Below are 144,179 nucleotides of genomic sequence, written 5' to 3'. Positions count from 1 at the left end.
ACTGGCAGTGAGTCAAATGGCATATAATATTATTATTCCTAATTACTAATAATTATAATAATAATATATATATAACACGTATACAATAATACCTTCCTCTAAGGCTTTACATATTACGGCAGCATTAATGTACCCCAGGAAGAAACAGGGTTAACTAGACGGGAAATCAATAGGCATGACCATACACGTTATCACACTCAAAGGAAATGAAAAGGTGGGCCCACTTTACCTAACAAAAGTCCTAAACTAATGCCGGCATGTAATGTTTATGGGGTACCCCTATGAACTGTGGTTAGCAACCATTAGCTTCGCCCGTAGGCCGCGACACACTGTGTACTGTGCAATAGGATCTTGAGCACCGAAGCGCCAGTGTACTCAACCAAGATGGCGGCCTCGCCGCACCACCACTGTCCGGGTGGTAAGATGGCGTTGAACGCTCTCGTTCCAGGAGCTAGCAAGCTGTGTTAGGCAGATGGGCAGTAGCGGGCTGGAGGCGCGTGCTGGGTGATGGCGACCTCTGCTGGACGGGACGAACTCCCGTGCTAGGCTGCCGACCGCCGGTGCTGAGAAGATGTAGACTGCCGGCGCTGACAGGCTGCTAGCTGCCGGTGCTGGGTTGACGCGCTTTAATAATCTGGAGGCCACCTTAACTGAAGCTACTCTGTGGGTCCTAGACAGCCCTCCTGCTAGACGAAACATGCAACAACGCACGGTGCCTCTAACCACCAGTTCTCTTCAGGCAACACTTGCCGGGCACCTCGCTGGAGGGGATAACGTTAACATAAGCCACTTGGCTATACCGCTTTCTTCTAGGATAACTCGCTGTATCACTAGGGTTATTCTGTGGGGATATTCAACACGCTACTACGCTTATATTTCTAGTATAACCCGTAATATATTCAAGTTCAATACGTTCACCCACGTGGTCCACTACGGGGCTCTTCCAACGACACGACCATTCAGGTCCAAGTCCAACGTCGAAGAGGCTGGTTCTCTCCACTTCCGTTTCAGTTGACTTGCTTCTCCTCCATGCCTCTCTCGTGCGCTCCGCCTGCCACCGCCGCCCCCTGCTGGTACCGCCAACTAGCCCCACAGGAAGAACTGGGTAAATTGAATATGTTTCAAGTTCAAGTTTCTTTAATAGTTGTCATACAGAAGTACAGAATACTTTCATACAAAATGCTTCTTACTGTTACGCTCCAGAGACTGTGCTAGACAAGATAGTATCAAATAACATAGTATAGCATGTACTTTAGAAGAAGAAAATGAGGTCACAGTGTTCGGTATAGACATATGTACAATGTTCTGAGTTACCATATAATATACTATGCAGTGTACTAATGTACAGTACTATATAGTGCAAAGCAGAAATGGGATGAGGTACAATTTAGGTACAATTTACAGTAAGGTGTACGAGTTGTAGTGCAATCCTTCATCAATAAATATAAAGTGTGGGGAGTGGGTGCTACAGTGTGTTTGTTTAAAGTGGGTGTGTGCTATAAAGTGTGTGGAGTGGGTGCTACAGTGTGTTTGTTTAAAGTGAGTGTGTGCGTGTGGATGTGTGTGCTATGTGCGTTTGGTGGTTGTTGTTGTGTAGTTTTCATTGTTCGTTTAGCAGCCTGATGGCCTGGGGATAGAAGCTTCTTCTGAGTCTTTCTGTGCTCGCCTTGAGACTCCGGTATCGCTTGCCTGACCGCAGCAGTTCAAAGAGGCAGTTGTTCGGGTGACTGGAGTCTTTAATGATTCTCTTAGCCTTGCCCTTGCAACGCTTGTTGTAAATGTTCTGGAGGGTGGGGAGCCCCCCTCCAATTGTGCGTTCGGCTGAACGTGTCACTCTTTGTAGTCTGCTTCGGTCTTGTGCAGTGCTATTCCCAAACCAGGAGGTGATGTTGCCAGTCAAGATGCTCTCTATTGTACATGAGTAGAAGTTCTTAAGGATCTTCTGACTGACTTGGAACTTCCTTAGGCGCCTGAGGAAGTAGAGGCGTTGTCGTGCCTTCTTCACAACACTGTCAATGTGTGTGGTCCATGTCAAGTCCTCGGATATGTAGGCTCCGAGGTACTTAAAGCTGTTGACTCTCTCAACCGGTGCCCCGTCGATGCTGAGGGGGCTGTAGTCCTTGACCCCCGACCTCCTGAAGTCCACAATCATCTCCTTTGTTTTGCTGACGTTCAGGGAGAGGCTGTTTTCCTGGCACCATCCCGCCAGGACCTTGACCTCTTCCAGGTAGGCCCTCTCGTCGTTGGCAGAGATCAGGCCCACCACCACTGTGTCGTCAGCAAATTTGATGATTGTATATGATTCAGTTTAGTGTTCATAATCCATATTCCAGCATGTGAGAGAAGGAGAAACTTGCGTCATTGTTCAGGAGAATATCAATGGAAACTGGTTAACATGTCTTTGTGCACAAAGGGGAGATAAAAGGCAAGTCAGCACTTCTGAATAATAGTCGAATATTCAGGGTGCTACATAAAGTTTGCAAAAGAGTTTCTAAACAATGTTATATGCATCTCACGTCCATTCAGAAAGAACGTGTACAAGATTTTACACAGACACGGTGGGATAGATATAGAAACTGCGTCGAACGGTGGCTTAACCCAGTGGTTCCCAAAGTCGGGGTTGCGACCCAAAGGTGCGGGAGGGCCGTGAGATGATTAAAAGAAATATATAAATAAAAAAAAAAAAGGCAAAAAAAAAAAAAAAAAAAAATAATAATTGTCAGGCCACTGAACTTAGAAGCAGGCCAGGACAGTGTTTCTAGTTGTATTCAAAAATTCTATTATATTGTATTCTAAAATGTGACTATGGTTTTATATTAACTTTATTAAATAAATAAACAAAAACGAAAAATCTACTTATTTCAACGAACATTTCAAACTAAATAACAGATTATGCACATAAAACGCTGAAAACAACCGAAGCAACAATAGTATTTTAATGAGGCTATTATTATTATCATTATTATTTTGCAACAAGTTAGCCCTCTCATAAATAGCACATATAAATTAATAACTAACTTGAACTAACTTAATAGGATTGAAGTGATATTTGGCATAAAAAATCGGTCGCCTGGCAAAGAAAAAAGAAAAGAAAAGCCTGACGATGTGCATTGGGCCGCGGCTCTCTGACGCCTTATTTTCTGGGTCCCGGCCTGAAAAGTTTGGGAACCCCTGGCTTAACCTACCAGGCCAGAATCATACCATTGTGGAGACATACAAACTTTGTTTAGAGATCGATTTGTGTCATAAATGTCATGCTATCTGTATGTCGTGTATGTCATAAATGTCACGATGAATTGAAAATGGGGGACCCTGATTAGATTAGATTGTACTTTATTGTCATTATATTTGCATACAACGAGATTTGGGACTCAAACCTAAGGTGCAGTAATAAAATCACAAGTAATAAAATAGAAACATAAAATCCTATACAGAAACATTAAATGCTATACAATAAGACAATGTTAGTCATGTACAATATCGCTGCTGGCGGGACAAAACCTCATAACTCCATTTTATTTTTTTTATCAACTCAGTAGATCATCCTCCATGTGTGTGTGGTTTTACAAGGTCTACACAATGGGAAAGCATTAAACCAATCATCTGTCTAAACCTTGTAACTCTATTTGCCCTCAAATCTGTGTTCGTTTTTTTCATCTGCTGAAAAATTGGGTTTTTGGAGTTACAAGGTTTTGTCCCGCCAGCAGCGATATACAAAATAACAACAGTATACTAGCAATACACAAATAACAATCACAGTGTCAGACGGTAGTGGGTGAGTATTGCACTGTGGATATTGTACATCAGGATGTTGCACAGTGTGGGAGGAGGGGGAAAGGTGAATTACCCTAGACCAGTCTACCTTTGATGGTCTTAGCAAATATGTGTGCCACCTGTATGGCCAGCCATCAGCTAAGAATGTGAATGATGCCAGATATAAAACATTCTGCATGGCATCGGCTTTGCCAGAACTCTCTATGCCCCCGACAAGTGGCGCATTGTACCAATGCTGCAAAAGGGCAACTTACCAAGCAGCTATAATGAGACATTCATTGAAATCTATAATGTGTGCCCCTTTACCTGTTGGCAATGGGTGGCATGTCGAGGATGGGGAGTTAACAGTGACTATGACGGATGACTACAAATCCGGCCTCTGATGTGTGTTGCAGGTAGTCCACTAAGGTTGCAAACAAGGACAATTTGAGACAGGAAGATGTTCATGTGTGTCTGCAAAACTGCCATCATGTACAGATATTTGTCAATGCCAAAACTGTGCAAATGTTTCTAAGGAAACCAAAGATAGGGCTACATGGGATGATGACTCAGATGATAGTGGTGAGGATGATTAACATCAGTCTTGCCTGGGAAGTGTGGTGGTGGATGAGGGTGTGGACTGGATTGGGATGAATAGGGCGAGGGGATTAGGAGTATACAGTAGTAGTGTGATTTGTTTGTATTTGTTGAGATCAGTTTGACACTGATCTCTCCACACACCTCACTGTTTACTTTCTTTTACTGTATGAAGCACACTCTCAGGGGCTCATACAGAAACAAGCATTTCATCGTAAAGTACCTGTATTTTATTGTGATAAATAATAAACAAACTTGAAACTTTAAACTTGTGTTAGTTGTGTATGTATGTGACGAATAACCTCCGGTCAGTCCTTCATACAAGCGGCCATCAGGCTCCACAACAGTGGGCAGGGACTGCTGCCAGACATCCAACTACAACTACTAGGAACCTAAAAAGGACAATAACACTACCTTATGCATACTGCACCTTATGTGAATACTGTATATTTCAGTTAGTTAGTTAGTTTATTATATTGACTTGTTATATTGTTTACACTGCTTGTTTTTACTACCTGTACCTCCCCTCCCCCATGCTGCTATGATGCCTGAATTTCCCCAATGGGACCAATAAAGGAATATCTTATCTTGATTGATTGAAAACTTTATTAACAGATTGCAGAATGGGTACAATACAGAACGGCTCAATACACACAATTGTTAAGGAGATGCAGACCAGAGAAAGACTTTCGTCTTGCTTACATCAGGGTCCCCCATTTTCAATTCATCATGACATTTATGACATACACGACATACAGATATCATGACATTTATGACACAAATCGATCTCTAAACAATGTTTGTATGTGTCCACAATGGTATGATTCTGGCCTGGTAGGTTAAGCCACCGTTTGAGGCAGTTTCTATATCTATTCCACCGTGTCTGTGTAAAATCTTGTACACGTTCTTTCTGAACCGACGTGAGATGCATATAACATTGTTTAGAAACCTTTTTGCGAACTTTAGAAGGTACTTTTCTGTCCATTTTAGTCCGTAACGTTAGAGTGTGGATGGAATTTCTTTGTTGACACCGGATCGACCAATAGCAGCTCTCTTTGTTGCGACGAACTGGCATTGGTCAAGCGCAAGATACGTGACCGAACTAGCACCAATTGCGTCAAATAGAACTCTGCGGTGACAAAATATCCGTTCGTGAGGAAAGATCTAGTCCCGACTTTAAAATTATGATTGCGCAAAATGGGCTATTTTGTCAATGAAGAACTTTTTGTTCCTAAATCTACACCAATATATCTTTCACCCAGAGTGAAAATTGTGTAATTCGCAGAGGTGGGAAGAACGAGAATCGTTTTCTAGCCACTTCTCAGCCTTCACCATACGGCCTATCGCTCATTCAACTCTCTCCAAACACACACATGCGCACAGAGAGAGAGAGAGAGAGGGAGTGAGAGAGAGATGAAATTTTTTTAAAGTCATTGTTTTAGCGGTTGCTGCATGAATGTGTGTATGTGTGTGTGTGTGTGTGTGTCTGTGTGTCTGTGTGTCTGTGTGTGTGTGTGTGTGTGTGTGTGTGTGTGTGTGTGTGTGTGTGTGTGTGTGTGTGTGTGTGTGTGCTCATGTGTACTTGTGAGTGAGAGTTCAGTGTTCAGTGTTCTGATGGCCTGGGGGAAGAAGCTGAGCCGGAGTCTCTCTGTTCTCGCAGCGTGTGTACGTAGGCGCTTGCCTGACCGCAACAGCTTGAACAGGCTGTTGTTGGGGTGGTGGGGGTCTTTCATTATTCTGCAGGCTCTGGATTTGCACCTCCTGTTGTATAAGTCCTGCAGGGGTGGTAGTGCAATACCCGTAGTACGCTCTGCTGAGCGCACCACTCTCCAAACCAGGCAGTGATGTTTCCAGTCAGAATGCTCTCTACAGCCCCGGAATAGAAGGAGTCGAGTATCTTCCCCGATACTCTGAACTTCCTTAGCTGTCTCAGGTGATAGAGGCGCTGTTTCGCCTTTTTCACCACAGAATCTATGTGTGTTGACCATGTCAGGTCCTCTGTGATGTGGACTCCCAGGTACTTGAAACTGCTCACCCTGTCCACGATAGCCCCGTTTATCCACAGTGGCGTGTGTGTCCCCTAGCTGTATTCTCCTAAAATCCACAAACAGCTCTTTGGTTTTACCAATGTTCAGGAGTAGGCTATGTTAACCAGCGTGCCAGTTCATCAACCTCCTCCCGATAGGCCTTCTCGTCATTGTTAGAGATCAGCCCCACCACCACTGTGTCGTCCGCAAACTTCACTATGGAGTTGGAGCTGAACCTGGCCACACAGTCATGTGTGTACAGTGAATACAGCAGGGGGCTCAGAACGCAGCCCTGGGGAGACCCGATACTCAGGGTGATTTTGCTGGAGGTATGTCCCCCCCACCCTGACCGCCTGGGGCCTGTCACTTAGAAAGTCCAAGATCCAGGCGCTCATGGCGGAGCTCAGACCCAGATCTATCAGCTTGTCAACCAGTCTGATGGGGACTATGGTGTTGAAAGCTGAACTATAGTCAATGAACAGCAATCTCACATAGCCCCCCCCACAACATAGATAGTGTGTTGTGTAGTACTTGGGAGACCGCATTGTCAGTGGACCTGTTTGTCCTATATGCGAACTGCAGTGGGTCCATGTTACTGGGGAGGGAGGCACAGATGTGGTCCTTGACCAGCCTCTTAAAACATTTCATGACCACAGAGGTGAGTGCCAGGTGGAGTGGAGTGAGAAAGAGAGAGAGATATGTAGTGTGTCAGAAAGAGAGAGTGGGAGAGAGATGAGAAAGAGATGATGTGGAGTGAGAAAGTGAGAGAGAGAGAAAGAAAGAGAGATATATGTAGTGTGAGAGAGTGAGAGATAGAGAGAGAGAGAGAAAGAAAGAGATAGTGAGATAGAGATGTAGTGTGAGAGAGAGGGAGTGAGTGAGAGAGAGATGAGAAAGAGATGAGGTGGAGTGAGTGAGAAAGAGAGAGAGATGTAGTGTGAGAGAGAGAGGGAGAGAGATGAGAAAGAGATGAGGTGGAGTGAGAAAGAAAGAGAGATATAGTGTGAGAGAGAGTGAGTGAGAGAGAGGGAGAGAGATGAGAAACAGATGAGGTGGAGTGAGAAAGAGAGAGAGAGATGTACAGTAGTGAGAGAGAGAGATAGAGAGAGAGTAGTTGAGGTAATGCGTGTGTGTGTGTGTGTGTGTGTGTGTGTGTGTGTGTGTGTGTGTGTGTGTGTGTGTGTGTGTGTGTGTGTGTGTGTGTGTGTGTGTGTGTGTGTGTGTGTGTGTGTGTGTGTGTGTGTGTGTGTGTGTGCGTGCATGCATGCATGCATGTGTGTGTGTGGGAGTAATTGAGTAAGCATTATCTTCTGGCTCTGTGCCAGTGTGGGTGTTTATCTCAGTAAAAGTATGATCCCTTAAAAGCAATTTCTCGTCTTGTGTGTTTCTAAGACCTCAGAGAAGCACATGTTGTACCCTTTGATGGTTCTGTGTGCACATGCACATACACACTTCTACACGCACAACACAGAGCACACACAAACAAAAACACACACTGTTGTGAAGGGCCAGATTAAAAGCTGAGAATCTACATTTATTGTTTTATATACCTTGTATATTATTTATATACACGTTATATCCCTTTAAGCCTGCGTTTGAATCCCAGTAATATTCACTTTCCTCATTGGATAACGTTCTCGGCGCCAGGCGGCGAGCCCCCAAAGTCAGGTTCAAAGGCGAGTCCAGGCATGTTGGAACATGCCTGGAGACGGCGCATTGATTCGAGACGAGAACTGAGGTTCGGCACTAGAAAGCCACTTAAGTATATATATCGCGGCAGGTGCGAACAGTAGCTGTTCATCAAGTTCAGTGTGATTCTAATGTAGTGAGAAGCAGTTCGTCTAACAGAGCGTTGAGAACCACGTGCGAAGTGAATAGTAAAAGTGTCAGATTTAATGCAATAACGTCAAGTTCGACTTAGCTTAATGTGAAGTAAAGAGTCGTTAATTATTGTGTATCGTGCCAACAGCAGTTCGTTCGTGTGCAGCATTACCCAGCAGTTCGTTCGTTTAGCTAGTGGAACCTTAGCCAGTGTGCGTGGACTAAATACATTGGTGCCAGTACACGAGGAGGGCCTAGTCGGAGAACCTACTGGACATGTGCACATTGGAACCGACGGCGGCGATTGCAGAACCAGTATTGGTTGGATTATAGTGATTGTGGAACGTACTACCCTTGGAGAAGAGCATCGTTAATACCCACTGTCGTTTGGATTTAACCACCGTGAGGATCTACTTCGGGCTGGCTTCGTGGACCGCAGCTAGCTGGCTATCATCATTGCTATCGTGCAATTGGATTACAGTTATTGCTTTGTTGCTGAGCATTTGGATTACAAGGACTGGATTCTGTACGTGAACCCCCTTCTTCTTCAATTGAACAGACTGAGTATCCGAACATTCTTCTTCCCTCCAGAGCTTACATCTCTGGGAGGAAACCCCTTGTCTCCAGCGGTACCAGCGTTTCCCCCTATAATTGCCATCCTACGCCAGGCGGCGTTAGCCTAGTACCCCATCGTAGGAATTATTCTATTCCCACTGACTTTTGCTACTGACTGACTTATGCATATTCTTCGCCATACAAGCGCGACCTTAATTCTCATATCTGTACAATTTGCTGCATAATAATAAATACCCTCAATGATATTTCTTTGTCACCGTGCCGTGTTATTATGAGTGTCTGCCTTAATTAGTTGTACTGTCTGGCAAGTAATACTAAGTACATAATTAGCAGTGGTTTAATCTATCACAATCTTTAATACAGTCAGGGTTTTGTAACCCCTCAATTACAATTGGTCCTTCGAGCCGGAGGGTATCAGTAATCTTAATATCATATTAATATTGATATGGCCAGCGGCGGACACTCTCCAGACGGCTCTCCCAAACTAGAGCGCCCTAGGCGCAAACGTCAGCCCCCTCCACAACTGGAGGACTACGCTTTCGTTTTACCTCCTAGCTTATCTAAAAAGACGTTAAGCACGGATAAAACTGATAGCTTAAGCATGCCCAATCCTATCGACTTGTCGGCCCCACCAGTAGAGACCCCAGTCGGTTCAAACGAAACTGACTTAGCTCACGGGGGGGGAACAAGCGGGACATGACGTGACTATACCCCAAGACAGTGCCACCGGGATAGACCCCGGAGCGCCCAAGGATAAAGAAAGCGCCACCGGGATAGACCCCGGAACGCAAGAGACCCAAGAGCGCGCACCCGAGATAGACCTTGGCGCGCACCCAAGAGAAGAGTACCGCGTCTTAGAGATGGACCTCGGGGCGCGGGAGAAATCAAGAAGCAGCGCTCAAGAGACGGACCTCGGAGCGCGCCAAGAGAACAGGTCCCCACCAAGTCCTGTCAGCGCCCGATCACCTCCATCAGTGTCATCCCCCAGCGAGGCTGACCAGCGACTAGCACAAGCCTTGATCGCCACACTAACTGCATCAACCGAAAGAGACCGTCTCCAAGCACAGACACTTAGTGAGCGCGAACACTCTGCAGTGGAACGAGAGCGCCTCCAAGCGCAACAACAGAGTGCGCGCGAACAGTCTGCAGTGGAGCGCGAACGTCTCCAAGCGCAACAACAGAGTGAGCACGAACGCATCCGACTGGAAGAGAGTCGCCTCCAGGCTGACGCAGCGATGACTATCAGACTGGAAGAAAGGCGCCTCCAGGTTGAAGAGAACATTCAGCGAGACCGCACCAACGCGCAACGCGATGCACAGCGCGACGCCGCCAATGCACAGCGCGAAGCGGAGCGAGACCGTCTGCAGGCGCAGATGATAGAACAATTGATCCAGAGGGCGACCCCCCCTTCCTCCACACGGAGCTCCCGGAGATCATCACGACACGGGTCGAGGGCACCTTCCCCTACCCGACAAATCTACACGGGACCCAGCCAACAGGAAGAACCTGCCTACGTCGCCGAGCCCCCTCCCCGACCGGGCTATACGGGACCCAGCCAACGAGAAGAATCTGCCTACGTCGCCGAGAAACTAACTAGAAGACTCCAGGACCTAGCGGAGGACGAGGGAGGACAGCAAGCCCACCAGCACGAACCTACTTTGGACCAGGAGGCCCAGTACAGCCCCGACCTCAGCCCCGAGTCACTGCGTTACAAACCCCCGACCCAACCCATGGGTGAGTTTAATACACAGTCAGCACCGAGGAGCAGCACCTGGGGGCCCGGCCTCTGGTACCCACCCAGCACTAACCCACGACCACCCGTACGGGGAGACTCGCCCAGGAGGCCTCTCCCCCTACGCGCATCGGTGTCCCAGCCATCCATGGCATCTTACCTTGGAACACCCACGTTCCCAGACTTTACGCGTGAGGACAGAGCACAGTATACGGAACTACGCATGTGTTTAGAGACTATAATGTCCGATGTACACAACGAGTCTTATAAATATGCCATCCTCCTCAAGCATCTTAAAGTGCCCAGAGCGCATAACATAGCGCTGGCATATTCGAACTCAAGAACCCCCTACTCAGATGCTCTGGTGGCCCTCGACGCGCTATGGACGCATATGGGATTACGTGATCCAAGAAATAGGAGATATCGACCGCCTCCCCCCAGCCAAAGACAATAGAGCACTAGATGACCTCTCTATCAAGGTACAATCCCTTGTGGGGATGCTGGGGTCACAAAAGGAGAAGGGGAGATATGAACTATATGCAAATTCCAACGTGGAGCGGATACTGGAGAAGCTCCCTTCAGCCCGTCAAGAGCGTTTTCGGCGGCAGAAAGACCACCGTGACCCCCACGGCCCAGAACCATCCCTCCTAGACCTGGCTGATTTCCTCACCAGGGAGGTCAGCAGTCTACGACTAGACACATTCGTGTGGAGTGGCTCTAACCCTAAAGATGGACCGAGGAGGTTCAATGACAACCGCCGGTCCGTGACCGTTATGCACCAGGCCGAGTCAGTGCCGCAGCACAAGAACCACAACACCCCCCCCGCGAAGGGAAAGTGGAAGATTGCCTGCCAGTATTGTGAACATGAACATTGGCTGTCTCAATGTGACACCTTTAAGAAGCTGACTGCTGACGAAGTGAGTCAGTGGATCAAAGCGAACCGCCGCTGCTTCCGCTGCGCGTGCAGCCACATGGCAGCTGAGTGCCGCCTGAAGAAAAGATGCAGCAAGTGCGACGGCGCCCACCTGGATGTCCTACACGACAGCAACAAGAGGAGACCCGTACCACAAAGCAGCTCGAGAGTAAATGTCATGTATATAGACCCGAGCGGGAGCTCCCGAGTGCTCTTGAAGGTGGTCCGAGTGCTCCTAAGCTACGAGGACAAGGTCCTGGACACTTACGCCGTCCTCGACGATGGGTCTGAAAAGACTCTCCTCCTCGCTTCCGCCGCAGCCCAGTTGGGCCTGCGGGGTACCGAAGAAACAATGACAATCCGTACTATTCGGCGAGACCTAAAGACCATAAAGGGCGAAAACGTCTCATTCACAATAGCAGCGGTCGAGCAGCCCGAGAAGCGGTACAGCATCACTAATGCCTTCACAAGCCATGACATAGGTCTGTCACGTTATACCTACCCCATCCCACAGCTGATGGAGAAATACGTGCACCTACGCCAACTGCCTATACCGTTCATCGACGGCGCCACCCCGACCCTGCTCATAGGCTCCGACCACGCAGACCTCATCGTCCCAATGGACGCGGTCTACATCGGACCCAGAGGCTGCCCAGCCGCGATCAATACCCGCCTGGGTTGGACGCTACAAGGCCCCCTCTCCGGGTCTTCCAACCGACCGACAGCCACCCGCTGCTTCTACACGAGGGTAAGCGACGACGACACCACCCTCTTGCAGCACGTCGAGAGACTATGGACATTAGACTCGATGCCCTTCAAGAACGAACGGAAACTAGTTTGTTCCAAGGAAGACAAGTATGCCATAGCTCTCCTCGAGCAGAAGACAAAGAGGGTCGAGGTCGACGGAGTGATGAGATACGCAACTCCACTCTTGAGGCGAGAGGGGATGCCCACCCTCCACGCATCAAAGGAAGCGACACAACGCTATCTACTGAACACCGAGCGGCGTCTAGCCAAAGACCCCCCTCAAGCCACTATATACCGCGCTGAGATCGACAAACTGATCACAGCGGGACATATAAAGAAAATCGACAATCAAGAGGCAGACCAGACGACTGAATCCTGGTACGTGCCCCACCACAAGGTCCACCACAACGGCAAGAACCGCATTGTATTCAACTGCAGTTACCAGATCGGACTACAGAACCTGAATAAATTGCTATTACCCGGCCCGACACTCGGCCCCTCCCTCCTCGGCGTACTACTACGTTTCCGCCAAGACAAAGTGGCCATCAGCGGCGACATCAAAGGGATGTTTCTGCAGGTGCGACTGATGGAGGAGGACAAGCCCCTGCTGCGGTTCCTGTGGAGAGAGAGGATCGACGATGAACAACCCTCCATCTATCAATGGGAGGTCCTCCCCTTCGGAACCACATGCAGCCCATGCTGCGCCACGTTTGCACTACAAAAGCACGTGACCGAAGACCCTGGAGCTGACGAGGAGGTCAGACAAAGCGTAGAGAGGAGTTTCTACGTGGACAACTGCCTACAAAGCGTATCAACGCCAGAAGAAGCCGAAGCCATCCTGCTTAAGCTCCGAGCCTCCCTGATCAAAGGCGGCTTCGACCTTAGGCAGTGGGCCAGCAGTGACCCTCAAGTACTTCGCAGCCTCTCCCCAGAGACAAAGGCAGCAAGCAGCGAGACCTGGATGGCGACCACCCCAGGTGAAGCACAGGAAATGACATTGGGCCTCGTCTGGCGCTTCAAAACAGACTCGCTCCATTATAAACACACACCCCTGACCCAGGAGCAGGGAAGGTCGACCCCTCTACCGACCACTCGACGGAGTGTATACAGAACACTCGCAAGCCAATACGACCCGCTGGGGTGTATCCTACCTTACACCACTCGGGCGAAGATGCTTGTGCGAGAACTGTGGGACAAGGAGCAGGGCTGGGACGACCCCATACCCGACCACCTGGCTTCCACCTGGAGAGAGTGGGAGGGAGAACTCAACTCGCTCCAAAATGTGAACATTCGCCGGAGCTACTTCCCACCCACAGTGCGGCTGGAGACGTGTCAGATGGACCTGCACGTCTTCAGTGACGCCTCAGAAGTAGCTTACGGTTCGGTGGCTTACTTGAGAGCCCGAGAGGAGGGAGGAGAAGTACACACAGCCTTCGTCCTGGCTCGCTCAAGAATAGCCCCCCGCAAGCAACAATCTATCCCGCGTCTAGAGCTCTGCGCAGCTCTGGTAGGCGCGCAACTCGCCACGCTGATACAACGTGAACTCACCATAACGGTGCGAAAGACAATCCTGTGGTCAGACTCCATGACTGTGCTCACATGGATCCAGTCCGATTCTTGTCGATACAAAGTCTTCGTCGGAGTCCGAGTCACCGAGATTCAAGACTTGGTAGGATCAGCGTGCTGGAGGTACGTTGACACCAAGCAGATCCCAGCAGATGTCATCACACGGGGGATGTCCCTAGCCGACCTCACACGTCCCAACATTTACAGTGACGGTCCTGAGTTCCTCAAGCTCCCGGAGGAGGAGTGGCCTACCCCCACACCACGGGAGGCTAGTCAAGAGGAGGCAGAGATCAAGAAGTCTATGTTCTGCGGGCTGACGCACGCCCCAGCTCCAACGGACCCTAACATAGACGACTACTTAACCCTTGAGAGTGCTCAGAAAAAGACATTCTTGTGGCACCACCCTGAGGTTCCCCCACCACAGACATTGACGCATCGAACTACGCAGAGGCAGCACTCCTTCTGCTAAAGAGAGCCCAAAGAGACTCATTTCCAGATGAGCTAGACTGCCTGCAAGGGAAAAAGCCAATCCCCTCAGACAGCCGACTGCTCACTTTGGCCCCCGAGCTCGACACCCAGGACCTCATCAGGGTGGGTGGTCGTCTGAGACGGGCCCCGGACTTGACGGATGATGTCAAGCATCCTATCGTCCTCAACAGCCGACACAAGGTAACCGAGCTGATCATACAGAAGTACGACGAGGATGTGCACCACGCGGGGGCAGAGAGAGTCTTCGCTGAGATCCGACGACGTTACTGGATACTGCAAGGGAGAGAAGCAGTACGTCGCTTCCAACGGACTTGTTTAAACTGTCGCAAGTGGCGAGCACAGCCCAGTATACCTATGATGGCCGACCTGCCTCCCTGCCGCCTCCGACTTGGCGAGAAGGCCTTCCACTCCACAGGCGTGGACTGCTTCGGCCCTTTCTACGTCAAGAAAGGAAGAGGGACAGAGAAGAGGTGGGGCATTGTGTACAAGTGTATGACCACACGAGCTGTTCATATAGAAATCCTCCAGACCATGAGTACGGATTCATTCCTCATGTCCTTCCGGAGATTTCAAGCCCGAAGAGGAAGCCTGTCTGTGTTGTTGTCCGATCAAGGGACAAACTTCAAAGGCGGAGAAAGAGAATTGAGAGAGAGTTTCCAGGCCATGGGTGAAGGACTTAAGACCCGCCTCGCTCCCTCTCAGATCAAATTCCAGTTCAACCCCCCGAACGCCCCTCATTTCGGGGGAGCCTGGGAAAGAGAAGTCCGTTCTATAAAGACTGCTCTGTACACCGTGCTTGGGGCCCAGACCGTGGCGGAAGAAGTCCTCACGGAGATCGAGGGCGTCTTGAACTCGAAGCCCCTCGGTTACGTCTCAAGTGATGTAGCAGACTTCGACCCAGTCACCCCAAACTATCTCTTGATGGGGCGGCTGGACCCTGCCCTTTCACAGGCGGTGTACAGACCTGAGGAAGTGAACGGCCGAAGAATGTGGAGATACAGTCAGGTATTGGCTGACCAGTTTTGGACCAGTTTCCTCCTCCACTATCTACCGTCTCTCCAAGCCAGTCAGAAGTGGGTAAAGGACAGGGACAACCTGAAGGTGGACACAGTCGTTATGATCATAGACCAGTCACTACCCCGAGCTACGTGGCCGGCCGGCCGCGTAAGCAAAGTGATTACTGGTAAGTAAGTAAGTATTTATAAAGCACCTTTCATACATGTCATGTAGCTCAAAGTGCTGTACACAATTATAGGCATATATAACGATAAAAGCAATAAAGTCACAGTGATCAGTTAAGATCAATGTTTAAAAAAAAATTATAATAATAATAATAGTAACGTAAAAATGAAAATAACGTAAAAACAGTCATTTGCTTACCAGTTTGGGAGAACAGGTCCGCACAAACATTTCCGCTCAGTGGCAACCGGAAGTGCACTAAACCAATGCACTTGTATGGTAGGTAGCAATGTTTAGCTCTTATAACGCTAGTGTAGTTACGTTTTTATCAGTGGTCATAGTTGGGTCCATAGTGCTTTACCAAGTCCCATGGATCCATCAGTGGCCGTGTATTGTGGTAGAAAGAAAGAAAAAGAAAAACGTATAAAGAAAACAGTCTAAAGTTTGAAAGTTTGGGAGGTCCGCAAAAACACGACAGTTCAGCTCAGAAGCTGAGGCGTGTCAAAAACTTTTGAAAAACTGGAGGCGTGTCTCCTATGTACCCGTTCCTTCATCTAAAAAGTTTGAAAGTTTGGGAGGTCCGCAAAAACACGACCGTTCAGCTCAGAAGCTGAGGCGTGTCAAAAACTTTTGAAAAACTGGAGGCGTGTCTCCTATGTACCCGTTCCTTCATCTAAAAAGTTGGGTCCACAAGGCTTATCCTAGCCTCATGGATCCATCAGGTTTTTCCAAGCCATAACTATTTGTAAGCTAGACTGTATAGGTACGTTTTTAATTTTCCTTTAAAAATGTGTATAGAGCTGGCGTTTCTGATGTGTGTTGGTAGTGTGTTCCATAGTTTTGGGGCATAGTTGGCAAATGCCATACTTCCTATCCTTTTTTGGTTTCTGGGCGTGTCTAGTAAACCTGTAGTGGATGACCGTAGCGTTCTTGAGGGCAGATAACTAACTAGGGAATTTGCTATGTATTTTGGGCCTTGCTCATTAAGAGCTTTATATGTTAGGAAAAGGACCTTAAAATCAATTCTATGAGTTATTGGAAGCCAGTGCAGAGTGGCCAGGACTGGAGTGATATGTTCTCTTCTCCTTGTATGAGTTAGTAATCGAGCTGCAGAGTTTTGGATAAGCTGAAGCTTCCCAATGGTTGCTTTGGGAAGACCAGTGAACAGTGCATTACAATAGTCAAGCCGACTTGATACAAAAGCATGAATAAGTTTCTCTGCATCCTTTTTATTTACGAAAGGTCTTACTTTCGCTATGTTTCTTAGGTGGAAGAATGACGTTTTCATGGCCTTATTTATATGAGACTTAAAGGTCAGGTCTGAGTCCAAGATGACACCTAGGCTTGTAACCTCAGTCTTTACATAGGATGACAGACTCCCCAGTTTTTACAAAGCACTTCCCTTTTCGCTTTTGGGCCGATCAATAGGATTTCGGTCTTGCTTTCGTTTAATTTTAGGAAGTTATTGTTCATCCACTTGTTTATTGCTAACAGACAATTTGTAATGGACTGTATGGCTGCAGTGTTATTTGGTTCTGCGGAGATATATAGTTGTGTATCATCAGCATAACTATGGAAGCATACATTGTGGTCTCGAATGATGTCCCCGAGGGGCAGCATATATAGTGAGAAGAGTAATGGACCAAGGCAGCTTCCTTGTGCGACTCCAAAATTGCTGTCATGTTCCTCGGATACATTGTCTCCAAGCTTAACATAGAACCTTCTCCCCTTAATGTATGTTATGAGCCAATTTAGTACATGATCGGAAAAGCCAACCAGTCTTTCAAGACGACTGATCAAGATATTATGGTCAATCGTATCGAACGCTGCACTAAGGTCCAATAGGACAAGAATTGAGACTTTGCCAGCATCGGAGTTTAGCCTGAGGTCGCTAACTATTTTGGTAAGGGCAGTTTCAGTGCTGTGATTTGTTCTGAAACCTGATTGTAGTTCCTCCATGATGTTATTATCTTTGAGAAAGGAGTTTATTTGTACTGAGACTATCTTTTCTAATATCTTGCTGATAAATGGAAGGTTCGATATTGGCCTATAGCTTTTTAGTTCGTTTACATCTAAGTTTGTTTTCTTTAGTAGTGGTTTTACTACAGCCGTTTTAAATGCATCTGGAAAAGTGCCTGTTTGAAGAGACATATTTATGATTTCAAGGACATGATTTGAGACACTATCAAACACCCGCTTGAGAAATGCTGTTGGTATAGGATCGAGGCAGGAGGTGGCGGAATTACACTCAGAGACAATCTTACAGAGGTCAGGTAATGTAATACATGTGAATTCCCCCATAGTTATCTCAGGTGGGGTTTCACTCACAGCCAGATCTATATCAGCGGTAATGCTTGCTCTAATCAATGATATTTTTTCATTAAAGAAAACTGCGAACTCTTCACATTTTGTGGCTGATTGCTGCGGTATATGGGGGGGTGGTATGTTAATCAGCCGGTCAATGGTGGAAAAAAGTACCCTGGAGTTACCCATATTTTCTGAGATCATTTTGGAAAAATATTCCTTTCTCGCAAGTTGTATTGCCTTATTGTATGCGCCCATGGCGTCTTTGTATAAATTAAAGTGAGCTGCCGATGGGAAGGTCAGAGCGGCAGAAGTCGTAGTCCAAGGGCGGACTTACACCCGACCCGTGGCGAAGCTGATAGAGTTGCCGGAGCTCCCTGACTTCCCTGATGACGACCATGACCCACTGACTTTGTAGATTGCCCTACTCCTCACAGCAAGTATTGAGCCGTTGACCGGACTATTAATCTGTCTCCCTTAACTAATTAGGTGCGGACTAATTAGGAGGCGGCTGTTGTGAAGGGCCAGATTAAAAGCTGAGAATCTACATTTATTGTTTTATATACCTTGTATATTATTTATATACACGTTATATCCCTTTAAGCCTGCGTTTGAATCCCAGTAATATTCACTTTCCTCATTGGATAACGTTCTCGGCGCCAGGCGGCGAGCCCCCAAAGTCAGGTTCAAAGGCGAGTCCAGGCATGTTGGAACATGCCTGGAGACGGCGCATTGATTCGAGACGAGAACTGAGGTTCGGCACTAGAAAGCCACTTAAGTATATATATCGCGGCAGGTGCGAACAGTAGCTGTTCATCAAGTTCAGTGTGATTCTAATGTAGTGAGAAGCAGTTCGTCTAACAGAGCGTTGAGAACCATGTGCGAAGTGAATAGTAAAAGTGTCAGATTTAATGCAATAACGTCAAGTTCGACTTAGCTTAATGTGAAGTAAAGAGTCGTTAATTATTGTGTATCGTGCCAACAGCAGTTCGTTCATGTGCAGCATTACCCAGCAGTTCGTTCGTTTAGCTAGTGGAACCTTAGCCAGTGTGCGTGGACTAAATACATTGGTGCCAGTACATGAGGAGGGCCTAGTCGGAGAACCTACTGGACATGTGCACATTGGAACCGACAGCGACGATTGCAGAACCAGTATTGGTTGGATTATAGTGATTGTGGAACGTACTACCCTTGGAGAAGAGCATCGTTAATACCCACTGTCGTTTGGATTTAACCACCGTGAGGATCTACTTCGGGCTGGCTTCGTGGACCGCAGCTAGCTGGCTATCATCATTGCTATCGTGCAATTGGATTACAGTTATTGCTTTGTTGCTGAGCATTTGGATTACAAGGACTGGATTCTGTACGTGAACCCCCTTCTTCTTCAATTGAACAGACTGAGTATCCGAACATTCTTCTTCCCTCCAGAGCTTACATCTCTGGGAGGAAACCCCTTGTCTCCAGCGGTACCAGCGTTTCCCCCTATAATTGCCATCCTACGCCAGGCGGCGTTAGCCTAGTACCCCATCATAGGAATTATTCTATTCCCACTGACTTTTGCTACTGACTGACTTATGCATATTCTTCGCCATACAAGCGCGACCTTAATTCTCATATCTGTACAATTTGCTGCATAATAATAAATACCCTCAATGATATTTCTTTGTCACCGTGCCGTGTTATTATGAGTGTCTGCCATAATTAGTTGTACTGTCTGGCAAGTAATACTAAGTACATAATTAGCAGTGGTTTAATCTATCACAATCTTTAATACAGTCAGGGTTTTGTAACCCCTCAGTTACACACACACATTCTGTACACTGTAAGAAAAAAAGCTGCAAGAAAACGGTAAATGTCTGGCATCAATGGTTGCCAAATACTTACTGTCAAATTACAGTAAAATCAAATACATTTACAGATTACAACCTTTATTTAATGGTTAATATTTTGATAAAAGGTAATTTACTGTATTTTTATGGCATTCACACTTAAAGTAGAAAAACATCTGTAAAATAATACAGTGAATTTCCTGTGAAAAAAAGTTTTTGTGTGTGTGTGTGTGTGTGTGTGTGTGTGTGTGTGTGTGTGTGTGTGTGTGTAACTAACTACATTAACTACAGAGGGACTGTCTACGCTGCTTCTCTGTAATCAGTTTTCCCTCTACTTTGTAGAGATCTCCCAGCTTTTAACTAAATTACACACACACACACACACACACACACACACACACACACACACACACACACACACACACACACACACACACACACACACACACACACACACACACACACACACACACACACAAACACAAAAACTGAAGGGGAAAATTACAGAAACTTTACACTGCTGGCCTTCCTCCAATTGTATCCCCCCTCCCCCTGCACAGACACACACACACGCACGCACACACACACACACACACACACACACACACACACACACACACACACACACACACACACACACACACACACACACACACATACACACACACACACACACACACACACCACCACCACCACCCCTATATCCTCCCACCTCCCCCCCTTTCAAACCATATGTTGGATTAGCTCCCATGTTGAGGCTTCACAGATGGGACCTGGTGCATTCTGGAGAGAGACAGAGAGAGAGGGGGCGGGGCAGAGAGAGAGAGAGAGAGAGAGAGAGAGAGAGAGCGAGAGAGAGAGAGAGAGAGAGAGAGAGAGAGAGAGAGAGAGAGAGAGAGAGAGAGAGAGAGAGAGAGAGAGAGAGAGAGAGAGAGAGATAAAGAGAGAGAGAGAGAGAGAGAGAGAGAGAGAGAGAGAGAGAGAGAGAGAGAGAGAGAGAGAGAGAGAGAGTGAGGGGGTGGTAGAGAGTGAGAAGGAGAGAGAGGTAGAGGAGAAGGAGAGAGAGGTAGAGAGTGAGAAAGCAGTCATTTGTAATTAGCACTATTAAGCTTACAGAATAGTGGCCTGTTTAGAATGCTAGGAGGAGAGAAGCCGGTAAAGAAAGTCTCATCTCAGCCACGGCTGAGTCTCCTGAACAACAGCGTGTAGCCCAAAAACTGTCATTTCCCTGGCCCATTGCTTGTGGAGCACAATATCATTAGGAAACTATTAGGAACACTGTCGAACACTTTTGAGGAAGTGCTGACAGTGGAACAGCTGAAGGTGGCAACTCTGCTGTCAAAACCGCTTCCGCATTATTTCCACTCGCTGCTTGCCCGTTTTGCTCATAATTTCCTCAAATCACAGTTGATTGTGGGCGGGCGGTGGGAGATCAGATTTCTTACACATCACAGATGGAGTCAATTCAGAATGGCTTGTTTCAGTGGGGGGCGTTATTGTCTCAGCTGAAGTGCAAAAACGGGACTTGGTACAGATTTCACATTTTGTCAGTGTTGGTACAACCCCACATTACTTGAAAACAATGCAAAACACTGTAAAAGGCCATGTTTACTGTCGTGGAATATATTATCATGTCATTAGACAGCTTGACTGGTACACTTTGACCAGCTATATAATGTGCTCAGATATGGCAGACACTACTGTCTCTTTAAATCTAATTCTCAGTTAGCAAGACTGTTTAATAATAATAATAATAATAATAATAATTCATTTAATTTATATAGCGCTTCTCAATAACCCGAAGTCGCTGACAATAGTCGGGAGCAAGAGTACAAACAAAGAAACAAAAGCAAAGAAACAAAAACAAAGAAACAACAAAGAAACAAAAACAAAAGGAACATGAGACCATGGGGGGGACAGAGAAGACAGCATGATAGCACAAAAAAGACTGGAGACAGACATCAATCAGGTTGGAGGGGGGGGGGGGGGGGTTATGAAGGCAAGGGAGAACAGGTGGGTTTTGAGGCGAGCTTTGAAGGTGGAGAGTGTAGGGGAGTCTCTGATGGACTGGGGGAGGGAGTTCCAGAGTCGGGGTGCAGTACGAGAGAAGGCTCGATCTCCAAAGTGTTTAAGCTTGGATGTCGGGACAGTGAGGGAGGCAGTGGAGGAGGACCGGAGGGAACGGGTGGGGCGGTAGGGAAGAAGGAGATCAGTCAGGTAGGGGGGGGGCCAGGCTGTGGAGGGCTTTGAAGGTGAGGAGTAGTGTTTTAAAGTTTATGCGGTGTTTGATCGGGAGCCAGTGGAGGGAGTGGAGGACAGGAGTGATGTGTTCGCGGGACCGGGTGTTAGTGAGCAGGCGGGCGGCTGAATTTTGGACCATTTGCAGTTTATGGAGGGAGCGGGAGGTGATACCAGTGAGGAGGGAGTTGCAGTAGTCCAGGCGGGAGGAGATGAAGGCGTGAATGAGGGATTCAGCAGCAGGGGGGGGAGAGGCAGTGACGAATTTTTGCAATGTTGCGGAGGTGAAAGTAGGATATTTAACATTCCAGTTGGGAACATCACCGCCTAGCCAAGGTTGATTCTCCTAACTGGGCCATTTTCATCATCATATCTGATATTATGTTACGTCTGACAACTGTGTATTTAACATACGTGTGAACAGCGCTCTGGGTCAGTCTATGGCCAGACGCTACTGTATTAACATGTTGTCTCTGACTGTAAACTGTCCTTTCATTTGTGGCCACGGATGAAATAAACATTCCTATTATTAATAATGACTCACCACGCTCGCCACAAATGCGGAGACGCTGGGATCGCCTGTTCGATCCCAGCGCTCCACATTGCTTTCAGTTTAGCTGGTCATCCGTACTGATACACATTGGCCGTATCAGGGGGTGGGAAACTGATGGGTGGGGATCGGGCGTTGTGGACAGCGACTCCTACAGGTCGGTTGGTGCGCCTGCGCAGTAGAATCAGGAAGTGTCGGGGGCAGCGTGAGCCTCCCACGCGTTACTCCTCGCCACTGAGAGATCGAGCTGCGCAGGTGAAAAGATGCGACTGCTGTTACCTCAAGTACCGGAGGGGACTTGTGCTATGTATGACTTAGTCCACATTGCAGCCGGCTTGTGGGAGGCAAGAAACAGTGTTCGTGACAGGGGAGGGTTGAATTGGATGATACGAAATTGGGATGGGAGAAAATATAGAAAATGGGAGAAAAAGTGGATAAAAAAAAAAAAATTAGCAATCAATCAATCAATCAATTTCACTTAAAACAGCGCAGCACTCAGCTGCTTCTATGTCTCTCAGTCCTCCGCCGTTTCAGACAGGAGTGTGTGTGTGTGTGTGTGTGTGTGTGTGTGTGTGTGTGTGTGTGTGTGTGTGTGTGTGTGTGTGTGTGTGTGTGTGTGTGTGTGTGTGTGTGTGTGTGTGTGTGTGTGTGTGTGTGTGCGTGCGCATGTGCGTGCGCATGTGCGTGTGCGTGTGCGTGGGTGTGGGTGTGCCAGACAGTGTACGCGAGTGAGTGAGCTCTGCAGTCAAGGGCAAGGAAGAAATTCTTTAAAATAAAATGCAAATAATCAATCAATCAATCCGCGATTTTTCTTATGTTCTACAATGACTCATGACCCATCAATTACATCATCCAACATTGTTTAACCTGTTCCACCCCAGGTGAAAATCTGCATAAAATGTATACCTAGGTAAATGGAATATTGCTCCACTTCTATAAGGGCTATTTGCATATTCTTGGTATCTAGGTATATCTATGGACCTCAGTGAATGTATTCTCAGTGTCAGAAATATTGTGTCTATTACTAGGCTTGCTTAAATTGTGATGAAACAAAGGAAAATATGAATTATGATTTTTCTTTTCATCTTTGACAGTGAATAACACCATGATAATAATGACCAGACTTAAAAAACTATCACTGACCTCATTCAGTACCCTCTTGAGATCATGTGTACAAAAGATCTAAGGAAATTAATAAAGGGAAGATGATAAAACTGAAGGTTCTGTATATACAGTACTGAATTCTCCCATCCGGACCAATGCAATTTGAAATATTATTAAAGAATATAGAATATATGCTTATATATTACCTTATTATAGCCAATTCGCACATTTATATATATATACATATAGTATCTTTCAAATGGCCGAGTTCAATTTGGATATAGTATCACCAGGCGTGCATAATAACAGATACTGATATTTACTGTAGTCGACTGTACTTTTTTATTTCCCCCACAGTGTAACCATTTTGAAACTAATTTCAGATCTAACTGTTCCTACATGGTAACAATAGTGAGGAGAAACTGACTGCGTTTCAATATTTGTCAAAAACGTTACCTTTTGTAGCTTATTATCGCGAATCATAACAATTATTGATATGATTCATTCAGAATGCTGAACTTTGAACCACCATAGTATGTGACAGGAAGTGTAGATCGGAGACATTTCAACGCTGGCCGATAGCTATTAATCTCCTCTACGAAATGGCCGCAAAAAAACTACAATTCCCATGGTTCAACATTTTCATTTCCGGTTCCGGGTCAGATACTTAAAACTTAAAACGATATAAGTACACTTTTAACCTATTGCTAAACTATTGCCAACCTAACGTTTTACATTCTACATGCATTTGTGACATAGTAGTGATGTTAATACTTGAAAACGGTTGATTTTAAAATCACAAATTATTTTCATCATTCATAAAAATATGCCTTTATGATCATAATGTCAAAAGGGGTCGGTACCGACCCCGTCGAGTGGAACAGGTTGGACTAAGACATTCGCCGTGACAGAATCACTTTATATTTAGTCGTTATGACGCTATCAACATATCCATTTGTTAAAGATTATTGTGACCTATACATACATGTAAATGGACTGTTTCAGCCAATCAGAATCGAGAAATTTGCATGCCGTTGTATAATTGTGTGTTAAACAACTACAACCCTACCCATAATGCATTGTATTCCATGGCCCCCTCTCTCTCTGGGGACATTAACACCTTGTGTCAGGCTCTTTTGTTATGTCAATGACTGTCTTGTGCAGTGGCGGCCGCTGGGTACTTCGCCACTAGGGGCGCTATACCAAACATTTTGCAAAATGCAAACATGTACAGTACAGTACCACGCAACACTCATGGCAAGACGTGAGCGATTCGACTCACGCTCACGGCAATGAATCGGCTCTTATGAACGAGTCGCTCAGCTGTTACTACAACAACACACAACCAGTCAAATAAAGTATAGTCTAGACTCTAATTCACAACTTGAAACACAATATATAAATAGAAAAGTTAGAAACAAAACTCGCCCGTCTACAAACACAGGCAGATCTCTCCCTCTCTCCTTCTCTCTCTCACACACAGCGCGACGTGGAATCGATTCGTTACACAATCAGACCTATTATATACCAAGAATAACTTCAGTATGAGTACAGGGCTGTACACATATTTTGCATATTGTTAAACGAGCCAAGGCTAGCTATTAAACTATCGATATGAATCGAAAATCTGGGACCCTGATGTAAACAAGACAAACGTCTTTCTCTGGTCTGCATCCCCTTAACAATTGTGTGTATTGAGCCGTACTGTATTGTACCCATTCTGCAATCTGTTAATAAAGTTCTCATTCATTCATTCATTCAAACATAGACGATATTGAACAAGCCATAATCCACGTATTTTCAATACGAGAGAGCTGCAGTAGTTAAATCAATGAGCCATCGACATAGTCAGTGTGGTAAGTAACGTTATTATTGCATCCAAGATTGATACACCGCTGGCTAGGCAGTTGGTAGTCATAGTCTTGTGTTATAAAATAAAAAAACAATCAGCAATGTCTCGCTTCATGAATGGCCAGCAGTAGTACTGCTCCTAAAAAAAACTATTTACAAACGTTACCGTTAAGCACAGAGAGAGAGAGAGAGAGAGAGAGAGAGAGAGAGAGAGAGAGAGAGAGAGAGAGAGAGAGAGACTCACTGTTTAGTTGAAACGTCCAGGGCAGGAGAGCTTGATACACGTGTATAATCCGCCATATAGCTTGTTAGCCAAGTGTTAGCTGAGCTCGTTAGCACAACACTCAACAAGTACATTCCTTTGTCCATTTCCGCTCGAACAGACTGCAAACTACCTGGCGTTCTATCGCCATGTTCTAAGACAAACTCTAACCTTAACCAACTTTGAAAGAGTGCCTAAGCTTAACAGTCTAAAGAACTTGCAGTCACGGCACGCTCGTCTAAGACAAACAGCTGCATGCATCTCACAACAACACAACTATCTCCACCGACCAACCTAGGACCAACCTAGGAACCAAGCTAGAAGCTAGAATTGGAACATTAGAAATTGGATTCGGCCAATCAGAGATCGTCTCTGTGAAATTCTGCCATGGAAAAAAATACTGGCGTCGGCCAATCAGAGAGCGTCTCCGCGAAATGCGGCTATGGAAATTCTTCACGGAAGTTCACGCTGCAGCCTAGACCGCTTCAAATCGCGCTCGGATTCCAACATAATAGTCATATTTCAACGCACAACGCCGTATGCATTGATTGGCTGTGACGGAGACAGCGATCAAACTGTGACGCGCACTCAGAGCGCTATCGCTTCTAGCCCGGGCGAGAAATAATAATAAAAAAAAAAAAAAACGTCACTTCCTGTTCAAGAAAACGAGTATTTCTTTTTTAATATAATAACGTTATATTGTGCATTGGAAACACAAACATACTTAAAATGAGTAAATATTATTAATTTTAAACATGTTTATATTATTTATAGGGCTTTAAAACAAAAAACTAAAAACTTATTTTTCTTGTTCTCTCATATAACCAGGGTAGGAGCTGAGGGGGGGCGGCGCCCGAGCGCCCCTAGTGGTAGAGCCGCCACTGGTCTTGTGGCACTGTAAACACACAAAGTCATGATAGTGTGGCATAGCTGTCAACATTGGGTTTTTAAAAAACGTGCAGGTTTTAGCCCCGCCCCTTATCCTGGCCCCGCCCCATCAGCCCGCCCCCTCCCACCCGGCCCCGCCCCCTCCCAATGGAGCTGCCTCGTCGCTGCCATCTGCTGGTCAAAACCGGTATTATTTTGTTTTCCTACTGTGTAGAGTGTAAATGCTATAAAAATACAGTAAATTACCTTTTATCAAAATATTAACCATTAAATAAAGGTTGTAATCTGTAAATGCATTTGATTTTACTGTAATTTGACAGTATTTGGAAACCATAGATGCCAGACATTTAGTTTTCTTGCAGCTTTTTTTCTTACAGTCTACAGTCAGTGAATCCTAAATCTCCACTAGGCAACCACTTAGAACATGAAGAACATATTTAGTATAACAACGAACAGATATAATAACTAATTGTAAGAATTCTGTGTTTAAAACTGTTTTGAAACAGTTTGTACTCTCCACAGAGGAGAGGTGGGGGGGGGGGTATTTTTGCATCTGAATAGAGCTGCGCCTTAGTTAGCAATCAATCAATGTATTACCAAATCAAATCAAATCAAATTTATTTATAGGGCCCGACAACACACGTTAATGTCCCCATGGGCCGTACAGGTCTTCTTTAAACAAGTCAAGAAGACAACATAACAATAAGTCAAGAACAGAACAAGAACACCATAGGGTCCAAACATTTTTTAGATGAATGCAAATAAATGAAAGAATGCAAGCACTCCCAGACATACCCCACGCGAAGGTAAGGAAAAACTCACTAAAACCTAACAATAGGGAAAAAAAGCTCCACAGGCAATGTGGAGGAGAGAAACCTTAGAAGGGCCGTTCAAGGGGGGATCTCCCTTCTTAGATGTCGGTGATAGTAGTGTTGCAGACGGACAGTTGGTAAGCATGCACTCATGTGTGTGGTGAAACACAGATGAGTGCATGCAATAGCAACTGTACATTTTGAAAAATTAAAGATAGAGCTAATAGCGATAGCAACTGAACATTTTGAAAGATTAAAGATAGAGTTGATAGCGGATCTATTTGAGGCACAGGGGCGGCGCAAGAGGGTCACGTCCTCCCCGTCTTAGTCACGGGACATTCAACACTCCGGTCGTTGCTCAGGGACAGCCGGAGACAGGGAGAAGGGGGGTGGCGCAGAGAGGGTCGCGAACTCCCCGACATCATCGCGGGACATCCGGCACTCCGGTCACCACTACGAGACCTCCGGAGACAGGGGGGCACGCAGAGGGGGTCGCAATCTCCCGGCCTTCGTCACGGGACGTCCAACACTCCGGTCAACACTCCAGGACAGCAAGTCATAGGAAGACAGGGAGACGGGACAGGCGTTAGACAGCTCATGAGATTGTAGTAGGCGGACATAGCAATAGATACAAGTGGTAGGCATATATGTGAATGGAGTAGATATATGAAGTAAGCGTATTATGTGAATAGAATAGAAGTACTTAACCCAGCAATGAAACCGCGTTGACTGTTAATCTGTTAACAGTCTGTTAATCAGTTGACAGGACCACGGACAGACGGCGGTGAATAACTGATCCAAGGCCTCGGAGGTGCATGTAGAGCAGTCACTACAAGCTTGGCCAAGACCCCGAGGCATCCATCACCTTGGTCAGTGCCAGGAGACGGGTACTCAGAGAGAAGGGGGAGTACCAGTGTCTTTATACCTTCATCACTGTAGGCTACATATGGTAAATGGCTGCTTTTTTATATAGCGCTTTTATCCAAAGCGCTTTACAATTTGTTACTTACATATTCAGGGCCGCCTCAGGGGGTGTGCGAGCAGTGCGGTCGCACAGGGCCTCGCGGGAAGGGGGGCCTCGCAAAAAAAAAAAAAAAAAAAAAATTATTTATTTTTATTATTATTTTTTTTTATTTTTTTTTATTTTTTTTGCGAGGCCCCCCTTCCCGCGAGGCCCTTTTTCATCACAGACCTAAAATCTAGTTTTGCTTATATGCTTATATATTTCACATTAGACACGTTTGTAGAATGTGTCTGACTTCCTGCCTCTGCGGCTCTGCAGACTGCAGTTTTCCGGTTTCTGCGGATTTGCTGCTTTACAGATTTTAGGATAGTGTTTCCGGGCTCTTCTCGGACACACGAGGTACAGGGATGATCTAATTCAGCGCTATTCAGAGGAGCGAGGCGAGTGGATGTCTTTTCAAAAGAAGGAGAAGAGAACTTGTGAGCAGATAAATCTGTTAGGCAGCAATACGCCGAAAGGTGTCCAGTCTGCCGGAAAGTACTCGAAGAAGAAGAAGAAGAAATTACACCGTGGGCCAAGAAAGTCTCCTTCCAACTTTACCATTGGCGCCGCGTTGATACTGCGTTATGGTGAGTCAACCTATGATTATATTCCCGCCGTGGACCTGACCTATCTCTCTTTCTCTCTCTCTGGAGCCAAACTGGTCGACTAGCTAATATAGTACTACTAGTAGCTAACGGTGTGTGCCTGGTGAGAGCACCTGGCTGTATGTAGCCGCATAGCTTGCAGAACGCAGAAGCAAGCTATGCGGCTACATACAGCCAGGTGCCTGATTGAGCTAACTGTTAGCCAGTTAGCTGTTTAGCGTCAGCTGGGAACGTTCGTTTGATGCTATCAGTTAGCCTTGAGAATAGCAGGCCCTGGCACTCTGACTACGACATCATCTTTGACAGAAGATGTAGTCGGGCCTGCACCATGACAAGGCTCTGGCCATAGCTTATTTGTCCCGACAGCGAGAGGCCTTTCGTCAACGTGGAGACCTGTGTTGCGGCCTTTCGCCCTGCGTTCCTTTTGTGCAGGTAAGATTAATGAAAATGTCATGACATTACCCCACTCTTCCTTCCTTCCCCTCCCGAATGTTTTGTTAATAACGATGTTTTTTTCCAGGCAAAACATATGCTACTTCACAACATTTGGAGATACGACATGTGCTGTGTGTGAATGGTCGTTTGTGTAGCTTGGGTAGCGTTGGGCCGTTGGCCAAAGCTGTGTGTGGCCAGGTGTCACAGTACCTGGCTAGCCTATTTAGCTGATGTCGGCCATTGGCTCCTTGCTGCTTTGGTTTCTCTGGTATAGACCCTCTTCTTGTTGGATTTAAGTGTTGATCTTTGTCCTTTTGGATCTCTCATACATGCTCTAGTCTCTCTCTAACACACACACACATGACAAACACACATGTTCTCTCTCTCTCTCTCTCTCTTTCTAACACACACAGTCTGCCTATGGCGGCCTTTCTCGATGGCTAGGCTGTGCTCAAGGATCTTCAGTCACAGTGCTCAGGTATTCTGCCACTGTGTACTCTCTGTTTAGGGCCAAATAGCATTTCAATTTCTTTCCAATGTGTCTCTCTCTCTCTCTCTCTCTCTCTCTCTCTCTCTCTTGGATTTAAGTGTTGATCTTTGTCCTTTTGAATCTCTCATACATGCTCTAGTCTCTCTCTAACACACACACACATGACAAACACACATGTTCTCTCTCTCTCTCTCTCTTTCTAACACACACAGTCTGCCTATGGCGGCCTTTCTCGATGGCTAGGCTGTGCTCAAGGATCTTCAGTCACAGTGCTCAGGTATTCTGCCACTGTGTACTCTCTGTTTAGGGCCAAATAGCATTTCAATTTCTTTCCAATGTGTCTCTCTCTCTCTCTCTCTGTACACTGTATATTGACTGTAGAACGGGAGCTCTCTCTCGCTCTCTCTTTTGCTATATGTTGACTGTATCATGCCCCGCCTCGGGCAGCGCTATTATTTAAGAATATGTTGACTGTATAAAAAAAAAAAAAAAAATATATATATATATATATATATATATATATATATATATATATATATATATATATATATATATATATATATTTTTTTTTTTTAACCTTTTGGGGGGGGGGGGGGGGCCTCGCGTTAAATCTTGCACAGGGCCTCGCATTTCTCCCAGGCGGCCCTGTACATATTACCCATTCACACACCGACGGCGGAAGCAACCATGCAAGGTGCCAACCTGCTCATCGGGAGCAATTAGGGGTTAAGTGTCTTGCTCAAGGACACATCGACACGCTGCCCAGGAGGAGCGGGAATCGAACCGGGAACCTCCGGATTGCCAGACGACTGCTCTACCTCCTGAGCCACTGTCACCCCTATATTATATTAATACGACAACTCAAGAAGAATCAAGAGGTTTATTTGTCACATACAGTGAAATGCAGGTGGTCACGCCCGCATTGATTGTGCAAAATGCAAAAAAATATAGACACAGGATATGCATGATACAAAAAGACATGCCATGTTCCTGAAAAAGCTATAAAAAATACCTATGGTCATTAATTTAGCAGTGGGAAATGGGAATATCATTTTTGGAACAGTGTGTGTGTGTGTCTATTAAGTCTGTGTAGTATGTCTGTATTGAGCCGTACTGTATTGTACCCATTCTGCAATCTGTTAAATAAAGTTTTCATTCATTCTACAGAGAAAAATGAGATAGAAAAAACTCTGTGCATCATCTACTCTCTCCCCTGAGCTCTGAGCTCCGGTCGCGTCGCTGTCTTCTTCTGGTCGCAACGGTCTGACTTCCTGTGATAACGGTCCAATCTACACTGCTGCCACCTGTCGTCACGGAGGAGAATTGCACCCATTTTGTAAAAAAATTTAAATAATAATAAGTACAAAATACGTACCAATCCGTAAGCCGTAAAGAGGCCGTGCAGAGCTCGAAAAAACAGGAGAATCCCGGTAAAACCGTGAGAGTTGACAGCTATGTAGTGTGGTAGTGAAAGAGTTAACCTTCTGTAGTGTGGTAGTGAAAGAGTTAACTGATCCAATCTTCTCACAAACTCACTAAAACATCACAAACACCAGCAACTGAGTTATTCTTAGGAGTGATCATAAATGAAAAAATGTGTTGGAAGCCTCACATAAGCCATGTAGGAGCATTGAGTATTATGTGGAGGTCAAGGTATTGGCTGAACCAACAATCTTCTTTTATCTTATATAATGCTTTGGTCCTTCCTACCTGGGTTCCATCCTAGAGGCAAATCTTTCCTGTGACAAAATGGCATCCAATGTAATAAAAAAAAGTCAACCAACGAACTCGATTCTTGTACCGGACTCCTCACTGGTAAACAAGAATACCCTGAAGACTCTGGCAGGAGCACTCATTCAAGGGTACTACGACTATGCTTGCACCTCATGGTACCAAAGCACCTCAAAGGCGCTAAAAACAAAATTACAAACATCTCAAAACAAACTGGTCAGACTACTGCTTGACCTTACTCCTAGAACCCACCTCACCCCTGCCCACTTTGACAACCTAGGATGGCTTAGAGTAGACGACAGAGTACAGCAACTTGCAATGGGCCTGGTCTACAAGATACACTACACGACCAAGGTACCCATGTACATGTCAAAATACTTCCCAAAGGTCAGTGAATACCACGATCACAACACCAGAGGGAGCTCCACAAATCATGTTAAACCCAGATTCGGCTCAAACAAGGGACTAAACACGTTTCGCAATTATGCCACATCAATGTGGAACGCCCTACCCAAAGCTGTAAAGGAATGTGAATCACTACCCACTTTCAAAAACACTCTCAAAAAACACCTAAGGGAGACTGCAACTCGAAACTGGCCCCTGTAAATGTCCGAACACAACCCCCTCCAATGTACAGTAAATTACCAAGTATGGTCTTGTCAATATTCCAATGTACAGTTTTGTTTGTACAGTTGTACAGTGTCCCCCACCCACCCCTCCTACCCAACCTCCCCCCCACTCCTACCCAACCCCCCCCCCCCCCCCCCCCACCTCCAATGTACAGTCCCCCCCCACCCCCCCCCCCCCCCCCCCCCACCTACCCAATCCAATGTACAGTTTCTACGTCAAATGTATATACTCTTTTTTCTGGACTCTTTTTGTATCACAAACAGTACTGTATTTGCAAATCTGGTATGTCATAAATGTATAGATGTAGCAGTACTGTCTATCTGTATGTCATGTATGTCATATATGTTACGATGAATTGAAAATGGGGGACCCTGATGTAAACAAGACGAAAGTCTTTCTCTGGTCTGCATCCCCTTAACAATTGTATGTATTGAGCTGTACTGTACTGTACCCATTCTGCAATCTGTTAATAAAGTTTTCAATCAATCAATCAATCAACCATATCTGAATTATTGTGTTGAGGTGTGGGGAAATACCTATGAAACCAACCTACTTCCTTTGGTTATGCTCCAAAAAAGAGCAATCAGGATTGTAACCAATGAGCGCTATAAAGCACATACAAATTCTTTGTTTTTAAAAGTTTCAGTCCTGAAATTAACGGACCTGGTGGATTACAAAACCGCCCAGTTCATGTACAGAGTCATACACCACAGCCTTCCTGACAAGATACAGAAATTGTTATGTGAGAGAGCTGGACTTCAAAGATATAACCTTAGAGGGAAACTCAAACTGGAACAGCAATCTTCAAGAACAACCAGGAAGGCTATGTGTATTTCTCTGTGTGGAGTTACCTTGTGGAATGATCTGGAGGAGGAGATCAAATCCAGTCAATCTATAAATATATTAAAGAGGAAGTTCAAAAATATGGTGTTCACAAATTATACCAGGGAGGAAGCCCAACGTATTGTATCAGAATGATTTGAAGGGTGACATGAGAGTATAGTCTAGTGTGTGTGTGTGTGTGCATGTGTGATTGTGTTGTGTGTAGTTGAAGTATTTGCAAATTGTATTGTATCATATGTATTAGTGATGTGCATCTCCATCACTGAGGCTGATGCGATGCGCATCTCGATACGGTGCCAACGATACGATACATTAACGATACATTTGAAGCACCGGGCGATGCGATGCGATACGATTCACCCCCTGTTGAGATACGATACAATTTGATACGATTTGATTCAACATAATGCGATTCGGGGCGATACAATGCGATTCAACACGATGCAAAATATTGATACAATTTTATGGTATGACAGAGGATTTGGTTGTATTCCTTATACAGCTTATATTATTATTAAAAATAATCTACTGTAAGACAATTTATATAAAAACTCTTGGGTGCCTAAGAAGACTTTTGCATAGTACTGTTTTTTCTATCCACTTTAGCTAAAAACACACACACACAATGTATATACACACTACTGTGAGACAATAATAATCACACACAAAGGGATAATGGCTTATAGCAGACTTAATGATTTTATAATATTTCAGATAATGAAATTAAATGTTTATCATCAACTATCCAATTAGTATTTATATTGTAACGTTTGGCCACTTTAAATCATTGAACAGAGAGAGAGAGAGAGAGAGAGAGAGAGAGAGAGAGAGAGAGAGAGAGAGAGAGAGAGAGAGAGGGGAAGGGAGAGAGGGAGAGAGAGAGAGAGAGAGAGAGCGTGTTTGAGTTTGAGCGTTCTGATGCACCGTAGCTGACCACACCAGGATTGCATTTTGTCAACACAGTTGGAACCTGGAGGAAGCGATATAAAAAAGAAACTAATTAAGCATTACATCACGCGCAGGAGTGGTTTGTGAAAAATAAACCATGCCTAGGGGTGGTCGTTAGACCCCCTAGGCATGGTTTATTTTTCACAAACCACGACTGCAAGTGGTGTAATGCTTTTATACAACTGCCACATTCATCCAACCTTATTTTTATACAATAAACACACATTAATTGAAGATTTATTGAAAAAACCATCCGCCAGAAAAAGTAGTTCCCAAAAAAGAAAAAAAGAGAAGTTGCCTCCATGTGGAAGCAGCTCGGAAGTGCATTCAACTGTCCTCAGTAGGACATCCAACCAACTAACACATCCAACTGTCTTTCAACTAAGATATCCAACCAACTAACACATCCAACTGTCTTTCAACTAAGGCATCCAACCAACTAACACATCCAACTGCCTTTCAACTAAGACATCGAACCAACTAACACATCCAACTGCCTTTCAACTAAGACATCCAACGTTTCTTTAGTTTTTAATTATGAAGTTAGTGGTTGTTATTGGAATGATTGATTGATTGATTGAAAATTGTATTACCAGATGCAGAATGGGTACAATACAGTACGGCTCAATACACACAATTGTTAAGGGGATGCAGACCTACTTTCTATAGAACTTCATTCTTAGATACTTCTATTGAAAGTAGGTAAAAAGAAAATAAAAGAAATGCAATTAATCAATGAATCAATTCGCCCGATTTTAATTTTGTTCTACAATGACTCATGACCCATCAATTACATCATCCAACATTGTTTAAGCAACTAAGACATTGTGTGTGTGTGTGTGTGTGTGTGTGTGTGTGTGTGTGTGTGTGTGTGTGTGTGTGTGTGTGTGTGTGTGTGTGTGTGTGTGTGTGTGTGTGTGTGTGCGTGTGTATGCGACTGAGTGAGTGTGTCTGGAAGCCAGACAGTGTGAGAGTGAGCTCTGGCAAGGAAGGGGAAGAAAAAAAATTGCAAATTAATCAATCAATCAATCAATTCGCGCGATTTTTATTTTGTTCTACAATGACTCATGACCCATCAATTACATCATCCAACATTGTTTAAGCAACTAAGACATTGTGTGTGTGTGTGTGTGTGTGTGTGTGTGTGTGTGTGTGTGTATAATAATAATAATTTAGGACCTGCTCAGAGGTCATCAATCGGCACACATGCGATGCATGCATGCAATTCATATCTGCGATTAACCCATCCCGTCGTCCTTCCCCCCCAAGGGCAGCCGGGAGCAGACAGGCGTCAACGTGAGCCGCGCCAGAGGACCAATCCAAGTGCTCCTGTCCGTCTTCGTCAAGGACGCCACAGCGTTAGCGATCTATTGTTGTGCATGTTTTTCCATTGGGTTTATCTTATCGGGGGGGAAACCCTTGCGAGCACGGGGAGAACATGCAAACTCCACACAGAAAGGCCTGGGAGATACCCCACCTGGGTAACTGGCATCATGGAAACCTGGTCCCCAAGCGGGAATCGAACCCTGGACCTTCTTGCTGTGAGGCGACAGTGTTAACCACTACACCACCGTGCCGCCTGTGTGTGTGTGTGTGTGTGTGTGTGTGTGTGGGTGTGGGTGTGTATGCGACCGAGTGAGTGTGTCTGGAAGCCAGACAGTGTGAGAGTGAGCTCTGGCAAGGAAGGGGAAGGAAAGAAAATTGCAAATTAATCAATCAATCAATCAATTCACGCGATTTTTATTTTGTTCTACAATGACTCATGACCCATCAATTACATCATCCAACATTGTTTAAAGGACTAAGACATTCGCCGTGACAGAATCACTTTATATTTAGTCGTTATGACGCATGACAACATATCCATTTGTTAAAGATTATTGTCCACCATCTTGTTTTTTCCGAGAAATCCGCACGGCGGAGTGATGTGATTCGGTTGTGGGCGGGTCCTGGGACCAGGAGCGTGGATTGTGACAGATACATACGTGTAAATGGACTGTTTCAGCCAATCAGAATCGAAAGATTTGCATGCCGTTGTATAATTGCCAATAAATGTGAAGTTATCTTTGAACCTGTTGTCAAGCGTCTTCAATATACCCCCCCCCATTTCCTCACTAATGGAACTGGTGTTGCACTGGTGGTGTCACGTTAGTTAGTTAGTTAGACACTCTAGTTTAGCGTTAGCTGAACGGCTAACTGGCGTTAGCCAGAGGCTACTAGGGTTAGCCAGTTGATCAATTCTATTCATGTCTCCTCCTCGACTCCCACTGTTTGTTGTTGATAACTGTGACACGGCTCTCGCCTTCTAGTAGCGAAGCAAAGATAGTATCTGCTGTGTGCAGTCACAGTGCACTGCTGACAGAAGTGGATGAGAGGACACAATACTTATATAAATAGCGACACACACACACCATCCATCCCCCTCTCTCGCTCTGAATGAAAAGGATGCATTTGGTATCACTCCACGGCCTGTCCTGACCTGATAATACATAAGTTGTTTGTTATTTTCTTTGAGTTTCCCTATTGAATGAATTTACTTCTTATGCCATTAGGTTGCAATAAATTCACTCGAACGAAATTCGTTCGCTCATAAAATTTGTGACATTCTAAATGTGTTTTAATGTTGTTTAAATACACCCGATTCCCGACTTGCGTTTTTTGATGAAGGTCTTTTTTATATAGACACTGCGTTTGTCACAAGTTAAGTTGCTATAACTTATAACATTAAGATAAGTGTATTAACATTGTCCTTCTCTCTGCTAAGAAAGGAGAGTGTGTGTCCTGTTTCAACACCTCATGAAGTACCTGTGATTAATGCATGAAGCACACGCGGACAGACCACACCCAGCTATAGCCCTCGTCTGTAGTTTTTCCACAGTATTGAGAGACAATACTGTCGAACTATCTAACAATAATTAACTCATTTACAAGTTGTATTTAAGTTGGCAAATAAGGGCAAATAAGGGAACACAGCAATGACATTTCAAAGCAGTAAAAAAAAGCAAGATTTCGATTTTTTTTATTTTCTGAAGTACTAGACATTTCCGCATTTTCTGACACTTGTATCTCCCCGCATTACATCGGGTTTGGTCATGTCGGGGCACAAATAAATAAAAACACTACACCAACACTGCAAATGACAGTGGATAAATAAATAAGAACTAAAGCTAATCGTGTGAATATAGCTATAGTGGAATATACTGTATTAATATTCCATATTTATACCATCTTGTTGCATGCTCCTGTTCAGCGCGCACACACACGCACGAGCGCACGCACACGCGCACTCACACACACACACGCACACTGTATAGCCTATGTGTTTACTGCATGCGCTGCCTATAGTAGTACGTACAATACACATCTTAGCATGACATCTTATGGCCGCCACAGAGTCGGGCGTACTGTGAGTGGACCGGACTCTGCGTACATGTCCGAAATCGTTTGAGGTTTCAGTCAAACGTACCACCGCTTACCAATTTCCTACATTTCTCATGCCAGTTTACTACATGCAATGCAGACCCTTGTTCTGCACATGGCCCTCACATTATAATGAGCTGGACACACACCTGAATACACTCATCATCTTCATCTTCATATCTACACATATTCCTTCTCCTCTCCTCCTTCTCTCATATTCACTGTATTTCCTTATACAAGGTCTGCTAATGCAATAATTGTCAAGAAATACACTTGGGTCCAAACTGTTACCTTGCAACATAATTCCAGTGAGACCATCTGTAACTGAGGGGTACAATTCCCTGACTGTATTGAATAAGTATGGTATCATTAAACCACTACTGAGTTATGTACATTACTACTGGCCATACAGTACACAGGTATATGAGATGAACACACCCACAATAACACGGCTTCACAAGAAATACTGTTTAGAAGAATATTTATTAGCAGCACGAAGATTATCTTACATTACTTATCAAGATTGAGAGTTGCGCTTGTAAGGCGAAGAATGTGCATAAGAGTCAAGAGCGTAAGTCCATGAGCATATTACGCAGGAGATAATTAATACCACCTGTATCATAAGAATTATATATGGTACACTAGTAGATTAGCTGGAGATACTAAAGGGGTCCCTCCGGTTGTAAGCCAGCAGGGGAGAGGATTTGTCGGTCGCAGAAAGTCTGGGTCAACGAGGAATAAGGAGACTCCAGGTACAGGAGACAGTGCAATAATCCCTTGATCCGTAGACGAACAACAGCTATTCTCCGGTATGCAGTGCCGCATGGAGGAAAGCTAGCCAGCCTCAGAGTACTAGAGGCGGGCTCGACGGTGCTCCTCACAGGGTAGATCCCACACAACAGTGGGTGTAGACGATTCTCCGCTCCAAAAGCTACAGGACCAAAGCAAATATAATCCAGCCGAAAAGGGCTCTGTAGTCGTCGGGTAGGTTATCCAGTGTACATATCCACACGGTTCTCGTCTAGGGCTCCTCGGATGACGGCACCAGGTTAGGCCGCCCAGCCTGGATAAGCACACTAGCTCGGTACGATGAAACGTTGGTAATGCTGGTCACTGTAGAACGGTAGCCGCACGATACACTATACATAATAGACTATTACTTAATAATAGAATAGGTCGAACTCGACGATACAGCGTTAAACTCTGACACTTCAGCTATCAATTCGCACGCGGTCTCAAGGCTCTATTTCGGGGCAAAACGGGCCCACTTCACAGCACGTTATATCGTGGTGTGAGGCTTCAACTTATTGGTTAACATAACTGCTGTATTCACCTGCGCCGTATTTATACGTAAGGTGAACAATCTAGTACCAGCCTTATTTCTGTCTCGTATTCCTGCGCAGAACCGGGCATGTCCAGGCATATCTTAGCGGTGACTTTGAACTAGACATTGGGGGTATGGCCGTGGCGCCTAGGGGATCGCTTCCAATAGGAGAACGAATATTATGGTCTGGCCTGTACTAGGTAAAGGGATATTCCGTGTATATGTACAAAGAATATACAAGGGATATCAAACGATATACAAATATTATACATGGGATCTCAGGCAATAAATATATATATTCGGTTTAATCTGACCCTTTGTAACACCATCTATACACAGACAAGACCAACATTAATCCAGACTACTGATGATGATGATGATGATGATGATGATGATGATGATAGATGGCTGGATGGGATGGATGAAGGAGACAAAGGGGAGTGAAAGCAGAGGGGGAGAGAAAGTGAAGGATGGATGGATGGATGAGTAGGAGAGTAGAGAAGAGTAGAGAATAGGCTTGTTTGAGATTACTTTCGGCTTGCCTCGAATACAAACCCTGAGTATTGAACATTCCCTTTTCGTACGAGAGCCTGATACGTGTTTTGACCCTGGACTACTCAACTACTCTAATTGCCCATCGGAGTTTTTTTTCTTTTTTGGATTTCTTTTTTTAGCGTTTATCGCTTTATTCTACTGGGCAGTCCAGTAGAGAGAGAGAGAGGTGAAACGGGAGACAGAGTGGGGGGAAGACATTCGACAAATAACGACGGGTTCGGGAATCGAACCCGGGTCGGCCGTGCCGCGACTCAGCGCGTTATGTGGTTCGCCACTGGGGCGCCCTGCCCATCGGAGTTTTGTGCTATTAATCAATACATATATTTTATTTATTGAAACTGTGCTTGTGTGGAAATTGAATTTGTTTGTTTTGGACCGTGGCAAGCCTGAACACCACCAGGCTCGTCACAATATACTGTAAAACAGAATTATATATACAGTATATAGGCTATTGAGGCAACAAATTCTTATTCAGCGGACGCTTTAACATGTAAGATGTGTGCAACGAGATATAGCCTATATATTATAATTTCGGCTAATTATAATTTCGAGAGCGCACTGATAATGTTTGGCCAGCTAATTATCCTTTGGATTTTATGTGGGGGGTATAATGAGAACAGGTAGAAATACTATAACAGTTTGCCTTCGATTTAGGATTTAAACCAAGAATGTATGATCAAACATTTAAGGAATGGGCTCTCCGAGGTATTACCTCATTCAGCACAATGGTAGAGAATGGAGAACTTGTGAGCTTTCAAACCTTGAAAGATACATACGGTTTGGATAAACACGACTTCTTCAGATACCTACAACTACGCCAGTACTTTCTAAAAGAGGTAAAGGTGTCTGAGCCCAATACCCCAATAGACAGTGTTATTCAGATATTCATTCAGGCGTACAGGGACAAGATGAGTAAAACTGTGTCAAAATTGTATAATAGCTTTGTTCAGGCCAGAACTGACTCCACAAGTTACATTAAGACAAATTGGGAAAAGGAATCAAACATTGAAATAACCAAAGACGAATGGGAGAACATGTGCAGAACTCAATGTAGCTCGACTAATTCAAAAACATGGAGAGAATTCTGCTGGAAAAACTTGACTAGATTCTTCATAACTCCCAAAATCAAATCCCGACAAGTAGGCATAGAGCAACCATGTTGGAGACAGTGCGGCCAGAGGGAGGCAAACCACTCTCATATCTTTTGGAATTGTCCAGGAATTCAACGTTATTGGCAAGATGTTCACTCCACCATGCAGGTTATATTGAATTTTAAGATACCGGAGACCTTCTCCTATTTGTACCTGGGTAACTTACCTGAGGAATTGGTAGGAGGAGACAGATATTTGATGAAAATATTTTTAGCAGCAAGTAAGAAAGCGATCACGCGTCTCTGGTATCAACAAGAACCTCCAACAAAAGAAAAATGGTTGGCCATTATAGGCGAAATATACACAATGGAAAGACTTACTTTTACTCTCAGATTACAGGAAGAGAAAGGTTTGAAGTACTGGGAAAAGTGGGACTTTTATATGTTAATGACGACAACCAGTGGATGATGTATTGAGGTATAGTTGTAAAGAATATTCGCCATACCTATAGGGAAAGTAAGAGAATTGAGAACTCAGCATGTGAAAAGTATATTTTTGTAAAGTGACACTAATAATGCAGCCCGGGATTGTGTTTTTGTTATGTCTTGTTGTTTGTGATTGTTTGCTTATTGTGAAAAACAATAAAAAGAAAGTTATAAAAAAAAAAGAAATACTATAACACTCACTCATTCACACAAATTGATGTGAATCAAGTCTTCATTTATTATTATTATTATTATCATCTGGAGTCGCAAATCGATGTTGCGCTGTAGCATGCGTGTGTGGTGTGTCACGTGTATGTGTGTGTGTGTGTGCAGGATACAGTATCAGCTGCTGCATCGTTAATGAACTATAGATTTATATATACTATATCGCGCGATTGGGTTAACTGTGAGCCAGACGGCTTAGTGAAGTACTGTACATATGAGCGGTAATGCTCAGATTGCTCATTGAGTCATGACTATAAATGATAGAAACAGTCCATCTGTAGAATCGACTTGAAGCAATCACCAACTATTTGTTCAGGGAGGTTGATATTGTTATTTTGATATAAACTCCATTGCAGATGTAACCGGTTCTACTCTGAACATGCCATGAGTGGGAGTCGAGCCCCGGGCGTCCGCACCGCGGGCGACATCACAGACCTCTGTACCAAGAGAGGAATTCCCCCCTAAGCACTCAGTCTGGATGCCTCAGGGGAGTGAGTTTTACTTCCTGGTACCGCTACCGTGCCTCAGCCACTTCTCAACGTCGGAAGTTCTTCGTGACTGGGCTTCGCGGTACCATCCGTTACACAGAGATGGTGAGGCTGCAGAGAGTCCCGACACTGTGGAAAACCTCCTGTGTGGTCCCTGTCCCTAAGTGCCCGCGTCCCAGCACGTCCAAGGACTACAGGCCGGTGACTCTAACCTCTCATATAATGAAGACCATGGAGAGGTTAGTCCTGGAGCAAATCCGCCCGGTGATCCAACCCCACCTAGACCCACTCCAGTTCGCCTACCAGCCCCGACTGGGGGTAGAGGATGCGGTCATCTACCTGCTGAACCGAGCCTACACTCACCGACAAGCCGGGGAGCACTGTGAGAGTCATGTTCTTTGACTTCTCCAGTGCTTTTGATACCATAAGGCCTGGGCTGCTGGGTGAGAAGTTGGAGGCGATGCAGGTAGAGGCCCCCCTGGTGTCCTGGGTTGTTGACTATCTGACGGGCAGACCACAGTACGTGCGCTTACGGAGCTGTGTGTCAGACAGACTGGTCAGCAACACCGGGGCCCCGCAGGGGACAGTCCTCTCTCCCTTCCTCTTCACCGTCTACACCAGGGGTGTCAAACTCATTTTCACAGAGGGCCACATCAGCATTATGGTTGCCCTCAAAGGGCCAAAGACCGTATAAATGTTAATGTAATGTAAAATAAATGTAGCTACTCATTTACATATTGTTAAACATGTTGTTTCTGTATTTATTACTTATTCAAGTTATACATATTGCACACGCATTTGCATAGATGTAAAAATATATGTTAGCTTATGTTATTTTAACAAATTATTTTAGTTTATCAGAACCCCATATTACTCCATTAATCAATGATCAAACCATTCAAGTAAATAACAAAGAAGAAGATCATCAAATACAAGCTATGACATTAGGTTTGTTCAAAACCTTTTTGTCACAGTCAAGAGGGGCAGAACTAACAACTGAGCTGCAAAGAACACGTGGGACAGATGTAGTAGATGTTACAAAAACAAATGGCTGCACACAACCTTGCAGAGGCCATACATCCAACTAATGGAAGATAGTTTAATTAACTTTAATTAACAGATTGCAGAATGGGTACAGTACAGTACAGCTCAATACACACAATTGTTAAGGGGATGCAGACCAGAGAAAGACTTTCGACTTGTTTACATCAGGGTCCACCATTTTCAATTCGTAATGAAATTGCTATTATGTGTCTGCATGAACACACAACTGTAACTGTACTAAAAAATAACAAAATAAGGGTTGTCTCAGTTTTGGTTGGGACTTGTTTGCGTCCCTACAGCTTCTTATTCAATTTAGCGAGATGCTCGGTTATGTCACACAGCCAGTTTGCATCTGACAGTTCAGACAATATTTCTTCAACCCTTTGTTACCTATTCCGCCTGGATCTTTTTTGTATTTTGGGCTGTAAAATTGTCAAAGAATGTCTGAGGAGTAAGTGCTTTTGGCTTTTTTCCTTTGTTACTTCATCAATACCTCAGATGTTCAACATACATGTATGTGTAAGAATGTGTAATAACTAAGGCTGTCAAAGTTAAAGCTTTATTAACGCATTAACCCACAATTATTTTAACGCCGCTATTTTTTAACCCAAGATTAATGTTTAAAAAAAAAAAAAAAAAAAAAAAAAAATTCAGAGCTCTTGGGTGACGTGGCGGGCCACATTTGGCCCGCAGGCCATGAGTTTGACACCTATGGTCTACACCAACGACTTCCACTATCGGTCAGAGTCCTGCCACCTTCAGAAGTTTTCTGATGACTCTGCAATAGTGGGATGTATTAAGGACGGTGACGAGAGGGAATACCGGGAACTGGTAGTGGACTTCGTCACATGGTGCAATAAAAACCACCTGCAGCTGAATGTGGCGAAGACCAGGGAACTGGTGGTGGAGCTGGGGAGGAGGAGGAGTGCACCTGTGACCCCTGTTTCCATCAGGGGAGTCAATGTGGACATGGTTGAGGATTACAAATACCTCGGTGTGCACATCGACAACAAACTGAACGGGTCAAAACACGTAGAGGCACTGGAGCCGACTCTACTTCCTCAGAAGGCTGAGATCCTTCAATGTCTGTACAAGGATGTTGAGGATGTTCTATGAGTCTGTGGTGGCGGGCGCCTTCTTGTACGCTGTGACCTGCTGGGGCAGCGGACTGAGAGCAGGGGACACAAACAGGCTGGATAAGCTGGTCAGGAAGGCCAGTAGCGTGGTTGGGGTGGAGCTGGAATCCCTAGCGAGGGTGGCGGAGAGGAGGAGCCTTGCTAAACTCCAGGCCATCAGGGAAAACCCCTCCCACCCACTATACACAGACTTGGCTGACAGGAGGAGCATGTTCAGTGCTAGGCTCACACTACCTAAATGCAGCACTGAACGGCACAGGAAGTCCTTCATTCCAACAGCCATCAGACTATACAATGCATCAATGTGCCTCACTGCATCACTGAGCACAGAGTGACAGTTACCATCTTCCTGGACTCTTACTTTTGAAACAGCACTGTGCAATATTATATTACACCTACTGTAGACCTCAGTATATTTTTACTGTATTTATTTACTGTATATTTTATTCCATTTTTATTCTATTTTATTCTACTCTTATCTTAGGCAATTTGATTTGTTTTGTTATTCTTATTCGTGACCTGTTCTGTCTAAATGTCTAATGTTGAGCGATTTGCAGTGTCAAATTTCCCTCTGGATAATAAAAGTATTTCTATTCTATTCTATTCTATTATTAAGACAGCATTTATGAGGAATGTGTAAAGCATTCAATTGTGAATGTCAGTACTCTGTTGGTGTCTGTCTGACAGTTCATGAAGTTTATCTTGGAATAATGATGGATAAGATAACGTTATTTGAAGAAGCTCTTGGTACCCAAACTCCTGTATCCAATAATAATAATATCTGACGTCTGATTGAAAATTGATTGATTGAAAACTTTATTAACAGATTGCAGAATGGGTACAATACAGTACAGCTCAATACACACAATTGTTAAGTGGATGCAGACCAGAGAAAGACTTTCGTCTTGTTTACATCAGGGTCCCCCATTTTCAATTCATCAGGACATATATGACATACATGACATACAGATAGACAGTACTGCTACATCTATACATTTATGACATACCAGATTTGCAAATAAAGTACTGGGGGAACACTGTACAACTGTACAAGCAAAACTGTACATTGGAATATTGACAAAACCATACTAGGTAATTTACTGTACATTGGAGGGGGTTGGGTTAGGACATTTACAGGGGCCAGTTTCAAATTGCAGTCTCCCGTAGGTGTTCTTTGAGAGTGGTTTTGAACGTGGGTAGTGATTCACATTCCTTTACAGCTTTGGGTTGGGCGTTCCACATTGATGTGGCATAATTGCGAAACGTGTTTAGTTCCTTGTTTGAGCCGAATCTGGGTTTAACATGATTTGTGGAGCTCCGTCTGGTGTTGTGATCGTGGTATTCACTGACCTTTGGGAAGTATTTTGACATGTACATGGGTACCTTTAGTCGTGTAGTGTATCTTGTAGACCAGGCCCATTGCAAGTTGCTGTACTCTACCATCTACTCTAAGCCATCCTAGGTTGTCAAAGTGGGCAGGGGTGAGGTGGGTTCTAGGAGTAAGGTCAAGCAGTAGTCTGACCAGTTTGTTTTGAGATGTTTGTAATTTTGTTTTTAGCGCCTTTGAGGTGCTTTGGTACCATGAGGTGCAAGCATAGTACTAGTACCCTTGAATGAGTGTTCCTGCCAGACAGTGGTGCAGTGCTGGGCAACCGCGGTCAAACGGCGTTTGGGCTTCGAAGTGCGCGCATCCTATTATTATGCAAAGTCTAGGTGATAAGTGCCTAGACTTTGCATAATAATAGGATACCGTTTGGCCTCCGCCCATATTACGACTGCACCCCTGCTGCCAGAGTCTTCAGGGTATTCTTGTTTACCAGTGAGGAGATCCGGTACAAGAATCGAGTTTGTCTCATAACTTCCTTGTGGGTGGTGACAACTTTTCTGAGCCAATGGCGCTTTGCACAGAGCACAGCAAGTCATTTCCCTAGTCAGATTTCCAGAGCAAGTCAGACAATTCTATTCTAACCGTCATGCAAAGCAGTAGTAAAAACTGTGCCGGTCTGTGCAGGCCTCGCCAATCTCAAACAAGCCCAATATAAGAGGAGAGGAGAAGGGTAGAGAAAAGAAGAGTAGAGTAGAGTAGAAAAGAGAAGAGAAGGGTAGAGAAGAGTGGAGTAGAGTAGAGTACAGAAGAGAATAGGAGAGGAGAGCAGAGAAGTGTAGATAAGAGAATAAAAGAGAAGAGGATAGAAGAGAAGGGTAGAGAACAGAAAAGTAGAGTAGAGAAGAGTAGAGTAGAGAGACAAGTAGAGAATAGTAGACATTGTTGCCATGTTGGAGGCCCTTGTTGCCAGGTTGGAGGGCCGTCTAAATAAAGCATACTATAGGAATTCACTGAGGTCAACTCAGGACAACGGATCTTCATGAGGCGGCAGCCATGTCTGTGCTGTAGATAAACAGTTACATGCGTCCATCCAGATGGGTTTTTAATTAGTGAGTCAAGTACAGTTGGCCCATCGCCAAGACATGGACTCTATGGAATACCAGGAACTCCTAAATGCTTGGCTAATTAAAACGTGGCAGTGGTGGAAAGTAACTAAGTATTTTGTACTCAAGTACTGTACTTAAGTAACATTTTTGAGCTACTTGTACTCTATGTGAGTATTTTCATTTTAGGGAACTTTATACTTTTACTTTTACACTACATTTCAAAGGAAATGTTGTACTTTTTACTCCACTACATTTATCTGAACCCATCAGTTACTAGTTACTTTGAAGAAATAGATTTTCTATGGAAAACATAGAAAACAAATATATACAAAATAGAAAAAAGACGATTATATACTTTCACATTTGAAGCCTGTCAACTTCAAGGGGACGTAATCAGAGCAGCATAACTGGACCACATACCAGTCAATGGATACACAAACTATGATGGTAACTGGACCGGGTTGCTGTGAATTACAACCCGTCCAGCAGGTGCCTTTAGCACAGGTCCCGGCAGGAAATAAATAAAACGTTTTCCAAAGTCAATTATATTTATTTGAAAAGGGGGAATGAAACCCACAACAATATGCCACAAAGGGGGGACATGTGATAGTATCTATCAACCCTCCCTAGACCGGCAAGTGGGGGCAAATGCGCGCAACGCCCAGGAAGGGGAGGGGGGAATACGACAAAAAATTGGGATGGGAGAAAAATACAGAAAAAACAGGAGGAGAAAAGGTAGATCAAAACAATATGCCACAAGGGACGGGAAACAAAACAGGGATATATAATAAGACAAACAAACACAAGTTATCGCCGTGTCACAGGACACAAGCCACAACTCCACATGGTTGGGGTACTGGGTAACCACCCAGCACAACAGAACAACACAGGCTATTACTAATACACAGGAGTGCCACCAGACACTTACCTGGTGGAAACACCAGTAAGGCAAAACAATGAAGCTACTAAGTAGCAGTGTGAATCAAACCACACATAGCCCTACGTAACAGTGGACATAAGGCAAAAGACAACAACAATATCCACACAGGTCAGTGGAAATAGCAAATGACGCAATCCAGTCCACACAACAGTGGCAATGGAAAAAGACGCGCATCCCAGCTTTTAATATCCTCGGGCAATCAGCACTCTCTGGAGGGGCGGGTGGCACCTGAGAAGGGGGAAACAAAAAGGGGAATCATTATAAAGGTGACACACACACCTATACAAATAAACACAATATTACTTACCTATACTAACCTGATGTTCACATGGTGTTATAAATACAGCAATAATGGTAATGACCAACCCACCTATGTCACACCAGAGAACTCATTTATCTGAGTATTTCTTTTACTTAAGTAAAGGAACTGTGTACTTCTTCCACCACTGGGAAGTGGACTGATTCAAAACCAGATTCTGGATTGGATTCTTGACAGTGACATATGATTCCGTTGATGCAGTTTCCAGTCAGCGCAGACTTGCGGGATGTTGCGAAGGGCACCGTGAGAGGACAACATCTATTTGGAAGTACAAGGTCAGAAAGAGAGAGATTAGAGCTTGAGAAAAGATGACTGGCCTGGATGAAAGAAAGAGAGAACGCTTTTATGGATGATTTATGGCCTAAAGTGTGAGTTCATGAGAAACACTATACTACAGTTATCTTTGGCACAATACAGCACTTAGCAGCTGTTCTGAAACACGGTTCACATGAGTTGCTGACGCGGTAGAATGCACACGGAGAGGGAGCAGGGCTGATCTCAGAGCTGTCTTTCTTGGTGACAATAGTTATTGCATGGCAGGTTTTTATCTATCTTCCTGTTCTGGGGAAGGGCCAGTCTTAGGCCTTTTTAGTAAGAATGATGGACGTGTAATTCAAGGAGGGGTGGAGGACAGCAGCTGGCAAAAAGAGGGAATGTCATTAGTAATTATATATCTATATTTATTTACCGCATTATATATATCCATATCTGTCTGAATATATCTGCATATAATTATTCTATATACATACTTATACCTGTACATAATCCATATAACTCTGTATGATAGCAAGTATAATAATTCTGTATACCATATATTTATATATATATATATATATCCACGTCTGCATATAATCCTTTTTACAAATCTGTAGATACTATATCTATATCTGTATATATCCCTCTCCTACTCTTACACTGCTGGCCAATATGACTTACTACCATAGTGTCTTTATACCTGTATCACATTAATGTAGATACATATTACATATTAATATATATCCCTCTCCTACTCTTACGCTGCTGGCCAATATGACTTACTACCATAGTGTCTTTATACCTGTATCACATTAATGTAGATACATATTACATATTATACAACGGCATGCAAATTTCTCGATTCTGATTGGCCATTAACACGTCTTTATTGGCAACAATCCACGCTGCTGGCCCAGGACCCGCCCACAACCGACCCACATCACATCACTCCGCCGGATCACAAGAAGGTGGCCAATAATCTTTACAAATGGATATGTTAATGGCGACTAAACGACTAAATATCAAGCGATTCTGTCACAGCGAATGTCTTAGTCGTTTAAACAATGTTGGATGATGTAATTGATGGGTCTTGAATCATTCTGTAACAAAAGAAAAATCGCGGATTGATTGATGGATTAATTTGCGATTTTTTTTTCAATTTCTTTTTCCTTTCGACTGTCAGCGCTCGCTCTAGTCTCCACCCACCGCCACACACACCCCCCCCCCCCACACACATACACACACACACACACACACGCACACACGCACACGCACGCACACACACACACACACTCTGCCTGCAACGCGGGGGATAGTCAGAGAGCTGGGTGCTGCGCTGTTCTAAGTGAGCATGGCCTATTGAGTTGATTGATTGATTGATTGCTAATTTTATTACTGTACGCTTGGTTTCCAACTGGTTAAGTTTAGGCCCTCTACAGTAGGTTTAAAAAAATAAATAAAAGAATAGGGCGAAGAAAACGTTTTTTTCCTATAGGGCAAAGAAGACTTTTTAATTTGTTTTACCTACTTTATATAGAAGCATCTAATAATGAAGTTCTATGGAAAGTAGGTCTGCATTCCCTTAACAATTGTGTGTATTGAGCCGTACTGTATTGTACCCATTCTGCATCTGGTAATAAAATTTTCAATCAATCATTCCAATAATACACAGTTGGATGTGTTAGTTGGTTGGATGCACTTCAAGCTGCTTCCACATGAGGCAACTTCTCTCAATCATTCCAATAATACACAGTTGGATGTGTTAGTTTGGTTGGATGCACTTCAAGCTGCTTCCACATGGAGGCAACTTGTCTTTTTTGTAGTTGTGGGAACTACTTTTTCTGGCGGATGGTTTTTTCAATAAATCTTCGATTAATGTGTGTTTATTGTATAGAAATAAGGTTGGATGAATCTGGCAGTTGTATAAAAGCTTTACATCACTTGCAGTCGTGATTTGTGACCAATAAACCATGCCTAGGGGGGTCTAACGACCCTCGGCTGCGCCTCGGGCCTAACGACCACCCCTAGGCATGGTTTATTGGTCACAAACCACTCCTGCGCGTGATGTAATGCTTAATTTTAATATATATCCCTCTCCTACTCTTACGCTGCTGGCCAATATGACTTACTACCATAGTGTCTTTATACCTGTATCACATTAATGTAGATACATATTACATATTAATATATATCCCTCTCCTACTCTTACACTGCTGGCCAATATGACTTACTACCATAGTGTCTTTATACCTGTATCACATTAATGTAGATACATATTACATATTAATATATATCCCTCTCCTACTCTTACGCTGCTGGCCAATATGACTTACTACCATAGTGTCTTTATACCTGTATCACATTAATGTAGATACATATTAACACTACAACTCTGTACATACATCTGATTAGCACTATACTCAGTAGTACCATTCTGATAGACAAGCTAAAAGCAATTGGTTTTGATAGTCCATCAGTGAGCTGGATGCAATCCTACCTTGAGGGGAGAGAACAGATGGTGGAGGTAAACGGTACCCTATCCCCCCCCCCCCCCCCTCCCTCACAGTGAGCTGTGGTGTTCCACAAGGAAGCATACTAGGACCACTACTGTTCCTAATTTATGCAAATGACATGTCGTCAGCTTGTGACTGCAACTTGTTCTTGTTCGCGGACGACTCAGCCCTGCTGGTCTCTGACAAGAACAAGTTACAGGTTGAAAAAACCCTCAGCTCAGAATTCGGCAGAATCTGCACCTGGCTCGCTGATAACAAACTATCATTACACCTGGGTAAAACAGAGTCCATTCTCTTCGGATCAAATAACAAACTCAGCATGACCGACGGCTTCTCAGTTACAGTGGGTGACAATATTGTCACAAGGAAAGATGAAATTACATACCTAGGTTCCATCCTAGAGGCAAATCTTTCCTGTGACAAAATGGCATCCAATGTAATCAAAAAAGTCAACCAACGAACTAGATTCTTGTACCGGATCTCCTCTCTGGTAAACAAGAATACCCTGAAGACTCTGGCAGGAGCACTCATTCAAGGATACTACGACTATGCTTGCACCTCATGGTACCAAAGCACCTCAAAGGCGATTAAAAACAAGATTACAAACATCACAAAACAAACTGGTCAGACTACTACTTGACCTTACTCCTAGAACCCACCTCACCCCTGCCCACTTTGACTACCTAGGATGGCTTAGAGTAGACGACAGAGTACAGCAACTTGCAATGGGCCTGGTCTACAAGATACACTACACGACTAAGGTACCCATGTACATGTCAAAATACTTCCCAAAGGTCAGTGAATACCACGACCACAACACCAGAGGGAGCTCCACAAATCATGTTAAACCCATATTCGGCTCAAACAAGGGACACATCAATGTGAACGTCCTACCCAAAGCTGTAAATTGTCATGGTCCCAGCCAGGGATCATGCTTGAACAATATGAACAGTTGTTTTCTGCCGCCCTCTGGTGGCCAAACACAGCAGCTCCAGTTACAGCTCCAGTTACTGAACCTCCTAGGTTTGCTGAATAATATTAACACTGTGATTAATGCTGTGTTCCCTCTGTTCATGTTGTGTGGTGCGTTTTAGCTTGTGTTTTTAAAAAGGTTTGTCTTTTCATGTTCCTTTAAAGGTTCATCTCCCTTTACATATGTTTTTTAGTGTTAAACATCTTTACATATGTTTCCTTAAGGGTTGTTCTTTTTATATATGTGTTCCTTTAAAAGGTTCATTCCCATTACATGTGTTTTTTGTAAGTGTTTAACTTTACATGTGTTCCTTTAAGGTTCACCCCTTTTCACATGTCTTTTAGTGTTAAACATCTTTACATATGTTTCCTTAAGGGTTTTCTTTTTATATATGTGTTCCTTTAAAGATATTCCTGTACACATGCTTTTAACAATGTTGTGAGTTTTCTTTTACTAATTCTGTGTTCACCTGCCTGGCCTATGCCAGCTGGCACTCAATAGTAATTATTATTCACAGGTCTATTTAGACCTGCCCGTGCCTCTCACTCATTGTTGCACCATTGCCTTGTTTCAGTGTATTGTATCACAGTTGGTTTCGGTCACTTACTCACCTCTTGTCGTCTCAGTCTCTTCTCTCTCTACTCGGGTTACCTGCATTTGGGATCTCCTCTTCAATACCACACCGAAACCATCTCAGTAAATGAATGTGAATCACTACCCACTTTCAAAACCACTCTCAAAGAGCACCTACGGGACACTGCAATTCGAAACTGGCCCCTGTAAATGTACAGTAAATGTCCTAACCCAATAATACACGAGACCCTCTTCTTGGGACCAAGTAAGGTTTCGTCGATATTCCAATGTACAGTTTTGCTTGTACAGTTGTACAGTTTCCCCCACCCCACCCCGCCTACCCAACCCCCCCCCCCCACCCACCCACCTCCAATGTACAGTCCCCCCCCACCCCACCTACCCAACCTCCTCCAATGTACAGTTTCTACGTCAAATGTATATACTCTCTTTTTTTAGACTATTTTTGTATCACAAACAGTACTGTATATTTGTAAATCTGGTATGTCATAAATGTATAGATGTAGCAGTACTGTCTATCTGTATGTCATGTATGTCATATATGTTATGATGAATTGAAAATGGGGGACCCTGATGTAAACAAGACAAAAGTCTTTCTCTGGTCTGCATCCCCTTAACAATTGTGTGTATTGAGCTGTACTGTATTGTACCCATTCTGCAATCTGTTAATAAAGTTTTCAATAAATTTTCAATCAATCACTCATTTATATATCTTATATCCAGTCCATCACCTGTACATTGTATATTACTATTGCACTTTACTGTTACATTTTCACTCTGGTTAGATGCTAAACTTATTATCATTGTACTGTACTTGTGCTGTATAATGACAATACATTTCAATCTAATTTAATCTAAGTAAGTAAGTAAGTAAGTAAGTAAGTAAGTAAGTAAGTAAGTAAGTAAGTAAGTAAGTAAGTAAGTAAGTAAGTAAGTAAGTAAGTAAGTAAGTAAGTAAGTAAGTAAGTAAGTAAGTAAGTAAGTAAGTAAGTAAGTAAGTAAGTAAGTATGTTTTATTTATTTAAACAACTGCAGCAAAGTGCTGTTCATATAAATGGCACTATAATAAAACACAGAAAAACATGGTAAAGAAACCAATACAAAATATGACAAATATAACAACAAGTATATTTTAAATATAAATATGTTTTAGTTAAAAAAAAAAAAAAAAAAAAAATGTAAAGCTAAGATGCCTGGGTAAACGGGTAGGGTTTTTAACCTGGATTTAAAGGCAGACAGTGAAGGAGCGCACCTTATTTGGGGGGGGGGGGCATTCCACAGCTTTGGGGCAGCAACGGGCCCCTAGCCCTAGAGATGGAGGGTCCAGGAGGGACCACCGGGAAGAGAGTGACTGGCGAATCTATGAGCAACCTGGGGGGGGGGGTCCAGTGGTGCGTTATTGAAATCATCTGGGGTTGCACGCACCTAATGGCGCCACGTGCATGCGCGCTCCCGCGAATGCGCATTTAATGTCCCCTCGCTTGAGCACAGACTAAAGACAGTGCCTATTTGCCTCTACGAATGGAATGTAACACATGTCATTCACAACAAGTTAGGTGTGAAATTGTGAATGTATCTGAGAACGTATTTAACACACCTGACGACCGGCGCTATTGATATGCAAATAGCGAGTACTTATCTGGTCCCATGAAGAACGCATGCCTGGGGGGGTCCATTAAATAAGAGGGAACCAGGCCATTGAGGGCTTTGAAAAACAAAACATGAGTTTCTTTCTAAGTTGGGAAGAGAGAAAATAAAGGCAAAGGCTAGAGGGGGTGGAAGTTAGAAAGAGAGAGGGAGGGAGGGAGGGAGGGAGGTTGCGCAGAGTACACAGTCCAACTTTCAAGGCGCGCACAGCTGTTTGACACGAGTAGGGTTTTATTTCGCGAGCATCGCCTCCGACGGATCTGAACAAGGTAAGTTAATTAAACTCTTTGACGTGACGTGACAACTTCAACGAAGACTCGACGGTGTCGTAACGTCTCCTTGCTTACAAGTCTACATGATAATATGCGATTGGCAAAATGCCAGATAACACGTTTGCATTGCATGTTTCTTTTGTTGGAAGAGCTATTCAGTTGCAGGCAAAAGTCGCCAATTCAGCAGTGCTTTTGCACGGGCGTTTTGAGAAGCTGTTAGAAGCTTCGTGCGTGTTCTTACACATAGACTGGCTTCAATTATTAAAATGCATGATTATCATTTATCATCAGACTCGCACGGTTGTGTGAAGTTGTGTGGCAAAACGATGCTCAGTCGTTGCAGACGTGGCTCCTAAATTAGTTCACCATGCCATAGTGTATTAGATGATAGCTCAGGCTACTGTGTTTTTCTCTAAAGGATGCCTTCCTTGCAGTTTATCACCTGCCTGCTGTGCACGATTATGTTATTTTTCTTCTACCGGCCGTGTTCCAGAAAATTCGATGTTGTAATATACTTGAATTAATCTAAATCCGTCTCTCTGGCCCTGATAGTGACATGATTATAAACGTTTTGATTATTAAGTGGATAAATACTGAGATAGCCTCTCTTCCCCCTCTCACACAGACACTGACTCCATCCATCAACCTGAACCCAAATACTGTTCACTATGAATTGAAAATGGGGGACCCTGATGTAATGTACAAGACACACGTCTTTCTCTGGTCTGCATCCCCTTAACAATTGTGTGTATTGAGCCGTGTACTGTATTGTACCCATTCTGCAATCTGTTAAATAAAGTTCTCATTCATTCAACATTCCTCTACCACTGTAAAAACTACAGGGAGCTCTCCGCCTCTCTCTCTCTCTCTCTCTCTCTCTCTCTCTCTCTCTCTCTCTCTCTCTATTGATCCTATCTCTCCTTTCTCCCCCTTTTTCTCTCTCTTTCTCTCGTTCCCTCTCTCTTTCTCTCTCCTCTCCTTGTATTAAGTGGTGGTTTGGCTTGTGTAGTAGTTTCACATGTTGAAGCTGATGAGGATGGATGACGAGAGGGAGGGAGAGAGTGGGGGAGCTGTAAATCTCAGCTGTGAAACCCAAAGCGGATTCTCCGCGCTCTTGTTCAGAGGTATATGCTACCGGTATTCTCAGGTGATGCTGATGTAAAATTGACATTTCTCTGAGGAAAATGCTTTACTGTACTGTATGCAGGGGCGTAGCTGGGGGGGGGGGGTAGCTTAGGATGATTCCAAGGGCCCAGCACTGGGGGGGGGGGGGGGGGGCACATATTTTTTTTTGTTTGTTTTTTTTACTAGACATCACTCAGGTGTATTATTGATGCTCTCATTGATACTATGTTTGTTTCTGAAGTGTGTGCGTGTGTGTGTGTGTGTGTGTGTGTGTGTGTGTGAGATATATATAGAGAGAGGGGGGGCTTTGGTAGACTATTGCATTCAGGGAGCGAAATTAACTTTTTGTGTATTGAGCTGTACTGTATTGTACCCATTCTGCAATCTGTTAATAAAGTTTTCAATCAATCAATCAATCACACCTCCAGTACAGAAACATTGTTTGAGTTTGCGTGTCAGGTAGACCATTGATTGACAGTCGAGTCTGCCAATTACATCACATCGCTTGCACTCCGGTGCTGCAGCTGGACCCATTGCCCACCTCTGCTGTTGATAACGCTAGCCAAGTTATTATACACACAGATACACAGTGGGCCAGTGACTTTGGTGTAGGGGTGTAACAATGCATCGATCCTAAGGGGGAAATTCAACTGCATCGATTTGAAAATGTTAGAATAGATTATCGCAATTTTAATGTGTACACGTTATGTTATTGTCATGTCCGTTACAGCCAACACACCGACATACGCTACTGCATCAACGTTATGATTAACAAAGCAAGGCATTCGTTTTGTTGCATTAACGTTATATTACTATTGCTATCGATAAATCTAGGTGTTCTAAAATCTATTGCTATTGGTAAGAGAGACTATAATAAGTTGGTGTCTCGGAAAACGAGAGCCCTGATCGCGGAGTTTCAGGAAGTAAACAAGAAAAATGAGAGCTTCCGATTGGTCATTTGCTTTATTTCCCATGAAACCAGTCACTTCACTCTACTGTGATTGGACCGTTGGCTTGAGTGCAATGTGGGACTTGTAGTTTTTTAACGATCTCGCAGCGGAGGAAAAAAAAGACGAGAGAGGCTATAATCTGTATTCGCACAGCGTGCGCCAGGGTTTCCGTTAGAAAAAATTGTTGGCGGTCTCAGGGTCCGGTAGATTTAAATCTACCGGTCAAATGAGAGAAATTCCGGTCAGAGTTTATTGAGCTTAAAAACAATTGATAGGCAGGCTATATAAAGAATGACATCCTCAAGGCATGTAGATTTATAATATTTTAACTTAAAACTAGGCTACTTTTGCGTATACAGTCATTATATTCCAAATAAAATAAGTCCCGAGACTCCGTGCTGCTGCTGACTTTAAATCAAATAGGTGTCTGTGGGCAGTCGGCCCGACATTAATAAACAGCAGTCTGTTATAATCACATTTTTATGATTCCGTTATATTGGAAATTTTTAATTATATCAAGCGAAGAACTGAGAAATTTGGCAGAGAGAGACGGCAACATTATCGTGGGTTTGCGTGATGACTCTCCACCTCCCAACCACTTATTTGCGAGAATATGCCGCTGCAGAGCAGCAGATTCAGCTGTTTTCAGGCCCTATCTGGGGACCGCTCAGCAGCGCCCCCCACCCAACAGCTGAATTGCCAATGGCTGAATTGGAGTACTGCACTGTGCCGGCACACATGGTGGATTCTGTGGCTCTGCAGCTGCATGCACTCGCAAATCCAGCACTAAGCTCCCGCTGACAACATCGCTGTCATTATTATACCTGCTTGGTGAAGCAACGATGAAACAAATGTAATGATTGTTTCGTTCATCGCATAGGCTATTTAATTTTAGCCTATTTTAATACAATTCAAATAATCAAATTGTGCTTAGAGGGAATTATTTTCACCGGACATTAAGACCTGAGAGATTAAATATGTCGGACTTCAACAGATTTTGCCGGTCAAATACCGGTAATTACCGGCTAACGGAAACCCTGGCGTGCGCGTAATTGATTTTTACCGTTCGCATACAAATATTTTTAGGGGCCTGCTTATGAACTACACGTCTACACGCCACACGGCGGGCAGCCCTCTAAGTGTCATGCGCCAAAGGTAAAAACAGACCGCCCCTGGCGGGCGGCGGGCTTTAGTTTCGGTCCCTGATTGCATTGGTCCATTCATTGAAGATGAACACAATGCGACATCCTTTACTATAGGCTCACCCACCAACAGTGCAGGTGCTGAACTGCTGATCCGAATGTATAGATAAAAACCATATTATGCGTTTTCATCAATAAAAAAATGTCCAAAAAAACTTCCGCTCGCGCGCTCGCATTCACTGGGGGCCTACAAATACATTCTTTCATGGGGCCCAGAATCAGGAGCTACACCCCTGACTGTACACAGGAAAATTCGCAGAGTCAAATTGACTCAAATTGAGTAAAATTTTACTCCCAAAAAGACAGTATTGGCTCCGACTCCAAATAGAGTGAAAATGACTCTTGTCACAGAGTTAAATCTTCAGAGTTATTTCTACTCCATTTAGTGTTAACATTTAACTCTACAAAATACCAATTTACTCCATTTAGCATAAAGTAAAAACAACTCTAACATCATTTCACTCAACACAGAGTTGTATTTACTCCGTAGAGTTGTGATCCCATCAGTAATTGCCTCAATATAGAGTTATAATTCCCTCAATATGGAGTGTTTTTTTAATCTATAGAGTTATTTTTCACTCAATATAGAGATATTTTAAGTTATATTTCACTCAATATAGAGTGGTATTTTAATCAATATAGAGTTATATTTTCACTCAATAGAGTTATATTTCACTCAATATAGAGATATTTTAAGTTATATTTCACTCAATATAGAGATACTTAAAGTTATATTTCACTCAATATAGAGTGGTATTTTAATCAATATAGAGTTGTAATTCCCTCAATATAGAATAGATTTCACTCAATATAGAATATCATATTTCACTCAATATAGAGTGGTATTTTAATCAATATAGAGTTGTAATTCCCTCAATATGGAGTTGTAGTTCACTCAATATAGAATAGATTTCACTCAATATAGAATATCATATTTCACTCAATATAGAATTAAATAATAATTTACTCTGGAATAATACATTTAAAATAAACGGGGGCAAAGCAGAAATCAGTATTTAACTATGCACTTTTATTTGCAACATGCAGGCATATCCTTTGGGACGCAAACAGTTTTACAACAGAGTGTGAGAATCATGACTTCAAGGGGCGATCGATAGAAGAAAAAAAAAGGTCATTAATAAAATAAGATTCATCAATAAGCTTGTGCAATCTTTGTTTTCAGTTGCCAAGAAAATTGAAATTCCTAGTACCTTGGACTTAAAGGTCTATGATGACTTAAAACACTGAAGTCGACAAGGAGGCGTTTCAGTTAAAGAAACCAGACATGGGTGTGTTGGAGATTTGTTCACCCCAAGTTGCTTATTAACATGGAGCCTAGCCTCATCCAAAATGTCACACAGGTACTGTATATGTTTGTACTTTGAAATGATCTTTGTTTCTATACGCCCAATGTAATGTAACATAGTAAAAAAAAAAAAAAACACGTCTGAGGAAGAACTTGCTTGGTGTGGATCCTTCCTAATCTTTTTACATTACACTTGTCACAAACATTCCTCTCTTGCTAATCACACTTGGTATATGTCTACGTGATTGTTAGATTCAGTGAGCCCCTCTGCAAACAACTCCATTATATACAAAAATCACCATGACTTCAAGGCTTCATGGGGAGAGTAATCGATAGAAAAAAGGTCATAAATAAAAGACAATTACATTTTGGCCTCTGTAAAGTGACAGCAGCATCTGCACCCTTTTAAAAAGGGATAGCTCACCCAAAAAAAGAAATCTACCAATTACACACCCCATGAATCCTTGAATTCATGGAGATTTGTTTGTTTGTCGCATTCCTGAGCCAATAATTCAAGCCAGTCATCAAATTATTGGCTCAGGAATGCAACAAAAAGAAATCACCATGACTTCAATTAAGGCTTCATGGGGAGAGTAATCGATCAATTACATTTTGGCCTCTGTAAAGTGACAGCAGCATCTGTACACCCTTTTAAAAAGGGATAGCTCACCCAAAAAAAGAAATCTACCAATTACACACCCCATGAATCCTTGAATTCATGGAGATTTGTTTGTTTGTCGCATTCCTGAGCCAATAATTCAAGCCAGTCATCAAATTATTGGCTCAGGAATGCAACAAAAAGAAATCACCATGACTTCAATTAAGGCTTCATGGGGAGAGTAATCGATCAATTACATTTTGGCCTCTGTAAAGCAGGCCTGTACAGTGCGATATATATATCGCACGTGCGACACTGACGTCAGTCTGTGCGATGAATGAATTGACTTTAGTAGCACTGGTGCGATGGCCCGTGGCGCAAGCAAAAAAAAAGAAAGTGTGACGGTAAATTGAATGGACCACAGCGCCACGCTATCCACTTGGTACTTGTAGTCTCGTGCGATTAAAAACAATGTCCCGTCTCGCCTAGAGTCCATAATCAAACACCAAATCCCATAATCCCTAGCGAACAATATCCCCGCGACTAAATTGCGAGCTCAATGTACACTGACTGGGTGACTTCGACAAGATGAAGCGCTTTTTTAAGGTATTAAATCCAACAAAAGAAGTACAAGATCAAAACCCCAAACGAGCCCGAGAGGGACCACCGTTAATAGAAACGAGACAAAAGGAGAAGATTAACAAGATGTACAGATATAACGCAGAGTGGGAAAATGATTTTCCGTGGATATTTTTTAATGAGGAAGCACAGCTATTATTATTCTGTCACTGGTGCCGGGAGACTCCGGAAAAGATCCGATCAGAGAATCCCTATGTCGCGGGTAACAATATCCTAAAAAGGGATAACATTAATAAACACAATACGTCCCATCGACACGTTCTTGCCCAGGATGCCTTCAACGCTAAATAAACTCCTGAGCGGGCCGGCACCCTCTTGCACTCGCTGACTAAACACGACCAGAGCGGATGATGCTGATCTCCGTGAGATAAAGTTTAAGATGAATGTGACATATTGCATCGCCAAGGAAGAAATGCTATTCACTAAATTTAAGCCGCTAATTTTACTCTGTAAAAAGAACTCCATCGTATGGCTACTTAAATTCCCCTCCGGGATCAATAAAGTATTAATTATCTATCTATCAATCAATCTATCTATCTAATAACGAGACAATATGCAAATAAGGTAATAATAATAATTAATTTAATTTATAAAGCCCTTTTCATTCATGCAGAGTTCCTTGTACTTAGTTCTGATTAATGCAATAGTGTGTGTGTGTGTGTGTGTGTGTGTGTGTGTGTGTGTGTGTGTGTGTGTGTGTGTGGATCTGAAAAAGTGGCCAGCAGACATGATGCTGGAACTGTGACACGTGTGCAGTGCACACACACACACGCACGCACACACACACACACGAATAATAATAATAATAATAATAATAATAATAATACATTTATTTATTTGGTTCCACAAATATGTACAGGTGTTTGTATGCATTATATCTATTTGTTATGTTGGTTTATAGGTGTTTCTAGGTTGGTTTCTAGCTTTCCCTGTAATCTGAGTCCACACCAGCGCTGCCTGGTCTCGGACTGCTTCATATCGGTTATATGGTTATGTCCTTGTTCTTTTTGTTTTACATTATGGGCAAATAAAGAGAGAATTTGTCTAAAAGCATTTCTTGTTAAAGTTTGGATTTTGTGTGCCCTGTATGCAAGATTCATGTCCCTTGCCAGTCACATACCTATTTAAGTAATGAACTGCCCTACTTGTGGTTGTTTTTAGAGATTTTAGAGACGTTTTATACTCGTGCTACAAGATTTTGGCCTGTGCTACAAAACTATCAACCTCTGTAGCACCAGTGCTATGTGCAAAAAAAGTTAACGTACAGCCCTGCTGTAAAGTGACAGCAGCATCTGTACACCCTTTTAAAAAGGGATAGCTCACCCAAAAAAAGAAATCTACCAATTACACACCCCATGAATCCTTGAATTCATGGAGATTTGTTTGTTTGTCGCATTCCTGAGCCAATAATTCAAGCCAGTCATCAAATTATTGGCTCAGGAATGCAACAAAAAGAAATCACCATGACTTCAATTAAGGCTTCATGGGGAGAGTAATCGATCAATTACATTTTGGCCTCTATATAAAGTGACAGCAGCATCTGTTCACCCCAAAGAAATAAAAGAAAACTAATAGTGTTCATCCCCAGTGCAATAGTTCAAGAGCTTAGTGATTTTCTCTTTTCCTTTTTTAAATCACAGGAAACAGTATGGAACAATAAATGAGCTTGAATCGTCATCACTGTATGACATCTGTATATCGAATGCTTTGTAAAACAAAAGCTCTTTGACATCAACTACATGAGGTCCATCTGTAGTACACACAACTTTAAATGCATAAAAATTGTCATCCAGAGACACGGTTTGTAGTGCAAATGTAAACAACAGTAACCTCTCATCTTTAAGAACAACACAGTGGATTTTGTGAAAAACTGGAACCTCACTAAGAACTTTAAGACAAACAACTAAACCTGGACGATACATATTTCCATGGTGTTTGGCCCATCTAACATTTAACACCTTGGTGTCACTTGGTACCTGAAGAGTCTCCGCTATCTCACAGCCTCTGTCCATCACATTTAATGCTACCATTTTACTTGGACCAAGCACCAGTCTGTTGGGATCAAATGTCTGCCAATTGTATGCTACTTGACTTTGGTGTTTCTTTGCCAACGTTTTAGTTATATTTTTGAAGCTTTTTAGTTGTTTTTTAAAGAAATTATGCTTCGCTTCATAGCGCATGCACCAGACATGCAAAAGTGGTCCAATTTTACGAATACATGTAGGATAGTGCACCATAAAATGATGCTTTGGTAGTAGCCTCCTGTTGGGAAACAAATGCTTGAATAACCCGTGGTGCTCTGCAATCAAGTGTTTTAAATAAATAGTAATGCCAGTTGATAACCTGGGAGAAAATACAATATCTGCTATTTGAAGCAACAGCAGAAGCAAATACCAGTGTTGATCATTTGGACAAACCAAGTCTCCAAAGATAAGTGGTAGATTGCGAAGTAAACACCAAGATTGGATTGCATTTAACCCCAAGTCATTTGAGGTCTCTACTAACTTCAATGCAGGTGGCTTGTTGTTTTGTTCCAGGTAACCATAGTTAAAGCTCTTAATTCTCAAGTCTATTTCCTTTGATGTTGTGTAGTTTTTAATCAAGTGTAGTATTAGCAGTTTCATTTCATATTGTGCCACGCCCTCCAAGATATCATGCATAATATCGACAGAGAAATTGTCACATGTATTGAAGTACTGCAAGGAATTTAGAATGCAAGAACGTTTAACTCCCATCACATAGGGAAGACCAATAGTAGTCTCCATTGTGTGGCAGTGTTCTGCATGAAGTGCTCGAGTTCGCATAACTATCTTGGGTGAATCTTCTTTGAATTCCGTCTGAAAGTCCTCTTTCTCAGCAAGACAAAAGCGGCAACAATATCTGGCACTGAATGATTCTACGAAACCAAACAAACCGTGAATACCAAGGTTGTCACCTGTAACTTGGACAATAGTTCCATACACTGGCTGATCATACAATGGGACCTTAATTCCATCCTTCTCCAGTATTTTAATATCCTCCACAAGTGGAGCAAGTATTTTAGAAAAGCCATGTGTTTTAATGTCTTGGGCATGGAATAAAGCGACCAAATGAATATTAAGCAGAATTGAGTTGTACTTTGGAGAAAAATTACGCAAGGTGAAATAGATTGCTCCTAATTTATGTATTCCCTTTTTACTCCCCAACGGATTCGCGCATTCAAAATCATCATAGAAAAGCTGCACCTGAATTGCATGCTTCTGTTTTGAAAATAGAGGATGACTCTTGAAAAACTCTCCATCACACAAGTCATTAAGAAGATCTTCTCTTAAACTGGAATCACTCTGCATCATCTCTTCTATATTAGGGTGTTTGTAAATAAAGTCTAATGTTTTCAAAATTGGGATATAAACACATTTATCAGTAACAACAGCCTGATCATAAGTTCCAGTAGTCCGATTGCGCAGGGTATCAAATCTTGTACCAAGGACATATTCAACTGGGTCTACCCTTCCCCACTTCTCTGTAAAATATTGCCTTCTCTTAGTTTCAGAATTTAAGATACAAAAGGGATTTTCAATTTCTTCAAAACACTGATCAATTTTACACTCAACCTCACTTTTGATAGGTTCCTGTAAAGATAGACACTGCTTCACATATTGTTTTGCTTGATTATGGATATCATCAACAATCACTTCCATTGAAGTTACCAAAGAGTTGATTATTGTTTCACCTACACCTGCCACTTTAAGTTCAGCTACTGTTGCAGCACAGCTGTCTACAAGACTATTATTAAGAAGGACTGGAAGGACTGGGTCAGAAGGGGCACTGCCTGATGGAAAGTCATCAACATAACTTTCAGCTAAATGTTCAGCTGTAGAGCGGCCTTCACCAGGATCATCACATGGTTGATGACGTGCTTTAAGATGCTTTCGAAACCCAGAAAAAGTGCAAAAGACATGTAAACAACCAGGCTGACCACATTTAAGACGAAGTGTCCTTCCTGAACAAAGTCCGTGGATCATCCTCAAGTGCCTCATCAGTGAATTGGCATTTGCCTGAGAGTTTTTGCAAATGAAACACAACATCTTATCAAAAAACACTGGAGCATCAGAGGCCTCAAGATAAAATATCTTCTCAGTATCAAAAGTCTGTGCAGCATCAGAGGCCTCAAGATAAAATATCTTCTCAGTATCAAAAGTCTGTGCAGCATCAGAGGCCTCAAGATAAAATATCTTCTCAGTATCAAAAGTCTGTGCAGCATCAGAGGCCCGAGATAAAATATCCTCTCAGTATAAAAAAGAAATCAGTGCAGCATCCGAGCCCTCATCTCTTTAACCCTGGGGTTGACATTAGTGGTAGCAGCATCGATCTTGTAAATGGCGGTTTGCAAGAAGTTGTACATATTGGCCAGATCCCGGTTGTATGAGGTACCAAAGACAAAATGAGCTTTGAAAAGCTCATCAAAAGAGACAAGAGAGTCTGGTGACTTACAAGGGATTGCATGTTTGTCAATCACAATGAAGTACTTGTGAATCACACTCCTCTGGGTCCCCACAGCAAGCAGATAGGGTTGAAGGCTCTCCGTGATGCTGTCCAAATGCCCCTGGATACTGGTCCCAGTCTGTGACAAGAGAACTTCATTAGTCTTGCTATTAAAATTAGTCACGGTTTGCAAACCGTGGTCTTTGCATGATTTCAATCATGCAGGTCAATATCAGGGACAGAACTAGGGATGCACAATAATTATCAGGCCGATATCAGCAATTATGACGTCATCCCGATAAAAGTATTGATAGCTCTGATAATAAAAAAAAAATATATTTTTTTTTTACTTTTTTCTTTTCATGTCAACATTCACACGCACTATATATGCTTATTTAGGATTTGACTTGATTCAACAACAAAGCAGTCGGGGCAAAGGCAAGCCAAAAACGGTCGAAAATGTGGTTATTTGAAGTTTGGATTTTTTTCTTCTCACAACTGAGGTAGGTAGATTACATTTTTAGAGACTAAAGTACCGAAAAAGGTACCGTTGGGTACCGGTATCGATTCACAGGTACCGGTACCGTATCGGTTCAAATGTGAACAGCATCCCTACTGACAAAGCACAATACCTGTTGGTTTTTAGTTGTTCAGGGAAACACATTGTTAATGACATTGACGGATTGTGAATTTTGTGATCGACTCAAATTATATTTATTTGGAAAAATAAATAGTCACTTTATTTGAAGAGTCAAAACTGTTCTCTTGGCTTTGTTTTGTTCATATAGTAACGCTCATGTCATGATAAATCTGGTTAGGTCAAAACTACAGGAATATACATAAAAAAATAAATAATTATAATACAATAAATATATATATCGGTTATCGGTATCGACCTTGAGGCAGGGCTGTATGTTAACTTTTTTTGCACATAGCACTGGTGCTACAGAGGTTTATAGTTTTGTAGCACAGGCCAAAATCTTGTAGCACAAGTATAAAACGTGTTATATTTGTAACAGTCACAAATGTGCCTATTGTATTTGTGTTATTTAGTTGCAGTGCCATGTTTGGCTGTCATTTAGTATATCGCCATGTGTTATTATTACTATGATACTCTCATATGCTATTTTCAATTAATATCATAAACAACATAAGGAATATTAGCATAATTTTGAGTGGACTGAAGGAATGAGTCAGCGTTAATAGTTTTAAATGCAAATAATTTATTGAAACATAGAAGTGGGGTCGGTTGGGACACACACACACACACAATGGGGGACCCTGATGTAAACAAGACAAACGTCTTTCTCAGGTCTGCATCCCCTTAACAATTGTGTGTATTGAGCCGTACTGTACTGTACCCATTCTGCAATCTGTTAAATAAAGTTTTCATTCATTCATTCACACACACTGTTTCAACTCACCACCCCCGCATCATATTGTAGTCTAGTCTGTCTTCAAACTTCCACTCCTCTCGAAACTTGTTTATATTTGAATATCAACATTATCTGTCCATCCTCAGTTTACTATAATATACTCCTGTCCTGACTAGTGACTTCATCATCTTTCCAAACGCACGCACGCACACACACACACAGGGAAGGGGAGAGAGTGCCCCCCCATTTCCCTTTCCCCAGTCCACACTGTGTCTGCTGGCTCTGCCTGTGATCAGGATTAGCTTGTTAGCTTGCTAACGTTGTAGTGATTGTAATGGTACATAAACGTTAATTTCGGGCGATGTGCGCATAAAGGAATGGCGACGGTGCAAAGCATGTAGATGCATTTGACCCGTTGCGAGAAAAAAAAACCACCACGGACTTATTTCGGGACGTGTAGGCGCACTGCTGTGTTAACGCAGCAGTTCAGTGCGCACCAACCGAGTGAACCGACCAACGCGCTGCTCTGCTTGCAGAAGGCGCACGGATAGGGCGGATATGACTCGTTGAGTTGTCACAAGAGTTTTTTCAAAATAAGATTATCATATGCACCTGAACGTTGCTAGCTTTCGGAGCCTAGCTGGAGCTGCGCGTGGGCAGAAATGAGACCCGCTACAGGATTTTCAAAATAAGAGTATCTATATGAACCGAATCCCTATCGCACCAGTGCTACTGAAGTAAATCCATCCATCGCACAGACCGCTGTTGCTGTAGCACGTGCGATATATATGTCGCACTGTACAGGCCTGCTTGAGGAGCAGAAAGTTATTGGTATCGATATCGGGGTCAACAAATCAATATCGTGCACCCCTAGACAGAACAGTGATCCTTCTTATACTTTAATTCAACTGTAACTAGGGATGCTCGATATTGGCTTTTTTACCGATATACCGATATTGTCCAACTCTTAATTTCCAATACCGATATCAACCGATACCGATATATGCAGGGTTTCCCCCCCAAAAAACTGAATAATTTCAGGTAATTAACATTACATATGTCTTGTTGTGGAATTAACATAACATTATGCATACTTTTGACAATAAATAAAATCAGAATTTGTTCTTACTTGCCTGGGTAAATAAAGGTTGGTTATAGAAATGTAAAAAGAATAATTTTTTTTTTTTTTACCGATATTTTCCTATATCACATTTGAATGCCAATATCGGCCGATAATATAGGCAACTGTAACCTTACCTTTATGAACTTCACAAGGGAGTCAATGGCTTCTCTGGCTGAGAGCTTTCCCGGTCTCTTGTTGCATCCCTGAGGTGATGGTGGCAGGAGGTGGACAAGGAGCAAGAGGGAGGACATCTCACTGTCCCATGCTAAAAATACAAAAAATTAAATAAAAAAAATCAGAAATACATTTGACTAAAAGCTGTGTTTCCATTTGTTTAAAAAACAATTCACCCTTCCATTATTATATTCCTTTAATTCAAGCATACCATTGTTCAGTTCTATTGTGTCTGTTGTGGATTCAGCATTCTGAAGCAGGTCTTGAAGGTCGCCGGTCTGGGTGAGGCCACGGCTTTGTTCAAGGACTTTCTGCCTGCAGAAAGTAGGCCACTTCTCCAGGAACTTTGCAGAGATGTCATCACCAAACATCAGACTGAAATCCTGCTCAATCTGCAGACAAGATGGAATAAAACATGGTTGACATTTTTTTGTCATACATTGTTAAATAGTAGGGCTGACCCCTATTAATCGATTAGTCGACTAATCGGTCGAAAGGGGCCGTAGTCGACTGGCCAACCTCTTAGTCGAATATAATATTATAAAAAAATATATATATATATATATTATAATTTTTTTCAAAAGAAAAGAGGCATAGAAGCGTGGCTAACGCTAATGGCAGGCATACCAGAGGCTAACTGCCTACGAAAACAGGTACAGAGGCACTGAAAGAGGATTTCATCAGTGGACCAATTGTATGCTTTTGCAGAGGACAAGAAGCCTTCAGTTGACTCCTTCAGACATTAAGCACCCCCCACAGCCCAAATGGAATGATAAAAAAAAATATATATATACTTTTTTTTTTTTTTTTTTTTTTAACAATCCTAGTCGACCATCCAAATCCTTAGTCAGGGACAGCCCTATTAAATAGGTTCACCCTATGACCAGGGATGTGATCTAAATTGTTTAAAAAGGTCATTTTTTTATTTCAGTTAGACTTTAATGCAAGCCACATACCATTCCTGTGATGTCTAGGAATCGTGGAAAGGTGGTGAATATTTCAGAGGACTTGATTGGGTCATGCATCATTTCTTGGCGATGGGTGAAGGTCTGTTTCATCTTCTCTTTGATGATTGCTTCATCAGTTGTATGCTTCATCAGTGCACTGGCCTCACGAAACTGGGTGTCTGTGGTTAGCTGGTTTTCCTCAGAGAAGGGGGCTCTGTCGCCAGAACTTGGACCACCTGTAACAGTGTAGAAACCACACATACTGCTGCAATACTTTCCAGTGATATGCATTTACTATAATGATCCATCTTCACAGTTGCTAGATAAACAGTGGACTGGGACAATCAAAATTACATACCGATCAGTGGCTGAACATTACGGCTCTTCTTTTGTCCCTCTGATGCTATCTTTTGAAGTGATTTCACCCTCCATGCCAGAAACCCACTCCCATCTACTGGATTGTAATACTGCTCCTAAAACACAAGAAGTAAAGAGAAAAAAAAGTGTTATTTGGTTTAAATGGGCATGTGTAAATGTGTTTATTTCTCCTTAAAACTTAACACATGCCCTTCTCTGAAGAATTGCTAAAATCAAGGTCAACAGGTAGGACATCTGTGGTTCTGAAATTGTTGAGGTTAGGAGAAATGGTCAGCATACAGAAATGTTAACAAATATTTAGTTGAAATCGTACTCCGCACAGCCCTTTTAAGCAATTCCAGAGAAGTGAGGAGTAAAGGGGTTGGTGTTTTATGTACCATGCATGTGATTGGATAATGTTATGCATAGGGATGCACCGATATGAAAATTGGCCGCCGATACCGATACCGATTGTTCAACTAACACTATCGGCCGATACCGATACCGATACTGTTGTGAAGGGCCAGATTAAACCGAATATATATATTTATTATATATATATATTTAATTGTATTTGTATATTCTCTAATATTCCCTGATATCCCTTGTATATTCCTTGTACAATATGCATTGAATATCCATTCTAGCCTACTGAACATCCCATAATAGTCTCCATTCTACTATTGGTCGAGACCTTGGTGCCAGGCTGCCATACCCCCCAGACCCAGTTCAAACGTACCGCTCAACATGTACGAACAAGTCCTAGTTCCGCGTAGGAATCTGGCTACCGCACCACTAATGGGACTATTTGTTCATAGTGCGTATATATACTGCGCTACTAAAGTAGGACTTCCTTTTCAGTCCAGTTTCTTACCCTCCAATAGAGTCACAGACGTAAAGCCTCCCCGCGACGCCACGTGTGGGAGTAAGGCCAAGTTCGGCCTACCATCGGTATTGAGACATCGTGTATATTAATATTTGAATAGTCATATTTGGCACTATATCGTCGAGTTGGACGTAGTCTATTAAGCTAATAATAGTCTGTTAATATATAGTGCTTCGTGCGGTGAGAATACTACCGTAGTATTAAACCTCTGTGAGAGCCGGCTCACAGAGAGTCCACCTGCTTTCATCTGTGGTCCAAGGATCGCCGGCGCATTGAACGGCACTACAGTGGGTTCACCTGGGATACCCTTGGCCGGATGAGGCAGCCGGACTCTACCCCCCCCCCCCCTTCCTACTCCTGTCGGCTTACAAGCGACCGGATTAACCCCCCCCTAGTGTATCCAGTCTATAATCATTAAAGTATCATTGCTGTTATTCCTTAACTATTCCAGGTCGTATATGTACCACCTGCGCCTTCAGAGATTGGACATTCTCTATTGATATACCGACGAATACTCTTGCCATAAAAGTGCATACTAATTCCCATTCATAAATGTGATTGATTTGATTAAGTGCTTGCTCTACACACCATCGCTGTGTAGAAATAAAGACCTATTTCTAATTCGTACATTTGTGTTGGATCCGTTTCATCTACGTGACAGTGTTCATCATAATATATTTATGCCGAGTACTGGGTGGCCGAATATTAAGTACAAAGGTAGTGGTAGTAAGTATCATATCTAGTAATACAGTCAGGGAATTGTACCCCTCAGTTACAATTGGTCCTTCGAGCCGGAGGGTAATTAGTGTAATATTAATATAGTGTTATTAATATTGAAATGGCCTATGATGAACACTCCACGAAACGATCCTCCTAACCAACGCCCGCAGCGCGAACGACGGCTCCCTCAGTACTTAGAGGCTTACGCTGTCAGTCAACAACCTAGTCTTCTACTAACAGTAAACGCGGTAAAACTAGAAAGTAAAAGTATGTCTAACCCCAACGCCCAGACTACCCCGACCATAGAGGCCCCTACGGGTTCTAATGTAACTGACCAAGTTCACGGTGGGGACCAGTGGGAACCAGACATGAATGAATGAATGAATGAAAACTTTATTTAACAGATTGCAGAATGGGTACAATACAGTACGGCTCAATACATACAATTGTTAAGGGGATGCAGACCTGAGAAAGACGTTTGTCTTGTTTCCATCAGGGTCCCCCATTTTCAATTCATATAGACATATATGACATACATGACATACAGATAGTCAGTACTGCTACATCTATACATTTATGACATACCAGATTTGCAAATACAGTACTGTTTGTGATACAGAAGGAGTCAAGAAAAGGGAGTATATACATTTGACGTAGAAACTGTACATTGGAGGTTGGGTGGGGGGGGTTGGGTACATTGGGATATTGACAACCATACTGGGTAATTTACATTGGAGGTGGTTGGGGGGGGGCGGGGGGCATACTGTATAAACAAGTAACACTGTACATTGAGGGGGGGGGGGGAGGAGACACTGTACAAACAAACACAATTGTACATTGAACTATTGACAAAACCATACTAGGTAAATGACTGTACATTGGAGGGGGTTGGAATGATTGGGTTAGGATATTTACAGGGGCCAGTGTTGAATTGCAGTCTCCCGTAGGTGTCCCTTGAGAGAGGTTTTGAAAGTGGGTAGTGATCCACATTCCTTTACAGCTTTGGGTAGGGCGTTCCACATTGATGTGGCATAATTGCGAAACGTGTTTAGTCCCTTATTTGAGCCGAATCTGGGTTTGACATGATTTGTGGAGCTCCCTCTGGTGTTGTGATCGTGGTATTCACTGACCTTTGGGAAGTATTTTGACATGTACATGGGTACCTTGGTCGTGTAGTGTATCTTGTAGACCAGGCCCATTGCAAGTTGTTGTACTCTGTCGTCTACTCTAAGCCATCCTAGGTTGTCGAAGTGGGCAGGGGTGAGGTGGGTTCTAGGAGTAAGGTCAAGCAGTAGTCTGACCAGTTTGTTTTGAGATGTTTGTAATTTTGTTTTTAGCGCCTTTGAGGTGCTTTGGTACCATGAGGTGCAAGCATAGTCGTAGGAGAACATGACTTCACACCCCGCCAGTACTGAAGAAGTAGTCCCCGATGAGTCCCGGGAGGAATACAACGCTACCGAGAGAGAACTCGGCACGGAAGAAGACGGGGAGAGCACCGTGGAGATAGAGCTCCAAGGCTCCGCAAGGAGTACCCCGAGGGAAGGCTCCCCTATACAACCGCCTTCTCCCAGCGAGGCAGAGAGGACCCTACAGCAGGCCTTCCTCATCAGCCTGAACGCCGCTGCTGAACGCGACCGACTGCAGATCCAGCAGCGGAGCGAAGAAGAGCATATACGTCTAGAAATAAGACGCATTCAGAGAGAAGAGAATGTGGCCCGAGACCGAGCAGACAGCCAGCGAGCAGCTGCTGGTGCTCTACGGGACGCAGAGCGCGACAGACAGCAAGCGCAACTAATAGAACAGCTGATCAGACGGACAACACCCTCTCCCTCCGCCAGAGGCTCCAGGAACTCGTCTAGACACACCTCCAGGGCGGCATCCCCTAGCCGAGTAAACAACCCTGAACTTGACCAACAGACGAGGTCTATACCCCCCACAGACCACCTCCCCCCACCGGTCCAAGCGAGACCTAGCAACCGGGAAGGAGCAGCATATCCTGTGGAGAGGCTAAACCAGAGACTACAAGCACTGGATGACCTAACTGAAGACGAAGAGGAGGAGAACCACGCCCGACGACAGCACAGTACTCTACCGGACCAGGAGGTCCGGTACAGCCCAGGCTATACTCCCGCGGAGCTGCGCTACAGACCCCCGACTCTATACCCGGGTGAGCACGACGCACGACCCGCACCGAGGAACAGCACCTGGACAAGCGGGCCATGGTACACTGCCGGTACCAGCCCATACCAAGGAGCGGGAGGAGACTCGCCTAGGAGGCCTCTCCCCCAACGCTCGCCGATGTATCCACAGTCAGCGTCATACATTGGCACGCCTATGGTACCCGACTTCACCCAAGAGAACCGGGCCCAGTATACAGAACTCCGCATGTGTCTGGAGACCATGTTGGTGGATGTATTGGATGAACGCCATAAATACGCCATCCTACTGAAGCACTTAAAGGTACCCCGCGCACATAATATAGCGCTCGCCTACGCGACTTCCACCACCCCATACACAGCAGCGCTGGTAGCATTGGACCAGAGGTATGGGCGCATATGGGATTACGTGATCCAGGAGATCCGACACATCGACCGCTTACCCCCAGCAATAGACAATCGAGCACTGGACGACCTGTCCATCAGAGTGCAGTCCCTGGTAGGGATGTTGGGAGCGCAGAGAGAGAAGGGGAGGCATGAACTTTACGCCAACTCAAATGTGGAAAGGATCTTGGAGAAGCTGCCGCCCGCTCGACAGGAGCGTTTTAGGCGGCAGAGAGACCACCGAGACCCGAATGGCCCCGAACCGAACCTCCTCGATCTAGCAGACTTCCTGGCGAGAGAAGTCAGCAGCCTACGGCTAGATACATTCGGACGGAGCACCCCTGGCTCCAGAGAAGGAACCAGACGACTAAATGATGGAAGAAGATCGGTGACTGTGATGCACCAATCGGAGTCAGTACCGAGCAGCAGGAGCCACAGTACCCCCTCCAGAACGGAGAAGTGGAAGATAGTGTGCCCCTACTGTGAGAAAGAACACTGGCTAGCGCAATGTGACTCCTTCCCCAAGCTGAACGCGGAGGAAGCAAGTCAATGGATAAAGTCCAACAAGCGCTGTTTTCGCTGTGCGCGCTCACACATGGCAGCCGAATGCCGCTTAAAGAAAAGGTGCACCAAGTGCGATGGAGCCCATCTGGACATACTTCACGACAGTAACAGACGGCGCCCTTCACCCGCACCATCCAGCAGCAAAGCGAGCGTCATGTACATCGATCCCGCCAGCAGCAGTGGAGCCCGAGTACTCCTAAAAGTAGTGCGTGTGACACTAAGCTACCAGAATAAAGTCCTGGACACTTACGCCGTCCTCGATGACGGGTCAGAGAAGACCCTTCTGCTCGCCTCCGCTGCGGCCCAGCTAGGGCTGCGGGGAAGCGAAACCCAAATGACAATTCGGACAATAAGACGAGATTTGAAGACGATAAAGGGCGAGAATGTCTCATTCTCTATCGCAGCAAGCGGCCAGCCTGAGCGACGGTACCAGATTACAGACGCTTTCACCAGCCAAGAAATAGGACTGTCGCGGTACACATACCCCGTCGCCAAGCTGATGGAGAAATATGCACATCTGCGCAAGTTACCGATCCCGCTCATAGACAATGCTATGCCGACCCTGTTGATAGGCTCCGACCATGCAGACCTCATTGTCCCGATAGACCGGGTTCATACCGGACCCCGAGGCTGTCCTGCAGCAGTCGAGACCCGTTTGGGATGGACTCTCCAAGGCCCGCTCGCCAAATCTCTCAACCGAAGTACAGCCACTAGATGTCTCCACTCCCGAGTCACAGAGGGAGAAACCGCACTCCTGCAACACGTAGAACGGCTATGGACCTTGGAACAAATGCCCTTTAAGAACGGAAAGAAAGACATTCGCTCTAAAGATGACATTTACGCCATTCACCTCCTCGAGACAGGGACCAAGAGAGTCCCGGTCAACGGCGTGTTGAGATACGCCACGCCACTCCTGCGGCGAGAAGGAATGCCTACTTTCCACGCCAAGACAGACGCCACAGAACGGTACCTGCTGAACACGGAGCGGCGCTTAGCCAAGAACCCCGCCCAAGAGAGTGTATACCGCGCTGAGATTGAGAAGCTCATCACAGCGGGACACGTCACAAAGATGGACATTAAAGAGGCTGACCAGACCACTGAATCGTGGTACGTGCCTCACCACAAGGTCCATCACAACGGTAAAGACCGCATAGTATTTAACTGCAGCTACCAGATCGGATCCCAAAATCTGAATAAAGAGTTACTGCCCGGTCTCACACTCGGCCCCTCCCTACTCGGCGTTCTACTCCGCTTCCGCCAGGAAAAGGTGGCCATCAGCGGGGACATTAAAGGAATGTTCCTGCAGGTGAGATTAGTAGAGGAGGACAAGCCCCTGTTACGGTTCCTATGGAGAGAGAAGCCAGGAGATGAGCACCCAGCCATCTACCAATGGGAAGTCCTCCCCTTCGGAACGACGTGCAGCCCCTGCTGTGCTACATTTGCACTACAGAAACATGTAGCAGAGGACCCAGCAGCGGACGAAGAGGTCCGACACAGCGTAAAGAACAGCTTCTACGTAGACAACTGTCTACAAAGCCTTTCAACCCAGGAAGAAGCCGAGGCTCTCCTGATTAAACTCCGCGCCTCATTGATCAAAGGCGGCTTTGATCTCAGGCAGTGGGCCAGCAGCGATCCGCAAGTACTGCGCAGCCTCTCCTCCGAGGACAAGGCAGCCAGCAGCGAGACCTGGATGGCTACAATCCCGGGAGAAGCCCAGGACAGATTCGCTTCACTACAGACACAAGCCCCTGACTACGGAGCAGGGAAGGCCGGCGGCGGCGCCGACCACCAGACGGAGTGTGTACACAACACTCGCCCGACAATATGACCCGCTAGGATGTATTCTACCGTACACCACCAGGGCAAAAATGATTGTACGAGCATTGTGGGACAAGGACCAGGGCTGGGACGACCCCATTCCCGCACACCTTGCATCCACCTGGAGAGAGTGGGAGATGGAGCTCCACTCACTCCCAGGCGTTAATATGCGCCGAAGCTACTTCCCACCCACGGTGAGGCCAGAGACATGTAAAATGGACTTACACGTCTTCAGTGACGCCTCAGAGGTCGCATACGGATCAGTAGCCTACTTGCGGGCCCAAGAAAAGGGGGGAGAGATCTACACAGCATTTGTCCTCGCCCGCTCGAGAATAGCCCCACGCAAGCAACAATCTATCCCACGTCTAGAGCTCTGCGCAGCCCTAGCCGGAGCGCACCTAGCCACGCTCATCCAACGTGAGCTCACCATACCGGTGTCTAGAACAATCCTGTGGTCAGATTCCACGACAGTACTCGCCTGGATCAAATCGGACTCATGCAAGTACAAAGTCTTCGTGGGAGTCAGAGTCACCGAGATTCAAGACTTAACCGAAGAGTTAACCGGAGAAACAGAGTGGCGCTACGTTGATACAAAACAGAACCCAGCTGACGTCATCACCCGGGGAATGCCCCTAGATGACCTCACCCGTCGCAATGCTTACAGTGACGGCCCCGCATTCCTAAGACTCCCGGAAGGACAGTGGCCCATGCCTATCCCGAGGGAAGCAAGTCCAGAGGAGGTGGAAAATAAGAAGTCTGTGTTCTGTGGATTGAGCACCGTAGCCTCCACCGACCCTAACATAGACGATTGCACGTCCATAGAGAGTGCACAACAAAGGACATTCCTGCGGCACCACCCGGAGTGTAAGTCCCCCGCTGAAATGTCAGCAGCTAACTACGAGGAAGCAGAATTGCTTCTACTGCAGCGAGCCCAGAGAGACTCGTTCCCCGATGAATTGGCCTGTCTACAGGAGGAGGCTGAGAATAAGAAGCCTGTGTTCTGTGGATTGAGCACTGTTATCTACCCAGTTACCCCCAACACACTCCTGATGGGGCGGCTAGATCCCGCGTTACCCCAGACAATGTACCGGCCTGAAGAAGCGAACGGCCGACGAATGTGGAGGTACAGCCAAGTATTAGCCGACAAGTTTTGGAGCAGTTTCCTACTGCACTACCTACCGTCTCTACAGACCCGCCAGAAGTGGGTAAAGGAGAGAGACAATTTGACAGAAGGAACAGTCGTCATGATTATTGATCAATCACTGCCCAGAGCTATGTGGCCGGCCGGCCGCGTAAGCAAAGTGATCACCGGTGCCGACGGCAAGGTCCGAGCAGCTGAAGTGCTTGTCCAGGGTCGCACTTACACCCGTCCCGTGGCGAGGCTCATAGAACTGCCCCGACTCCCAGACACAATCGATGATGACCATGACCCTATAACCCTATGACTTTGTGAAGTTGACTGACCCCTACAGCAAACCCTTATGTGTAAATAGACAACGCGATTAATCTGTCTCTGCTTAACTGATTAGGTCTGGGACCAATCAGGGGGTGGCTGTTGTGAAGGGCCAGATTAAACCGAATATATATATTTATTATATATATATATTTAATTGTATTTGTATATTCTCTAATATTCCCTGATATCCCTTGTATATTCCTTGTACAATATGCATTGAATATCCATTCTAGCCTACTGAACATCCCATAATAGTCTCCATTCTACTATTGGTCGAGACCTTGGTGCCAGGCTGCCATACCCCCCAGACCCAGTTCAAACGTACCGCTCAACATGTACGAACAAGTCCTAGTTCCGCGTAGGAATCTGGCTACCGCACCACTAATGGGACTATTTGTTCATAGTGCGTATATATACTGCGCTACTAAAGTAGGACTTCCTTTTCAGTCCAGTTTCTTACCCTCCAATAGAGTCACAGACGTAAAGCCTCCCCGCGACGCCACGTGTGGGAGTAAGGCCAAGTTCGGCCTACCATCGGTATTGAGACATCGTGTATATTAATATTTGAATAGTCATATTTGGCACTATATCGTCGAGTTGGACGTAGTCTATTAAGCTAATAATAGTCTGTTAATATATAGTGCTTCGTGCGGTGAGAATACTACCGTAGTCAGCACCCCATCGTTTCGGGCAGAAAACTGGCTGCTTATCCAGGATGATCGACCCCATGTGAGATTGCACCCGAGGAGCCCCAGAGCCGACGAGCGAGTGGACCTGTATACCGGATTATTCTACCGACGACAGCCCGCCTTCCCAGGCACGGATTATGCTTTGTATACGTTGATTATTCCATGGATAAAGACCCCCGACACTGCCGTGTGTTGGAACCCCCCCCCCGGAGAGGACGCAAGGTGAGGAGACGCTCTGCAAGACGAGGTCGCTTCACGTCTCTCCCCCGTGGACCGGAGAGAGCCGGCTCACAGAGAGTCCACCTGCTTTCATCTGTGGTCCAAGGATCGCCGGCGCATTGAACGGCACTACAGTGGGTTCACCTGGGATACCCTTGGCCGGATGAGGCAGCCGGACTCTACCCCCCCCCCCTTCCTACTCCTGTCGGCTTACAAGCGACCGGATTAACCCCCCCCTAGTGTATCCAGTCTATAATCATTAAAGTATCATTGCTGTTATTCCTTAACTATTCCAGGTCGTATATGTACCACCTGCGCCTTCAGAGATTGGACATTCTCTATTGATATACCGACGAATACTCTTGCCATAAAAGTGCATACTAATTCCCATTCATAAATGTGATTGATTTGATTAAGTGCTTGCTCTACACACCATCGCTGTGTAGAAATAAAGACCTATTTCTAATTCGTACATTTGTGTTGGATCCGTTTCATCTACGTGACAGTGTTCATCATAATATATTTATGCCGAGTACTGGGTGGCCGAATATTAAGTACAAAGGTAGTGGTAGTAAGTATCATATCTAGTAATACAGTCAGGGAATTGTACCCCTCAGTTACAGATACCGATATTTGTATATTTGTATATAAGTATTTGTAATTTTTTTTTTTTTTTTTTTATAATTTTTTTTTTTTTTTAATGAAACTACTGTATATTTGTATGTGTATGTTTGTATTTGTAGGCCTCTTTACTTACTTAAAAAAAGGAAACATCAAGAAATATGTTTATGGTATCACTATCTCTCTCCCAGTATCGTCTTGCGGCCTGCAGAGGGATACTATTTTCTCAACCAGAGCTTTCAACCAATGCAATGGAACCATTCTTGCGGCCTGCAGCGGGATACTATTCTCTCAACCAGAGCTTTCAACCAATGCAATGGACCCATTTTGATTGACAGTCGATTCGGCCAATTACGCCACACCGCTACGCCACTCCTGCTGTCCTTACCACCAATCGGCAAGCGTTTATAAATTTTTCTACTTCCGGGCATGCCGCCATTGTTCTGTTTGCGAATGCGAGAGCAGAACACACTTAACGTAGCTACGTTAGCTGCCCGGCCCGCCGACCGGCGCTCCACGCATGACCAAATGAGACATAATGATTTTACTGCAACAAATGTTATAATAAAACAAAGCCTTTCTATACATTTGTCTGGTTGAAAACTTTATTAACGGATTGCAGAATGTGTAGTTGGGTACGGAATGAGCAACGGAATGGAACCGAGCTATGAACGGGCTAACGGAGTAATGCCTTGTTTACTGCTATCTTCGGGTAAATAATATGCTTGTTATTGAACGTGTAACACTTCATTTTAACAGCAGATACTTTCTTAAATGCCATCTTCCCGAGAGAGGGTGTTGACGGGGAGTTGTGTTATTAATAGCATTGAACAGCTAACCGAAAGCTAGCGTTAACTATTGTTAAAGGTTTAGCCATAACGTTACCTTGGCTAAAGTTGGGGCTATTCTTAATGCAGCAATAATGACTGCAGACCTGCAAGCAAAGTACAGCAAGTTGACAAAGGAGTATTCCAACGCAAATCACATTTTCACCAGTAACGTTAGTCTTGCATCTAATAGCTAATAACGTAGCTACGTTAGCTGCCCGGCCCGCCGACCGGCGCTCCACGCATGACCAAATGAGACATAATGATTTTACTGCAACAAATGTTATAATAAAACAAAGCCTTTCTATACATTTGTCTGGTTGAAAACTTTATTAACAGATTGCAGAATGTGTAGTTGGGTACGGAATGAGCAACGGAATGGAACCGAGCTAATGAACGGACTCGGAGTAATGCCTTGCTGCTATGGGTAATAATAATATGCTGATGTTATTGTCCGTGTAACACTAACTATATAACGCTAATGCCACAAAACGAATGCCTTGTTAATCATAAGTAGTTACTTTGATGCAGTAGATTGTGTGTGTGTGTGGGGGACGGCAGGCGTTGTGTGTGTGTGAGTGAACTTTTTTTATTTTTGCCTTTTGACGCTACACAAATTGATGGGTATTTATCGGCGACTGCTATCGGCACATTTGAGCTTATCGGCCGATAGGCCGATAGCAGTCAACAAGGCACTTATCGGCCGATACCGATACCCGACCGATATATCGGTGCACCCCTAGTTATGCATAATGTTGTGTTAATTCCACGACAAGAGATATGTAGCCTAATGTTAATTACCTGAAATTATTCCTTTTGGGGGGGGGGGGGGGGGGGAGAAACCCTGCATATATCGGTATCGGTTGATATCGGTATTGGAAATTAAAGAGTTGGACAATATCGGTATATCGGATATCGGTAAAAAAAAAAAAGCCAATATCGAACATCCCTAGAAATTATATAACAAGAATGACATAAACATAATAATTGTTAGACTAGAAGTCTTTATTTGTCATGCAGTTTTAACACACACGCAAGATGGGCGACCCACAGGAACACACATGCACTGAGTCGCCGATGAAATGTCTCTCTGCACTTTTCCCTGATGTACTTACATATCCCAAATTGCCCTGGGGATCGGCCAGGTATGGGAATAAGGCAGTGATGCCCTTTGCGTAGTCTTCTTTAACACGCCTTGAAGGACTCGTCCTACAGTGCACACATACACAAGTATGAGATCCAAACAAAAGTATTGCTGTGCCAATGCCTTCTGCACAATCTATGTAAAGCGCTTTGGATAACCATTTATCATTTACCAATTCTGCAAAAAGGAGGATCTTAGTAAAACCAAAAATGTGTATTGGGTGCGTAATGTTTAGATGACAACATAATTACCCATGCTCTTTTGCCATGTGCGCAACCAATATCTTCACCATGTCGCGTCTTCTGGTATCCGTTAGGGTTTTTGTCCGAGCATAATCGGCAATGATCCCCTCTCCTCCAGCTGTGTCCCTCAGAATCTTTTCAGTCATCTAAGCGGGAGTAAAAAGGGGGGGGGGGGACACACACACACATGGATAGACAGTCATATTTTTAAGCATTGTTCCCACAGGCCCCTAAATTTGGTGGCCAACAGCCACAGCAGGTTAACCCTTTCACTGCCGCACTACAGAAGGTTAACCCTTTACTATCACACTACTGACGGTTACCGTCGGTAGTGTGATAGTAAAGGGTTAACCTTCTGTAGTGCGGCAGTGAAAGGGTTAACCTGCTGTTGTGCGGCAGTGAAAGGGTTAAGGTGACAAATGTAAACCATGACCCCCCCCCCCCCCCCCCCCATTTTCTCCCCAATTGTACTTGGCCATCCCCAATGCCCATGCTACCCCTTTATCAGAGTCACCATCTCCATTTCAAACAGTCATATGCAAAGCTTACCAGAGTGATACGAGTCAGGTCAGCACCGTTTCTTGGAGCAGGACTAGACTGCAAAATGATGGTGTCATCAGACTCCCCCTCATTGTCTGCACCAGAGCTGAGAACGGAGCTTTGGCTGGAGTTGCTTGCAGAGGTCCTCACTGAATCTAACAATCATGTAGACATATAAGTGTGATTAGATAGGAATGTTTGTGACAAGTGTAATGTAAAAAGGCCACATTAGATTAGGAAGGATCCACACGTTACATTGGGCATATATACAAAGATCATTTCAAAGTACAAAAATATACAGTACCTGTGTGACATTTTAGGTTAGCCAGGACACGTGTAGCCTTTTTACAATGCATCCGCGTTTCCGGCGCTCTGATTGGCCAGGTCATGTGACATGTGCGCCCAATAGCGTGTTTGCCCATTTCCGCGTCGAACAGCCTGCAAACTACCTGGCGTTCTATCGCCATGCTCTAAGACAAACTCTAACCTTAACCAACTTCGAAGAGTGCCCTTAACCAGTGTAGAAACTTGCCGTCCCACGATTGCCGCTCATGTCACATGACCTGGCCAATCAGAGCGAAAAAAACGGGAACCCGGAAACGTTGTAAAAAGGCTTCAAGCAGCCAGGACTGTATGGATGAGGCTATAAGGCTCCATGTTAGCAACTCACCTTCAGGATTTGAGTCTTGGGGTGAACAAATCTCCGACTCCAACACACCCAGGTCTGGTTTTTTTAGAAGAAATTGAAACGCCTCGTCGTCGACTTCAGTGTTTGAGTCATCATAGACCTTTAAGTCCAAGGTACTAGGAATTTCAAATTTATTGGCAACTATAGACAAAACAAGATTGCACAAGCTTATTGATAAATCTGTTGTGCAATTTATTTAATTTGTATTAATTAAAATGTCATAAAATGGGATATTAAAATAGCCACTGAAAATGTGATCATATGAGGAAGATTGACAGCCTTAATTGACATACTTAACACCGGTTCCTGACAGGCAGCGAGCGTGCAAACTGGAGACGAAATCGTGCGCGACACTGTCCTGATATGAGGCGGCGCGTGTCCGGGTGTGTCTGTGTGTGTGTTACCTGGAAGCACACGGGGGCAAAGCAGCCTGCGATTCTTGACCAATAAAACGTGTTTAGGGGCGTGACTCGGCCGCGTAATCGCTCAACTAGAGACACAGCGAGCGAATATTTGAGGGGGGAACGACATCGCCGCTCAGTTTGCTGTCGCTCGCGGCAGGTCAGGATAGTCTGATTGAAACGAATACATTTTAATCATTTTCGCAATCACGCTCGCTCGCGTCACTGCCTGTCAGGAAGGGGTGTAAGACATTGATTGGTTCACTCTATCCTAAATAAAATGGATTGTGCTTTGTACTGTAGGCCTACAGCTTAAATTAACATGCAGGGAAAGCCTAAACTGATACCCAGTATGTTGTTGCATAGGGCAGTGGTTCTCAAACATTTCATGTCAAGGACCCCCCAAATTGACAATTAGCCCACAGACCCCCATTTGAAAAGATGTGCCATGGACCCCCATAAGACAATATTTGTACGGCTCTAGCAGTGATTCTCAACCATTTTAATTCCAAGGGCACCCATTTAATGGCATTTGTATCTTTGGGACCCCAATTTATATTGTAAAATCAATGTTAATTTAACTCTTGACGGTGTACAATGGACGTTGGGGTCCATTTGTACACAGTCAGAGTTACAGACCAATAAGGGTCCATTTGGTTCCTAACTATCAAGGCGGACGCCATTTTGAGAACCAACGGCACGCTGTGCAAAATGTTTCACTCACCACACTCCAAAAAAGTTGTGAAGGTCAATTGGCCCTCAAAACAGATGAATTTCTGCCGGTCAACGTGTTTAACACGTACAGCCTGCATCTGATGGCAAATAAATAATAACAGTTACTAAGATGATACATATAGGGCACAACAACTCATGCATTATGAGGAGTGTTACAATTAGAAAATATTACAAAAGCACCATACAGTAAATTTCAAATTGACTCAGTTTGAGTAAAATTTACTCTGTGAAATTTACTGTGAGGCTATCTAGTTCCACAAGTTTCCATTATATTATACATGGAGGCAGAACACACATACCTAACATTACGGTGATGGAGCGTCTCACAAATCTTTGTGCATGTGCACCCATTAACGAGCGACAGTGAAAAGTGTCTGGGCGGAAACAAGCGCTAACAGTTTGGTTCCGCATTAAGACTAGAGTCAATCCACAATCTAGAGGCGAATTGTTGGGCATTCATTCAAATTAGTCAACCCAGTACAATGGTTCAAATAAACACTTGTTGAACCGAACAGTGCGTCAAATTAACTTGTTATGTCCATTTACCGCTAGTAAAACAGTCAACCTACAGCACATCGCGGCAAATTTACGTGACTCTATTTAGAGTAAAACACACGTTGTCTCTGCCACCGTTTCAGCAAAATCCGCCAACATGTAACATATAATTGTTCCATCTCCTGTACTATGTCTACTTGTCTTGTATGTTCTTAATACGTCAGTTTTTGTATGGATATAGTTATATCACTACTTTTAACAACAGCCTACAGGCATGGTCTACAGGTATGGTCTCAGGCCTATACAGGTATAGCCGCATGCAGGTGAAAATTAGCTTCTGGCTAACACTAGCTCATATACATTTTACATGAAAACCGACATGTTGATTAATGTGCACTGTCCCTGATAGCAATACTGTTGATAATTGAATACTCGTGTTGCACCGACGTACCTGTTCTTAAGTTATTGTCCATAAAACTGTAAAACGTTTATTTAATAGCGTGCGTGCTAGCAGCTAACATGCTAACATCGTGATAGATGGCTCTGTGGCTTAGCTGTAATGTACGGTGACTCTATTTAGAGTAAAACACACGTTGTCTCTGCCACCGTTTCAGCAAAATCCGCCAACATGTAACATATAATTGTTCCATCTCCTGTACTATGTCTACTTGTCTTGTATGTTCTTAATAAGTCAGTTTTTGTATGGATATAGTTATATCACTACTTTTAACAACAGCCTACAGCCGGCATGGTCTACAGGTATGGTCTCAGGCCTATACAGGTGGAAATTAGCTTCTGGCTATACACTAGCTCATATACATTTTACATGAAAACCGACATGTTGATTAATGTGCACTGTCCCTGATAGCAATACTGTTGATAATTGAATACTTGTCCATAAAACTGTAAAACGTTTATTTAATAGCGTGCGTGCAAACGTATAGCAGCTAACATGCGAACATCGTGATAGATGGCTCTGTGGCTTAGCTGTAATGTTGCAAATTAGTTACACACATTGCTGTTTAATAAATTAACAAATAACAATAATAATCTTACCTGGTATTTGGCATCCAACTTTCCAAGGAAAATATCGCTGTATTGCGCTCTTGCTGCACACCTGAGCTTGAAGCGACGGACTTGCCGAGAGAGAAAGATGGCGTCCTCACATTTGGAAATTATATTGATAGTAGGCGTGACCAATGCTGTATTACTCCAATAGAAACTCTTCTGGAACTTTACTCTCACTCTATTGGCCACAGGCAATGATTATGCCCCAAATGGAGTAAATATGACTACTTGAGAGGAAAATAATAACTCCGTAATAATTACTCTGGGAAAATGACTCCCCAGTTTTTCCTGTGTATGTAAATCAGTGTTGTAGTCGAGTCACAAAATCTTTTAAAATCGAGTTGAGTCCCCATTACCCTAGTCCGAGTCCAAGACATCAAGGTTGAGTCCACTCCACTCTGGCAGTCAAAGCTAAATAAAAAAAGGTCTACATTAAACATAAATGACACAGTGGTCACCATTTCAAAGGGAGTTTATTTACTTTGTGACACAATAGCCAAACAAATGCACTAGCCATCAATATATTATTATTAGTGCTGTCAGGCGATTAAATTTTTTTATCTAATTAGTTACAGCATTTGTAATTAATTAATCTAATTAATCACATTTTAATCGCATAACCATTTTATGCCTGATATTCTATATTCTATTATCCTATTTCAAATTGCATGTGTCCAGATGGCAGAATTCAGTACTGTATCTACAAAACCTTCTGTTTAATCATCTTCCATCTATTAATTTGCTTAAATTTTTCAGGTCTGGTCAATTTGAGCATAGTGTTATTCACAGTCAAAGATAATTTCTTTTTATTGATATTCTCATTTGGTTCATTACAATTTACTCAAGCCTAGTAACAGACACAGTATTTCTGACATTGGGAATACATTCCCTGAGATCCATAGATGTCCCTAGAATCAGATACCAAGAACATGCAAATGGACAATATAAAAAAAAAGTCTGTAAATGTGTATTCTACGTTCTTATGGAATGAATGAGATAAAAAAAAATGTTATAAAAAATATATATATATATTTATTTTTTAGTTAATTTTCATAACGCGATAATTCAAGTTTCAAGTTTTCAAGTTTCTTTAATAGTTGTCATACAGAAGTACAGAATACTTTCATACAAAATGCTTCTTACTGTTACGCTCCAGAGACTGTGCTAGACAAGATAGTATCAAATAACATAGTATAGCATGTAATTTAGAAGTAGAAAAGTAGAAAATGAGGTCACAGTGTTCAGTATGGACATATGTACAATGTTCGATGCAGGATAGACGTAACTGAGTTACCATATAATATACAATACTATGCAGTGTACTAATGTACAGTACTATATAGTGCAAAGCAGAAATGGGATGAGGTACAATTTAGGTACAATTTACAGTAAGGTGTACGAGTTGTAGTGCAATCCTTCATCAATAAATATAAAGTGTGGGGAGTGGGTGCTACAGTGTGTTTGTTTAAAGTGAGTGTGTGCTATAAGTGTGTGGGGTGGGTGCTACAGTGTGTTTGTTTAAAGTGAGTGTGTGCGTGTGGATGTGTGTGCTATGTGCGTTTGATGGTTGTTGTTGTGTAGTGTTCATTGTTCGTTTAGCAGCCTGATGGCCTGGGGATAGAAGCTTCTTCTGAGTCTTTCTGTGCTCACCTTGAGACTCCGGTATCGCTTGCCTGACCGCAGCAGTTCAAAGAGGCAGTTGTTCGGGTGACTGGAGTCTTTAATGATTCTCTTAGCCTTGCCCCTGCAACGCTTGTTGTAAATGTTCTGGAGGGTGGGGAGCCCCCCTCCAATTGTGCGTTCGGCTGAACGTGTCACTCTTTGTAGTCTGCTTCGGTCTTGTGCAGTGCTATTCCCAAACCAGGAGGTGATGTTGCCAGTCAGGATGCTCTCTATTGTACATGAGTAGAAGTTCTTAAGGATCTTCTGACTGACTTGGAACTTCCTTAGGCGCCTGAGGAAGTAGAGGCGTTGTCGTGCCTTCTTCACAACACTGTCAATGTGTGTGGTCCATGTCAAGTCCTCGGATATGTAGGCTCCGAGGTACTTAAAGCTGTTGACTCTCTCAACCGTCGATGCTGAGGGGGCTGTAGTCCTTGACCCCCGACCTCCTGAAGTCCACAATCATCTCCTTTGTTTTGCTGACGTTCAGGGAGAGGCTGTTTTCCTGGCACCATCCCGCCAGGACCTTGACCTCTTCCAGGTAGGCCCTCTCGTCGTTGGCAGAGATCAGGCCCACCACCACTGTGTCGTCAGCAAATTTGATGATTGTATTGCTACTCCGCTGAGCCACACAGTCGTGTGTGTACAGGGAGTAGAGGAGGGGACTCAGAACACAGCCCTGGGGGGCCCCTATGTTGAGGGTGATGGATGCAGGGTTCGTACGGGTGCTGGAAATCCTTGAAAATGCTTGTATTTCAATGTGCTGTTTTCAAGGTTTTAAATGTGCTTGAATTGTGTATAAAGTGCTGGAAAGTTATTGAAATTGTAATTGCACGTTATACTTTAATAATAAATCGCTATCTGACTGAATAGTTTGGTTTTTAGACAAAGAAATAAAATAAGTCGGAGCGACTCGCGAGCCTATTTTTGCTTTCGCCTTTCACGCAAAATGAAATGTGGCTCGGCTCGACCCGTAGTGTTTTTACCTGTGCCATCTGAGAACAGCGCGCGTGTGTGTGGTCAAAATGCCGGGAGGCTGCCGTTTTAATGAGCTCTGGTTCGGAGATATCAAATATAATTCATGGTTAAAAAGAGGAGAACATCCTCGAGTAGCCGTGTGCAAAATATGCAGAAAGGATTTTTACCATGTGGGAGTCTGCACGTTCGAGCCACGTTGAATGGTGAGCCACTGAGCCATGGGTGTTATTAACGTGTATCGGCCTGGCTCGCCACCTGTCTCCGTAAATGTTTGTTATAAAAATACCACTTCAATAATCGAAATAGTCAAGTAACAGGCAGAATACACTATTGGAATTACAAACTCGTGTTTACCGGACTCTGTTTTTCACCACAGTGTTGTAGCATGTAGCATAGCTTAACGTTAGGCAAATCAATGTTAGCTAATTTCCTTTCATGTATTTCAAAACACAAAAACTGGTTGTGTATTGAAATGGTATTTTATTTTTATAACGGAACATTTACGGAGACTGGTGTGAAACTGGTGTGGAGCAGTTGTAGGTTGGAACGCAGTAACGTACTGTCTACCTGTATGTCGTGTATGTTATGATGAATTGAAAATGGGGGACCCTGATGTAAACAAGACGAAAGTCTTTCTCTGGTCTGCATCCATTTAACAATTGTGTGTATTGAGCCGTACTGTATTGTACCCATTCTGCAATCTGTTAATAAAGTTTTCAATCAAACGTGACGAGCCAGGCCAATTTTAGCATGTTTATTTATGGAATATGCAATCTAACAGCTAACGTGAACTTTACAGTTAATTACATGGATAATAATGTTAAGGTAGTTAGTTCATTCCAGGCCATCATTAGGCTCTAAAATTCATAGGCATTAGATGTCAACATTAAACAATAAACACTCTTAAAGTTAAGTGCAACCAGTGAGATTAAATTAATAAAACACTTTGTTTTATTTATAACATGCTGCTCCTTTTTATTTAGGGAAGAAGCATCAAATTCTGATGAAAGCACGTCTAAATCCAGGTCCTGCATTAGTGGATTATTTCCAGCAGACAAGCAATGCATCAAGCAGCACAGCTACATCCACATCAACAACCAGCAGTGTAGTGAGAGCCAGAGCAACCAGTGGAGTAGCTTGCAGTGGAGTTGATTAATTGATTGATTGATTGAAAACTTTATTAACAGATTGCAGAATGGGTACAATACAGTACGGCTCAATACACACAATTGTTAAGGGGATGCAGACCAGAGAAAGACTTTCGTCTTGTTTACATCAGGGTCCCCCATGTTCAATTCATCATGACATTTATGATATACAGTACGTTACTGCATAACAGATCGGCTCAGCCAGGTTATATATGATGCCAAGTCTACATAATTTTGGTTGTTTAGCACAATAACATCTGATTTAATGTGATGGAAGAAGTGAAATAATCATTTTGAATAAATATTTAATTTACCACAGCCGCATAAGATGCTGGAAAATCTTGAAAATGCACCTTGAAAATGCTTGAAAAGTGCTTGCATTTTGCCTTGGAAAAGGTGTACAAACCCTGTGGATGAGGAGGTGCAGTTGCCTGCTCTCACCACCTGGGGTCTGCCCGTCAGGAAGTCCAGGACCCACTGGCAGAGGTCATAGTTCAAGCCCAGGTCCCTGAGCTTGGCTATGAGTATGGAGGGGACTATGGTATTGAATGCCGAGCTGTAGTCGATGAATAGCATTCTCACATAGTTCCCCTGCCTCTTGTCCAGGTGTGATGCTGCTGTGTGCAGCACATGGGCTATGGCGTCCTCCGTGGACCTGTTGGGGCGGTATGCAAATTGCAGGGGGTCCATGTTGATGGGGAGGGAGGAGCAGATGTAGCCCTTTACTAGCTTCTCAAAGCACTTCATGGCTATGGAGGTGAGAGCTACAGGGCGGTAGTCGTTGAGGCAAGCAGGCTTGGATTTTTTGGGTACAGGGATAATAGTGGACTTCTTCAGGCAGGTGGGGATGACAGCCTGTTCTAAGGACAGGTTAAATATGTCAGTGAATACCGGGGCTAGTTGGTCGGCACAGACTTTTAGGACGCGGCCGGGGTTGCCGTCCGGACCTGCTGCCTTCCTGATATTCACTTTTTTAAAGGTCCACCTCACCTCATGCTCTGTTACCCTGAACACTGAGTCTCCATCAGCAGCAGACCCCCCCCCCCCCCCCATTGCCGTGGCTTGTGGGCTGGTGTTGTTATTACCAGCATCAAACCTCGCATAGAAGGTATTGAGGTCATTTGCTAAGGAGATGTCACTGTTCAGTTTGAGGGAGGCGCCTTTATAGTCTGTCATCGTTTTGAGCCCCTGCCACATAGCTCTAGAGTCAGCTTGTTCAAACTGGAGTTCAATTTCATCCCTGTAGCGCCGTTTGGCCTCTGTCACTGTCCTCCTTACGTTGTATCGCGCCACCTTGTGGTCATTCATGTTGCCTGCCACTAGGCCGTCGTTGTATGCTTTGGTGCGCTCTCTCAGAGCTTCACGGACGGATTTGTCTACCCAGGGTTTTTGATTTGGGTAAACTCTCATTTTGGTAGTGGGGATTGTTTCTTTCACCAAAGTACAAACATAGTCCAGCACTGTCTCCGTGTAGACATTAATGTTATCTGTGTCGCGGAACACGTTCCAGTCTGTGCAGTCAAATGCAGCCTGGAGCGTCTCCTCTGACGTCAAATCCCATTTCTGCACCTCTCGCGAGACTACAGGAGTGCTTTTGATTCTCTGTTTGTACTTTGGTGAAAGGAAAATGGACGCGTGATCTGATTTACCAAAGCCACTATCAGAATGAGCCTTGTAGCCACCCTTAAATTGCGTGTAACAGTGATCTAGGATGTTACCGCCTCTGGTGTTGCAAGTCACATGCTGATAGAAGTCAGGTAATACCTTTCTCAGATTGGCGCTATTGAAATCACCCAGCACTAAAATGGCGGCGTTAACGTTCGTCGCTTGTATTCTATTTACCTCGTCGTGGAGTCTGGAGAGCGCGACGTTGTTACTGGCTTGCGGTGGAATATACACTCCGATCAGGACGATCGCCGTTAACTCCCTCGGGAGGAAGAAAGGACGACACTTGATGGTTATATATTCCAGGTCTGGGCAGCAGTGGTTGGATAATTCCTTCACGTTAGTTGGATCGCTCCAATTGTTGTTAAACATGAAGGCAATACCTCCTCCACGTTGTTTGCCGGACTCTGCTGATCTGTCCTTGCGGTGGATGAAGAAGTGTTCGGCCGGTTGTATGGCGTGGTCTGGGACGTCCGGCGTCAGCCACGTCTCGGTGAAGCAGAGAACGTTGCAGTCTCTAACGTCTCTTTGGTATTGAATCCTTGCTCGGATATCTTCCAGTTTATTGTCAATTGATTGTACATTGGCTAGCAATATACTGGGTAGTGGCGTTCGGTGTCGTCTGGATCTCAGCCTGTTACGGATCCCAGCTCTCTTCCCACGCCGTCTGGTTCCTTTGTTCCTGGGGTCGGGATCTGGTCCCATTTTCCTGAGAATCTCCACAGGCCATTGTTGCGGTTCGGAAAGCTGATCCAGTGAGTAATCCAATCGGTAAGTTTCCCGTAATCCGATGTCTATAAGTGACTGACGGTCATACACATTAAATGCACCTACTGTTGGTACAGACAAAACTCTTAAAACTATAAATATTAACAAAAGTAAGCACAGTCTCGACGGAGCGAACAGAAAGGCAGCCGGTCGGAGCAGCGCCATACTACGTGTAATTAATTAATCTAATTAACGCGATAAACTGACAGCCCTAATTATTATGCCAAATGATTAGGGCCTATTAAACTTTTTTTTCTTTTTTTTTAATAACTGTATTTATCAATTAACAAGTCCTCGTCTGCACCTTCCAAGTCCGAATGCAATCAATGCTCGAGTCCAAGTCAGAGTCATCAGTGCTCAAGTCCAAATCGAGTCATGAGTCCTGCAAATCAGTTGAGTTCTAGACTCGAGTACTACAACACTGATGTAAATATATTGTATGTATGTATTAGGGATGCACGATAATTATCGGGCCGATATCAGCAATTATGACGTCATCCCGATAAACTCGATAACGTTATTAATAGCTCCGATAATATAATATATTTTTTTGTAAAAAAAAAATGCAGTGTGGGTGAATTGGAATGAAGTGCGTTTGTTTTGACTAAAGTCTCCTCCCGTTTTGTCAGTACAGTACGTTTTACACAAATCCAGCGCTCCCTTTCTTGGCTGTGACGTAGCCACGCAAGTTAACGTTAACAACAAAGATGGCCGCGTCGGTACTCGGAGTTTCAGAGAAAAAAGATCGCTTGCTATTTGTAATAAATGCAATGCAGACGTTCCACAAGGAGGGAAAATGGCAACAACTTGCAATACATCCAGCCCGACGGGTCATCTGCGGCATCACCACCGCCACGACGGTGTGTTATTGTGTTAACTTAGAAGCCCACGACGACGCGAGGAGCTAAGCAAAGCTAGCCCCTTTCGTGGCTGTGATGCAACCCTTGGTTGAATACGCAGTCACTTATTTCTCCGTAGTAGCCAGGTTAATTTGCACCACCAAGGACTGCTTAAAAGCTAGCGGCTTGAGCCCTTCTGCGGTTCCCTCGGTCTTCGACAGACAGACCGGCGCATGCAGTTCAGCGTCGCGGAGCATTTAGCCTGCTGGCTACCTAGCTCCACTTCAACCAGCATCGGGAGCTCCAGCAGCTTGTCGATGTGCTAATAGCCTCAGCAAGCAAACGTTAGCTGGCTCCAGCAGCTTGTCGATCTGCTGGAGCCAGCTAACGTTAGGTTGCTGAGGCTATTAGCACATCGACAAGCTGCTGGATCTCCCGATGCTGGTTGAAGTGGAGCTAGGTAGCCAGCAGGCTAAATGCTCCCGACGACATCAACAAGCTGCTGGAGCCAGCTAACGTTAGCTTGACTGGTTGCTGGCTAACTAATGAAGCTACTCGTCCCGGGAGATAACTGCGCTGGTTGTTGGCTAACTAATGTAGCTACTCGTCCCGTGAGATAACGGCGCTGCCTGGCTGGTTGTTGGCTAACTAATGTAGCTACTCGTCCCGTGAGATAACGGCGCTGCCTGGCTGGTTGTTGGCTAACTAATGTAGCTACTCGTCCCGTGAGATAACGGCGCTGCCTGGCTGGTTGTTGGCTAACTAATGTAGCTACTCGTCCCGTGAGATAACGGCGCTGCCTGGCTGGTTGCCCTTCTGTCAAACTTCTTTAATTTAGCAAACGACTCGTCAATAGGTACAAGCATGCTCGCGCCGTCGTCGCGGGCCCCCAACACCGTGGCGGTGGTGATGCCGCAGGTGACCCGTTGTTGTGGTGGTGATGTGAGGTGGTGATGTGTCCACTCAAAGCCTCTTTTTCAAGGCTCCGCTTTGAAAAAAGAAGAACAAAAAGCTTCGAGCGTCTTAGGTTGGATGCACCACAAGCTGTTGACGGATTGTGAATTTTCATTTGGAAAAATAAATATGGTCACTTTATCAGTCAAAACTGTTGTCTTGGCTTTTGTTTCTGTTGTCTGGTTAGGTCACATTTAAGTTGGTGTTAAGTTATTGTCCTGGGAAGTCTTTTTATGTATTATTATTGTATTGTGATATGTTTTGTTTCATGTTGAAAAAAAAATTTGTTGATAAAAAAATATATATACATTAAAAAAAAATTATAATACAATAAATATCGGTTATCGATATCGGTTATCGGCTTGAGGAGCATAAAGTTATCGGTATCGGTGTCAAAAAAGCAATATCGTGCATCCCTAGTATGTATGTGGCCAGCAAATGATCATATGCAAATACCGCTCAATGCATTTCAGGAATGCAGGCAGCTGATACCATTTGCAGACGTTTGGCGATATCTGCTGTCACTTCGATACAGTGGCACTCGGTTTGTGGTGCTCAACAAGCCATTAAATCAGTGCTAGCCTTAAAGGAACACGCCAACTTTTGGAGAAATTTGCTTATTTGCCATCTACACCGGAGTTAGACACGCAGATACATAACCCTTTCTTCTCCGTGCATGCAGTAGGAGTAGGAAGACTGATTGATTGATTGATTGATTGATTGATTGATTGATTGATTGATTGATTGAACATTTTATTTACAGATTGCAGAATGGGTACAATACAGTAGGGCTGGGCGATATGGCCAAAAACGTTATCGCGATAAAATTATTTTCATATCACTCGATATCGATAATTATCGTCGATATAATTTCTGTCAAGTTTAATTAACTTCTTATGCCCGGCGCCGACGTTCTTCTACGCAGTAAACACGGCCCAGTGCATAGATTATTATATTCCACCAGGGGGCAACCTACCGCCACTGGATCATTATGCATTATAAGAATGGAACTAACAGTTAGCCAGAGCAAGCGGTGCATCCCACGACAATGTACTAACTATCACCCTAAAATACTCCGTTCCGCCCCAATACATTGCAACGACGTCCACCGCATACCCCACACTACTCTAACCGTTACCATCAAAATTCACGCCACACACCCACTCCGCACGTAAACTATAAAATAGCGGCGTGCAAGCTAATGATCCTAGCCAGCCTTGTTTCCAATGTACTAACTATCACCCTAAAATACTCCGTTCCCCCCCAATACATTGCAACTAGGGATGCCCCGATCACGTTTTTTGCCACCGATACCGATCACAGATCGTCGTGAGCCATATCGGCCGATACTGATCCGATACCGATCGTTTTTGATTAAAAGAAATTAAAATTTATTTTATATAATTTTTTTTTATAAAATATATATATTATATAATTAGACTTGTACTTGTATTATCTGCAAGACATCGCCACCACGCAACAAGCTCCACTGTCTGTGTGTACTCTAGTAGCCTCCAGCTACGGCCAGGATTCTCCGGAGCTGCACCTGGACCCTATACTTGAGTAGCCTCGAGCTACGGCAAGGATTCTCCGGCACTGCAGCTGGACCCTAGTATTGGTATAAAGTTAAATCACATTAACAAGCCCTCAGCTCGAATACGCATCGAATCAGTGTTATAAGACTTTGATATCAGGAGCTATCTGTAGCTACTGCTAGCCGGATATATAACGTTAATACAACGCCTCAGTGAATTATTTAGTTCAATGGGACATTTCGTTTTGAACAGTGAACTAGCTTGCGCTAACGTGAGCTAACAGCTAACAGGTATCATACACTCTACTAGACGTTGTGGTAGGGCTGGGCTATAAAACGATAACGATAACTATTGCGATAAATTATTTCCTCGAAATAAACATGAAACGTGGTCGCAAAGTTTCGATATATCGATTTTCCAAGCTTGGCTCCGTTCAGCCTCGGCTCAGCACACTCACTAACCAACAACCAACGTTACGTGATGACGTGCTTACGCACAACAGCTAACAACCAATCAGTGAAGGAGATGGCCGAGAGCGAAGTAAACCCGGAAGGAGGTAGGACTCACTCAACAACAAGGCTTGCTAGGCTAATTAGCTTGCACGGCGATGTTTTATATATTTATGTGCCGAGTATGTGTGTGGCGTGAATTCTGAGGCCACGTTTATAGTAGTGGGGGTATACAGTGGACGTCGTTTCAATATATTGTGGCGGAAGAGAGTATTTTAGTGTCATATTTTAGCACATTGTCATGGAATACACCGCTTATCAACAACAAGGCTTGCTAGGCTAATTAGCTTGCACGGCGATGTTTTATATATTTACGTGCCGAGTATGTGTGTGTTTTGAATTCTGAGGCCACGTTTATAGTAGTGTGGGGTATACAGTTCGTTTCAATATATTGTGGCGGAAGAGAGTATTTTAGTGTCATATTTATTGTCATGAGATACTCCGCTTGTCGGCTAACTGCTAACGTGCGCGGACTGATGACGACATCAACTCGACTTGAGACATTCGCAGCAGCATAAGAAGTTAATTAAACTTGACAGACATTATATCGACGATAATTATCGATATCGAATTATATGAAAATAATTTTATAATTTTATCGCGATAACGTTTTTGGTCATATCGCCCAGCCCTATGTTGTGGAGCGTTTGTTTATGTCAGGAGCTATCGGTAGCTGGCCGCCTAGATACCGTTCGGTTAGACAATGCCTCATCATGTATTAAACTAAAAGGGAATAGTTGACTGGGTCATTTTGTAACGGTAGCTAAGCTAACGTTAGCTCAGGGAGGCCGACACGCCGTCCTCCCGTGTCTCACTAGACTAGACCCGTGTTTACATGCGTGCGGGAGGGGCTGGACTCGAGAGCAGACGCCGCACCACCGGTGTCTGAGACAGAACTCAGAACTCAGACAGAGATCAAAAGAATGACATCATCAAGGCATGTAGATTTATAATATTTTTACTTAAAACTAGGCTACTTTTGCGTATAAAGTCATTATATTCCAAATAAAATAAGTCCCGAGACTCGTGCTGCTGCCGACTTTAAATCAAATAGGTGTCTGTGGGCAGTCGCCCGACATTAATAAACAACAGTCTGTTATAATCACATTTTTATGAGCTAACGAATTCCGTTATATTGGACATTTGTATTAATTATATCAAGCGAAGAACTGAGAAATTTGGCAGAGAGAGACGGCAACATTATCGTGGGTTTGCGTGACGACTCTCTCTCTCCACCTCCCAATGACTTATTTGCGAGAGTATGTCGATGCAGAGCAGCAGATTCAGCTGTTATTGGCTCTTTTCTGGGGACCGCACAGCAGCGCCCCCCACCCAACATTGAATTGAAAATGGCTGAATTGGAGTACTGCTGGAGTACTGCATTGTGCTGCTGCTGCTCCGGCTCTGCAGCTTCACAAAAGTTCGCACACCCAGCACCAAGCTCTCGCTGACAACGTCGTTGTCATTATTAGAAGCAACGATGAAACAAATGTAATGATTGTTTCGTTCATCGCATAGGCTATTTAATTTTAGCCTATTTTAATACAATTCAAATAATCAAATTGTGCTTAGACTCAGGGAATTATTTTCACCGGACATTAAGACCGGAGAGATTAACTCTTTCACTGCCACGCCTGGTTTTCCGTTTTACCGCTTGAATGCCACCATCGGCGCCAATGTTAACGTTAATATCGCCTAATCTATGTTTTAAATTATGGCTATGTGTCTAATCTGCCCATCGCATTATCAAAGACTATTTTCCAGTCAGTGCTGTGAAGACAGATTGTTTTTTTATCGCGTTGTTTCCATTTCAGAGCAGTTAGAAAAGCCCCCGTTTTGATATAAAAAACAGCTCATTCTGGAGCATTCTATGAAAATCGTCTTTTAGTGGAATATTCCACAACGTTGATATTCGTCGGCCTTTTTATGAATCGTTTTCAAATAAAAGCTAGATGATCAATATTATACGTGCACGCAAGCACATTACGGCCGCGCACTGATAATCGCTCCGTTGATTACCTCACAGAGTTTTACAGTGAAACCGAAAGAAGACATTTCACAAAACAGCTTATAACTTCATCAAACTTACTCCGATTATCCTACCACTGATAACATAGAGTCCTTACCTGACATCAGATGGTATCCAACTGGTATATTCCAATTCCTGATCACCATTCGAAAAAATCGATACGTGTATGGATCCAACGCGACACAGTAGATCTCTATGATCCACGGGGATCTGAGGCTCCAGAATGAACTCTGGTAACCCCGGCTGGATCAGTGAACTGGAAAATGTGGAGTACCGGATTTTTTTCCCCATTCATTTTCATTGAGTCCATTCCAAAATCACTTATGTCATCTGGGAGACGACAGGGGGCGCTTTTTTCCACAGTGATCGTCGGCGCCCCTCGGCTATACTCGGGTAGGCTCGGGTGATGCAATAATTTTTCAGATCGCAAAAAAAAAAAAAAAAAAAAAAATCCGAGAAATCTCGTGAGTGGCTAGCAACCACCTATAAAAAACACGAGAAATCTCGTGAGTGGCACTGAAAGAGTTAAATATGTCGGACTTCAACAGATTTTGCCGGTCAAATACCGGTAATTACCGGCTAACGGAAACGCTGACTGCTACATCTAGACATTTATGACACCAGATCTACAAATACAGTACTGTTTGTGATACAAAAAGGGTCTAAAAAAGAGAGTATATACATTTGAGGGGGAAGAAACTGTACATTGGAGGAGGTTGGGTAGGTGGGGTGGGGGGTTGGGTAGGTGGGGTGGGGTGGGGGTACCCGCACCGTTAGCCTAGCTTAGCGTCATTCACTGGAAATAGGTTCGTCCAGCTAGCCTAGTTCCCAACAGTCACGAAATACACTCCAAATACAACTCCAAAACTTTCCTGTAAACATGTTGTGACCTGTATATTTACCATTTGGTTCATTACAATTGAATTTACCCAAGCATAGTAACAGATACAATATTTCCGACACTGGGAATTAGGGATGCCCCGATCGATTGGCCACCGATCGCTATCGGCCGATAATCAGTATAAATATGCGATCTGTGAATTCCGATAATGAGTCATATTCGCCGATCGCGGAAACCGATCAAGCGGAGATCTCACTCGCTGTCTGTCTCAGACACACAGGACCTGCAAACTGCCGCTGCTCCTCCTCCCTAGCCCCGCCCGCACTCGTGTACAGTTTGTAAACACAGAGGAGGAGGCTCCTCTGCTCAGTCTATAGTGCATTTGACCTGAGCTAACGTTAGCTACCTAGCTATCGTTACTGTTTAAACAAAATTACCCAGTCAACTATTCACTTTTAGTAGGCATTGTCTAACGGTATTTAGCCGGCTAGCTACTGATACAGGGCTCGAGACTAACGATGTCCCGTCGTCCCGGGGACGATCAAATATTGATTTGGGACGAACAGAAATCTTTGCTGGGACGCAACCGGGACGGAGAGGATATTTTTTTTCACAGGAAATGTCAATTGGCCGACTGTCAGTGCGCGCATATATTGCTGTCAAATGGTGAATGTCTCGTGCTGACTAAGTTCACTGAAGTCTGAACGTAGCGTGATTTGCCAAATCCAATGACTATCTCCGCCTCCCAACGCAGCGATACGCTAATCCAGCATCAAGTTCCTACCCACCTCTCCTCAGCCAGTCGCGCTGCAGCAGCGTCACACCCCAAATGACTCTTGCATCGAAAAAGAAAAACGTGTTAACAGGTGAGGGAAATCTCTCTTACCTAGGCTTTCTCCACTGGTATTTAACCCTGGTTGACACAGTGAATGACAGCTGGTAATTGACAGTCGCACGGCACGAGACCACTGTACAAGAACCGCGGAAAGATCAGAATGTTATAAAAAAAAAAAAAAAACGCGCGCTATACTGTGGCAGGCATCCTCTCAGTGAAGAGAGCACCGCAAACATGCTGCGCTATTTGAAGAGGATAAACACAGACCCAAAATGACCAACAGGGAACTGCATCCAGCAATACTACCCCTGAGTCTAAGGTGAGGACACATTTAAATCACAGAAGTGTAATGTTAGTCTATTGGAACTGTATACAGTTATCGACGCGTTCTAGTTATAGCTGCTTATTGCTAGCTAACGTTACTGACTAACGTATCAGACTGCCACTGATTAATCTATAGTTCACACTATTTTATTCTTATTTTTAATATTATTATATTGTTATTCCTATTTTAGTCCTATTGACCTAAATGTTTATTGTTGCTCAATGTGAGCGATACATAGTCTGCTCTGTAGTGCCGAATTTCCCTCGGGATTATTAAAGGATTTCTATTCGATTCTATACTAACATGTAATGTTACTACCATTGCGAGTTAATTGGCATAACGTTACATTTATCTAAACGAACGCGGAGAAATAGACGATAGGCAAACTTCACTTCAGCTACACAATGAATCCATATTCAGTGAGGAGGGCCCGCTGGAATTTAGCAGCAATTATCAATATCGACCAGGAGGACAGCGCGATCTAAGGGATTTTCAACCATAAACACACATTTGTAATAACAAAAAAAACTAAAACAAAATAAAATACATTTAAATATATTTTCCTATGGAAGGAATAATCAACATGGCTCCAATTGGTTGACTATAACAGCACCGTGACCAAATATCTCTATACTAGCACCTTGTTAAACACTTTTTTTTTATATTTATTTTTAATCATAATTATTCTTGTGAAATCTTTCCACCATGGGAGTCTTTTGACTAAATCAATTTATTCTCCCCTTCTCTGAATGGTGTTTCTTATGGCAATAACAACTATAGACGACAAAACCAAAGTAAAGAAACTACATTTGATTTTTGGGACGGTTACATTCACTTTGGGACGGTTAAAATTGTATTTCGGGACGGTTCTGGGACGGTGGTGAAAAAAGTTAGTCTGGAGCCCTGTACTGATAGCTCCTGATATCAACAAATGCTCCAGCAAGTCTTGTAGTGCATGTTGATACCTCCGTTAGCTCGCGTTAGCTGACGTTAGTTCACTGTTCAAAACGAAATGTCCCATTCAACTAAATAGTTCACTGAGGCGTCGTCTTAACCAGGGCTGTACGTTAACTTTTTTTGCACATAGCACTGGTGCTACAGAGGTTTATAGTTTTGTAGCACAGGCCAAAATCTTGTAGCACAAGTATAAAACGTGTTATATTTGTAACAGTCACAAATGTGCCTATTGTATTTGTGTTATTTAGTTGCAATGCCATGTTTGGCTGTCATTTAGTATATCGCCATGTGTTATTATTACTATGATACTCTCATATGCTATTTTCAATTAATATCATAAACAACATAAGGAATATTAGCATAATTTTGAGTGGACTGAAGGAATGAGTCAGCGTTAATAGTTTTAAATGCAAATAATTTATTGAAACATAGAAGTGGGGTCGGTTGGGACACACACACACACACACAATGGGGGACCCTGATGTAAACAAGATAAACGTCTTTCTCAGGTCTGCATCCCCTTAACAATTGTGTGTATTGAGCCGTACTGTACTGTACCCATTCTGCAATCTGTTAAATAAAGTTTTCATTCATTCATTCACACACACTGTTTCAACTCACCACCCCCGCATCATATTGTAGTCTAGTCTGTCTTCAAACTTCCACTCCTCTCGAAACTTGTTTATATTTGAATATCAACATTATCTGTCCATCCTCAGTTTACTATAATATACTCCTGTCCTGACTAGTGACTTCATCATCTTTCCAAACGCACGCACGCACACACACACACAGGGAAGGGGAGAGAGTGCCCCCCCATTTCCCTTTCCCCAGTCCACACTGTGTCTGCTGGCTCTGCCTGTGATCAGGATTAGCTTGTTAGCTTGCTAACGTTGTAGTGATTGTAATGGTACATAAACGTTAATTTCGGGCGATGTGCGCATAAAGGAATGGCGACGGTGCAAAGCATGTAGATGCATTTGACCCGTTGCGAGAAAAAAAACCCACCACGGACTTATTTCGGGACGTGTAGGCGCACTGCTGTGTTAACGCAGCAGTTCAGTGCGCACCAACCGAGTGAACCGACCAACGCGCTGCTCTGCTTGCAGAAGGCGCACGGATAGGGCGGATATGACTCGTCGAGTTGTCACAAGAGTTTTTTCAAAATAAGATTATCATATGCACCTGAACGTTGCTAGCTTTCGGAGCCTAGCTGGAGCTGCGCGTGGGCAGAAATGAGACCCGCTACAGGATTTTCAAAATAAGAGTATCTATATGAACCGAATCCCTATCGCACCAGTGCTACTGAAGTAAATCCATCCATCGCACAGACCGCTGTTGCTGTAGCACGTGCGATATATATGTCGCACTGTACAGGCCTGGTCTTAACGTTATATATCCGGCTAGCAGTAGCTACAGATAGCTCCTGATATCAATGTCTTATAACATTGACTCGATGCGTATTCGAGCTGAGGACTTGCTGAATGTGATTTAACGTTATACCAATACTAGGGTCCAGCTGCAGCGCCGGAGGGTCCAGCTGCAGTGGAGCTGTTTGCAGATAGCGAGCATTTTGACTTGTTGCGTGGTGGCGATGTCTCGCAGATAATACAAGTACAAGTCTAATTATATAATATATATATATATTTTATAAAAAAAATAATAATAATTATATAAAATAATTTTTAAATTTTTTTAATAAAAAATTATCGGTATCGGATCGGTATCGGCCGATAGGGCTCACGACGATCGGTGATCGGTATCGGTGGCAAAAAACGTGATCGGGGCATCCCTACTGGGAATACATTCCCTGAGGTTCATAGATGTCCCTAGATACCAATAACATGCAAATGGACCTTGTAGAAGTGGAGCAATCTTCCATTTACTTGGGTATGTACTTTTAGGCGAATTTTCGGAAAATATGGCTAGGGTTTAAAGGAACACGCCATCATTTGGGAAAATTAGCTTATTGTCTTCTCCAGAGAGAGACAAGAATATTATAAAATGGGTGGCTCAAATCACGGTATAATGAGCATATATCCACAGCTATGATTCTAATTCCTTTTCACAAAATCATGGTTTAATCAGTATCACTCCGCGTCTGAAGTGTTAGCCTTGTTAAATGAGATTGGAGGAGATTGGGGAATCCAGATTGGGGAATCCCTCACGTCACGGCACGCACGTATGCCCATATATGGACCAAGAGGGGTTCAAAATGTCCATTAACGTCATCTGAATCAGATGGATAAAGCGATGGTTCTATCCAGATTATTTGATTATTGATATGTCCATTAAATTTATTAATCTAGCTACTAACTGCCTGGGGAGATAGATTACAGATAAAGGAATATAGCAGGACGATTGGTTACGATAGTTAACCTCACGTTGAACAGGGATTCCCAGTTAAACTGGCCACCAACCCCAGTCCTGCCGCAGCCACTCAATCTCTGAAAAACTTCGAAGCAAATTTACAAACATGCGTTATTTGACCAGATTAGGGGCGTGGTCTAAAGATGTCATTGAAGATCTGGGCAGTTTCTGGGACATACACACTGTCGACCACTGACATGACATGTGCATATATCTAGTTGATTTAATGTAATAAATGTATTACAAACATACATTATTCATTACATTTAGCTAAATCGTTGTCCTCCTATTCTCTCTCTTTAATCTGCTCCTCATCTGTCATCCCTCTCTCCCAGCCTGATGATGTAACACATGATGTCAAGTTCCCAAACTGCCAAACTCTATTACCCCATGCTCTGTTTGTCTGTGTGTGTGTGTGTGTGCATGTTTGTAGGTATGTGTGTGTGTGCATGTTCATATGTGTGTGTGTTTGTATGTGTGTGTGTGTGTGTGTGTGTGTGGTATAAAGTGACGTGTACATGTGTGCGTGTGTGTGTGCATGTTCGTATGTGTGTGTGTTTCTATGTGTGTGTGTGGTATAAAATGTGGATAGTGATGTGTACATGTGTGTGTGTGCATGTGTATGTGTGTGTGTGGTATAAAGTGTGGATAGTGACATGTGTGTGTGTGTGTGTGTGTGTGTGTGTGTGTGTGTGTGGTATAAAGTGTGGATAGTGACGTGTACATGTGTGTGCATACATGTGTGATCTTTCCTTCACCATGACGGGGCAGCAGCTTAATTGACTGGTTAATTGAAACCACATGTGCAGCGTGGCTCAAGCTGACAGAGACAGAGGAAAAGCAATCCAAGCGCTTGACTGTGTGTGTGCACGTGTGTGTCTGTGCACATGCATGTCTGTGTGAGCGAGAGATAGAGAGAGAGGCAGAAAGAGATATGGCGTGTAGAAGGTCACTAGGTTAAAGGTAGAATGTGTAATGTGTAACAGCGACCTCTTGGCAAACGATGACAACATAGTACTATGCTTTGTTTGTTTATGTTTTTTGTTTTTGTCTGATGTGTGGGTTGGAGTTAAGTGGGTATAGGGGGGAGGGGTTGCTACTGCTGGCCACACCTCAGGCTCTACCAAGAGAGGTCTGGAGAAATTTGTGCCTTTTGTGCCTAGAGGTTGCTGTTTGATGGCATTACAGATTGTACCTTTAAAGCCACTGGAAACCTAAATTCACAATAGCCTTCTAACTACTATGTCATGTAGGTTATTATGTACATAATAGTAGGCATCGAAAACATTATTTGAAATTTGTTTCAATACAAATTTGAAATATTTTCATTTAAAGTCGTAATAGGCAACTTCGGAGAAATTAGCTAAAGTAACCTTACCTGCCCAGCAGAAATAGAGCATGCTCTGCGTCACTTTTAAAGCCTGTGCACGTGCAACAAAGTAAAAAAAATTGAGGTGGTCTTAGTTTTCCGAATACCGGAATACCACTTGGCAGGCATGTGATTGGTTGCTGATGCAGGGAGCTGTTGTTTTTGGCCAAGATGTTTTTTTGGCCTGCCAAGTGGTGTTCCCGGGATCGCATAGATTGATTGATTGATTGATTTTTATTGTGGAGTAAAAGACAGCATCCAAGGGATAAAAACATGAGAAAGTGCAAGCACTTATTTCCATCATGGTCCCTGATTTTGGACATGGACAGACATCATAAAACATAGAGCATCATAATAAAACATACTAAAACAGAGCATCATAATAAAAACATAGAGCATCATAATAAAACATAGAGCATCATAATAAAACATAGAGCATCATAATAAAACAAAGATCATCATAATAAAAAACAGAATAAAACATAATAGCAACCCCATACAAAAAAAAGCACTTCCTACCCTCTCCTTCCTATGGCTATTCTATGCTTCACTGGCTAGCCATTTCTTTGTGGCACGTCTAAAACTTCCCCCCTCTTCGATGTTTTTCAGGGCCACTGGAAGCTTGTTCCACTCCAGTGCTGCAGAATATAAAAATGTATTTGTGCCCATTAGGGAGTTAAATCTTGGCAGAATAAAATCCGTACTGCTCCTTCTAGTAGAGTATGAATGATTGTCACGGAATCGATTAAAATAATTAGATAGATATTTCGGACCTGTATTTTGAACTATCTTGTGTGTGAGACCTAATTTGATGTGAATTACCCTTTTATTGACCGGAAGCCAGTTTAGTTGCCTAAAGAAAGTTGGCCCTAGGTGAGTGCGTGGAGGTAGTTTAAGGACTACTCTAATTAATTTGTTTTGAGCTGTCTGAAGTTTATTTTTCAGGACCTGTGGAGCGCCACTGAACCAGGAGGTGGCAGCATAGTCAAAGTGACTCTGTACTAATGCGCCCGCTAGCATTTTAAGTGTTGCCTGGTCCAGTAGTTTCCCTTGTCTAGCTAGGAATTTTGTTTTCTGGCAGATTTTAGTGTGGGCTTTTTTAGCCATGGCCTCTCCTGTAAGGTGTTTGTCCAGTATGCAGCCTAGATATACAACAGAATCCTTGTTTGTTATTTGCTTCTCACCTACTCTTACCTTCATTTCAATATCTTTACCAAGCCGTTTCTTTGATCCAAACAGGATGGCCTCTGTTTTTCCTAAATGAAGAGATAGTTTGTTATCTGACAGCCATATCTGCACATTTGATAGCTCCTCACTAAGGGTCCTCTTCACTACTGCCAAGTCCTTATGGGAGACCAGAATAGCTGAGTCATCCGCATAAAGAAAAAGGTCTGATGAACAGGCATTCTTCATATCATTTATGTAAATGAGAAAGAAGAGCGGCCCCAGGACACTCCCTTGAGGCACCCCGCAGGTGATCGCCTTGGCTGAGGAGTAGGTCCCGTTTACATCTACCATCTGAGACCTGCCTGATAGATATGAGGTGACCCAGTTCAACGCTGACCAACTAAACCCAATCGCCTTCAATTTAAATAAAAGGACACTATGGTCAACCGTATCAAAGGCCTTTTGTAGGTCCAACATGATCATTCCACAGAATTTAGGAGAACTGGAGACCACCAGCACATTCCTCATCAAAAAGTACACACAATGTGCAAAACCACCTGCCCATCACAGGCTAGGATATGTTCTTTAAATTCAGCTTAAAGCTGCTGGTGCCTCTGGGAGTCTGCGGGAAACCTTAGCTGCGCTGCATGGGCTTGAAAAGTGATGCAGAGCTTGCTTTATTTCTGCTGAGCAGGTAAACTCACTCTTGCTCATTTCTCCTAAGTTGCCTACTGCAGATTTACGTTTTTGTAAACTTGACTGATATTGGGTTTGAATTGGGCATTGGTTACGCTCTGACATTTATTGTGAAAATTACGGAATTTATGAAGCTTTCTAACCAGTAGGGTCCATTTGACAGATTTGGTAGTTTATTCTATGGCAGCAAATGTTTTTTAAATGGAAAATAAAATGGCACTTGAGCTGGAAGGGAGCCGTCAATCAACCGTGATCTGATCTCGCCCCCCAAGACCTTCCAGGGGAAAGTTCCGGGTGGCCAAATGAGCTGTTTTTGGGCCGGGTTTTATAATATTTAATCATTTATGCCACTTTTCAGAGGCTTTATCAGGCACAGGGAATAATAGTTAATCTGCAATCTGTTAATTAAGCATTACATCACGCGCAGGAGTGGTTTGTGAAAAATAAACCATGCCTAGGGGTGGTCGTTAGACCCCCCCAGGCATGGTTTATTTTTCACAAATCACGACTGCAAGTGGTGTAATGCTTTTATACAACTGCCACATTCATCCAACCATATTGCTATACAATAAACACACATTAATTGAAGATTTATTGAAAAAAACATCCGCCACAAAAAGTAGTTCCCACAACACAAAAAAGAGAAGTTGCCTCCATATGGAAGCAGCTCGGAAGTGCATCCAACCAACTAACACATCCAACTGTCTTTCAACTAAGACATCCAACCAACTAACACATCCAACTGTCTTTCAACTAAGACATCCTTAAGCATTACATCACGCGCAGGAGTGGTTTGTGAACAATAAACCATGCCTAGGGGTGGTCGTTAGACCCCCCCTAGGCATGGTTTATTTTTCACAAATCACGACTGCAAGTGGTGTAATGCTTTTATACAACTGCCACATTCATCCAACCTTATTGCTATACAATAAACACACATTAATCGAAGATTTATTGAAAAAACCATCCGCCAGAAAAAGTAGTTCCCACAACAACAAAAAAGACAAGTTGCCTCCATGTGGAAGCAGCTCGGAAGTGCATCCAACGGATCCAACAAACTAACACATCCAACTGTGTGTTATTGGAATGATTGATTGAACATTTTATTACCAGATGCAGAATGGGTACAATACAGTACGGCTCAATACACACAATTGTTAAGGGGATGCAGACCAGAGAAAGACTTTATGACATACCAGATTTACAATTATGGTTTATTTACATTGATGGTAACATTCCCGGTTATAGTGCAGTTTGTGAAAAGAGCATCTGGGTCGTTATTTTGCCTCTTAGCTGGGACAGAAATCTCAGAACCTTCTGCACCTTCTGCAATGCGCTTTTGTGCAGATGAGCCTGCGAGAACACGGCTATAATTTCGCCTGTTCTCAAAATTTGGGGTCCAATACGATTGCAGGGAAGACTCACATCTATGGCCAGTGACAGACATAATCTCCCTCGATTGGAAGCCTGCATTAGTTAATTTTTGCACAACGGTGCATTCTCCTGTGCATCCCATTCATCATATGTCAGTCCACCAAATAGATCAAAATGTCCAATGTCAAGTTTGTTTTCGTCAATGTCACCATGCATTTCTTCCTTATCTGGCTTATTATCCTGCTGTGCATCCCATTCATCATATGTCAGTGCACCAAATAGATAAAAATTTGCAATGAAATCGGACATTTTTACCAACTTGTGTTTACAAACAAACCTAGCGGGACATCTCGTGAAATTACTGTCATTTTTAAGGAGAGGGAGATTTTACAACGAATGCCATCTAACACCACACTTCCCACGTTGCTTCAAAGCATGTTATTGGTTTGATTGATTGATTGATTGGACATTTTATTAACACTTTGGGTGCCATGGGTTAAATTCATTATCAACCATAGGTTGCCGGCTCTATTTGTCTATGGAGAAAGTCCCCTTCTTTGCAGGGCTATAACTTTTTAAATTCTATTCTATTCTATTCTATTCTATTGCGTTGGGCGATCATCGTAGAGTAGAAATTTTACCATTATGGGATGTCGATTTACCCGGTCCATCTCCAGCTTGTATAATGGTATATACGTCCAAATCATGTTGTTTATCGAGTTATTGGCAATCGATCGCTATGTAGTGTGTCGAGATCGAGTCCCGGAACCTATAGCGAGTGCCCGGAAGTAATATGGTCGACCAGCAAAACCTCTACTGCACTTCCTGTTAAGCGATTGCGCCGATCGGCCACCAGATGGCGCTCCTGAACCGCCAGAGAGCTCAGTGGGTCCTCCTGGTGGATCTCAGGCCAGCGGAGGGGAAATATGAATCCGATCCCAGATTTTTGAAATATTGATATTAAAGACGCTGTAAAGCGTCCTCGGCAACTTGAGCATGGCCGGGAATGACGCTGAAAAGCGTTTCCTGGCAGTTAAAGTGTTAACAGTGAAATTAGTGTCCTTTTGACGAATGGCATCTAACAACATACTTTGCGCGATTTTTATTTTGTTCTACAATGACTCATGACCCATCAATTACATCATCCAACATTGTTTAAAGGACTAAGACATTCGCCGTGACAGAATCGCTTTATATTTAGTCGTTATGACGCTATCAACATATCCATTTGTTAAAGATTATTGTCCGCCATCTTGTTTTTTCCGAAAAATCCGCGCGGCGGAGTGATGTGATTCGGTTGTGGGCGGGTCCTGGGACCAGCAGCGTGGATTGTGACAGATACATACGTGTAAATTGACTTTCAGCCAATCAGAATCGAGAAATTTGAATGCCGTTGTATAAATATATCTCAAGCATGGCTCAAACTTTGAGCTCTGAGAATAATGCTTCTGATGTTTGCACATCCAATAGAGTCGGAGCGTAGAGTCTGAAGTGTAGAGTCTGAGTGTACGTGTATTGACTAGTGGAGGGAGGTGTTTGGATGCCATCTGCAAACTGGAACTTGAATGGTTCTGTGGTGATAACTAATCAAGCAGTGAGAGCAGCTGCTTGTGACAGCTTGTAGGCCTAATGTGTTTAATTTAATTTCAACCCTTTATTTCAACTTGTAAGACGTTGAGGTTACCCTCATTTACTGCGATGACAAGCTTACAAAACAAGACATAGTTTATCTGCAATTTCATACACAATAAATGTTGTGAAGGATCAGATTAAACCGAATATATATATTTATTTATGGATATATATTTAATAGTATTTGTATATCGTTTGATATCCCTTGTATATTCCTTGTACATATACACTGAATATCCCTTTATTCTACTACAGCCCATAATAGTTCATTCTCTTATTGGACAAAAGGACCAGGCGCCAGGGACAAGCCCCTGGCGTTCAAGTTCAAAGGTACCGACGAGACATGCCTTTACTAGCCTCAGCTCCGCGCAGGAATACGGCTACCGAAAGCAGAGCGGCACTACTTGTCCACTGTGCATATAAATATGGCGCAAGAAATGTAGAATTCCTCTTAGTCCTTTACCCTTCTACCCAACTAAGTAACAAGACGTGAAGCCTCACCCCACGATACCGCGTGCGGTGTAGTACGGCCTGTTTGGCCTTAGAATAGCAGTGAGACCTCGTGCAAATTAATAGCTGAATTGCCAGAGTTTGGCACCGTATTTCTATTAAGTAATAATAGTCTATTATGTATGGTGCATCGTTCGGTTAGAGTTCTAAAGTGAGCAGCACCCCCATCGTTTCCTCGCGTTATCTAGAGTCTTAACCAGGTTGGGCAGACCACGCGTGGTGCTTTCATCCGAGGAGTTCTGGGCGAGGACGAGTGGACCTGCACATTGGATTACCTACCCCGACGACTGCTGAGCCCTATACGGCATGGAATATCTATTTGCTTTGGTGCTTTGATTTGTGGAGTGGATAATCGCCAACACCGGTGAGTGTTGGATTTACCCCGAGAGGAGCCAAGGTGAGACGGCGCTCAGACCAGACTGAGGTCGCCTCGCTTCTTCTTCGTTGTGGACCGACAGCGACAGCTACAGCTATCGTCTACAAGAGAGCCCAAGTGTATTCATCTGCGGATCAAGGTTCTACGGGCACTGTGTTCTGTACCTGGACTCTCCCTAGAAATCGTTGACCAGACGGGATACAGCCGACGGCTCTCCTACCCCCCCTACTGGCTTACAACCGGCGGGACCCCTTCAGTATATTATCCAGCTATAATCATTAAGTGACCATCGCTATAATCCCCTAAGAGCCAGGTTGTATACTTGCCTCCTGTGTAACCAGAGATTGGACATTCAGTGTTGATTTGCATACGAGTACTCATTTGCCTTACAAGAGCATTCAATTCAAATCATAAATGTAATAAGTAACTATTATATGTACCCTTTGCTATATATTAAATATTTGACTTATACCTTTGTGTGGACCTGATTTCATATGTGGGAAAGTGTTCATCATACTTAGATATCGTGTACTGTATGGCCAGTAATTAAAGTACATAAAGCGGTAGTGGTTTAATGATACCATACTTATCAATACAGTCAGGGAATTGTACCCCTCAGTTACAATAAAGGAGAAAAAAGAGAAGGAGTCAGTTGGAGGGCACGTTGTGTTATGACACAATATTCCCAGTTTAAAGACAGGTTTACTTAAAGATAGAGGTTCAAGGTTGACTGTCAAGGGCCCAGGCCTGCAAGTGTTTTCAAGGTCATTAATCTCTCTCTCTCTCTCTCTCTCTCTCTCTCTCTCTCTCTCTCTCTCTCTCTCTCTCTCTCTCTCTCTCTCTCTCTCTCTCTCTCTCTCTCTCTCTCTCTCCCTCTAGGTGTGGTAGCCATGTTGGGGGAGTGTTGGTGCCTGGTACTGCTCCTCCCTCTGGTCTGCTGTGTCCCCTCCCCCTCCAGACCCCCCCCCAGGATGTGCAGGCGATGCTGTGATCACCTGGAGCCTCCGTCGCTCCCCAGAGCCACCAGCCCTCCACAGCCGGAGGTCCGCACCTTCATCAACATGACCATCCTCAAAGGTACTGGTGTCTGACTAGTTTCAAAATGTTCCTCTCAGCCACAAGAAGTTGGCTCTAGGGCTGTCTTACTTCGAAGCTTCGTTCGATGAGCATGGGATTCGAATATGAAAATAAAATTAGATTATAAAAAAAAATATATATATATATATATAATATATATATTAGAGCTGGGCATAGATTCATTTTTTAATCTAGATTAATCTACCTGCAATCCTGGAATTAATCTAGATGAATCTAGATTAAAATGGCAAAACAAAATTCAAAATTTCAACAGCATGAACATGTCTCTTCTTTTTGTAATTTCCAGTGTTTCTTTTAAAACCAGATTTATCGTAATTTTCTGTGCCCTTCCTTTGATGCCATTAACATTGTTACACTGATATTGACAGCTCTCTCCAGTGTCAAATCACGCTCTGTCAGTAGTTTCTTCTGTGCACCTTCATTTCTTAATCCACACACAAACCTGTCTCTCAATGTATCTTTTAGTGAATCTCTAAATTCACAATGCTGCTGACTGGTTGCTCACACACCGACTGCTGCAGAAGCAGGTTTCTCAACAAATGCAGTGCAAGCTCAGTGTAACAGTTCCATGAATGAATGAAAACGTTATTTAACAGATTGCAGAATGGGTACAATACAGTACGGCTCAATACACACAATTGTTAAGGGGATGCAGACCAGAGAAAGACGTTTGTCTTGTTTACATCAGGGTCCCCCATTTTCATTTCATATTGCTCCACATTGTCATTAGCCCCTTTCGTGACTGTGATGCATCGAGTGAATCCACAGTCACTTGCTCCTCAATAGGAAACCAACCTAGATTTACCATGAAGGACTGGTTCTGGCCGAACCGTTCGTTATACAAGTATCACAGAGAAATTACAAAGGTACTCACAGTTGCACGAGGGTTTCGAACAGAGATACGGGATGGTGCGCATGCGCTGTGATCACCCAACGGCGGAAATAATGCCGTTTTGAGCAGTTTATAAAAATTATTTAAAATGTTTATTAGCAACGCAGAGCTTTCAAACCATCCCGTATCTCTGTCCGAAACCCTCGTGCACCTGTGAGCACCTTTGAAACGTCTCTGTGATTCTTGTATAACGAACGGCTCGGCCAGAACCAGTCCTTCATGGTAAATCTAGGTTGGTTTCCTATTGAGGAGCAAGTGACTGTGGATTCACTCCGTGCATCACAGTCACGAAAGGGGCTACATTGTCATCAAACGGTCCAATATTTCCAATAACCCAAGCCATTTCTGTTGTAAACACTCACGATAGTCTAGTCGATCCTTCCTTTAGTGTGTAAAGTGGATTTCCTCCTCTTGTAGATGTTTCGCCCGATCAACGTGAGCTAACATGCTAACTCGCTAAGCTAACGTTAATAATGTAAACAAAGCTCGCGACGGACTTCTTCTTTCTTGCATTGCGCAGATTCAGACGTCCTCATCGCCGAATTGTGTTATATCCTGAGGACTTCTTAACCTCACCTGTATAACAATGACCACTACTTTAGTTTAACACATTATTCTGACTACAGCTCCGGTAGTTCAATCACTTCCGGGTACCACAGCTGGGAACTACGGCAAGTATTTAAGGACAATACAGACCCAACGTTGAGAAAAAGATTAACGGCGTCAATTATATTATCGCGCGAGCACAGAAAGACTGCGCGAGCACAGAAAGACTCAGAAGAAGCTTCTATCCCCAGGCCATCAGGCTGCTAAACGAACAATGAACACTACACAACAACAACCATCAAACGCACATAGCACACACATCCACACGCACACACTCACTTTAAACAAACACACTGTAGCACCCACTCCACACACTTTATAGCCAGTGATGCCAGTAACGCGTTACTAAGTAACGCGTTATTGTAATCTGATTACTTTTCCCCGAAAATAGTAATCTAACGCGTTAATCTTTAAAAGCCAGTAATCTGATTGCAGTTACTTGTCCAAGTGGCTGTGCATTACTATTTCGTTACTATCTCATCATAAATTCATAATGCAGGCGGAATGCAGTATTTTATTTCGTTTTCGACAGTCAAAAATACATTTTGAGCTGTTTTTCTTATTTGGGAGTGACGTGGTGTGGCAGTGAAAGGGTTAAATACAAGAATGTGTCCCGCGGCGTGACTGGTCCCTCTGTCTGTGAGTGACTCTGCTTTGGTCCAATCACATTCCCCATACACAGTCTGCGAATCAGAGGCAGAGTAGGGCGGGTCTTCACAGCACGTCATGTGACATATGCGCCAATCGTGTGACAGCAGGGCTCCGTCGTCGGAGAATTCCACCCCAAAACGCTTGGCAAAATTAAAAGTGAAACCGCAAGATGACTTTTGCGGTTTCTGTTCAGAATTCCACCCCAAAACGCTCGTCTAAACGTAGCCTCAGTCACTACTTCACGGCGGAGGAAACAAAATACTGTCTACCGCTAAAAACAGCACATCCAATTGCATTGAAAGCATCTGGAATCACAACACTAGCCGACGCTTCGACTAGGTACAGGAGGGTTGATGGTGGCAGAGCAAAAGCTCTTATTTGCCAGATTTACAGTTAATTTACATGTTAAAGAGAGACTGATTGTATGTTTATAGAGAGACATTTATAAAAACAATTTAATAGTTATAGTTGATATAATTGAATAGTTCAGCCTGCATTTGTTAGATGTGATACACTGGTTTTGTAAAACCACAGGCTGGCTGCTCTAATGCTGTGAGCATCATAGACTGTTGCTTTACCATACTTGATGGTACAGAAGCTGAAGCACTAGTTTAACAATTTACGTTATGTGCAGAGAAACAAGTTAAAAACAATTTATGCACTTTCAATAAAGCGTTTAAAAAAAAACTGTTGGGGGAACGACGACGACTTCGTAACCTAGTTACTTTCAAAGTAACTAAGTTACTCTGATAATCAAGTAATCAGTAAAGTAACTTAGATTACTTTTTAAAGGAGTAATCAGTAATCAGATTACTTTTACAAGTAATCTGTGGCATCACTGTTTATAGCACACACTCACTTTAAACAAACACACTGTAGCACCCACTCCCCACACTTTATATTTATTGATGAAGGATTGCACTGCAACTCGTACACCTTACTGTAAATTGTACCTAAATTGTACCTCATCCCATTTCTGCTTTGCACTATATAGTATTGTACATTAGTACACTGCATAGTATTGTATATTATATGGTAACTCAGTTACGTCTATTCTGCATCGAACATTGTACATATGTCTATACTGAACACTGTGACCTCATTTTCTACTTCTAAATTACATGCTATACTATGTTATTTGATACTATCTTGTCTAGCACAGTCTCTGGAGCGTAACAGTAAGAAGCATTTTGTATGAAAGTATTCTGTACTTCTGTATGACAACTATTAAAGAAACTTGAAACTTGATACTAGTCTCGCGTTAACGCAGCACGTTAACGCCGTTAACGGCCCAGCTCTAATATATATATATATTATTTTTTTTGGTGCTAAATCAACTCTGCCTCTCTTTGTTAATTACAACAAGCAATGCTGTTTGTTATTTAAGATGAGGTCGGACTCGGCACTGAAAGATTTGTGTTCATTGTGCTGCTTTTATAAAGCCTCAAATGACGGCTTACAATATTTCATGAAACATGAACAAAGTGTTTTGTTTGTCTAAGAAATGTTTAAACTTTACACCACTGCCAAAGTTGAACAAAGTGATGTACAAGTCCCAAAAAATATATATATATATTTTTTTTTTATCTCGAAGCTTCGAATTTAAATCGAATCTCGGCCCCCGAAGCTTCAAATTCCAAAAAAAAAATCGAAGGTCAGCCCTAGTTGGCTCATTTCACAAGCTCCAAAGTTCTTCTACCTGTTCAGCCCACTTCCCACTGTGAGGAGGACGCCCTCGTATTAAGGCAGCGTGGCTACATGAATAGAGCTCCGGACTCACAATCGGAAGATCACCGGTTCGAGCCCCGGTCAAGGCCGGAAAGTGGTGTTGTTGTCCAGCAGGGAGCATTCTGTCCTCTGGACTTGTCAGTAACAATGCCTCTGTTATGTTCCTGGCCCAATTCTCAATCAGGTCTCTAACATCAAGGCCACCTAATCATCCCTTCCCATTAATTGGCTGATATCAATCCCTGTCTCCTGAGCCGTTCAGCTATTATGTAGTGTGATGTGTGCCTGGTGCCAGTGTATGGCAGCCATTGAGCCTGCGTAGCCCAAGGTTGGGTGCTACTACCAGTGGTGGTGAAGGAGGCAATTTCCACCCTACATTGTGGGGAGCACTTTGAGTCTGAGAAAAGCGTTATATACTGTAAATGTAATACATTTTTATTATTATTATATTGTTGCCTTAGCAGGGCAAAGGACAGACAAAGACACCATTTGTATTTAACCCTGTGCTATGTATGCTAAGCAGCTGTCGCCCCATTTAACCCCATGCTATGTATGCTACAGCTGCATTTTGATCATCTGGCTTTCTGTTTTTCTGGAAGCCCCCATATGTATTGGCTGATTGATCTTATTAGAAGAGAAATAAAAAATATTACATTGTAGCATTATTGATTGATTGATTCGATTTATTTTACAACTTTGGGGGGAAAACACATACATTTGAAGCAAGCTTCTCATACACATTCTCAATAAAAGTCATTAAGGATAAACACAATAAAGCTAAATACTTATTTCCTTTCTGGTCCTTAACACATTGGGTGCCATGCCCCTTTGCCCAGATAACCCCTTGAGTGCCAGCGCTTTAGTCAATGGGAGGTCGGGGATATTTGCGAACGCTTAAACTATCTTAAAGGTGACATGCATTATAAATGTATTTTTTCAGTGTCTAGCATTGTATTATAGTAATAGGAGTTAGTATCAATGTGTTTGTGTCTCTAAATACCATATTGGCGGATTGCCGTCATCCAGGTCATTTTCCTGGTCGAAAAAATCAGGTCATTCTGATTTGACGTCACGTGGCGAGGATGGAGCGGATAGTGATCTGATTGGCTCCGTGGTTGTAGCGCACCAAACGGGGTTTGACAGAGCGAGCGAGAGAGAGAGAGGGAGAATCAGATAGACCCTCACGACAGAGCACACATACACACACGCGCGTCGCGCTGTCGTCTCTCGGTCTGTCTCTCTCTCTCCCCCTCTCTATCTCTCTCTCTCTCTCGATGCTTCGGGAGCATAACTTCTAACACCCGTCTATAGCTGTAGCGCGCGGCACAGTGTAAGACTTCCTCAAACGGGAGAGGGAGAGAGAGAAAGAGAAGGGGACCTGCGTATCTCGCACGCAGCTGTGTTTACACAGTGCTCTCTCTCTCTCTCTCTCTCTCTCTCTCTCTCTCTCTCTGTCTGCCACTCGCAGACTGTGTGGATGACTGTCACTGAAAGTGCTTATGGGCGGAGCCCAGCCAATAACAGGCTGAAATCTTGAGGCTGGAAAATGATGCTTTTGAGTACTCCATTAGAAATATAAAACAATGATTTTTTTTTTTTAAATAAACCTTACAGATGTCTTCCATAGACTCACAGGAATTGTGTAAAGTTGCCCAAATAGTGCTAGGAATAGCAATGCAGGTCCCCTTTAAATTATGGCTATGGGTCTAAAACACCCCTCGCTTATCAATGACTTGCTTGCAGTCAACATGTACGAAACGGATAGTTTTTTCATTGGTACATTTCCGTTTTATACCGTTTTGAATACACGTATAGTTTCGGAGAGTTCTAGTAATTTCAGAGAAATTCCGCGATAATAGCCCTTTAGTGGAATACACAAAACACGTTGTAATTTTTCGGCCGATTTATGAATTGTTTTCAAATAAACGCTAGATTATCGAGAGTATATGTGTACTTATGCACGCTAGAGAAGCGGGCTGAAAAATCTATTATCCATGACCTGGTCAGCGCTAACGTCATACACGCACACACACACACACAGACACGTTGTGATCGCTATGAAAAAAAACATCTGATTAACCCAATACTGGTAAAATAGAGTCCTTACCTCACATCAGATGTTCTGCAAAAAGATTAATCCAATTCCTGATCGCCAGCATAATCACACATAAACACATAATCGACGCTGCTCTGAGGGTCTTCAGTCAATCTGGTAACACGACACTGCACCCAAACTTTTTTTCTGATGCACATGGCCACTCAATCCAATCCAATGATGTGCATTACCATCCGGGATTTGCCCTTTTCGAGCTCAGAGCCATTCCCAATGATAACGTCAGGCTGAATGGATGAAAAATGAATGGATATCGCTAATAAAAGAAATAACGATTAAATAACGAGAAAACTCGTCATTGGCACTCAACACATGGCGAGTTAGGATGAGAAATCTCATCGTTGGCACTCAAAGTGTTAAAGGGGGGGGGGTTGCACTGAGCAGCATATTCTACAATACAGCACCTATAACTATAACAATGGAAAACAAGAGTATTGAGCAGGATCCTACGTTGCATGGTCACTAGTATACTGATAGATTTTAAAGTAGACAGTGGAATGTATTCACAGATAAAAAACAAACACATTGACCCCATATTTGAGTTATGAATGGAGGAAACTGATTGCTACTGTAAGTAAAATAAGATAAGATAAGATATTCCTTTATTGATCCCCTTGGGGAAATGCAGGCCTCATAACAGCATGGGGGAGGGGAGGTACAGGTAGTTAAAAAAAAGCAGCGTAAACAATATAACAAATCAATATAATAAAACATGTCGTTCAAGGTTCACACACAGGCCTACTGACAGCCAAGCCGGGGCGACAAGTTGTACAAATTACATCTGCCATGATTAAGGCAGGTGGGGGGGGGGGGGGGGGGGCTACTGAGAGAAAGAGACATACAGACAGAGAGAAGGAACGATTTAATCTTTAATCTTAGCAAAGAACCAGAGTCAACCATGAAACCATCCTGACTATGAACCCTAACCCAGAGTCAACTCTGAAACCGCCCTGACTATGAACCCTGACCCAGAGTCAACCCTGAAACCGCCCTGACTATGAACCCTGACCCAGAGTCAAACCTGAAACCGCCCTGACTATGAACCCTGACCCAGAGTCAACCCTGAAACCGCCCTGACTATGAACCCTGACCCAGAGTCAACCCTGAAACAGCCCTGACTATGAACCTTGACCCAGAGTCAACCCTGAAACAGCCCTGACTATGAACCTTGACCCAGAGTCAACCCTGAAACAGCCCTGACTATGAACCCTAAACCAGAGTCAAACCTGAAACCGCCCTAAATAAGCACAGACCTTGTGTGGATATGCGCATGTGAATGTACACGCACACACACACACACACACACACACACACACACACACACACACACACACACACACACACACACACACACACACACACACACACGGGGGGGTTAGTAGTGGGTGTGCACACATTCTCATGCATACAAAATGCATGCACTCACACAGTTGTAGACAATTGGTCTGAAATAAATGGGGCATCTTAGATCCATTTGAGCAAAAGCTCAACCCCTGGGACTGTGGAGCTGCAGCGTTGCTCTCATTTCTAAATTATATTCTACAAAATAATACAACATTGTTTAAATGCAGCTGTGCAACGAGGGAGGCCCCATCACCTGGCACGGAACACACACACGCACGCACGCACGCACGCACGCACGCACGCACGCACGCACGCACGCACGCACGCACGCACGCACACACACACACACACACACACACACACACACACACACACACACACACACACACACACACACACACACACACACACACACACACACACACACACACACACAGAGATTAGTGTGTTTATGGGTGTGTATGTGAAATTGTTGCAATGACTCACTTGCTGGAAGTCCAAAAAACAATCTGTGTGTGTTTGTGTGTACGTGCGTGGCGTGGCGTGCACATGTGTGTGTGTGTGTGTGTAGTTACAGAACTCACAAAGCTGCAGTGATTGGCTTGAACCTTTAACCCACAATCAGTTGCATCAAACCTCAGGAAGAGCAAGACGGCAGCCAGTGAAACCAGAGACTTACTGTACCCAGCAGAGCTGAAGTGTGGAGTAATAGTACACGGAAAGAAAGACAGAAAGAAAGAAAGAAAGAAAGAAAGAAAGAAAGAACCAAAGAAAGAGAGAAAGATGGATAGTTTCAAGTTTCAAGATAGATAAATAAATAGATGATTTATCCATCTCCTGTGTACAGTATGTAAGAAAACGGTGTTCCAGCCGGTCGTCGGTCGTTATCAGCCTTCATCGACTCAGTCCGTATTATCTCTCGATCCTCTGCATTGTGTTTGTTTTGGTTCATCGAGGCAATCGTTCAGTGGAATTCTTACTCCCACGGCTTACTGGCTGAGACACCACTATCTATTTCCCGGTTGCCCTTCGGACAGTATTAACCCTCAGGTTAATCATCACCCATATCATGGTCTACAATATCACTCAGAGGGGTAACATTTTAATACCTTAGATATTCAAATGTTAAAGGTAGTAGGTTCCTAAAGCTAGATAGGTATGCAGTAGATTTTTTTAATTAAAGGTCATATTCTTGTAAATGGTCTACATTATCCAATTTCTAACCTTGTTAGGTTAGAACAGTTTTTTGGTTAAAATTCACTTCTGTGACTAAAACCAAATCTGACCTACAGTAACTATTAGGGTAGCTTCATCTATATTAAGACCATTTACAAAGAGGCAGGGCAAGAATGGACCTGCAGACTCGAGAGGTTGTTATTTGATTGGAGGATCAGGGATCACGCCCATTATGGTCATCAGGTGCAGGGAAACTTCTTTGTTTAGAGTAACACACTCCTCCTGTGGTCACTGGCCACAGTTGGACAGTAAAGCCTCCATGTTGGATCTACCTGTGCGGATTACCTCAGACCAGTCAGCCCACAGGCATTTCAGTGAAACTAATGTCCTCCTGTGGGCTCTGATGACATTGGTCATGGTGGGGCAGCTAGGGCTCTGTTTGGCTCCTGCAGTGTGGATTACACAGAGCAGACGTGTTTAACTCCAATCCTGAGGAGGATTATGTTCCTGAGACCCTCTCAGTCAGCACACCGGGTCACACAACAGCACTTGAGTCAGAACATTAGGTCTTGTATATGTTGGATATGTTTGTAGGTAGGGATGTCCCGATCCGATCACGTGATTTTCAGAAGATTGGGATCGAAACCTTTTTTTTTTTTTTTTTTTTTTTTAATTCAACAAACATGACCATGTTCACGTCTTAAACTCATACTGAGGCCTTAGTTTTGGTTTTAAATTGCATATCATCATTCATTTATTTATTGTCACACAGAGCAGAAGAATTTAGCCAAAACAAACGCATTTCCTTTGATTTAATTATACATCAAATTATTTATGTCAAGGATGAGGGACATCCACTAGTTGCAGAAGTTGCAGTCACCTGATTTTTACAGACGATGGCACCATTGCTCCCATGAAGCAGCAGGTTGGAGGTGGAGTTTTTAGATTACTCCGGTTGCAATGCCTCGCTTGAATGAAGTTAACTTTTCACCTGGATAACGTCAGCCGACCAGTGGGAGGCATAGTCTAGCAACGTTCGAGACAGGGGAGGGGAGAATTGAAAGAAGAATTGGCGAGGTGAAATTGGGATGGGAGAAAAATAGAAAAAAGATTTTTTTTTATTATAATTCTTTTTTTTACTTTTTTTTTAATCGGTTACTAATATGAAAGATCGGATTGGGAAAGATCGGTATCGGTAGATACTCAAAATCACATGATCGGGATCGGATCGGGAGCAAAAAAATTTGATCAGGACATATTTGTAGGTGTTGGATATGTTTAGATAAAACCAAATCCTTGAACTAGCATGAAGGAAATGTTCAAATCGGACTCGCATGCACATTTCTAGGTCTCTACAGGCTTGATGGATTGAAACGGATTTTGTCTGTATGTAAATCATGCTCTTGTGAGCGGTTAGAATGCACCTGGATTTCATTGTCAAATGAAATGCGTGGGAGACATTTTTGAGTTGTCGGAAAGCACATGAAACGGCAAGACATTCTCCAAGTCTGGACCATTTTTGTGGGGATAAGTGGTAAAAATATAATAAAAGTGTAATTTGATGGAATGTTCTCCACTATATTTGACACAGTAACTATCCATGTTAAGTATGTTTATACTCTTGATCTTTGTGATTGTAATGGCTTAGTTTAGTTTATTAGGATCCCCAATTAGCTACAGCATTGCAGTAACTATTATTCTATGACAAAGGACTAGTACACACTACACACACAGACATGTACATGATAACATATAACATTACAAGAAGACATGACAAAGGACTAGTACACACACACACAATACTTACATCATAACATATAACATTACAACAAGTACATTACAGGTAAACATGGTCATTATTATTATTTGAACAATGTAAAAACCATTTTATTGATTTATTCTCTTACTATCCTCAGGTGATAAAGGCGACCGAGGGGACAAAGGAACACCCGGTAAGTCCGGTCTGGAAGGCCCGACTGGATCCCGAGGTCCCATGGGTCCTAAAGGCACCAAGGGCCAGGCGGGGACTCCGGGAGACGCCTGCAAGATCCCCCAGTCCTCCTTCTCGGTGGGCAGGCGCAAGTCCCTGCACAGCGTGGAATACTACCAGGCGCTGGTCTTCGACACGGTGTTCGTCAACCTCCAGGAGCACTTCAACATGTTCAAGGGCAAGTTTTACTGCTTCGTGCCCGGCGTCTACTTCTTCAACGTCAACATACACACCTGGAACTTCAAGGAGACGTACCTCCACCTGATGCACAACGACCAGGAGCAGGTGATCCTCTACGCGCAGCCCAGCGAGAGGTCCATCATGCAGAGCCAGAGCGTCATGATGAACCTCGCGCTCAACGACGAGGTCTGGGTGCGTCTCTACAAGAGGGAGCGGGAGAACGCCGTCTACAGTGACGAAGTGGACGTCTACGTCACCTTCAACGGGTACCTGGTGTCGCCAAGCTTCCAGTGAGAAACGAGTGGTGTGGGGGAGGGAGAAGAGGAAGATACTCTTGAGTCGGATTTGTTACATCCCAAGTCCTGTGCCAATTCCTTACACCAGGGGAGGAATTGGAGGAACCTTTCAGCAAACGGTCCTGTTCAGGGATACAGTGTAAAAACCAAGGTCATATCACTCATCTGCAATTCTAAGGCAACTCCCATCGTCAGTCTTCAGGGTTAGGAGACAATGGGAGTTTCTACGAGGGATGGGAACTATTACACGTTTAAATTACTGGCTGTTGGTGGGGGTCCATTAGTTGACGTTGGAAAAAAGTAATTTAAACTAAATTCATCAAATCATCACCTGCACTATTTTGTCTCGTTGCATAAGCTCGATTAGCTAACTCACCTATCTCAAGCCTGATGTCTGCCATGGGTAAAAGGGAAATGAGTCAGAATTCCTGCCCCTATTGTCCACCGAGCCGCACCTACAGTAGCATGGTTCTTTTAACATCCTTTTGTCCTTCAGGACATTGTCCCTCGTGCCCATCAAGGACATACATGTGCATCTCAATAAATTAGAATATCGAGGAAAAGTACATTTATTTCAGTAATTCAATTCAAAAAGTGAAAATCATATAATTATATAGATTTGTTACACACAGAGTGAAATATTTCAAGCCTTTATTTCTTATTTTAATTTTTTTTTGATCCACTTTTTCTCCTTATTTTTCTATTTTTCTCCCATCCCAATTTCGTAATTCCAATTTCTTCCCTCCCCTGTCTTGAACGTTGCTAGACTATGCCTCTCACTGGTCGGCTGTAGTGAGGATAGAAGCCTTGCATCACGTGTCCCCTCCGGTACACGAGGAGGCAGCCTGTCGCATCTTTTCACCAGACAGCTCGAACTCTCAGTGGCGAGGAGTAACGCGTGGGAGGCTCACGCTGCCCCCAATACTTCCTGTCTCTGCTGTAAAGGCGTCACCCAACCGACCTGTAGGAGTCGCTGTCCACAACGTCCAATCCCCACCCACCGGCTTTCCCACCCTCTAACACTGCCAATTGTGTTAGTATGACGACCGGCCAAGCCGGTAGCCACGGCGAGAGCTGGGCTCGAACCCAGCATATCCTGCGTTAGTGGCGAGCGCCTTACCCACTGCGCCACGCAGCCGCTATTTCTTAAAATCTTGATGATTGTGGCTTACAGCTAATGAGAACCCAAAATTCTTTATCTGAGAACATTTTAATATTACATAAGACCAATACAAAATATTTATATATTACAGAAATGTCGGCCTACTGGAAAGTATTGCACTCAATACTTGGTCGGTGATTCTTTTGCATGACTCAATGCGGCGTGGCATGGAGGCAACCAATTATTATTTCCTCAATATTCTAATTTATTGAGATGCACCGGTATACCACCACGTCAAAGTGAAAACTCAAGGTGCTTTGTGATCAGTGCAAGACTGTGTTAGTGTGTATGTGTTATATATTCTTAAAACTGCAGAGCAGTTTCATTCATGTATATAGTTGTATAGTATTTGTCTTTATGTAGCCTGAAATGTTACTATCACTCACAGTTTTGGGGCCTGACTTCTTCTTCTTCTTTTGATCTTAAGAACAAAGTATTCATGTATCTTATGATAGCTCCACAAAAAGTAAATAAAAAAAGAAAGAAATGTGTTTCCTCTTCTTTGTAGTCCAAAATAAGTTGAGTGTAAAGGGAATACATATTAAAACATACACTCAAACCACTGTACATTCTCTCATGGTTTTAAAGTCCTCACCCTGCAATAGGAACATCCAAATATCACCACAGCATCCTTCATAAAATTGACCTTTCTTCCCCACATTAAAATGTTCTACAAATTACACCAGCCTTTATAAGACTTGGCTCACTGTTAATCCATTGGATTCTATGAGGAAAGAAAATGGTATTTCAGATTTTCCTAAAATGTTGGCGTTCCTCTAAACAGTGGATGGGTCTGCTTTGCGCCAGTCCCATCTGCTTGGCCCATGTCTTTCCTATTAGCAGTAATGCTGTCCCCAGGGAGGTCAGCGAGAGGAAAGACAGACTGGTATTGTAAATACCCGCCTAAGCCATGACTGGAGATCTAAAAAACTTTATTGGCAGCCACAGTGGGACATTAACATAGTTTCCTGGTTTGTTGGAGGATGCTGTTTCATTACACACAGTAAAAAAGCTGCTTGCTACCTGGGTCAGCAGTGCCTTTTACACAACATCTCCCTTCATTAGGAACGTCGGGAAGCCCAGAACCTAAGAACCCAATTGCATTCAATTAGTCTCCCATTAAACGCTGTGAGGTGATTGAAGCTTTTAACTGCATACATTCACACTCGGTAGACCCTAACGACCTCCTGTATTTCATCCTTTTACAAGATCATTAACAACAGCCAGGCAGTTGATGCTATTGCAGTTAATCCTATTGAAATAATACAACCGCTAGGCGACTTCAATTGATCTCCCCTTATCCCTGCAGTGTATACTGTACCTATAAAGTGAATATCAAAAGGTTCCCCAAAAAGCGTGCTCCGATCGTCTTGGTGCTATAATACGATGCCATCTGCAAACTGGAACTTGAAGGGTTCTGTGGTGATAACTAAGCAAGCGGAGAGAGCAGCTGCTTGTGACAGCGTGTAGGCCTAATGTGTTTAATTTAATTTCAAACCTTTATTTTAAACTTGTAAGACGCTGAGGTTACCCTCATTTACTGTAATGACATAGTTTATCTGCAATTTCATACATATAGGCACAATAAAGGAGAAAAAAGTGAAGGAAAAACCTTCAGCTTCAGTTTATGACAATATTCCCAGTTTAAAGACAGGTTTACTTTAAGATAGAGGTTCAAGGTTGACTGTCAAGGGCCCAGGCCTGCAAGTGCTTTCAAGGCCATTCATCTCTCTCTCTCTCTCTCTCTCTCTCTCTCTCTCTCTCTCTCTCTCTCTCTCTCTCTCTCTCTCTCTCTCTCTCTATCCCTCCATGTCTCTCTCTCTCTCTCTCTCTCTCTCTCTCTCTCTCTCTCTCTCTCTCTCTCTCTCACTGACTGAGTGAGGGCTGTCTTTGTTTACATCAGAAGCAGGATGCAGATCAGTGTGCCGGTTCACTGTTAATTACAACCAGAGAGAGGACCTTTAACCACACTTGTCTGTCCTATGGAGAGAGAGAGAGAGCGGAAAGGGAAGATGAGGGCAGAAGAGGGTAAAATTAACAAGCGAGGGAAGATGGTGGAGGTAGAGAGAAGAGACGGACAGACGGTGAACTGGAACTGTAGCTGTTACTCGAGATCATGAGCTACTTAGTTTTAGGCTGTGATCACGTTGGACACATGTTCCTTGTGCTCAAACGCACAGGGTGACAGTGTACATAGAGAATCAAGAGAAGCTATCTGAGGCAATGATATAGACCTCAGACGTATCTGCGTTTAGCTGTAAAAAGTTGTTAGCCATCCAATCCTACACAGCAGTCAGACAATTGTGCAAAACAGATATGTGTTTTGTCAGGCTTAAAAGGGACATTACAGCTGAATGTCATCAGCGTAACAGTGATACGAGGTGCTTTTAGATTTGCTAATAATATGACCTAAGGATGTGATCACATTGGACACCTTTTTCTTGCTCTCCAATGCGAGGCGCTGCGGTGTACATTAGGGGTGGGAATCACCAGTTTCATCATGATACGATATCGATTCTTTGGACAACGATACGATATTTGCCGATATCACAAAGTCTCTCACGATACAATACGATTAGATTAGATTCAGGTGCCTGCAATCGATATGAGATGATATCATATGCCCATTTAACACAATCAGTAACATTTAGATCAACTAAAAAAAGGTAACGAAAATATCATTTGACATTTGTATTTTTGAGCTCTTCCAGACATTTAAAGGAAAATCAATCTATTGTTTTTAATACAAATAGACCTCCTGTTCACTGTAAAGTGCCACGTTTTGATATATTGAGCTTTAAACTTTAAGCTCAAAACTCAACCTAAAACCCCTCCCTACCTCCCTCTCCCAAACCGTTCCTACAACAATTTGTTGATGTTGCATGATCATGTATAGGCCTACATTTATTATGTATTATATTGTTTATGTTTAAATAACATTTAAACATCAAACTCCTCTGACCTCATCCGGTCTTTCCAAAGACGCGCGCACACACACACAGAAAGGGAGAATGCTATGCTGTAACGTCTACACACACGGAGCTACTGCTGTTGTTCTTGGGCGGATATGAGACTCGCCACAGGATTTTCAAAATAAGAGTATCGATATGAATCGATCTTATTACATTGCATCGATCCGATTCGATTGTTGATAATTACATCGATGTATCGATCTGGATCGATGTATCGTCCCACCCCTAGTGTACATACAGAATCTAAAGAGCACAGGGCGCCACAAGTGAGACCACTGATTGCCGCTGCTACCTCAGCTAACATATAGGTTACATACATTACTGCTCACAGCCCTCCAGGCATTGCTGTTCATATCTCGGTCGTGGTTAAGACCTGCTCGTACAAACAAGGTTTGTCGGAAACTGCCCGAAATTTGCTTCTCCTCCATTATCGATTAGTTTGTTTTGCTGTCTAATTTGTAATCCCTCAGCTAGCATTGTGTGCTCTGCGGCTAAAGTTTTAGAAAACGTTCCAACTGAGTGCCTGAAAAAGCGCCACTTCAAAAACGGGACGTCTGTCACAAAACAAAACCATTGAAAACGATAGGAAAAAGGGCGCAGCCGCGTTCAAAAAGGTGTCCAATGTGATCACAGCCTTACATGCCATTCTATAAAATAGGCTCCCCAGGCTATACAAATCTCCACAATCTACCACTGCAGAATAAACATGCCAGAAACGTTCACTTGAATGAGCCAACTAAACTTTGATTATTTCCGCATTGGAGAGTTATACCCCATTATAGACAGTGTTTACAATAGCAGTAAACTACTGTGTGTGTGTGTGCATGCTTTTCTCCTGGCTTGTGTATATTAGACGCACATGGAGGTCAGTCTGACATTGGATCTCAGCTTGGCAGGAGTTCACAGGTTGTTGTTCTATTTCTCCTGGTCCTTTGCCTCAGATGTAGAAGTGACTGATACTTTCTTGGCGGTAGGGTCCGGATGGAAGTAGAGGTTTTTCTGGCTCTGGGGAATAGTTGGCAAAATAAACATACACAGAGGGCCTGTAGCTACAGACCAAGAGAGAAGGAGACATATTGAGACAAAGATGGAGAGTAGAGTGAACGTTTGACGTTTGTGTGTGTCTACAGTACATGTGAGGTTGTGTGTGTGTGAGTGTTTTATTCTGTCTGTCTGTCTGTGTCTGTCTGTATGTTGTACTGTATACTGTATGTAGGTTCTTGTATGTGGATGTAGCTGCTTGTGTGTGTAACTCAGGTTTGTGTGCAGGTACTTTGGTGGGGCCACGGGTGTTTATCTTTCATCCTCAATGACCCAGAGTATGTAGACGCTGCCAGCAACGTGTTGCACACTAGAATATCAAGGAGGAAAGCTACCTGATTTGTTCCCGCTTGGTCTCAGTAAAATGCATTCTGTGGGTACTAGCATGTATTCTGTCTGTACTAGCATGTATTCTGTCGGTACTAGCATGTATTCTGTGGGTACTAGCATGTATTCTTTGGGTACTAGCATGTATTCTGCGGGTACTAGCATGTATTCTGTGGGTACTAGCATGCATTATGTGGGTACTAGCATGTATTATGTGGGTACTTCATATCTCTCTGGTCGTACTCAGTTCATTCAGTTAAAATCATTCACATCCCATCCATCTCCTCCGGTGTTCCCCAGGGCTCTGTCCTTGGCCCTATCCTCTTCATCATCTACCTCCTCCCACTTGGTCGGATTCTCCGTAAATACAACATCAATTTCCACTTCCACCCTCCCTCCCTCTTCCCTCTGTGCCTGTTTACAGGAGATCTAATCCTGGTTCACTTCAAATTTCCTCAAACTAAACAGTGATAAAACAGAGGTAGTCCTCATTGGCTCCAAGTCCACACTCACCAAGCACCCCAGTTTCACCCTCACCATAGACAACTCCTTGGTTTCCCCTTCCCCCCAGGTCAAGAGTCTGGGTGTCGTCCTCGACAGCACCCTATCATTCCATTCCCACATCAATAACACCATCCGGTCCGCCTACTTCCACCTTTGCAACATCAACCGCCTCCGCCCTTCACTCACTCCCAACAGCGCCGCAATCCTGGTCCACTCCCTCGTCACTTCCCGCTTGGATTATTGCAACTCCCTTCTCTTTGGTCTCCCCCACAAACTCCTCCATAAGCACCAACTGGTCCAGAACGCTGCTGCCCGTATAATCACCAGAACCCCTGTCATCAGTCACATCACCCCCGTCCTACGCCAACTACACTGGTTTCCCATTAAACACAGCATAGACTACAAGATCCTCCTCCATACATTCAAGGCCATCCACAACCTCGCCCCTCCATACCTGTCCGACCTCCTCCACATCAACATTCCCACCCGGTCCCTCAGGTCTACCTCCTCCATCAACCTGACCGTCCCCCCAGCCCGTCTGTCCACCATGGGGTCAAGAGCCTTCAGCTGCTCTGCCCCCCGCCTCTGGAACTCCCTCCCCCCCCGACATCAGGAACATTGACTCCATCATCCCATTTAAAACCCACCTGTTTAGGCAGGCATATGTCTGATTTTATTTTTTGTCTGATTTTATATTTGAATGGATTGTGATTGTGAATTTAACTGTTTTTAAATTGTTGTACGGCGACCTTGAGTGCCTTGAAAGGCGCCTTATAAATAAAATGCATTATTATTAGTATTATTACTAGCATGTATTCTGTGGGCAATATAATGTATTCTGTGGGTACTAACGTGCATTCTGTGGGTACTTGCATGTATTCTGTAGCCAATAGCATATGCTGTGGCCAATAGCGTGTATTCTGTGGGCGTTAGCAATGTTTCAAACTGTGGACCTAGCGCAGTTGTTCCAGCTGGGTTATACAGGAGGAAGCCTACACAGCTGGCAGCAGACTGAAGGTTTTCCTGCTTTTTCATTCATTCATTCATTCATTCATTCATTCATTCATTCATTCATTCATTCATTCATTCATTCATTCATTCATTCATTCTCTCTCTCTCATTGACTCATTGAGTCACACACAATGGTTACATTGCTACCTTTTAATTAGAAGCCTTGCATGTGGATGAGACAAGTGATGAGTTTATATATATATATTGTGGCAGATATCATCCCGTGTCGAGCCTGAACACCACCAGCTCGTTACAATAATATATACAGTATATATATGTAACGGATGGTGTCGTGAAGCGCAGTCACGAAGGGCTGGGGTGAGTAGCGGTGCTATGGGTTAAACTCACTCTCATCCTCAAAAGACACATAGACATGTTACAAAGCAGTGAATTCACCTCTTGGTATAGCGGTCTGTGCTGTTGCCCGCGGCGTGGGAGACCCGGGTTCAAAACTCTCTCTGGGCATCGAAGTTTAAGGTGACGTTGTCACAACCGTTACATATATACATTTTGCACTAACACTAGCATTTGTTACCAAACATTAAAGCTGCTATATCACCTGCCAAATGTTAACGCTAGCTAATGTTAACAGTGGACACAACATTATAGTATTAGTTGCAATATTTGGCAGCTGATATTAGCAAATTATTGGTAGCTAATGTTAGCACTAACATAAGAGGACTGATGATGACATAACAGGGCAGTCGTACTTAAATGAATAGACAGGTTTCTCGTCCACGTCAGACTCAGAGGCAAAAAGGAACGTAATCCTGGTCAGAACAATGGGACAGACTAGAATATTTGCATTCGTTAGCCATGCTAGCGATCTAAACAATCAACCCATGCCAAAGCTAGATTATGTAAAAGGTGAAAGGCAATCAACCATGCTGATTTGGCAAAATTACATCCAATGGACCACAACTACCAGCCCTGATTAAGGACTTAATAGCCTGCAAAAAAAAGGTGCTCAATTTGCTCAATACAAATGTGCAATTTGGTTTAAACATTTTACATAGATATGTCTATATATTCTGTATATATTTTCCAAAATGATGATGTTGCATAATGTAACATTTCTTTAATAAAGATTTAGTTTGACTATTCTACATTCAATGAATGAGTCCATTTGTACAGCACATTGTTATACATCACAATGTTATACAGCACACTGTTGTACAGCACATTGTTGTACATCACATTGTTATACAGCACATTGTTATACAGCACATTGTTGTACATCACATTGTTATACAGCACATTGTTATACAGCACATTGTTATACAGCACACTGTTATACAGCACATTGTTGTACATCACATTGTTATACAGCACACTGTTATACATCACACTGTTATACAGCACAGTGTTATACAGCACAGTGTTATACATCACATTGTTATACAGCACATTGTTATACATCACATTGTTATACAGCACAGTGTTATACAGCACATTGTTATACAGCACATTGTTATACATCACATTATTATACAGCACATTGTTATACAGCACATTGTTATACAGCACATGAAAGTAGATGAAACTGCTCAATGGAACTAATGGAACACACTGGAACAAACAAGGCCCCAGTTTTCACTGTCCCATTGAAATGAATTTTGGTGCTATGGTTAGGGCGGCACTGAACCTGTTTATTGTTGCAGTGCCTTTGCTAAGAAGGGTCAGGTAATTTATTAGTTATATTAGATTCAAATGTATTGGTTTTACATCAAACCAGAGTGCAAATTACCAGTAAAGTGCAATAGTAATATACAATGTACAGGTAATTAAAATATATAAATTAGTACTACTGAGTATAGTGCTAATCAGATGTATGTACTGAGCTGTAGTATTAATATGTACAGTGATACAGGTATAAAGACACTATGGTAGTTAGTCATACTGGCCAGCAGCGTAATTAGTAAGAGAAGGTAAGTGATAATATAGATATAGTATCTACAGATGTAAAAAGGATTATATGCAGGTATGTACAGACATGTGGATATACAGTATATAAATATATATATAAATAATCATTATTGTACATGCTATCATAGAGTTATATGCAGGTGTATATAGAAGGATCATATGCAGGTATATTCAGACAGATGGATATATATATGCAGTAAATATTAATATATAAATGTATATATACAGTATATACAGCACTATTGCACATGATATCATACAGAGTATATGGGTAAACTAGTGCTACATTGATGTGCTGATACAATACATTAAAAGGATGATTGTTCTGTAGCCACAAAATGATCTGCAGCCTACAGTTCATGGTGTCCTGGAGGCTCAGGTTCCTAGGCAGTGGTGGAAAGTAGTAGTACTGTACTTAAGTACAATTTCGAGCTACTTGTACCTTACATGAGTATTTTCATTTCAGGGAACTTTATGCGTTTACTCCACTATACATTTCAAGGGAAATATTGTACTTTTTACTCCACTACATTTATCTGAACCCATCAGTTACTAGTTACTTTGAAGAAAAAAAATTTGCATAGAAAACATGGCAAAAATATATGAAGACTATGTACTTTCACATTTGAAGCCTGTCAACTTCAAGAGGACGTAATCAGAGCAGCATAACTGGACCATATACCACTTTAACATAAGCTTTAATAAGAGCAGCATAACTGGACCACATACCACTTTAACATAAGCTTTAATAAGAGCAGCATAACTGGACCACATACCACTTTAACATAAGCTTTAATAAGAGCAACATAACTGGACCACATAACACTTTAACATGACCTTTAAGAGGTCAGTGGATGGAGGATTGAACACTCAAGCACTGGGATCCACAAACGTTATGTAAAATGCATACTTTTACTTTAGATACTTAAGTACATTCAATAGCAAATACTTCTCTACTTTTACTTAAGTAGAATTTGAATGGAGGACTTTTACTTTTACCAGAATAGTAATTTATCTGGGTATTTCTACTTTTACTTAAGTAAAGGAACTGTGTACTTCTTCCACCACTGTTCCTGGGTGTACAGTATGTACAGAAAGACAGCTCCTTATCTCTCCATCAGAGGCTAATCTAGATGTGCTGCTTTCAGCAGCAGAGAAAGCATCTGACGGGCCATTCTTGAGGAGATAGGCTTCTCTGATCCAGGCCCAGATATAAGAAGAAGTCTTTATTGTCATGCAGATTAACACACACATGCGAAATGGGCGACCCACAGGAACACACACACACATGCACTAAATCTCTGATGAAATGTCTCTTTGCACTTTTCCCATCCCGTCGTCCTTTACCCCCCCCCCCCCCCCCCCCCCCCCCCCCCAAGGGCAGCCGGGAGCAGATATGGGCTGCGACGTGGGGCCGTGCCCGGGAACAAATCCAAGTGCTCCTGTCCGTCTTCGCCAGGGATGCGACAGCGTTAGCGATCTGTTGTGCATGTTTTTCCATTGGGTTTATCTTATCAGGAGGGGAAACCCTTGCAAGCCCGGGGAGAACATGCAAACTCCACACAGAAAGGCCTGGGAGGCAACGTGGCAACCTGGTCCCCAAGCGGGAATCGAACCCAGGACCTTCTAGCTGTGAGGCGACAGTGTTAACCACTACCAGTGTTGGAAAGTAACTATGTATTTTCTACTAAAGTACTGTACTTAAGTACAATTTCGAGCTACTTGTACTTTACGTGAGTATTTTCATTTTAGGGAACTTTATACTTTTACTCCACTACATTTCAAGGGAAATATTGTACTCTTTACTCGACTACATTTATCTGAACCCATCAGTTACTAGTTACTTTGAAGAAAAGGATTTTACATAGAGAACATAATATATACAAAATAAGAAATGTATGAAGATTATATACTTTCACATTTGAAGCCTGTCAACTTCAAGAGGACGTAATCAGAGCAGCATAAGTGGACCATATACCACTTTAACACAACCTTTAATCAGAGCAGCATAACTGGACCACATACCACTTTAACACAACCTTTAATCAGAGCAGCATAACTGGACCACATACCACTTTAACATCACCTTTAATCAGAGCAGCATAACTGGACCACATACCACTTTAACATCACCTTTAATCAGAGCAGCATAACTGGACCACATACCACTTTAACATAACCTTTAATTAGAGCAGCATAACTGGACCACATACCACTTTAACATCACCTTTAATCAGAGCAGCATAACTGGACCACATACCACTTTAACCTATAGAGGTAAATGGATACACAAACGTCATGTAGAATGCATACTTTTACTTTAGATACTTAAGTACATTCAATAGAAAATACTTCTCTACTTTTACAACCTTGATGACATGGACTCAGACTCGGACTAGGGTAATGGGGACTCGACTCTGGCTCTTCTTTGGTGACTCAGACTTGGACTCGAACACAGGGGACTCAAGACTCGACTCGGACTTGAGATTTAGTGACTCGACTACAACACTGGAATGTATATTTAATTGACTTTCACTGTAAAAAAAAAAACTGTAAAGAAACTGTAAATGTCTGGCAGCAACGGTTGCCAAATACTTATTGTCAAATTACAGTAGAATACCCAAATTAAAATAAAGTGGAAAAGCAATTAATTTACAGATCTTTATTTTAAGTGTTTTTAGTTTTTACATATAATTCAATGTAATTTAACATTCAAGACAATTAAGCAATGGAATAATCATGTAAAAAAAGATAATTTCGTATTAAGTAATATGTAAAAGAATACAGTGAATTTCCTGTGAAAAAAGATTTAAATTTGACAGTGTGCAAACTATTTTTCTTAAACCTAAATGGTGTTTGGACTAGAGAAGGGAAGCTTCTGTTTAGTTTCCATTTGTCTGCCACTGTGACCTCCTGCGTTCCCTCTGTCTCCAGGGTATAAATACTGCTGTGTGTTGAAGAGGGATCACATCTAGACCTACGGGTCATGACCCAAAGTGGGGTTGTGGGTAGGTGAATGAATGAATGAATGAATGAATGAATGAATGAATGAATGAATGACTTTATTTGACAATATATAAAATAAACATGTGACAGAAGCACAGTCTGGAAATACTGCCAAGGATGGACACAAAAAAGCTCAGAGCTTATTTCCACTGTGGTCCTTGTAGGGGAACGAAATGTTCAGGCATGCATCATACAGACATTGTAAAGACTCATGACATCACAACACATCACATGTACATAACATAGACAAATAAAAACATGTAACGGTGCCTTTAGCTGAGTATCTGGGTTAATTATAGTCCCTTTTGAGCCATGTCTTTAGGTTGGACTTGGATCTAACACAGCACTGTTTACTATTTTCAGGTCACTGGGCAGACTGTCAGGTCACTGGGCAGAATATAAAAAGGACTCCTTCCCCATACAACTCCTGAATCTGACTAGCACAAAGTCAGTTGAGGTGGCATTGGCAAGTTTGTAATAATTTTTTTGTATGTTCTGGCAACATATTTTGGCTAAATATGCCTCGTTTTATAAATGTGTATTGATAACATAGTGCTGTAATAAACATTTCTAATAAACATGAATGATCAAGTTCAACAACGTGTGCTTTTATTTTGATATTCCTTAATTCCACATTGAAATTACACGATACTTTAACACATCCAGTGCCATTCACCAGAGGTCGCTGTGTGCCGTGTGTGCCAGCGCTTTAATTAATGGGGATACATGCCGGTGTTTGCAGTGCTTAAACTATATCTTCCGGTCAAGATGCAAAAAACAGTTTTATACCGTGGTGAATATGAGTCAAGTCAAGTCAAGTCAAGAGTTTTATTTGTCACGGCATACAAGTATACAATGAAATGCGGGGGGGGGGGTCTTGCCCGCAACGATTGTGCATAATACAATAGTAATATATAATAAGAATCCAATAAAACGACATTGTGCAATAAAACAAGTAAATAAAGTAGGGCATATCGGTATATGCACATGAGTTATTTACAGAGCATGGTAGGACATGCTAGGTCCTGTGGTAGTGCAATACACTGTTAGCTACGGATGAGGCACTGGGTCTTTATGTACACTGCTATACAATGCTATATTATACAATCTCAAGTTATACTATTCTTAAAGTGACCTTTCCTTTTGTAAAGTGACCATAAGTGTGAGCATGTGCAGCATGAGTGTGTGTGTGCTCATGTTAAAGTGGCTGCTAGTGTGTGTGTGTGTGTATAACACAGTATAGTTTTAGAGTAATTCTGTGTAGTCCCAGGAAACGCTGGTAAGCAGCGTTTACTGCATTTCTCTATAAATCGTGGCATTCCTCGCTTGGATCAACAATCAATCTGAAATCAACGCTATATTATCGGTATTATGTTTCATCATGCATGCATGAAAGGGTGGGGGGGGGGGGGGGTTTATGCTTCGATCGTCACCAACGGCATACGTTGTGGAGTAACGTTACAGGACATTGCACTTGGGACATTGATGTTATATTATTATTATTGAGGACATTGATATTATATTATTATTATTGATATTATTATTTTGCACATGCTATATTCAGTATGTTTGTATGCCAGTGGTGATGCTCTAAACTCAATTTCGTTGTACCAACAATGACAATAAAGATTCTATTCTAAACAACCCACACATACATTCACACAAACACAACACTAACACTCTAACACTCTAACACTCTAACACACACACACACACACACACACACACACACACACACACACACACACACACACACACACACACACACACACACACACACACACACACACACACACACACACACACACACACACACACACACACACACACACACACACACACACACACACACACAACACTAAACCACCCACACATAAACACACATTCACACACTAAACCACCCACACGAACACACACATCAACACAACACTAAACCACACACACATTCACACATCCACACAACACTAAAGCACCCACACATACTGTACATTCACACAAACACACACTCACACAACACTAAACCACCCACACTTACACACATTCACACAAACACACAACACCAAACCACCCACACCTATACACACAAACAACACTAAACCACCCACACATCACATACATACATTCACACAAACATTCACACAAACACACATCCACACAACACTAAACCACCCACACACAACACTAAACCATCTACACACACACACACGCGCGCGGACGGACACACATACACTCACTCACACACACGGACACACATACATTCACTCACACACACATACAGTACTACAGTTTTGTTCCAAATTACAGAGCGGATTTCCATAGTCATCCTGACTCCACCCAGTGCTTTTCTGAGGAGCAACTTGGGACAGTGCACGCACACACACACACACACACACACACACACACACACACACACACACACACACACACACACACACACACACACACACACACACACACACACACACACACACACACACACACACACACACACACACACACACACACACACACACACACACACACACACACACACACACACACACACACACAAAATACAGTAGCAATACCCATCCATCTAGCCTCTGGCATTCTCTACTCTTAACCATCCATCCAACCAACCAAGCAAGCACCCATCCAGAACCTCCCATCTGGAGTGGATTTAGAGTTACATGACTATATTATCATTAATATTGATACACAAAGCCTTTTCAGCCTGCTTCCTAAATGGCTCTGGGTTCATGATTTGAGTGGGAAATGGCATAGATCAGCAGGAACAAGGGGAACAAGTAAGAGAAATGTTGTCAGTGTTCCAGTAAACAATATGTATTTATGTAAAGATTCAAGTTACCAGCTACCTTGGAAGCTATGCTATGTGAAGCAGTGATAAGGACCTCAGTCTTATCTGCGTTGAGCTGTAAAAAGTTGTTATCCATCCAATTATAAATGGCAGTCAGACAATTGTGCAAAAAAACTGATATTTAACATCATTAACACATTGGGTGCCAACGACAAGAAATCTCGTTGTTGGCCGCCATGCGTTGAGTGCCAATGACGAGAAATCTCGTTATTTATTTTATTAGCGATATCCATAAATTTTTTCATCCATCCAGCCTCTTTATCATTGGGACTGGCTCTGAGCTTGAAAAGGGCAAATACCGCCCCCTATCGTCTCCCCCGGATGGTATTGCACCCATTGGAATGGAGTCGATGGGAATGCATCAGAAAAAAAAAACTCCGGGCTCCACATTTGACTTCTGAGGCATGTAACCTGAGACTATTGCATCCACTGAGGGAACTGGAAGAAGCCTCGATTATGTGTTTCGAGGTATAACGTTGGATCAATAAACGCGATCGATATTTGGAATGGCGATCAGAAATTGGATTAATCTTTTTGCAGAACATCAAGGTAAGGACTTTATTTTACCAGTATTGGGTTAATCAGAGTTTTTTTTCACAGCGTTCACAACGTGTTTCCTGTGTGTGTACAGTGTGTGCGTAACGTTAGCGTCAGGCACGGCATAGATAATCGATTTTTCAGCCCGCTTCTCTAGCGTGCATAAGTACACATATACCATCGATAATCTAGCATTTATTTGAAAACTATTCATAAATAGGCCAAAAAATTACGTGTTTTGTGTATTCCACTAAAGAGCTATTTTCGCGGATTTTTCTGGAATCACTCGAAATCTTCAAAACTATACTCGTATTCAAAACGGTATAAAACGGAAATGTACTGATGAAAAAACAATCCGTTTCGTACATGTTGACTGCAAGCAAGTCATTGATAAGCGACGGGTGTAATAGACACATAGCCATCATTTAAGATATAGTTTATGCATTTGCAAATGTGCTCGTCCTCTCATTGACTAAAGTGCTGGCACTCAAGCGATAAATCGCGCACCCCCTGCTGGCAACCAATGTGTTAAAAGAGACATACAGCTGAATATCATCAGCATAACTGTGATATGAGATCATTTTAAATTATCTAATAATATGACCTAAGGGAAGCACATAAGGCCAAATAATATTGGACCCAAGACAGAACCCTGAGGCACAACACCAGAGCAGTAGTTTCAGACATGTAGGGACCAAGTGACACAGAGAAACTCCTGTCTGAGAGATAGGAGGAGAAAGGCGCTCGCAGAGACTCGGCAGACACACTGCCTAAGCCTCTCAGTCAGGGTGTTGTGTATCAGAATCGACAGTATCAAAAGCTGCGCTAAGATCCAGCAGCACCAAAACAGAGCATTCACCCACATCAGAAGACATCATTAAATCATTTGAGACTCCCAAGAAGAGCTGTTTCAATAGAATGCTTCTGACAGAACCAGATTGGTATTTATCTCAAATGTTGTGTGCAGTCTAAGATGTTTGGAATAGAAGTCCTATAGGAAGGGATGGATCAAGGAACAACTGTATGTTTAAAACAGCCTGGGACACAACCAGATTGCAGGGAACTATTTATAATAGAGAGCAGGGGGGGCGTAGCAATTCTGAGCCTTGTGCAAATTATGTGTCTCTGGGCCCCCCTCCACGAATCATATGCACACTCGGGCGTGCACAGACAATTTGGGGGGCAGGAGCTCAAGCGGGTGGGTGGGGGGGGGCATGCAGGGTACTTTCTAAATTGATAAGGCCTATTTTTAGGTGGATAGTAGTAGTATACAACTAACAACTAACATTCTTACTGTCATGCACTGCCTAATATACTGACTGTATACTGTATACTAACTCAACACTGCAGCACTCAAATTTTAACACATTGATGAACATTGTTACTCAGCTGAGAGTTGTACCCTTCTTGCTGACTTGTCGTTTGGATAAAAGCGTTTTAATGACAAAATGTTATGTTTTTTTTTGGGAAGGGCACTTGCGGCAAAACGGCAGGGGCTCAAGCCCCCCTTCAGCCCTATCTGTGCACGCCACTGTATGCACACACCACCAGACAATCGAACAAATTAACTGACAAATGAACAATTATACAGGTAAACATCCATGGTGGAAATAAGGGCAGCACTGTTATTACCACACCGTAAACATACGCAGTATGTTCTATTACTTAAGTCTGTGCAGGAAAACGCAAATTTTTTATATATTATACAGTATATATATATATTATATACTATAATCCAATTATATATATTATACTATAATCCAATTATTATATACATTATACTATATATATATTATATACAATAATCCAATTATTATATATATTATAAAATATAATCCAATTATATATATTATACAGTATATATATATTATATACTATAATCCAATTTAAACCACAATACCAATTTCATTTAGTGGCCAAAAAAATGCTGGAAATACCATGATACTTTTTGTGTGAGATTGTGTGCATGTCCACAAGTGTGGGTATGTCCATGTATGTATACTTACTTGTGTGTATTTAGAGGTTTATTTTAGGCTCAAGAGTTGACATGCCCCTCATAGTAACAGCAGCGCATTCCTGGGTCACCGTGGTTGGGCCGGGCAGTTACACCCTGGTCCGGTATTTAACTGGACATAAGAGCGCCCTGGGACATTTATACACACTTCACCACCTGGACATTCTATACAACAATAACCTGGTGGACAAAATATCACCTCTTTTGAGTTTCCTCGAGATGGACGTGTGTGGGTAAGACACAAATTGACCTATCTCAAACTCCACCCTGTTTTCATGATCCACAGCGAAGTAGGCTATTCTCGGTCCTCGCTCCACAACGGTGGAAGGAACTCCGTTTCCGTCGACTAAAAACACACTTCTTCAAACAATATCTGGATAATAAACAAACTAACCTTCTTACTGTCTTTTCCTATGTACCCTATTACTATGCTACTATACTTATACTAATACCTACCATGCTAATTATGTCTATACTACTAATATGTCTCTACTACTATCTATGCACTCAAGAGTGTAACACTGATTGACCCTTAGCTGCCAGAGTTGTACCCCTCCTGCTGACTTGTTCACAATTTGTAAGTGGCTTTGGATAAAAGCGTCAGCTAAATTACTAAGGATCAAGAAAAGAGGGCAGAGTTTGACCCTGAAGTCCTTGACCAAGCGTGGCCTTGTTCCAGAGATGGTACGATGAGTAGAGACTGATCTGAGATCTTTTTATTTTTTTATTTAACCTTTATTTACCCAGGCAAGCAATTAAGAACAAATTCTTAATTTATTGTCATTTATTCAGAGTAGTGCTTCATAATCACCAGTAATGATCCAGTGTTCCGGTGCTGCCCTCTAGTGGTAGGTAGCGTGGCTGATGCAAAACACTGCAATCTATTTCACTGTCTCTCTCACACACACACCAGTGGTGGAAGAAGTACACAGTTCCTTTAAGTAAAAGTAGAAATACCCAGATAAATGAGTACTGGTAACAGTCCTCCATTCAAATTCTACTTAAGTAAAATTAGAGAAGTATTTGCTATCGAATGTACTTATGTAGAATGCATACTTTTTCTTTAGATACTTAACGTTTGTGTATTCCAGTGCTTGGGAGCATTCAATCCTCGATCCATTGACCTCTAAACGTTATGTTCAAGTGGGATGTGGTCCAGTTATGCTGCTGATTAAAGGTTATGTTAAAGTGGTATGTGGTCCAGTTATGCTGCTCTGATTAAAGGTTGGGTTAAAGTGGTATGTAGCCCAGTTATGCTGCTCTGATTAAAGGTTGTGTTAAATTGGTATGTGGTCCAGTTATGCTGCTCTGATTAAAGGTTGTGTTCAAGTGGTATGTGGTCCAGTTATGCTGCTCTGACGACACCACCGTGGTGGGCTGCATCACAAAAGGTGACGAGACCGCGTATCGCGATGAAATAGAGCAGCTGTCAGCCCTGTGCAAGGATAACAACCTACAGCTGAACAAGCTAAAGACCCAAGAGATGATCGTGGACTACAGGAGAAAGAAGACCGACATACAGCCCCTGTATATCGACGGGGGATGTGTGGAGAGAGTCTCGTCATCAAGTTCCTGGGTGTCCACCTGGAGGATGACCTGACCTGGAGAATCAACACCACGGCGATAGTGAAAAACGCACAGCAGAGACTCTACTTCCTGAGAGTACTGAGAAACTACCACCTCAGACAAGACCTGCTTGTGTCTTTTTACCGCTGCTCCGTGGAAAGCATCCTCACCTACTGCATAAATGTGTGGTTCCTCAGCTGCACAGCCGCAGAGAGGAGGGCGCTCCAGAGGGTCGTCAACTCGGCCCAGAAGATCATCGGCTGCCCCCTCCCCTCACTGGAGGGACTATACAACTCCCGCTGCCTCAAAAAAGCAGTAAAAATACTGAAGGACCCACACCACCCGGGCAACAAGCACCTCGTGCGGCTGCGCTCAGGCAGGCGTTTCAGCGTCATGCCCACCCGGTCTAACAGACTGAAGTTTAGTTTTGATCCCAGGGCCATATGTGCACTAAACTCAGCTAAATTTTAAAACAACAGTCTCCTTGCACCCCCCCCCCCCCCCCCCACGCACACACACACACACAACATTAAGGGATAGTGCAATTATATTTTATACCCCCCCCCGTTTTATTAATGTTACTTATGCCCCACCCCTGTTTTTATATTTAATACTGTGTTTAGGACTGTTTTAATTTTTTTACTAGCACCTAGGGTTGCATTTTTTTATTCCGTTGTAACAACTGTAACAATGACAATAAAGATCTATTCTATTCTATCCTCTTGAAGTTGACAGGCTTCAAATTTAAAAGTATATAATCTTCACAAATTTTTTGCCACGTTTTCCATGCTAAATATTTTTCTTCAAAGTAACTAGTAACTGATGGGTTCAGATAAATGTAGTGGAGTAAAAAGTACAATATCTCCTTTGAAATGTAGCGGAGTAAAAGTATAAAGTTCCCTAAAATGAAAATACTCAGGTAAGGTACAAGTAGCTCGAAATTGTAAAGTTAAGTACAGTACTTGAGTAAAAGTACTTAGTTACTTTCCACCACTGACATACACACACACACTTTTCAAGTCAACTCAAGACACAAACACATTGGTGTTTAAAATTTTAAAATTAATTTATTATATTTCTTTGTCATAGAAGTCATAACTTTTTGTTCATGGTTAACATACAGCCATTCATATAGAGAACAAAATGGTTTTTATTTGTCATCATTTTCAATTAACTTAGAAATGTACACTCTTATTTGTGACCCCATGGAGGAGGGACACCCCCCCCCCCCCCCACCCCACCCCACCCCGCAAAGTAAAACAGCTCTCTGCCTTTTCCCTCTTGCGTTCCCTCTTTTCTTTCCATTCTGGACGAGCGGACGGCAAGGTAAGGGAACGTCTGAACACACTGGCACGATGAACACAGGCGAAGGCCGATGATGACTTTGTTGGTTGAACATTGAGCCACTGAACATCACAATCTCTCGTTTTCTACGCACACGGACGCACACACACAGACACACGCACAGACACACGCACAGACACACACCCTGTTAAAGAAACAGATATATCACGCCGTTCAAAATAAACACCACAAATTAATAAACAAGCAAGTATAAAATAAAAACCAGAGAAAAAATAAAAATAAACTATATGATCAAATACAATCATCTATCAGTGCGTGGGGGGGACAGGGGATATGTCTTGTCACCGTTTGATAGATCCCCCTGCTTATTAAGGTAATGTCTTTCAAAACGCTACTTGTCGTTTTTTATCGTACATATACCCGGTGTTCTACCGATGGTAGCACCATGCTGCTTTCACCATACATTTATTAACCAATTCAGGTTTAAAATGTTTTGCAAGCCAGCTAAATTGGACGCGAAAGCCTTGACCCCAGGATACCCAGGTGTGTGTCTGTGCGTGTGTGTGTGTGTGTGTGTGTGTGTGTGTGTGTGTGTGTGTTGGACCCAGGGAACAAGAGTAGGACACAAGATTAGTTTATCTTCTGAAACTCTGTCCAAATTTCGGTGACTCAGTTGCACTGAAAAAAAAGGGCCCGTTATCCACTAGAATTGAAATCTAAAAAAACAGGCCTCCTTTCACTCATCTTTCATTAACCCTTTCACTACCACACTACAGAGGTTAACCCTTTCACTACCACACGGTTAACCGTCTGTAGTGTGGTAGTGAAAGGTTAACCTTCGGTAGTGTGGTAGTGAAAGGGTTAAACATAGGCGGTCCCATTGTGATGGGGGAAGAGGAGTAGAGGCTAAATCTGGCAACCCAGCAGGGAGAGTGAAGGGGGATTAGATGGCTCTGAACCTGGCAACCGGCCCTTCTGGTTAATTGGCTGCAGACATCCCACCACCCTGGGGACACAGGACGGGGTGGTAGAGCTATATCTGGTGTCGGCTGCCAAAGCCACATCGTGTGTGTGTGTTTATACACAGCATTTTGCCATGTCAGTCAATTTGTCCTTAACTAGCTCAAGGACAAGATGGCTGGAATGAGGCAGATGAATTATGTGTGTGTGTGTGTGTTTGTCTGTGTGTGTGTCTGTCTCTTCATGTTGCAATGTCCAGAAACCCGCCTTGTCCTTCCACACCGGCTCAATACAGAGAGAGAGCAGGTAGGACGCCTTCTAGTGGCCATTATTTGACACTACAGGTAAGGCCAGCGGGGCCTTCACACAGCAGCACTGACAGGCTGCGTCTCAGTGCTTCCAATTCATAGATTCCCAACGGAGAGAGATGTTGACAATGACAGACTTGTCAAACGGGGCTCAGGAGGTAGAGCAGTCATCTGGTAATCCGGAGGTTCCCGGTTCGATTCACGCTCCTCCCGGGCAGCATGTCGAAGTGTCCTTGAGCAAGACACTTAACCCCTAACTGCTCCCAATGAGCAGGTTGGCACCTTGCACCTCTGCCATCGGTGTGTGAATGTGTGAGTGAATGGGTAAAATGGGAGGAACAAATTGTAAAGCGCTTTGGATAAAAGCGCTATATAAATGCAGCCATTTATTTATTTATATTTGTCATGGATACCGTGGTCCAGTTTGGACTTATATTCGATATTCGCTAATGTCAGACTGCTTTGGGCTAACTTGCTGATGCTGCTTTGAGAAGCAACACAATATATATATATTTTTTTGTGACTGACACCCGGATAAAATGTTAGATCAGGAAATAACAAGTGAATAAACAATAAACAACATAGGGCATAGGCTATGTCCACACTGCAAGCTTTAGTGCGCAATTGAGATGTATTGCTCAGAAGTTTAAAAAATAAAAATGTATGTGGTCAATATCAGATTCCAGTGTGAGCTGGTCACACACTCCTGAACAGTAATGATGATGGACATAAACATAGAGGACACTGAAGTGACAGTGTATGGTTTAATTTATAAGTTGAATGCAGTAGAGGCCAGCTAATGAAAACAAATGAGACCTGCATCTGATTTAGGAACGACATGTGAAAGTGGCCCAAATTAGAATTGAAAAGATCAGATTCCATGATATTTGTGCCGTTCACACTGTCGTGAAAGAAGAGAGAGAAGATCTGAGTCACATATATTATGAGCAAAGAAAAATCATATTCAGGCCACTTTCATCTGCAGTCTGAACATAAAACCCTGTTTAGATGAAAGGAGCACCGCTAGTTAGCCAACAGTAGAGTTTATAACAAAATAAAAACACAGAATACAACTCCCATATATATATATATAAAACAAAACAAAACAAAACAAAACAAAAAACAACAAAAAAACATCTCACTGTTTAAGGTGCAATTCATAGTTGACAGACAGGACAACCATCTGCAATTCAGCATGCAACTCAAATGAAAGCTTTTGTTTAAAACAGGTAATAGTTTCCTTTTCTTTTGTTGACATCTTTGACCATTTTCGGGAGGGAAGAAAGGACATAATAAATACAAGAGAAAGAGGGGTGGGGGGAGCGCCACACCAGCACCGCTTTGGTACCACAAATAATTTCAAACAACAAGGGGGGGGGGGGGGGGTAAAAGTTTCCTCTCTCTCTGTCCGGGTTCACTCACCGGTCCAAACCGGTTCCGAGTGGCCAAGCGGCGACAAAATGGACTCCGACACACACAATGGCGAGCCTTCATAGCGATCGCATAACAGCGAGGACACAAACAGAGCAGCTACAGTAGTCGGACTGTTCGACTGGCAAAAGGACACGGCCACAATCGAGCCACAGCGGGGAGGGGGGGACAGAGGCCACACTGTGTGTGTGTGCGTGTGTGTGAGAAAGAGAGAGAGAGAGAAAGTGGGCCAAAACTGGAGGCCATCCATGTCGAACCCACAAAGAAAAACAACAACATCATAAAAAAGAGCCTACGGTCACTGGGAGAAGACAACTTCATCCAGAATGATTGGCAACGGAGTCACTCGGACCAAAAAAAAAAAATGGCCACCGTGACCTGAACCCCCCCCCCCCCCCCCCGCCACACAGTCTTGCAGTGATGTAGGAGGTATATAATCCACAGGGGACTTGTTGTTGCCGGAATGGAAACATAATGGGAGCGGTGGAGCTTACGACGCCTTTAGAAGACATTAAACAATGAGCTGCCAAGTGGAAGAAATTATAAAAATAAAAGATACAAAAACAATGTTAAATATAAACACGTTAAAACAATATAGAGAAAAGACACGACGATTGACATAAAAGCAAGTGCAAGGCTAGTAACGGATAGATGTGAGTGGTTTGTGTTTCGCTCTGTGCCGATTATAAAAAGGACAATGTCCACTCTTGTCTGGACTAAACGCAGTCCCCCACCCACCCTCCTCACCTCTCTCCCTTTCTCTACATTCTCTGAGGCGGTTTTTGGCAACTCTTGTCCTCTAGAGTCTCTCTCACTCCAGCCACCATATCGGTTGCCTTCTTCTGTGGTAGGGCTAGCACTGGGGACCGTGTGTGTCTGCGGTAGGGCTAGCACTGGGGACCGTGTGTGTCTGCGGTAGGGCTAGCACTGGGGACCGTGTGTGTCTGTGGTGGGGCTAGCACTGGGGGCTGTGTGTGTCTGCGGTAGGGCTAGCACTGGGGGCCGTGTGTGTCTGCGGTAGGGCTAGCACTGGGGACCGTGTGTGTCTACGGTAGGGCTAGCACTGGGGACTGTGTGTATCTGTGGTG

General features: G+C 43.3%; 1 protein-coding gene across 1 annotated transcript; it reads left to right on the top strand.

Moving 5' to 3' along the window:
• The first annotated feature begins 53,527 nt into the window (after window positions 1-53,527).
• On the top strand, window positions 53,528-128,281 carry c1qtnf6b (C1q and TNF related 6b). The gene is made up of 3 exons (XM_084318982.1): window positions 53,528-53,634; window positions 108,970-109,167; window positions 119,615-128,281. Exons 2-3 carry the CDS (start codon window positions 108,981-108,983, stop codon window positions 120,160-120,162), a joined length of 735 nt encoding a protein of 244 aa, XP_084175108.1. The 5' UTR covers window positions 53,528-53,634; window positions 108,970-108,980; the 3' UTR covers window positions 120,163-128,281.
• The last annotated feature ends 15,898 nt before the right edge of the window (window positions 128,282-144,179 follow it).

This window comes from Notolepis coatsorum, assembly GCF_963971535.1.
Source record: "Notolepis coatsorum genome assembly, chromosome: 7".
NCBI classification, from domain to species: domain Eukaryota; kingdom Metazoa; phylum Chordata; class Actinopteri; order Aulopiformes; family Paralepididae; genus Notolepis; species Notolepis coatsorum.
This window is presented reverse-complemented; position numbering and strand designations above follow the sequence as displayed.

Bases quoted from the DNA above. Each gene is read 5' to 3' on its own strand.
- c1qtnf6b (XM_084318982.1), top strand. From the start codon at position 108,981: ATGTTGGGGGAGTGTTGGTGCCTGGTACTGCTCCTCCCTCTGGTCTGC. The intron at 109,168-119,614 runs GTACTGGTGTCT...TACTATCCTCAG, and splicing joins CAACATGACCATCCTCAAAG to GTGATAAAGGCGACCGAGGG.